The sequence below is a fragment of the Episyrphus balteatus genome, chromosome 3 (genome assembly GCF_945859705.1).
Source record: "Episyrphus balteatus chromosome 3, idEpiBalt1.1, whole genome shotgun sequence".
Classification (NCBI taxonomy): Eukaryota; Metazoa; Arthropoda; class Insecta; order Diptera; family Syrphidae; genus Episyrphus; species Episyrphus balteatus.
Genome location: NC_079136.1, coordinates 55867734 through 55987169, shown reverse-complemented (window position 1 = coordinate 55987169; position 119436 = coordinate 55867734). Strand labels below are relative to the sequence as shown.

Sequence of the window (119436 nt, the reverse complement as noted above, 5' to 3'; positions counted from 1 at the left end):
TTCTTGTAATTTTCATGTATGTTTTACAAAGAGACACAAAAATGTATGCTACCAAAACTAGTTAAATACATTTTGTCATTCCAAAAGTGAGTTTTCACGTTTTTAAATAAATTCTAAACATTTTTTGAAAAAATTAGTTTGGTAGCACAGATTTAAAACTGTTCAAAAAGTTAAGCCCAGAGAAATCTCCGGGCTAAACAACTAAGCCCAAGGGGCTAAGGTGTTGTTGTATTTAACATGTAAATTGCTTAGCCCAGACTGCGTTTTTTTTGTCCAGTTAAGACCGGTTGTAATAAAAAACACACCTAATGTATTAGGTATAGGAACAAGCACTCCATATATTATATCCTCTAAGGATTTACGGTAGGTGGAAACATAACAGGGGTGGGAGACCTTCTCTTTTTTTTACAAAATGGCTGACATGTGAAAGCAATCCTTTAAACTTAACCTATAAAAACTATATCGCCGTCGCCCTATTATTGAAGTGCCGTATACGCCAAATTGCATTTTTTGAACTAGGTATACAGTCTTATGTTTTCGAGGGTGGCATTTAAGTCAAATTTTTCATGCAATTTATGAAAATTTTGAGAATTGTTTTGACGTTTGTCTTAAGTGGTTATGTTTTTTTTTTACGTACGTGTATGAATAAAAGAATCTTCTGATATTCATGGCGTATACGGCAAACTCATTTTAGACAAAAATTTTAATATTCTGAAAACTAAACGAATTTCAGATGTCTAATCATATGTATATAAAAGATAAATTTTAACTATATATTATATCATACCTACTAAAAAATCAGAAAATGCCAGCTGTTAGTTCTTTCGCAAAAATCTTCCGAACATTAAAATGTGATTTACCAAAACTGTAAAAATGGCATATACTATATATACGGCACTGCCGAATCGAAAAAAAATGTAACATATGCAAGCCAAAAGGTCTGTTCGTTGTTTTCCCGCTCCAGGGCACTCTGAGTCATGTCAATCAATTGTCAAAAAAAAAAACAGAGTTTCTCGGGTTTTATTTTACATCGAACACCTCAAAGGTTTATTTTCATCAGCTGCACGGAGAAAAATGAATCTAGTATTTTATACTCCATATGACTAGTAAGGTAATTAAAGTAAAAAGCCCTAGATTTTAAGTAAATTTTACCTTACGTATTGAACATTTTTTGGATCCGTAAAGTAATTTTTGCAAGAAAATTATGGTGAACAAATTAAAGTAGTATATACCTTACGAGTAGCAATATTTTCTTTACGTAGAGTCAAATATACTTTCAACCAAAAAAGTGTATGAATCTTTTCACTTTAAGATTCTAGTAAAACATATTTTACAAATTTAACTATTCTATGAATAAGTCTTACCTTACACTAAGGTAATAATAATACTGAATTCTAGGAATTTTCCCCAATAGAGATCAGTGCCCTTGATACATAGAAAAAACTCTTAAAGCTGTCATTGAAAAGTGCGCCATTTGTTCTCCATCCATTTGTTGGATGATTTTTTTTGTCAAAGCTTTTAGGTGTCGATCGACACTCGAGTGCGGGATAATTACATTAATTCATAAAGAATTCGCAAACAATTGGATCAAATAAAGTCAATTTCATTTTTGTTGATGATATTTGCCAAAATAGAATTGTATGCATTTATCTTACAAAAATTAATTAAAATAAAAAAGGTGATTTTTGTAGTTATTGAAAAACATAACAGGGTCATATGTACTTACTCCTAAATGGCTTTGAGGATTAAGTACGTGTTACCCAGTTATGATTTTCAATAATAACAAACCTTTTTTTATTTTAATTAATTTTTGTAGGATAGATGCATACAATTTTATTTAGAAAAATGTCATCAATAAAAATGAAATTGACTTTATTTGACCCAATCTGTAATTAAATTATATACCTTCCATGGAGAAGTTCAATTTACTTTAAAAATCAATATTTTCAGCCTTATAGTAAGGTAAAATATGTACCTAACTTTCTAGTAATTTCTATTAGAAACTCATACAAAAAAAGGCTTTACTGTAAAGTTAATCATAAGATATAAATTTACTAGAAAAGTAAGGTAAATTTCATTTTATTGGGGAGTCATCCCTATTTAAACTTTACATTAAAGTTAAATGTACCAGAAATAAGGTGGTTCACACCTTATTTTTTCTCCGTGTGATTTCTGTTTTGACATTTTTTTCTTTATTTAGCCCTGATTTTTCAATCGTCAGTTAGACTATCAGAAGAATAAAAACTGCCAAATGTCAATATAAAAAAAACTTTTATTCCTAGAAATAAGCTCTAACTGAGGTTTATCTGACTATTGAAAAATTGGAACTTAGTTTCTTATTTCATGAATTTCGTGAAAATCTCATATTTACAACACAAATTTTGTATCCAAAATTTTGTTTTCTTAAATGACAAGAGCTGATTTGATTTTGATAACTCTAAATTCCACGCTCTGAAAAAATACCCAGAGTTATTCAGGGTGCGTTCAGAGCGAAAATTGAACACAGAGGAAATAACTCTGGTTGAAAAAGGAGCTATAAAAAACACTTGAAAACGAATTCGTGCCCTAGAGCTCACAACGAACAAACCTAAATTGTTATCTCGCATTCAACTTTCATAAAAATGTTAAAGCAACAAAATACTCAATGTTGCCAATTCCGAATATTTTTTCTCCAACCTAGAACGCACACTAACCCAAAAAAATGCACATCTATCTGTCAAAATTCTAAAAACAGCTGTCACACTGCATTTTTCCATATCTTTCCCAACACAAAAGTTTGTACTTTCCCTATAAAATTCTTATGTGCGTAGATAAGGGAAGTTAAACAAAAAATAAATTCACAACAATTGCACTCAAAATATTTATTTAAAAAAATCCCATTATAATATATTTAATAAAAGTTTATTGCAAAAATGGCAACAATGGAACGACCTAAAGTTCAGGTAAATTCATATTTTTTTCCCTATCAAAAGAATCCCCAACCAAAAACATTTGCTTTGTTTTCTTATCTCAAAAAAAAAAAAAAAAAACTAGAAGAAGAAAAAAACTAAAAAACCTACACAAAAAGAAGAAAAATTACTAACAGATTCGGAAGAAGAAGATGGAATCGCTTCCACATCGACGTCAGTAAAAAAAACATTAAACTCAAATGTCCAATCGTTAGATATAGATTTCCCAACAACAAAATGCGATGATATTGTTAGTCATGAATGTTTTGTCTCAACGAACTTTCAACCTTTTGATAAGATATCTTTAGACGATGAAGATTTGTTAAGTGATGATGATGAAAAACCAAAAGAAGAAGAAGAAAGATTTTCCACTCCAACTCTGGAAGAACAAGTTCAAGAAGAACCATCTGAAATAAGTAATCCCATGGATATTCCATGTGCTCCATTATTAGACGAACAAAATGTTCTTCACTCGGGAACACCTCAGCCATGGACACATAATTTTGAGGAGCCAACAGCTCCATCTCTTGGTGAATCCAAAACTGCCACACAATTTGACTTTAAACCTGTTGCCAGTGTCAAATATCCAGATTTGGCGAGTATGACTCGCAACGAGACTCAAACTGAAGTCTTCTATCAAACTTATAAACCCAGTTCGTCTGCATCGGCGATAAGTCGTCTTAAACCCTTTACAACAGAACAATTGCGAGAAATTTATTACTGTCAAGATATCGAAATGGTTAAACAATTTGAATTGGAATTCTTGATGAATTCTTTGCTCGAGAATACTGAAAGTGATCCATTTTATGTTTTACTTTTAAAGTATTTTAATTTGCAAGGGAAACTTGTTATAAATAAGAGTGATTTGGCTGACAAGATGAAACGATTTGACGAAGCTAAGAGTGATGTTTGGACTAAGATTCAGAGAACTGCTAAAGGTAGTGCCATGTGTGGCGATGGTAATGCTGTTTATCATACAAAGACTTATGAGTGAGTTGGTGGAAGTTGATTGATTGTTGAGAATTATAAATTAAGTTAATAATTTGTTTTGCATTTCAGAGTTGTGGTAATAAGTGAGACACAATTGGCATTGGCAGTGGATGCATTAAATCAAATGAATCAACTGTTATGCTATTCGTATACAGTTAATTTGGTTGAAGCTAATTTGACAAAGATTAAAGTAAGTATTAGAACCTTCGTGTTAGGTATATGCTTTTGAACTCAACAGTTTATTTGATAAAAGGAAACTTATTACTTAATTCTCATTTATCCATGGTAGATATAGTTGCAATTCTTCCTTAAATTTTGTTCTTCTGGTTCTTCAAATTCTTCTTTTATCATAAACCTGTTGAATAATTGTATGTCTAATGTTAAGTCATTTTTTTATTCGTGCATTTGCAAATTTGTACATCCATTGATCTAAACAGGAGAGAATATTTTTTCAGATTAAAGTTAGAGTAGTCGATACTTGTCATCTCAAAAAACCTCAGTAGGATTTTTCTTGCGGCTGGAGAATATAAGCAGGTTCGACTTCTAGTCATTTTAACTTTTGATATCAGACATAGTGATTCGAAGATTTAAGTATATTTATGAAAAACTTTGATGCAGGCTCCAGGTCAAAGTTTTTCATATATATACTATTTGAAGAGGTCATTACAAAATTCCTATAATTTAAGTATATTCACATTTTTTAAAAAACCAAACAAAAAAATTTTTGTTAAAATTTGTTTTGTTTTCGATAAAACTTGTTTTGTTGAGTGTTCTTAAATTCATCATCTGACGTGATTTTTCACACAACCACGTATTATCACTTGCGAATCCCTAAAAATAATAATAATAAACGATTCGGCGTTGTAAAAATGATATTAGCACATCTTTTTATATATTTTGTTTGCATTACAATAATATTTCTTATTTCTTATATTTTTTTTTTACAATAGCCGTGTTTTATTGGTAACTCAGTACTTAGCTCAGTAAAATTTTACACGGTAAACAACAACAAATGATTGCTAAGGATAAAAAAAAGTTTTTTATTTGTTGGTTTACAGAGAAAATTTTTTTCTTAACATATACATTTTTTACCCTTCAACAATAAAGGATTATAAAAAATAACTAAAAGTAATCGTTTTTTGTTATTTAGAGCATTAAATGTTTACTCAGTAAAATACTGAGTACCAATAAAACACGGCTAATAATTGATTCACTACAGAAGCAGTTAAATTTTTTCTTTTTTTAAATTTAGAAATTTGATTTTTCGAGGCCAAAATGAATGAATAAAAAATTTTGAACACCTTTGGTATAAAAAAAATCAATGGGAAGGTCTGGTCAACTTTTTGAAAAATATGCGTGTCTAAAAGGAATTTCACAATAGTAATAATAATAATAACCAATATGCTAAAAAGGCGTATTAATTTTACTATATTACACCGGCACAAAAAAAAAGTGTCATCTGGTACATGAACCAGACCTATCTGTATATGTTTTTGGACCCGCTGAATTCGAATTGCAAGTCCGTTTGGCCCTATCACCCTCCAGTTTTGAGTAAAATGCAAAAAACTCCAAAAAAGTCATAAAAATTCAAACAAAATGGAGTTACAGCTCAATATTAGAAGGTGACCGGGCCAAACGGACTTGAAATTCGGATTCAGTGTGCCCAATTTTACTGAAAAGACTGTCTGAAATTTCAATGAAAAAAAGCCTTTGTTGCGAAACGCCTAGTTCTGGGTTCTGCAGTGTGTTTGCATGCCTATTGCTTAATTGATTCACTCCAGTTATAACTGATGATGCCATGTAGCTGCTTTTTTAAAAAAAAAAACTTATTTTCTAAGGCCAAGAGTTGTGGACTGATGCTTTTACAAACAAACCCAAATCCATCCTTTTACTCTGCAACAGTCAAGTGGTCAAACCTTATTTGTCTTCAATATTTAGCTTTTTGCCGTAATCCTCGAACAATCTTAATTGCGCTAGAACTGAACTCAACAAAGTTTATAATATAAGCCAAAGGTACCACGGGGACACCTCAAACTTGCCTTACGAATGCACTTATTGTTATCTTATACCTTTACATCTTTTACACAAAATTCTGGGCGTCAGCTATTAGACGACCTGTTGAAATTGTGGAAAGCAGCATGAAAAGAAATAGGTTGCTACTCTCCGATGTCCACTATTCTGCTCTTGTCAGTGCGACAAAATGCTTACTTCGTAGAACCTATTTGACGAAAGCGAATATCAACGACTATTCCTGTTTTTAATTCGATACATTTGTTAAAAGTTGTTTTATCTCACGGACTTAACTTCTATTTCTACCGTATAAACAAAACAAAAAAGGCTTAATTCACCAATAAAAAAATTAAAAGAAACCGAGATTATAGACAGTTATCGAGATATCGTTGACAAATTTCTTGACCTACTTCAAGTTATACATTATACATACATGTCTCTAGTAATGTTTTGACCAAGTATTTGATAGGAATTGACTCTAGTTGATAAAATAATGTACTTCAAAATCTCCTCCTTTATAACAAATTCCGTTTTGTTTTTGCTTCTTAAATTGCTAGTTTTGTTTTTTTTTTTTTGCTGACATTAACTTAACGCTAATTTAAATTTACAGATTGATAAAATCATAGATGAAATAATGTCCTATCACTCTGTTCGACACATAACAAATGATTCACCAATATCATTGAATAAAAGTTTAAATCCAGAATCCCTACATTGTATTAATCGTCTGCGGCGAGCAATAACAATATTATTTAGTTTCATACGCAAACCAAGTCCTAATTCGGTAAGTAGCTAAATTTTTTAAACATACTTTTGAACATTTTAATAATTTCCAATAATTTTTTCTTTTAGACATTTACAAAAAGCATCAAACAATGGCTCAATAAACTAATCTCATTGCATATTCGAATTGCTACAAGAGAAGATCATTGGTTCCTATTATTTCACGTTTTGCGCTGTCCCAATGGTGTTGGCAATTGGGCCAAATCATTTATACAACTGCCATTAACAGATAGCACAACAAATAACGAGCACATAACTTTATCGAGTGCTGAAATAAATCATTGTATAGCAATTCTTCATATCCTTTTGCTGCCAATTAAGAAGCGTAATGATTTCCTCAAAGCCTTCTCACAGGTAAACTAATTAAGATTTAAGAAATTTCATAAATTCGTTCAAATTTATATTAAGTCCCACAAGGAAATTTCGGATCCTGTTAAAGAGGATATGTGGATATTAATTGAATCAGATGGTGAAGAAGGTACAACATCAAAAGGTGAATGTATTGGATTGAGAGAAAGTGATCTGATTGCTTTGCTTGATCAAATGCCATTCGAAATGTTATTTTGGTAAGTTTTTTTTTGTACGAAAACAATAGAATTTAGATTTTATGTCAATTTTTTCAGTTATGCTCTTAATGTTGAAAAAACTTCAAATAATTACATTCTCGAAGCTGACCTCATTACTGGCAATCAAGTGTTGAAAGTTATTGCTTTCTGTTCGACACTTATAGAAATTTTCGGTGAAGGAATGTTAACATACAATAGAGAACGATATAAGCAACTAGCAAAACGACTAGGTCGAATCATAAGACATATTTTGCAATATGTATCAGATTACCATGAATTGTTTATGTAAGTCGAGTATTTTTTGGTTAAAATTTATTTATTTTTTTATCAACAATTTTGTTTACTTATTTTCAGACGAAACAATTTATCCAAAGATCCATATTTATGTGAAAGAATCAACGTAGAATTAAATTCACTGCTAATTAAAGCTTGCAGTTATATTTATCGAACACGAAACCTGGCTACATGGCAATATTTCTCTTCACTTCCATACAACAGTTTAGATGCTTCGACAGTTTGGCAATTGTTTTTTTATTTAAATGTTGGATTTCCCACACAATTTCCAGCTCCTCATGAAGGTATTTCAATTTAATTAGATTTTTGTCATTCATGGGTTTTAATTGTTGTTTTGTTTTTCTTTTTCTTAAGATTATATCGCTCGATATCATTCTACAGATTTTTGGAATTATTTTAATGGAGCAAATGCTGATTCATCAGCTGAAGATATGTATTATTTGCTGCAGACATTTTTTGAAATGGCAAATGAACGAGATAGAGTGAAGGATTGGCAGCTGATACAGGCTATTTGCTTGCATATATTTGATGTAAGTATATAATAACATATTAAAAGCTTTTGTGGTTTTAAATAGATACTTAAGTTTTGATACCACAAGTCTTTGAATCTTAATTGCAATTAAAGTCTCAGTCGAAGACGTAAGTGGCACACCGCTATATTTCATCATTAGCTAACTTTTAAAATAGTTTAGGCTTGACTTTATTTAAAAGCGACAAAAAAATGCCCTTGGTACCTTTTTAACCTATGGAACATAGATAGAATATATAGAATTGATAATAAAAACATTTGGTCATTTAATTTACTTTCAGATTGGATTCATCAATGAAAAAACTCGTGACATTTGCTACAAAACCTCGCGAGATATGCTTGTAAACCTAACACTCGCGTATAACGATCTAATGTCTAGCTTATTGCTACAATTGAAGATAAGATTTGAAGAAATTGAAAACGCTGCCTATCTCTTTCAATCATTACCACTTGAAAACTGGAAACCAGAAATGGATAGTTTTGAAACTCTTTCCAGTTGGTTGTTGCACTTTGATTACACTACCAAAGAAAATACAATTGCTCGAATTATTGTGAGCCATCTTAATTGGGGTTTCGATTGTGATGGTCGTCTTTATCTGCCCCATAACATTCATGTACGTATGGCATGTCTGGTATCGGAAGCTCTAACAAAACATGCCCCAGAAGTTGTTGGTCAATCTGGAGTCTCTGAAAGTGTTCGACAAGTTTCAAATTTGGAATCGCAATCGACAAAAGAACAATTCACTACATGGTGTTGGAGTATGGTTTCGGTGCTGAGATTACATCTAATGGATCAGAGTGTAGATTCAATAAGGAATACTTTGCAAAATCCCACCGAACCATTAATGTTTATTCCGGATTTGGAAAAGATTGAAGTAATTTATCAAGGGGTCACAGAAAACCGTCCACTTTCGATGTATGTGGCGATACTTGTAAGTCTGTGGGGTCACTCAGTTCCATTGATTTGTCAGAAAGGATTTGAACAGATGAAGCTTCTTATCACGGATTATAGACATGCTACTGTGATTCGATGTATGGAATTGATTACACCTTTATTCATGGAAACCCCTGAAACTCTAGCCAAATGTGAAAGGTATGTAATTTTGAAAAACATCGATGTGAATGAATTTTGCTTTAATTTTTTTTGTATGATTAGTTTTCAGACAATATTAGTTCAATTATTAAATGCAGATAAAACCTACTTGAAAATGGCAAAAGAAATGCTTTTCTCGTCATCAATTGGACCTGTTTTAAAATTATTAGATAATATGATTCAGCATCAAATCATCAGTTATTATAAGTAAGACAACAAAATTGAAATCTTTTTACTTTGAAATTATTTATTTTATTTTTGTATTTCAGTTTTGGACTGACAACTCCATTGATGTTGGTTAATACATGGCTACATGCTTTGACTAATGTTCCAAATTGGCAAAATACAATGGTTTTGTTTTTAATTGATAAAATTCTATGTGTTGCATATCAATTTCCTGATGTATGGATGGCTTCAAAAGAGTATTTTAGAACCTACTATAAGGTAAGATTTATGCTAATTTGAAACAAAGATATTTAAATTCTTGTTCCTTGGAACATATTGCTTTTTGAATTGAAATCCATTTAAGTACGTATGGAACAGAAACAGTCTTAACTGTTGTCGTTCTGCCGATTTTATTTATAAATGAGTAAGCAAAGTTAATAAATTAGTACATCAGGTTTTATACAGTAGAAGCGATCGGGTATTTATATTTATATATTAAAGAGATATGTCATTGTGCCGATGGTTTTTTAAAACTTCATAAAAAGAGTATATTCAACCCCGTGAGGTACCACTGGATATTTGAAATTTAAACTAAGAAGAAGCACATCGAATCCTGGAACTGCGACATCAGAATTTCAGGAAATAAGGACAAAAGATAATATATTGAAAAATAGCCTGATTCATAGAAAAATTATTAACTTTTAATCAATAATCCCATAATTCCTTTTTTGAATACTTGTTTTGAAATCAATGTTACGTTACTTTTTTATAAAGATTTTTATTTATTTTATTGTTTTTAAGAGCCATTTTTTCATTAGTCAGATAAGCCCCAGTTAAGGCTTATTTATACTAATAAAAGTTTTTTTTTATATTGATATTATTATTCTTCTGATCCGATCATCCAAATTCAACAAACTTTATGAGTTTTTTTTTTAATATAATAATTATTTTTATCGTTTCCATATAAGGACTGTGATGAATGGAAAGGTCAAAAAATGTCAACTTTAAAATTGATTTTGGGTGCATCAAATCAATCACGTGTACCAAATCTAATTGCCACAAACTACGGCTGGTTTGCTCTGTTATTACTTGACGTCGAATTTGATTTGCAAGACAGTAAAATTTGGCCTGAATTCTTGAGACAACTTTCTGTTGCTAAAAATGACAACAAAATTAATATCGATAATATTTTAAAGGTAATTAAGATTAATTTTTAAGTCCTAAAACTTAAACTAAAACTTAATTCTCCTTAATTTTCTAGAAAACATCTTCAATTGTAAAATTCTCAACTTTTCCGGCACAAAATCTTGTTATTTACAAGTACGCTAATCTAATATCAACAATTGAATTCAATCATCCAGCATTGCCTTTGCTTGTGCAACAGTTTTTTGTTCTCTTTCTTGCAAGAGTTCCTTTGCATCCAGATGAGGAAAGGTACATTTTATAAATATTATTATTTCTTTTAGTTTTATTATTATTATAACATCTTTTTTATTTAGATTTCAATGTACTTATGGAGTATCCGACAAACTTTATGAATTTAATGTAAGCCTAATGAAGAAAATCAAAGCTAATCTTAAAGCGGCAGAAAATTTCTATACAGAAAAAGTATCCGAAGACCATGATTTAACATACTTCTACACCAACTGTAGCAAGTACGTAGCAAATAATAAGCAAAAATGCAAATCTATTGATTTTTGTATTGATGGTTCTTAAAAGTTTTTTGGTCAATGTAGATGAAAAATCATTTTATTCTTAAACTTTTTGTATATTTTCCATAATGGTGTAAAATTGCCGGATAGAGTCTTTTTCAATATTTGTTTAATGTTTTGCAGAATAATGAAAACCTATTCTCTATGGCTTGAAGAGACAACAATCAATAAAATTTCAAAGGATCAACAAAGTTTCCCTCCGCAATATAATCCTGAAAAACTTCAAGAAATTTTAACTGGTAGCACGGTAAAAATAGTGATCTTATGATTCTCTAAAAATTGTTTTATTAATTTTTGTTTTTAATTATACAGCAACATTGGACTGAATTAGTTTTTCTACCCAAAATAAGAAAAGCCCAAGGAATCCAATCAGAGAAATGGTGTAAAAAGATTCATCGAACTAAATCAACAAAACAATTGCGTAATGCTCTTCAACCCAAACCAAGAACAACGCCGCTTGAAAGAATAAAAACTCATCTCAAATCTTATGACAAACGTTTACCTGGACCTCCATTGGATGCATCGCCAAATATAATTCCATCACAACAACGAATCAATAAAGAAGCTCTTAATCAATTAAGAAGTCATTTAAAATGTCTTGATAGTGCGGCAAAGTATATAAAATATTTTTTTATTTTACCATTCTGGGACTTGAAAATAATGCCTTTTTTTTTAAATTCTTATAGAAAATTCAATCTGGAAACATGTGAATTAAATGTTCTTACTCAACATTTCAAAGAGTTAACAATGAATCAGTATACAAATCTATCAGCCCATGAAACAAGAGACGTTGCATGTTCAACGATACTTAATAAATTTGAATGCAAAAGCCCGGGAAGAGTTAAATTAGAAGTATTTTAAAAAAAGAAGATGGAACTATCAACAAGTTGTAATATTTTTGTTTTAATTTTTTCAGTATCAAATACCAACAAAACAAACTACGGTCGAAAGACAAATCATGTCAAATTCAGACCGATATTCAAAATTGCTTCAAGATGTATTAAATCAAAATGTGGAACAATTGGCTTTATCTATTGATAAAATGGAAACTTTAATCAGGTTAGTGTTCAAAATTGTTTATTTGTAGAAATTTACAAACTTTTATCATCTTTTTAAAAGATTTATGGTTGCCTCGCAAGTTGAATCTGGTTGTGTGCGTCAGTACTCCAAAGATGTAACAACAGTTGGTATACAATTTTTCTATGATGTAGTAAGGGCTATGAATGAAGTGATGATAAAATTCCCGCCTTGTAATGATTTGTGCAATAATTTTCTAACCGAGTTAGGAGTAAGTTTGAAATTTCTTATCTGTATTTATTTTTCGTTAATTCAACTGTTTGTTTTCTATTTAGGTATTTATCCAAGATAACCATGAGAGTGAAGGACTTCGAATTCTAGAATTAGCTCTCAAACGTCCGGATTTATTAAAAATCATATCAAACTTATTTGTACCATATCGAACTGGTCCAAAATATTTCATTCCCATGTACAAGTTTTTAATTGATTCCCATTTGAAACGCTGTGATAAAAAAATACTATTTGTTCTTCTTTCAAAGGTACAAAAATATTGGATTTACTTTGGTTTTTTCATAAAAATATTTCTTTTGTAGTTTGATTTCCCTAGCTGGCTTGAATCATATCATCCAAAATTATCCGACATCAATCAGTTACTCAAATTGGTTCTCTTTGGATTGGAAAGTTGGAATCAATCAGATGCTGAAATTCTTCAAGATCAATTTCGTCGTCATTTATTGTACATTTTCGATCATGAATTCCCTGAGCATTATGGTGAAGTTGTTCAATTGGTATTAGATGGAATCTCTGAACAAAAACTTATGCCAGTTGTTCTATTGGATCTATTGAATTCGTTGCTCAAACAATTTAATTGTGATCAATTAAGTTTGGATAGTTCGGATGAAAAAGTCAAATCTATTTCGGCGGAATTTTCTCGCCGGCAAAATTTATTCAATCTCAAAGGGGTAAGTTGATATACATATTAATTATCTATTTGAAAAAAAGTTAACGATTTTTTTTTGGTATGATCTTTTAAGGCAACAGATACAGTAAAGTTATTTGCAACACATTTCCAAAAAGAAAGACTTCACAATGGTCTTCACGGATTGTATCCCAAACACAAGGAATATTGTAAGCCACTTGCAATGTGGTTCTCTTGTTTCAGTCATGTAGTTGTTAGTACGGCAATTGTTGGATATCCTGGATTGTTAGCTGATCAAAGTGAGTATATTGAGTCGAATATAAACTACGCGTTACGAAGATGCAATTTTTTGAAAAACTTAAAATTGTATAATATTTTCGTTTTAATTATTTTTAAAGAAAATATTTGTATGGTGGTAAATAGTTCATAGAAATTTTAATGCAGGTTGATTAAGCTTCTTGGTCATAATACTGATTCTTCAATGTAATTTAGTGCCAAGCAAAATAAAAGAGTAATACCCAACAGAGGAAGAATTGATTTTGTAGTGTCACAAGTTTCAGTTAAATTGAACATATTCACAGTTCAGGTCCATGAAAGGTACGTCTTTAAGTTACTAGGATCGCCAGGTCGGGAGAACCTGGCGACGTAGGTGCAAGATCCAATGAAACATAAGCTTTAAGTAATTTGTAAGCTAGGTGCTCGAAGTATGACTTCGAGATTATCGTACTTTGGGTGGACAATTGAAAAACACAGCCTGCACAAAACGAACGCTGGCTGATGGGCTTTCTATTGACAGATAATGTCACCATATCAAGCATTCCATTCCAACACAATATATACAAGGGAATTTGGTTATCTTTAACGCTTGCAGCTTTCTTATAAAAGTTCATGTAACTTTCCAAATACTGCATCCGTATAGCAGTACAGATTCAATATTTTAGCGGTACAGTCGCAGCTTGATCTTTAAGCTAAAATAGTTTTCCATCCAAATATTGGGCAACATCCTGTACGCAGCATTTGTGATCCCAATTTGTCTGATAATATCATAGAAACAACACTACCAAGACATTTAAAACTCTACTTTCTCTACCATTTGTTAACAAAAATTTATTTGATGGAATGTCTGGTTTGCGAGGCTGATCAATATTTTTGCTTCTCAAGAATTGATTTTTAGCCCCACGATTTCTGTTTCCCTCTCCACTCTTAATTTGATGGAATCCATGATCCTGTGAGGAAGTAAGGAGTTGTAGGCTTTTTTTTATAATTTTGGATCGCAAAATGTGCAAATCAGTGCAGAAATCAAACGAAGAATTACTCTTGCTAACTGCAGTTCCTTAGAGCTAACAAAGCATATAAACATAATTTTTAAAATTCTCGGATTAGCCGCGTTTTTTAAACAAAGAAAGTACTTTTGTACTCACCCCGAACGTTTCCTATCAAATTTCATTGAGCGTGGTTCCCGGTGACCACGCTCAATGAAATTTGATGCGAAACGTTCGGGGTGAGTACAAAAGTACTTTCTTTGTTTAAAAAACGCGGCTAATCCGAGAATTTAAAAAATTATGTCCGTAAGAAACCGTGAAAGCCTTAAAAGTTATAAAGCATATAAACACCAAAGTGTCTATAAAAACAAAGGAATGAGATATGCAACCCTGTTAAGACTTAGTTAGGCAAATTAGAGAATCGAAATGACATTAGAACAGTTATGAGCACGACACCCAATCAAGAAGAAAGGCCTAGTGACCAACAACTTTCAACCACTCTTGTGTACGTGTATTTAATTTGCAAGAATGGAAGGGACCTACAATTTACCGACGATTCCGAAGCAGAGATTCTTTTTTTCATGCCAATAATACTCATGAAGCCTTTTGTCAATTCCTAGCAAGAGGCAATACCCTAAATATAGTGTTTTTAAGATGCAGAAGGCTGGAATACGAACCCAGACCTCTGACATCATAGTAGGCATTGCACTAACCGTTGCGACTCGGGGTATTACTTAGAAAAGTTGCAAAACACAAATTTCATGACAGCAGCTTTCAAAACAGAAAAAAATAAGATGACTATCGACTTTTTGATATAACTGTTTAAAGCTCGTCTAAAAAAATATAACTTCATAACTTAAACTAAAAAAAAATCATACATTGCCTTCCTTTCAGTAAGCGATTGTATCTTTGCCACGCTCATTGAAATGTACGTACCTTGGCTAATTGCGTATACGGATCAACAAATTCAGCAATCATCTCCCAATTGGATACGACAACTTGTAGCTAATGACAAAGTACTTTACCCTTGGAGTTCAGTGCATGGAGAAACCAGTATAATCATAATTAATTCATTCATCAATTCCATTCTCTTTGTTTTGGAAAGTCTTCCAGGTAAGTAAAATGAATACTTAGGAAAAACAAAATAATTCTATTTTTTAATTTTTTTACTTTTTCAAGTATCCCAATCAATTCTTGGTCACACATTTAGTTTCTATATTCATCATTATGCTGTGGAAAAAATGGAATTACATATTCGAAAGCCCATACACAATGGAATTATCAAATTACCATGGGAATTGTTTAAGCCTCTTCCCAATCATATCAATCTTTTATTTGATAGTTTGAAAGTGGTAAAGTTACTTCTAATAAAAATCGTTTTTGTATTCCTCCTCATTATTAATTTTGAATTTTAAAGTATGCACCCGAGTCACATGCCTTACTTGGTTATATTTTCCTTCGAATCGATTGGAATTCATGGATGAAGGAAATTTTCTCAAACTGGCCACCAGCTGTTCAAACACAAATAGCATCCCGCTTACTAACAATCTTCGTCAAGATTTCATTCGAACCAAATATTCATCTACATACAAGTACGAGTAAGATTTTAGAAGATGCTATTGCTTATCCATGGTTCATGGTTGAATATCAAGAATTGGAGAATCTCTTCAAATGGGTCATAGAGACAGTAGAACCTTCTATTCTTTTGAAGCTTCCATCTGAAAGTAACTACGCAGATAGAGCAGCTTTAGAGTATGTTATTTTTCAATTTAAATCATGAAATTACTTTAATCAAGTTTTTTTCTTTAAGTCTTTTGAGCGTTTCATCAGCAATGATGCCCGAAAGAGCTGCACCCGGTTCAATAACTCATGCTACTGCCAAACGTATTCTTTATGCCAGATCAAATGTAAGATTACTTCGAATGTGCGCTGCTAAATATAATAAACTTATTGCCACAAAAGACGGATTTAAAGCATTCTCAACAGCTTTACAAGAACTTATGGATATTATGGAACGAACTGTTTCGACTGTTTGTACAACGAAAGAAGAACGTGATCAGGAAGCGTTAAATCTTATGATAGAGATTATCGTTTCAATGCAAACACAAAGTCAAGAAACTTCAAAGTATGAACATAATTATTTGCATTTTTGATTTTGATATTTACTTACTTACTTTTTTTTTTAGGTTTTTTATTGACATACTAATTGATTGGCAATCAAAATGTAAACCTGGAAGTGCATTATTGTGTCAGACGTTAAATGCCTTTGGACATTCTAAAGCATTCATTGCTGGCATATATATTTTGTTGGAGGCAACAATTGTTAACTATTTTCGAGTTTCAGGTTAGTATGCATTTTTAATTATTCGAAAATTCGGTTTAGATGTGGTGTGTTGAGGCGATTACCGTTTGAAAATATAACGAGTGTTCCAGCCAAGTTTTTTAAGTTTTCTGCTTTGTTGGAAATAATTTTTGCGTTAAAATATATGTACATCACAATCTTATATCTGAGCTTGACCTTTAGTAAGTTGAAAGTATTGTTAAAATTAGCGGATTTGGGGGAGAACTTAAAAGGTCTTCCTTAGTGACAAATTGTCACATAACACTAATGATAATTTTTTTTAACATCAAATTTCAAAATGTAGTTTTAGGTTTTTTTTTTAAAGTTATAATGTATTTGAATGGTAAGTAGATTGACGGTGCATAAATCGATCCCGAATTTACCTACCATTCAAATACAATTAAACTTTAAAAAACATTCGTAGGCTTAGATTGAAATTCTGTGATGTGTACATAAAACAGGTCAGCTTTTTTTGCATTAGGCGAGACCCAGATAAGTTAAAATCCAGTTTGTTCTGAATTTATATAATTAAGAAATGATGTAGCTTATCAATTTCAACCACAATACGGCCCGTGTGTAAAAACTTATTTTAATTTCGTGTGGTTAAATTTCACGGTTAATAAGCGCATCATTCATACCTACATGTTTTATTCATCGAAGTCTAAACCTCGACAGCAATTACACTTTTGACGAATTTTATGCTCTGTCCGACTCCATCAAAAAGATTGTTTCCCTTAATCCTCACGCTGGAATCGTCATTACGGGCGATTTTATTGTACACAATTCTTCGTGGTTCGCTATTCTGGACAGACAACATTTGAAGGAAGGAACGGTGAGATCTTCGATGAACTTAACCACCCAAAATCAGCCAACTCGAATTTCGGACGTTGTCGGGCTGAAAATACTCAAGGCTTGTTTCTTGTCTCTGACCGAGATAAAAACACTGTTGGTGTGTTATCGCATCTAACCAAGTCAGATGACTGTATCATATCTGCAAATTTCTCATGCCTCAAAAATGCAGTTAAAGAAAAACACCTATGAGAACTGTTTGGTAATAGGAAAAAAGTCAACTGGAGGTTTCTTATAAACGCTATGATTTCTAAATAGTGACTTAGATTCCTGTACAAATATTTAAATCTCTCTGGAATGAGAAATTTGATCTCGAATAGTGTTAAAACATTCAAACTGAAAGAGAATACGTTTTAAAGCCATCCCCACTGAGGGAAATCGTACAATGTTTGAGGCTAGAAAGGCCAACAATGCTTATATGCTTGATACCTAAGAATGCGACAACAAATACTACAATGTCCAACAGGTAGGAAAAAATGTTTGGTCATTTGTAAAAAAAAATTTTAAATTCTAGTTCATCTTCGGTTCCAACGCTTGTTGACTCCTCTGGAGTTGATAACCGACTTTTTTTTTATCAGCTTGAAAAATTTTGTATTTTTTCTTGCTCTAGGGCAAGTATTGGTTTCGTGTAGAAAAAAAATTTGAGATTTTAATCAAAACCAACATTACGATGATGGAGAAGATCAAAAAAGTGGTTTTCGTCATGCCGTCCGTCGGTCCGTGCGTCTGTGCGTCCATCTGTACAGCTAGGGCCTAAACGGATGGATGGATTTGCTTGAAACTTGGTACAGATTATTTTTACGTAATTCCCTAGACCCGTTTTTTTTTTTTTTAATATCTCCTTTCTAACGCATATCTCCCATATTGCAATTTTCTCGAAAACGGCTCTAACGATTTTGATTAAATTTGGTGTACGTAATAGTCTAATTGATTCTAACAAAACTGCGTTTTTAGTTTTTCTCAAAAAATGCGGAGAACAAACATTTTTGAAAAAAAAAAAATTTTAATTTTATTTTTTACTTTGGTTTTTTTTATATTTTTTTTCTCGACACTAAACAAAATCTTAAAATTTTAAAAAATATTTAAGATAAAGATACTTTGAACTACAAGAGCAAGTACGTGCGACCCCAGTAATTGTAATTGTTTCTTCTTGACGCCCGCAAATTTCAGAAATAACTCATCACCTCCTCACATTGCAAAAAGTGACTGCACTCTTCCAAAAAAAAAAAAGAATAGTAAATAAGGGTTTTGGAACAGTCGAAAAAATTCCCAGAATCGAGCTCGATATAAAATTTTTAGGAGGGAAATAATGCATAAGATTATGTTGATGTGAAGGCTTCCTTATTGTATTGCATCGTTCGTTACGTATTGGTGAAGGGTTGTTGAAATTCTGTAACACGTTGTTAATAGTCTCCAAGAGGCACTGTTTATCCCTATTAATATTCTTTAAAACTGCAGAATCCGTTAGAAATTAAAATTTTCAATTTAAATAATCAAAACAATTATGTAAATAAATATCGATTTTACTTTATTTCTATTTTTAAACAGATGACAACAAAGAGAATCACCATCCTTCCTGGATTTCATTATTAAAATCTCTTCAAACTTCCTACGACAAATTGGAAGTTATGCCTTTTCTGCGAGGTCAACACTTTATGTCATTGCATGCCTACATAATCTACAAAATGGAAACGCTTTCTAATGCTGGAGAAAAAATTACCTTCCTACAGGACTTGAGTCAACTCTTGGAGCATGTCAAAACAAAGTATTAACAAAATTTATTATTTAACTATCACATTTTTATTTTATTTTTCCTCAAACAAATAGTGTTTCCACTGAACCTCGAATGGCTATTGTGTGGGGTGCAATTATATCAAGTGGCTGCAAAATCTTATCGGAATCAGAAAATGCAAAGAAGCCACTTTTAATGCTTGCAAGGCATTTTCATGTTCTTTCAACACAAACTGAAGGCTGGGGTGATGGTTTATTGGGTGTGATTGGTTTTAAAAAAGATAGCATAAGCAATCGGCGAAAAGTCCTGACAAGATGTATTTCATGCATTATTTTCTCTCTTTTCCCTGATACAAGGTAAACAGAAATAAATTTATTTACATCCCTTGGACTAACTATTTCTATTAATTTATTTACAGCTCTGACACAACATTACCAAATCAAGAATTCATTCGTTCATTTAACGAAATGAAAATGCTTATTGCTAATAAGAAATTCAACGATGTTAAGATGCTGATTGTCAAGGCTATCGAACTTATTGACGATAACAAATTTACAGAAGTTGAAAATGTGCCTGAACTGATTTACCGAGTAATTCGATTGTTTTATAGTGATACATTTTTAGAAACCGTTCCCGAGGTTTGGAGTTTTGAATTTAAATGGCCTTAAGTTTTTTGTTTGTTTTAATTTTTTTTTTGTTTAGATTTTAATTTTTAATGTGTCTGCTCTAAGTGGTTTATATTTTTAAGTTTCATAAAACTGAATTAGTCATATTGATAGTAACAAAAAAAAAAAAAAGATTTATATTATATTTTTTCCATTACAAAAATAAAATTAAATATATGTATGTTGTCTCTTGTATGAGTGGCTTCTTTATTCTTCATAAAAATTCAACTTAAAAACTTGCGAGCCAAAAATCAGTCGTAAAGAAAAAAAAAAATAAGTAAATCAAAAGTCGACAGTTGCATGTTTCGTTGTTTTGGTTTATTTGTCAGCCAAGTCTTAAGACATGCTTCATTAAATTAGTTTAATATACCTATAATCTAGCTTATGTTTACTTAAAGCCTTTTATTAATTTAATAAAATTGACTCCATGTGTTTATCTTGTCAAACGCAATTTCCAAAATCTGATCCACTTCAATTTGATTGCTTCTTAGAACATCCATAGCAAAAGCCATGCTTTCTGAATTCTGCAAGAAAACACGTATCAAATTAAATCAAAACCTTGAATATTATTAAACTATGAATTTTAAAACAATTTTACTTACTTTTGCCGAATATACCAGTTCCCTAAATTTTACATCTTTAATTTTTTCATAAAGCTCTCCAAACTCAGGATCTGTAGACTTTTTATCTCTAATTAACCTAGCAATTTCATAATCAGGTAATAATTGAGTTATTTCTTGAATAAAACTTAATGATCCTCGAACACTTCCATACTCTTGAGCTGATGATGGTCTTAATCGATTTATAAATCGTCTTATTTTCAATGGAATCACATTTAAATCAATTTCTTTGCCCAAGTATTCGATGATGTTATGGACTTCAGGACTTTTTGAAATTTGTTCTTGCATAAGGATTTCAAAGTCTGACGATCGTAGGTAATTAACGGCTGTTCGAAATCTAGTATCGAATAGAAAATGTCTGCCGAAAAGTATTGCAATTCGATTTTTTGGAACAAGATCAATGAACTCCAGAAGATCAGACTCAATATTAGCTGAATTAAGGTGAGAAGTTACTATCACAAAGAAAATGCAAATTATGAATCGCATTATTAAGCTACTGATTATTATTTAGTTGGTAGGATGACTGGATATAGCAGACTGGTCAAGATTGAGTTGCAAAAAATGCTTTTATAAAAGTCTGACAAAAAATTAGTTAGGTACATTGGTGGTGCTAATGAAAGCGAAAGTGTGAAATGCGAATATGATGGTACTTTTTCGCAGATAAAATTTTGTGTACTTTTTTTTTTGCAAACAAAAATTGAAAGTGAAGAACTACCCAAACTTAAAATTGTGATAAAAACATGGGTAAACACTATACACACAAATAATGTATGTAGGTACCAAGTTATCAATAACTTTTTTTAAAATAATATTTAACCATTTGAATAATTTACTTTCACTTAAGATCTATTTATATAAGTTTACAATTTTATTTGCTTTTAACTATGTTTGTCTTTCCAAAATAAGAAACAAAAGTTTTTTGCTGCATTTTTTCACAAAATCAATGCATTATTTTATTAATAAAGTCCGCATGTGCTTTTAGATTTATGCAGTATAGTTCACGGATACCGGCTTCTGCGTGAATGACATAAGTAGGGACTGAGGTAGGGAGTTTAAAAATACCAAAGAATAAGCAGACGCTCAAGTTCTTCCATATTTTTAAAACCAAACACTAGATTTGCATAACAAAGGCAATAGTTCGTGGTCGCATTGAAGACCTCAAATTGTTAAGCAGTGTTCAAATTTCTACTACAGTAAAACTTAGGCCACCAGAACGGTTTTCATGGAGAACATAATAGCACTGAGAACACAACCTTGTGGGACTCCTGTCTCAGTGAAAGTGACATTTGAGCAAGGTTTTTTTTTTAAGATACTTAGAATTGAAATACTATTATAGTTTTCAACCAATGATATGGGCCGTTGTATTTGAAAGTGGTAGGTATAAGTCCATTTTTTCAAGTTTTGTTTTTACTTCTAATTTTGTTAAAAGTAGAAATCAATTGAAAACAACTTATTTTTTTGAATAATCAAGTTTATTAGAAACTAATTTATCTATATTTAAAGCCGTACGCTCAAACGAAACTTAAGAATTTAAGCTCTACATAAAACTTTATGTGACAGTTTAGGCAGAGGAAAAAGTTGGGAATAAGGGTTAATGCTCTACTTAAATTAAATTGAATAATAACAAAATAAGAAGATGGAAATATTTTGCTAAATTTTTTTTTCTCACTTTTTTTTTCCAAAAGTGGACTTATACCACTCATAACTCTCCCTTTTTAAAAATCGGAAAAATGCAGGATTTTAAGAATAAGTTTGAAACATTTCGTTAGAACATTTTTGTTTAGAATATCAGAAGCGACTTATGAAATTTAGCTGTGCTATTTAAAATGAAAAAAACTCAACTGGAATCCCATCAATTCCAAAGCTTTTATTGTTTTTTTTTTCTGTGAACCAGTTTATTTAAACCAATAGGTGCGTCAAGTTTTCATCGCCAATATTCGGAAGTGCATATTGAATGAGACGTGGTGTTGTTCCTTTTGTTAAAAGTCCAAGAAAATATGAAGCAAATCATTCAATTTCAAATAATAAGACATGGCAGTCGTCGATTTACAATGGCTTACAAATTCTCTACCAGAAGAATTTCGAATTCTTGCAATTAAATAAGTTTTCTGAAATAGTCATTTCACTCTTGGTCTCACAAATGATTTCAAAATTTGTATTACTTAAGATATAAAATTTTTTAAAATCAGTAAGGGAAAGGTGCTAACAATTTTTTTCTTGCCTTGACTCAACCTATACGCTCTAGCTTTTTGGTACGTTCCTCCAGTATATCGTTCATCTCAATGGTTGCCAACCCAAGAACATCGTTTTATAGCTTTGGTGTTCGCAACTCTGGTTTTTCGTAACTTCGGTTTTTCGTAACTTCGGTCTTTCATAACTTCGGTCTTTCATAACTTCGGTCTTTCATAACTTCGGTTCTTCTTAACTTCGGTTTTTCGTAACTTTGACGCGCGTAACTTTGTCGCGCATAACTCTAGTATTCGTAACTTCGTCGGTTTCCCAAAAAAATCAGGTTAAGGGACAGAACTTTTTTAACATACATAATGTATTATATTTATATGTTCTTTCATAAAAAAATATCATGAATTCCCTCTAGTTTTTTGTAGTTTTATATTTTTCCGAAAAATGACAAAAAGTAAACAGTGAGACTTTTTGAAAAAGCAAACAGTGAGACATAGATTTTTAAAAATCAAACAGTGAGACATACATAGATTTTAAAAAAATGTATTATTTTAGCAAAACGGTGTTTAAAAAGTCCCTTACACCCCCAAAATCTGGAGTTAGGGGCAAAAAACGGTTTTTTTGACCTTCATCCATTGAAAAAATTCTAGCTTCGTCAAATGTTTACCCGTTTTTGATTTTATAAGCTGTCAAAGTTCAAAAATTCCATTTTTTTTTTTCATTTTGCCAACTTCGACATCAATTCTTTGCCGCCGGGTACAAAGGGGTTAAGTCACAACATTGCACTTTTCAGGTTTCGATGAAATAAGAATAATCTCTTTTTTTTTCTTTTATTTGGTATCAAAAATATAAATTTAGAACAACTCTTTCCTATAAAAATAAGAGAATCAATGCTCAAAAATTCATCGATTAGCTCAACTTCGCATTTTCTGGCAAACTATCATTTATGACTTAACCCCTTTGTACCCGGCGGCAAAGAATTTAAATTATATGTTTTTAAAACAACATGCTGTTTTAAAAATATAAATATAAATAATAATATTGATTTTCAAATGAAACGAGGTATTTTTAATGAAAATCAGTTCAAAATTGGCTTAGAAAAAACCGAATAAAAATGTTATATTGGCACGTAGTACGATAACTCGGGCGCCAGGATTTGATAACGGTTTTTTGTAGAGGAATTCAATACAATCATTTTTTACTATGGGAGGGGGTCTATCTCCACCCCTTTAGGAGGGAGAGGTAATTTTCTAAAAAAAAAATTATTAAAATAAAAAAAAAAAAATTATTAAAAAACAACGGCAACACTTAGAGTTATAAATGATATCATTTACGAAAAGGCAGAATTGTAAATTTAATTCTTATTTTTAAATCAATATATTTCAACCAATTGTTTTTGAAATAATCGATTTCAAAGGTAAAAATAGACGAACAAAAAAATTAAAAAAAAAAAACTCATTAATTTAAATTTTTGTCCAGACTGTGAATTTTAATAAAAAATTGACTCATGTAGAAAACTGCCTCAATTGATTCCTTATCGAATATGATTCCTTATAACTATATGTTTCTATGCCTTCTAGGTTTTGAGAAAATTGAAAAATAAAAAAAAATAATTTGAAAAAAGAAAAAAATCAGATAAAATTATTTTTCAGTTTCAAAAAATTATAAGTTAACCACGACGGAGTTATTTTTAGAAATCATTTGTGTTCTTTACCGGTGTGGTGTGACATTTTTATCACAATTCTATCCTGTCCACATTAACCAATAAAACATGTAGGATGTATGTACATAGGTAAAAAGATACATATTCGCCGAATACATTTTCACTTTAAAAGTGAAAAATCTATGCCCTAAAGACTATATTTTTATAAGCTTATTTATCCTACGTCTATTCAAATTATTTCCATCAGCATCAATTTCCTTTTTGAAACTATAACTTTGCCATCACCATTTATCAAATTCTGAGAATACCTTTATCATATGATCATATCAACCTCCTCCATGGGAAATGAGGGATATTAATTCGATCCAACAGTGCTTGAATTGATTATACAAATCAAAAACTTTGATGTGTATTTCTGAAAAAAACTATACATACTCTTTAGATACATAGTACGTTGTTTAAATAAATGAGTGAAGTTTAATAATCTGTTTAAAAGTTCCAGAAAATATAACAATTGCATCGTACGTAGATGTTTATATGCTAATTTAAATCCAAAGTCATCAAAAATAGTGTACGAGGATAAGTGATTCTAAGATATTTTAAATACAATTATAAAATACCACGTAATTTTACGCAGGAAAAAACAAATCACAAATAAAAACGAAAAACCATAAATTATGTAGAATTTTTAATAATTTTGAGTTCTTACGTGTTATTTTTTTGTTTGTTATTATTTTATTTGTATATGAAAAGCATCAGATTTATAAGCAGTTTTTTTTTTTTTTTTAACAATAAGCCTTTTTTTAAACATTTTTTTTTGTATGCGCATTTTGAAAAATAATAAAATTCATTTAAACATTGAAAAGAGCTTTGTTTTTTTTCTTTAATTGTATATATATATATATTTTTATATTGGAAGAGGAGAGTGTAAATTATATATAATAAAAAAAATGTTAATAATTTAAAGTAAATAAAAGTCTATAATAAACTAACTACAATTATATAAGTTTAATTGAGTGTCATTTTGTTCGATAGGTGTGTTTTTTGTTTCATATTTTTTTGTTCTTTATTTATTTTTTTTTTATTAAAATTTTATTTAACATGACGACAGAGACGCCCTCGCACCCATTTTAGGGCCTTATCACTGATCGCCTCGTATTTTGGTGTTCCCGGCAAGCTGCTACAGCTACAGGTTTCCATTCTTTGCTGTTGTCAAGACGATGGCTCAGGTCAAAGGTCACCGCTGCTAGCCCATCTAATGTCATCCGCTTCATGGGTCAAATAACGTGGACCAACTTGAGTTTCCAAAATTCGCAAGTCGTGATAAGTTTGCTTGTCCTGAAGCCAATAGTGTTGGAGACTTTTGTCGACGGTGTATCGTTTGCGTTGTTTAACTTGGAGGAGATTGTTGATCAGATCGATTGCTGGAAATAAAATAAAAAAGATATCTTGATTAAGGAGATAAAGAGTTAATCATAAAAGTGTAAATAAAAATTAATTGAAATTTGAATCTTTCAAGATTCAAATGATGATATCATCAAAGAGTTTCGGGCATCTTTTTTTTATGGAAATACTTAGAATACTACTAGAAAGGTAAGGAAAAATAATATTTAAACTCACTCTTCAATAAAACTAGAATAAAAACTTGAATGCAAACTAATCAAACTTGAATACACATTAGGGTGTCCGTTATTTCCCAAAGTGATGTTTTCGGGGGAGACACCCCCTAGATCGAAAGCTTAGGGCCTAAATAAGGGGAATTAAGCAAAAAAAATTTTTCGGAGGTCATTAACCCGTGCCTTTAGGGCCATACTTTCCCCATACAAATTTGTATGGGAAATTTTTAACTCATACATAAAATTTTTTTCTCTCGAGTTAAATCACCGAAAACATCACTTTGGGAAATAACGGACACCCTAATGTGTATTCAAGTTTGATTAGTTTTAAAAATTTTTAAAATAGATGATTTAACTCGAGAGAAAAAAAATTGTATGTATGAGTTAAAAATTTCCCATACAAATTTTTATGGGGAAATTATGACCCTAGAGGCACGGGTTAATGACCTCCAAAAAAATTCCCCTTATTTAGGCCCTAAACTTTCGATCTAGGGAGTGTCTCCCCCGAAAACATCACTTTGGGAAATAACGGACACCCTAATACACATACACCTCCTTATTTAAGGGCCTCTTCACCAGAAATGGTTAAATCAATTTAAAGTTTATTTTTGAAATACTAAGACGAAAAATGTTTCAAACTCTTAATGAATACCAAGATTTTCAAAGCTTTTTTGGTATTTTTTACTGCTATAATTTCTTTATTGAACCTTAAATCTCGTCGAAAATTTGTTCAAGTTTTAAAAACTTACCTTCAGTATTGAGATATGATATTTCTTTTAAATTTGTTTAAATAAGTTGCTTCGTATGAAACTATATCCAATACTCAATACTTTTTTCATTGATACTTTTAAGTGATCTTTATTTTAAGCAAAACATAAGAATAAAAAAAATAAAACAAAAAAAAAAAATAAAGTTCGCTACTCAGCTCTTTTGTTTGAAGTTAGAACAATTTGAAGAAGGCAAATCACAAATCACAGAAATATAGCAAATATTATTAAGTTTTTTTTTTTTTAATAACGCCCAACCCAATAAAAAAGCTTCATTTTTTTGTTCATAAATACTTTTCGTTTTATTTTTTACAGGGTGTTTTAAAAGCCGACTACAATATTTGTGTAATATTGTCAAAAATGTTATACCATTTTGAAATGAAAATTTAATACTCCAACTTCCAAAATTTATTCAAGGTACCATAACAAAAAAATTAAGTTCGCAGAGTGAACAATTTTCGATTTTGTTTTAAATGCATATAACTCAAAAAATACATGTGGAAACGATGTGCTATCCACTTCATCTAAAACCGTTCAAAGGGTCAGTTGTGAATTCGCTAGCATAGAAACAGAGGTAGAGAAAATAAGCTTTTTCTTAGGACTTGATAGATAATTTCGACTTATTTTGACGAAGTTGTTGTCATCTGTCAAGATTTATTTAAGCTTGAAAAGACACGTGAAGATTTTCTACGTTTGATTGCTAAATTGCGCTAACAATAAAAAAAGTGCAAATCCAATCAATAATAGAATGCTCCAATGTGGATATTCAAGACTTTTTAACTTGACATGAAAAAAAATTTCCTAACGTAAAAACCAAAATTTTGTTAGTCTTATCAAATCCTCTTATGAATTTTTCAAGAATAAGGTTAATCGCTCTGAATCGTTCCAAAAATAACTCGATATAAATTTGAACTAGCGAATTCAGTAACTGTGACCAAAAATCAGCGGAAAATAAAATTGTTTTTTTCTAAAAGAGATATGTATGTCAAAAATATGAAAAACCGAAATTTATTAAAAACCAGAGCTATGAATACCACAGCTATATAAATGGCGGCAAAAACGAAGTTATAACTAAATAAGTCAAAGACAAAGTTATAAGTGATCGAAGTATGAGTTTGTTGAAATAAGGAAAAATGAACTAAATACAAAACAAAAACGCGAAACATTAAAATAGCTCATCGACTGAGACGAAAGAACAACAAAATCTAAAAATACATACTATACATATAAGTCAAATAAGGTGAAATAAGGGGTAAATCTCGGAATGAATGCTAATCAAAATTTTTTTTTGCTCAATACCTTCGTTTTGGCATTCTATAACATAACTCAAAAGTCTAGAAAAATCTCATGTCCGCAAGTCACGATTTTCAAGGTCAAAGAGCGAAATGGAGATTTTCAAAATTAGCAAAAATAGATGATGGTATTATATTCACATATGTGTCCCCTAGAATCAAAAACAATCTATTCCACTTTTTCTTTTATTGACTTATTAAAAAAAAAACGTTCCTAAGCACTTTGTCCCGCTTTATTAAAAAAACAACTTCTGAATCGAATTAAACATGTACTTTTGATTTTGACGCGTTCCGAAAATATTTAATAATTAATTTTGGAATAGAGTTGTTTTGAAAGTCATGCATAGGAATAGTTTAGTTTTGAAACTTAACAATAGAATTATTTTGCTTTACATGAGGAATATTGTTGTTTTGATTCTTTTGATTCTCAAATAATGTGGAATACATTCGTTTCGATTCAAATTATAATATTTCTATAAAGTATAACTCTGGAACAAGTTGACTTTGAAAGTGCTCAACCACACTCAAAGAAAGAGGCTGAAAAATTGAGATAAACTGCGTTTCTAACTCATTTTTCACAAAAAGTGGAATAGATTGTTTTTGATTCTAGGGGACACATATGTACATATGATACATGATTTCAAGGTATTTTTTAATGCTGATTCCAAGAAATCTAAAAAATCTAGGACTTGCGGACATGAGATTTTTTTAGATTTTTGACAAAGTTATAAAATATCCAAACAAAGATAGAAACAAAAAAATTAGCCTATTAGCACTAATTCCAAGATTGTACCAGGATATTTTTAGTGCATATCCCAAAATTTCCCCTTTTCTAAAAAAATACCAATTTTTCATAGATATGTATGTTTTTTTCATTGAATTGTTTTGATTCCTTATGATAATGGATATAAAAACCTTCATGCAAAATTTGGTTTCTCTACCATAACTATAAAGGGTTTTTCGGTAGTAAGTTTGCAACTGTTATAATAATATGGGTTGACAGATGAAAAACAGGTATAACTTTTTTCAGAGACGACAGATTGTCTTGATTTTAGATTTTTTGGCATCAGCATTAAAAAATACCTCGAAGTCATGTATCATATGTGTATATAATACCATAGTCTATTTTTGCTAATTTTGAAAATCTCCATTTCGCGCTTTGACCTACAAAACCGCGACTAGCGGACATGAGATCTTTCTAGACTTTTGAGATATGTTATAGAATGCTAAAACGAAGGTATTGAGCAAAAAAAATTTCTATTAGCATTCATTCCGAGGTTAAACCCTTATTTGACTGGGAAAAGGTAAAAACTATGACAGCCGTCTTCCCTATTTACATGTACACCGAAAAAAAAATTTGATAATAACAGCTATCAAATTAACATTTTTCAGTGACAAAAGTCGTCCAACAATTAAAATATCAATTTTGATATTTTATCATATCATTTTGACATTTTTTAATTTCAGGTGGGATAGTGAAAATTTCACTTTGACAATTAAAATATCATTTTGACATTTTTTTAAGTTTAAGTGGATAGTGAAAAATTTCACTTTGACAGTTAAAATATCAATGTTGACTAGATTTTACGTTTTAGTTTATTATAATGAAACCTATTTCTTTCCTTTTCATTTTTATTATTTTTATTATTTTAAGAATTTTCTTTCTTTTTTCAAAACATTACTGAAAGGGAATATTCTTTACAAAATAATGGTGATATTATTTTTTCTATTATAGGTGATATAATTGTTTTGTTATTTTCTCCCAAACTATGTGAAGTAAAATCTTAGTGCCGATCAAATTTTCTCAGTAAATCATACACTTTACTTCGAAAAAACACAAAGCGCCTTTAAATTAGTACACATTAAGAATTTTATATTTAATATTTTTCAATAATTTGGAATGAGAAATTGATATGAAAAAATGATAATAAAATATCAAAACAAATTCCAAAATGTGACATTTAAATATCATCCTGATAATAAAAATGTTGTTTTAACATTTTAAATATCATAAAACACATTTTATAGAGCATTTTTGGCTGATATTTAAAAAAATGTTAATTTGATATTTAAAAAATGTTAAATTGATATTGGTTTTTTTTTCGGTGTAATAACCCTAAAAAATAATTGCCTTATTTGTTCAGAGCTAACTCAAAGAGATATTCTGGAGTTTATTTTATGCTGGGAACCTTGAAGTTATCACAATGAAAGCCTTTACTTGAAATTAGATTTGGACAAACATGTCAAAAAATCTATAGGTAGGTACCTCAAAAGCAAAAGACAATTCTTTATCCTTGAGAGAAAAATCTTTAGTTGCACCTCCTCTTCGTAGGGCCTTTTCAAACTTGAAGTGGGAAAAAGAAAAACCCATTTCATGGACTATGAACTTTAAATTTTGGTGGAACCATAGCTTTGGTTTAGTAGTGGTATACTCACACAAACCCGGAGACATTTACTCGAACCATGCTCGAAAGTCTACGGCTAATATTTGCAACCCACGAATACCATATTTCATAGTATCTATCAGTGGAACAGAATTTACGTCTGTAAATTTTGTAGAAATTCATCCTTTGAGCAATGAAAGGATGGTTAAAAGACACAAAATTACTTGATGCAAAACTTTGCATCTTCGATTAGCTATATTTCTACATTATCAAAACATAAATGTCCTGTTCAACAAGGGGTGAATCACTTGTTAAATATCTCCTTAATAGCACAAACCACATATTTCGATAAACTGCAACAAGATAATTATTTCCTTTAATGCTGGGCAAGACCTGATTTTGTATAATAGGTAATGGAAAACTACTACATCTCTTTCCCACATACTTTGGGCTGCGTTTTGTTTTCTAAGTCTAATTCACATTCAATAGTTTAATGCTCCAGTAATTTCTTATAGCTATTATTATATTTTAATTAAATAAAGATTCTAATTTAATTGAGTAAACATACCATTTGATGAGATTTCCTTCCAAGGATTAGGTGGGTACATGAATGCAGCATTTTGAATTTGGTCATTTATGTCTTCTTCCTCATTAAATGGAAATGTTCCACTCAAACTAACATAAATAATAACACCCACACTCCACATATCCAATGAGCGATTATAACCTTTATTTCGAAGAACTTCAGGAGCTGTTAAATAAAAGATTAAAACTTCTTAAGTTTGTTAAAATCTAATAAAGGTTTATAATTCTTACCCAAATAAGCAGGAGTACCAACAACTGAACGCCTAAATGACTTCTCACCAATAATTCTTGCATAACCGAAATCACAAAGTTTCACTTGTGGAAATTCAGCATCCGATGAGAGCAGGACATTTTCAGGCTTCAAATCGCAATGTACGATATTTTTACTATGCAAATGTTTCAATGCAATGAGAATTTGTGTAATGAGAAATTTCGTAACTCGTTCAGAAAGTCGACCACGTTCACTGGATAGAATCATTTCCAACATGTCACCTTTCAGTTTTTCCATTACAACGAATATCCTTTCGGGAGTTTCAAACATTCTTTCGAGATTCACAACACCACAATGTGATATGTTCTGTTTAAGTAATAAAAAAAAATGGAGGCAATATCTAAGATGGAAGAAATAATTTATATATACCTGGAGAATTGCAACTTCATTTTTAAGTTGAGCTTCTTGTTTGGTGGGAAATCTTAGTTTGTCAATAACTTTGATTGCGACTTCACGTCGTGTTTTCTTGTGAACACCACCATAGACAACACCAAATTGACCGGATCCAAGAACTTCGTCGGGAAATATTTGATACAGTTGGCCCATGTCTTGAACATTTTCCTCGGATTCACAGCATTCTGAAAAATTTTGATTTAGCATTACTATTTTTTCATATTTAAAAGACAATTCATTAATAACAAGGGAATAGAAGCTTTAAATAAATTAGTATCAGTATCAGTATCAGCATCAGTATCAGTATCAGTATCAGTATCAGTATCAGTGTCAGTGTCAGTATCAGTATCAGCATCAGTATCAGTATCAGTATCAGTATCAGTATTAGTATCAGTATCAGTACCAGTATCAGTATCAGTATCAGTATCAGTATCAGTATCAGTATCAGTATCAGCATCAGTATCAGTATCAGTGTCAGTAACAGTATCAGTATCAGTATCAGTATCAGTATCAGTATCAGTATCAGTATCAGTATCAGTATCAGCATCAGTATCAGTATCAGTATCAGTATCAGTATCAGTAACAGTATCAGTATCAGTATCAGTATCAGTATCAGTATCAGTATCAGTATCAGCATCAGTATCAGTATCAGTATCAGTATCAGTAACAGTATCAGTATCAGTATCAGTATCAGTATCAGTATCAGTATCAGTATCAGTATCAATATCAATATCAATATCAATATCAATATCAATATCAATATCAATATCAATATCAATATCAATATCAATATCAATATCAATATCAATGTCAGTATCAGTATCAGTCTAAGTATCAGTAAAAACCTACACTCTTGTTTAATTCTTCTCCATCACGTCATAGTCCTTTTGTATTGTTTATATAAAAAAAAAAACCTTCATGATAAAAATAGATTCTTGTCAAAGTTTAACAGCTCTTCCAGCAAAATAACAAATCCCACTAGCATTCGCTTAAAGTTAAGTCTTAAATATGTTTTTATGAGTGACAATCTTTATAGCACAATAAAAGCCTGACAAGATAATTGCAGTTCGAAAACTTTGCACTTTTATGGCAGGTATGTTTTATGTCCCAGTAGGTACCTACTTGAGATAGGACCTCCACCTCCATACTCTTCCATAAAGTCAATTTGATATGAGCTCGTATAGCTACACAAAATACTCCTCAACGAGCATGTTGTGATGTGAAACGACAGAGTGACTTTAATATAATTTGAACGATGGAGACTGGGGACATTATTATATTTAAGGTTATGTATTTTGTTTTCAGGGACAAACATCTACTTATCTTTGTTTTATATGCATGTTTGAAGAGCATAAGATGACTCAAACTAGATATGGATGCAAAATTAACGTTAAGTCTTCTAAATAAAATAGAAAAGAAAAAGGACACCTTAACATTAGATGATGGCCACATTGAATCCCAACCTTTAAAATAATACGATTTCCGTTTAAAATAATTGGAATCTGTTCATTTTAAGGTGAACTTCATTTCTTTATAAGGTTTAAGGCTGATGGTTAAGCATGAAATTTTTTTATACTAAAATGTATCCACATAAACAAAATGATTTTCCGCTTAAATGAAGTGGAATTCTTTTAAATTTGCGCATTCAAGAAATTAAAAAGATTTTTTCGCTTAATTTAAGACAGAGGTCATCTTGGAAATAAAAAATCATGTAGGAAACCGCTTAATTTAATGTGCAATCCGCTTGTTTTTAGGTGATGATGGTTAAGCATGCCATCTTTTTGTATAAAAATGTATCCACATAAAAAAGACGATTTCCGCTTAAATTAAGTGGATTTCTTTTAAATTTACGCATTCAAGAAATTAAAAGATTTGTCGACTTAATTTAAGACGGAGGTCGTCCGCAGAAATCCGCTTAATTTCAAGTGGAATCCAATTGTTTTTAGAAATCCGCTTAATTTCATGTGGAATCCGGTTTTTTAGGTGATGATGGTTAAGCATGCCATCTTTTTTTATTATTTATTTATTTATTTATTTATTTATTTATTTATCTACGATTATTAATCTACAGATTTGGAGATACTTATAGTACAATATTTATCTTAATATTTATTAATTTAAAGTATTACATTTATGTGTTAAAAAAGTTACCAATAAATTTTTAAAGACATTTCTGTTGAAGCTTATATCTAAGCAATAATATGCTTCATTAAATAAATTTATACAATGACATATCGGTTCACGAAAACCATAATTAGTTCTGTGCGAAACTTCAAATAATAATGGCCTTGATCTTAATACTCTGGATGGAGCATATATATTTATTAGGGCAAGCAAATTTGAAGAATCAACAAAACTACACATAACATCTCTAACAAACATTATGCTGTACATCTCCCTTCGCGATTCAAGAGATTGTATTCCTAACAAAAGACATTTGGACCGATATGAAATATGAATATTAGAGTTAGTATTACCAAAAAATTTTCTTAATGCAAAACGTAAGAAGTTCTTCTGTACCCTTTCAATCTTATTAATATCATTTTGAGTAGTTGGATTCCATACAACGCATGCATATTCCAATGAGGGTCTAACAATACTACAATACAATGATTTTAAAGTATAAGGATCAGTAAACTCAGAGGAATTTCTTTTCAAGAACCCCAACAATGAGTTGGTTTTCGATATTATAGAGTTAATATGTGGTTGGAAAGTGAGTTGTTCATCAAACACAACACCAAGATCTTTAACATCATGAACAATTTTGATTTGAACATTGTTTAGTGAATATGATGGAATAATATGATATAAGCAACGATTGTAGCACATAGAACAGCATTTTTCAACATTGAGTTGTAGATCATTTTGCTTAGACCATATACAAAACGAATTAAGATCATTTTGCAAAAGCAGACGATCACTAACACTTGAAATAACAGCAAAGAATTTAATATCATCTGCAAATATGAGACATTTGCAAAATTTCAAAATATCAGGTACATCATTCACATGCAATAAGAACAAAGGGGGGCCCAAATGACTCCCTTCTGGAACTCCTGAGGTGACATGTATTTCTTTAGAGCGTATGTCATCAACAACGACAAACTGTTTGCGACCATATAAATATGATTTCAACCAACACAGTAGTGCACCACGAATACCATAAGCCTCAAGCTTCTGCAGTAGAATTTTTAAATTTACTCTACTGAACGCTTTTGTGAAGTCGGTGTAAATAACATGAATTTGCTTATGTCGTTCAAGAGCATTAATCGAAAAATTTGTGAACTCAACCAAATTCGAAATAGTCGACCTTCCCTTCCAAAATCCATGCTGAAAATCACTGACATGGCCTTTTATAAGATCAACAAATATAGATTCTTAACAAGACAATCCAACATTTTCGGAATGATGGAGAGTTTTGTTATAGGTCTATAGTTGGATATGTCATCTTTTTTGCCAGATTTAAAAATAGGGGTAATTACAGAGATTTTCTAATCATCAAGAAAAACGCCACTGGATAAAGATTGATTAAACAAATCCGTCAAAGGAGTTGAAAGATTTTCAGCACAGTGTCTCAAAACAATGGGAAAGAAACCTAAAATATCAGGCTTATAATTGGGCTCAAGCTCGCTCAATAATTTAAAAACATCATCAATATTAATTTTAAAATCGTAGCATTCAATAAATGATGAAAGTGATTTCAAGTAATTGTCGTCAACCCCATCCGTGCTTGTGGAATTGTAAATGCTTTGAAAGTACTCGGCAAATAAGTTGGCAATTTCAACTGGTTCAGAAGACGAATTTGTGTTAAAATGCATTGTTGATGGAAACCCTACACTTTTACGCTTTGAATTAATATATTTCCAAAACTGTTTTGGATTCGTTTTCAAATTTGACTCGATTGACTGTACATAGTTGCAATAAAGGAATTTCGATAGGAATACAAATTCTTTCCTCAGACGACAAAAAAATGTATAGTCAACCAGGGAACCTGATTTTTTATACCGTTTATGAGCAAGATTTTTCGCATTTTTAAGCTTCTTAAGTCGATAATTATACCACTTAGGGCTAGAATTTAACTTTTTATGGACCAAAGGCACAAAATTGTTTAAAGTATCGCTCAGAATGTTCCTAAATTTAATAAAGTTAGCAGATAAATTATTGTTCTGGAATTCAGATTTCCAGTTTATATTATTCAAATGAGAATTAATCATGTTCAAGTTATTTGAATTGAATTTACGTTCAAGTGAGTTAGAAGCATTATATAAACTGTAATTTTCATAATTATAATTGGATATATAAAAATTTATAGCAGTATGGTGCTCAGAATTATTTAATAAAGGAATTGTTTGAGAAAGATTTACATTCAAATCATCAGAAATAAATACTAAATCCAATAATCTATTTATAGAGTTGACAATGTTATTAATTTGATTTAGATTCAAAGAAAAAAGGTAATCAATTAACATAACTTCAATATCTGAATTTATGGACAAAGGAACAAGTTTACATTCATCATTTTCAGACCAAATTAAGTTTGGCAAGTTAAAATCACCAATAACACATATATAATAATGATTATATTCAGGCAAGGTGGCAATTCTGTCAATATTATCAAAATGTTTTTTGTAGACAGCTGATGTACTCCCAGGGGGGATATAACTGATGAAAAGGAGAAACTTGATACCAGCAAAAGACACACTGATACACACTTGTTCAATATTAAAATGTATCCCCAGAAAAAAGAGATGATTTTTCTGCTAAAATGAATTGGATTTCTTACAAATTTTCGCATTCAAGAAATTAAAAAGATTTGTCGGCTTAATTTAAGACGGAGGTCCGCTTAATTTAATGTGGAATCCACTTGTTTTGAGGTGGTACCTATATTTTTTCTGTGTAAGATGCAACAAATACAAAATTCTTGGTACTTACGTGTATTTGAAACATGCACCATCGCTTGCTTGAGGGCTGTCTCCCAATTTTTGGCAACATCTGTTCCGATCCCACTATCTACCGGCGGAAGTCGCACCGGCTCATTCTGACACCCGACCAATGGATCTTGTCCAACAAAATAATCCACATTTGCTGTTCGAATCTCGAAACAGTAATTCCGGTCGCTATTGACACTTCGATTACTGTCGATTGAAATAATTTCATTTACAGGAATTTCCTTATGATATTTACTGCCCTGTTCCGATATGAACAGGGTGATTGTTTTCGCTTCCAAACGCCAAAAGTAACGCTTCACGGTTTTGTCCAAATTAGTGAAATGCACTAGCCAGCCTTCTTTGATGGCTTGACCGCCACGTTTCTTGGTATGTTTAACTGATTGCACAATTCGCATCAATGGGATATTGGCACTCGGCGATGACGAGGAGCTGGATTCCGAGTGGGCATCTTTAAGTGCTGGGTCTCTAGGTTCACCACCAACTCCACCCATTCCACTCCCACCACTGCCACCTCCGCCACCTCCTCCTCCACCCGAATCCGATGCTGGTGATCCAACATTATAACCATTTAACTCAGGTGCCTGAGTATTGTTGTTTCGTTGTCGTCTTATATTATAGGAATTCCTACTAAAGTCTGTTGTCGGATTGTCATCAAAATCACTGTCATCGAATTCATCGCGGAAGAACATATCACGTTCCCGGCCAGCGGCTGTCGCATTGTTGCTTTCGTTGAATTCGGCGGGCAAATTGGGTTGAAGGCCTTCGCCCGTGCAGTCTTGTGGCACTTTGTCCATGCATTTTTTATGAGCATTATATTGGCAGTCCTTGCATTGGAGTCCTTGTTTAAATAATCCTCGCAAAAGTTTCTTACAATATTGACACACGGTGGGGATGCCATATGTGTGAACCATAAATGTATGGGGTATGCGAATTTTGTCCTGATATGAATGACCGGTGTAAAAAGTGTTGCCAACTACTGTGGTAGAGCGGCCACCGCTACTGCTATTCGAGGGGGAACGATTGTGGCGTTTGTGTGGGACGTTCTAAAAGAGAAAAAAATTATATTGGTTTTACAGAATGGAAAATAAATGGATATAAAAGCGGTAACACTTGTTAGGAGATGAATCGATATACCTCAAACGAAGCATTAATCATTGCTTTAATTGTATGTGTTTACATATTGTGTATATTAGGCTGGTCCTTAATTTTTTTTTTTTGTTGAATTTCGACTGAATTATCCCCTCAATTAGTTCTATATAATTAAAAAAACTATCCATTAAGATTTCAGGAGTTGCCGTTGATAACGGTTATTGAAAAAAAAAATTTCATTATAAAATAGACCTTTTCAAAAAACTTTTAGGTACCTACTTGAGTTTTTTAATCAAAATCGTAGGAGTCGTTTTTGAGAATATTAAACTTTTCCAAAATTGGTATATAACAGGTACCGTTATTTTTGGTCGAAAATAATTTTTTTTTTTTTTGAAATTTTGCCAAAAAGAGGTTAAGAGCTTACAAGGAACGGAAAAAATCAATTCTTAAAGTGTAAAAAGTAAAAAAAAATGGATAGTAGGAAGAGCCTACAAATTGCGTTTAGTGTTTGATTCTTTAACTATATATTTAATGTTAAAAATTAATAAAACAAACGGAATTTCGGTAGCTTTGGCAAATTGGGGTATTAAATGTTCAAAATTTTGAGGTATACGTATATTTTTTACTGTCACATTTTTCCCCAAAGGAATTGATAAAAAATAAAATGCACTTCTAGATCGCACGTACTTGCTCTTATAGTTAAAAGTAGATAAATGTTAGCTTACCCTTGGAAATTCATCGATTTGTTTAGATATCAGAAAAAAATGAAAAAAAAAAAATGTTCAAAGAAAATATTTTTGAAGTGAAAACTTCTTTAGTATCGTAGTGATTTGAAGCAAGATGAAACGAAAACGCGACACAACTTCAACTTGTTATAACTTTTTTGTTTTAATAGATAGATGAATGAAATTTGTACTGTAGATAGGTTATTAAATAAATTATAATAATTGTATTAATTAATTATTATAATTGTATGTAATAAATTTCAATTAATTTCATATTGAAAATTCGGAGATAACGGTAAAAAGATGTTCTTTTCCAACACGCGTTATATCTTTTGATCTAGTGCACATACAAATTTGATTTAACTTTAATACGCATGCTGATAAGATAACATAATCTTTCATTTGATATATCACACATAACGTTACGTGCTCTACAAGTTACACAATCTTAAATTGAAAAAAAAAAATTAAAAATACCTCAAAACACCTGTGTAGATCTGTTGGCGATGACCAGCTACCAGTGTAGGAAGTACCGTAATCTCAGTCTGGAAATTCGACATGGTTGACTTTAAAAAATTCTAACTTCTCTTGTAGACATCTTTGAAATAAGATTTATACATCATTATACAAGGTGAAACAATAAGCTTTCACGTGGTATAAAATTTTTTATAGGTTGTGAAACAAAAAAATTGATTTAATAGCATGAGAACATAAAAATAAATGTTTTTTTTTGCTTTTTGGATGAAATTTCATCGAGTTTAAAAAATTCTAGCTCTTTTTGTTGATGTCTCATACACCTGATCGATATATATATTTTGAGCTAAGACAATAAGCTTTCAGATGGTGTAAAAATTTGTATAGGTTGTTAGGGAAAAAATGGATTTAATAGTGTGAGAAGATAAAAATACGTGTTTTTTCGTTTTTTTTTATGGAAATTGATCGAGTTCAAAAAATTCTAGCTCTTTTTGTAGATGTCTCATAGACTTGATCGATATATATATTTTGAGCTAAGACAATGAGCTTTCAGATGATATAAAATTTATCTAGGTTGTCATATAAAAAACATGAATTTGAAGGTGATAGAATAAAAATAGGTAGATTTTTTCTATTTTTTTTTTTGCAAGAAAAATGATTTTTTAAGGTTTCACTTCTACCACGTGTGAATTGCACACATGATTTTTTTTTATTTTATTTTGTTAATTTTTTTTGAAAATATTAATACCTGCACAAAATAATTTAGAATTTCTGATTTACAAAATTCTGCTTTTTTCAAGAAAATTTTTTTTTTCAAAATTCTTCATCTTTTCTATTCTGTCTTTCAAAATCCAGCTTTTCAAAATTCTTCCAGCATTTTGTTTTACAAAAAATTCTGCTAATTCTGCTTTTTTTTCATAGCATATGCGTTTGCTATACCAAAATACACCTCATTTATGTTTTTTTAGGTTGGTATTTTTTGCTTGCTGCTTAACCATCACAAATAATTTTCAAACTACTTACAGTAGGTACTGATTTTCTTATAACTCACATCTATACATGTAAACCGTTGAAAAATAATTATAGAAACGATGTTGTGCGATAAAGTATATTCCTTTTCTTATTAAATGTTTTGAATATCAATTTTTATTTGACTAGTTAAATAATTTTCAATCAGTGTTTTTTGAAGACATTTATCTTTAAAAACCTTTTCTCAATATTTTTAAAATTATTGATTTATTAAAAAAAAAAAATATGAATATTACAAAAAATTGACAAATTACTTTAAGTAAGTAATCTCAAATAGGGAGCAAATTTTGCTAGAAGATGATTTAAAAAAATTGTTCCAAAAATTAAAAAAAGAAAATGTTAAAAAGCGCGCGTTTTTAAAACTTTTTCCAAAACCTGTTTTTAATTTCTGGCAGAATTTTGTAAACAGAATTATGAAAAGCAGAATTTTGAAAAACAGAATTTTAAAAAGCAGAATTTTGACCCTAATAAAAACAGAATTTTAAAAAGCAGAATAATTATAAAAAGCAGAATTTTGAAAAGCAGAATTTTGACAAAAGAATTTTGACCCCGGCAGAATTTTGACCCCAACCCATAAAAACTATCTATCTGCAAAGTTTAAATAAAATCGGTCCTTCAACCTTATATACGTAAATAATAAAAATGTCAGTTTTCATACAAAATGGCAACGCCATTTTCCGCTATCCGAATTTTTTTGATAAAAACTAAAAATGCAGTTTTGTTAAAATATCTTAGACCTTAGACCATTACTCACACCAAATTTAATTAAAATCGTTAAAGCCGTTTTCAAGAACAATGCATTAAATCGAAACAATTGTATGGGAGGTACAAGTACTACAAGTTACTGGTGAGATATTAAAAAATAAAAAAAACAATCAACTTTGGAAATTTCAAGAAAGTACGTTTAGCCGTTCATGGGGGTGAAGAAAACTTAGGAAAACTCGCAAATATCTTACCAGACCGAAATTTCAAATGTTCAAAATTGCAAAAAAAAATTATTTCTGCTGTCTTTGGGCTTGTTTCTCATATCTGCAGAATGCCGGTTGTTTGATTTCGGTGGTATTCATAATATAAAAGATGTCCTTTTTAAAGTTATGTTCTTGAAGGCAAGTAAATCATCCCATAGCCATATGAAAGATATGAGTTTTGATTTTTTTTTTTTTTTTTTTTTTTTTTTATAATTAACGCGCACATCAAGGGGTTATGAATACCCTTAAAATGTTATAAAAACACAGTGCGAGCTTTTAGGAAAAGAGGAGAGGATTAAGTAGGAGACACCGATGTACATTGACTTTAAACCTTTGTAGATTGTAATGCGGAGGAAAGACAGAGCCAGGTAAAGCATTCCACATACGAGTTGAACGGCTAAAAAATGAGTCTCTATACTTAACTGTACGGCCGAAGTTGGGTTCCAGGTAGAATTTATGGGCATTCCTAGCAAGCCGGGTATTGCGGTTGAAATTTTTTAGGGGAGGAATGCAACTAACAACTTCACTAGAGCACTGATTATAAAAAAAGCGGTAAAAGAGTGAAAGGCAGGTGACATTACGACGATGTTCAAGAGAATCTATTGATTCAGTAATTGCCCCATCACCAATCAGTTTTAATGCTCTATGCTGTACCCTATCTAGTAGGCGCAAAGATGTTTGGGAAGCACCTGACCAAATGTGTGAATTATATTCTAGTTTAGGACGGACGTAGGCTTTATAAATTGATGCCAAGTCTGAAGGGGTGAAGAATTTCCTGCACCTTTTAAGAAAACCTAAGCATTTAGCACCATTTTTGGCAACTTGAAATATATGGTCGTTCCAGCGTAGGTCATCATTAACACACATACCTAGTACTGACAGCTTTTCGGTTTCATTGATGCAGGTACCACTCATGGATAGTGGCAAAGGCGGTACATTGAATTTCAACGACAAAAGACAGCATTGGGTTTTCGAAGCATTGAATTCTACTCGGTTTTCGTATCCCCATTTTACAATGCTGTCGAGATCAGAATTCAATGAACTAATCATACGCAACCGTTCACGCTCTATATCCGAGGAGCAGGGACGTGAAGTAGGAAATGAATATGAGAAGCTTAGGGTTGAGTCGTCGGCGAAACAATTTACTGGATTAGTAGTTTTTGATAAGAGATCATTTATGAATATAAGAAATAGAGTCGGAGACAAAACGGAACCCTGGGGCACACCAGCATTTATGTAGTGAGTGTCAGATTTATAACCATCCAACACAACTTGTATTGAACGATTAGAAAGAAAGTTACTAATCCAACGGAGAAGGCAATCATCGATACCAAAAGCACGCATTTTTGATATAAGAGCTTGATGCCAAACTCTATCGAATGCCTTGGAAATATCTAGCGCAATAATCTTACTTTCTCCAAAGAAGTGTAAAGATTGGTTCCACTTTTCGGTAAGATATGCCATCAAATCGCCAGTGGATCTTTTGCTGCGAAAGCCGTATTGCCGGTCATTAAGAAGCTTTCGTTCTTCAAGGTATTTCATAAGTTGACGATTAATCAATGTTTCCATGACCTTGGAAAGAATTGAAGTTAGTGCAATTGGACGGTAATTGGATGGGGAGGACGATTCGCCTTTTTTGGGATCAGGTTGGACATAAGCAGTTTTCCAACTGTTCGGAAAAAGTCCAGTTGAATGGGACAGATGGAAAATTTTGCGAAGTGGCTTTGCCAAAGTTGAAGAACACCTCTTCAGAATAATGGCGGGGATACCATCTGGACCAGCGGATTTGTGTATGTTGAGATCTTTTAAGACTCTCGCTACCGAGCGAGTGCGAAAAAATATGTGCTTCATGGTGAAGTTTACACTCTCGAGCTCGGGAGGAGCCAGGTTGCTATTTGGAAGCGTAGAATTCGCAGCAAATTGTGCTGCCAGCAAGTTGGCTTTGTCGAGAGAACTGACAGTTGGAATATCGTTGAAGACAAGCGTTGGGATCGAAGATGTAGTTGAGTTTTTGATGTTTTTGACAAAAGACCAAAAATTTTTGCTACCTTTTGGACATGACATTATTTTTTGTCGAATTTGCCTGTCATGTAAAAACTTAGTCTTCCGAATGTGGGCGTTACAGATATTTCTGGCCTGTTTGAACTTTAATTGTTTTTCTATTGTAGGGTCATTTTTATATTTCCGAAAACATTCTTCTCTCATCCTTATCACCTCTTTACAGCTCGAATCAAACCACGAATTTTCTTTGGGGGTGATACTTTTAATTCTGTGAGGAATATAATTTTTCATGCCGTTAAGAATAACGTTAGATATCATATCAGCTGATGCATCTACGTTACCGTCGAGAAAGCACAATGACCAATTAAAATTTCGAAAGAAATTGTTCAGGCCATCCCAATTGGCTCTCTCATATTGCCAAACAGTTCGCTTAGGGATTTTTACTTTTGTTATAACGGCGGAATACGCAAAATCTACCGATATGACACAATGGTCCGATGAGCCTAGAGGAGAAGATACTTTAACCCTGTATTTATCGGGATGAGAAGAAAGAAACAGATCAAGAGTGTTAGCAGCATGACCAGAAATATCTGGAACCCGAGTCGGCTCGTCAACAAGCTGAGTTAAAAGATTTAACTCAGCGAAGATTTCTACATACCTTCCTTCGGGTGTTGTCTGGCCAGAATGTCGAAGCCAACCCGAATTGTGGATATTGAAATCGCCCGCAATTGCGATCTCAGTGTGAGGGTTTTGGGAAACTATTCTTAGTATGGAGTCTGAAAGTCCATCTAACTCACTGTAGGTTGAATTACAATCTAAATTGGGGCTTCTATATATGAAGCAATAATGGATGGATTGCTTTTGAATAATAAATTTTATCCACATGAAATTAAAGTTCGTATTTGAACAGTGGCCGTATTGCGGTTGGAGTTGATAAGCAACATCTTTCCGAATATATACGGCAAGACCATGGGAGGGGAAGAACAATGGCACTAGGGTGTAATGCGGTAGGTTGAACTCTGTGGGATCAGAATCAGCACTAACCTGCGTTTCACTAAGTGCGAAAGCAGCTGGCCTGAATTTGGCAGTGTGGGCGTATACAGCGAAGAAATTTGCTCTTAGCCCCCGAATGTTGCTAAAGTCAACTCTAAAATTACTCCGCATAACAAAAAACAAAAATCAAAAACAAATAACGAACACAGACTTACTAAGTAGAACCAACAAGTATAGTTCCCAAATTAACAAACCAAATGCAATTTCTACCGGTGATTATGCCCTGGAAGAAATGTGTATCAAGTCTGTTAACGGAAAAAACACTTGCTAATCTACTAATTGCCTAACAAACCCATAGGCTCCACAGCCACATACACTGCATTGACAACAATAAATCAAAACATTGTATGAAGCTGCGGAGACAATGAGAATGGGTTAAGAAAGGAGATGGAAGAAAAAGGCGACCGCTCGTTGTGTTTTATATTGTTGTTGTTGTTATTTTTTTTTTGTATTTATTATTTTGGTGGATTATGGGTGATATTGATTTTGGTGGTAATTTAAAAGAGATCACTGCACTCGCACTCCAATAGCACTTCCATATATACATGTATATACATATATGTATGCACTTTTGTGTTGTTGTTTTATTTGATAGGTATTTGATGCGCGGCGCGTGACTATTTTTGTTAATAATTATTTATTTATTTTATTTTGCTATTTTCTGTTATTGATGATTAATTTAATTAGCGCGAGATTTAATTTTGATAGTTGAGGGCAGGAAAGACATGGGCTTATTTAGTTTATTAAACTATATTTAATTATTTTATTTTTTGGTGGGGGAAAGAAAGTTCACAATTGCGGACACCTTTTACAACGCGTGTGTTGACGTTGGAATGCAGATCGGAATTTGATTGGGGAATATTTTTGTTTATATACTCTAATTTTCAACAAAATAAATTTGTACTCTCCAAAGGTCAATCAAGTGGTTGTAGCGATGAGAATTTTGAGAACTTTCTATGTTTTTAAAGTTTTGTGAGTAGAATTTTAGATCCATAGTAGTTGTTATAATTCCATGTTTTTTTCTTAAAAAAAATTTAAGTTTTCCATATTTTTAGCACTAAGTTCCAAGATTCTGCTATAATCTAAAGTGCTCCTAAATTCTGGTATTTATTCAGTGGAAATACGCTCTACCACTTCCCCTGAATGCTTCATGTTTACCATTACGGGAAGTTCCCCATAATTTTGGTGACCTGTCAGTCAGTCATTTTGGAAACCTTACCTATATCTCAGGAACTGCTCGTCCCAATAAACTGAAATTATTTGATGTGCGTGGTTTTTAACTAGGTATTTCTACTAATAATTTCAGGCATCTTAAATATTAAGGTTATAGGGGGTCGTGACTGACCCAAATTGGTTCTTATTAATGAAAGTGTAGTAGTCCCAAAGTTTTTATAGAACTTGGCTGAGCACTTGAACAACCTTGCCCCTTTATACAGCCGGACCGCCATCAAAACGATCCTTCCAAAATACTCTCAAGACCTATTTTATATTTGTATTGTATTCAAGATACATATTTGCATCTGCTTGCAGAATGTTATTATTAGATTTTCTGATATTTCAAAGCATTTCATGGAAGTTTTTTTTTTTATTTGTCATATCACACTTTATCAACATTTTTCGTCCTGAACCTTTTATTAAGTTGACATTTTACTGTTTTTTTTTTTTTTTTTTCTTTTGTAAAATATAAACCTCCCCCAACGGTAGTCTCACTTCATCTAAAATCATTAATTTCATATTTCAGTCTAAAGGGCGACCTCATTAAGGTTATAGCATCTGACTCTGACCTTGCCATAGCTTTCAACTTCCTGGCAAAGTCCTACAAAAATATAAGCCAAATAAAAGAAAACCTCTAGTTTAAATGATTTCCATGGATGCAGAGAATTTTAATATGAAAGTATTTTTTATCACTCTCGCAGCCAGTGTCCGTTGTCGGAAGTAAAGTCATTTATAGAACAAAATACGAATAATTTTCTGAGAAGACTATACAAATTCAAAGTCATTTATTTTATTTTTTTTTTGTTCGTTGTTGCTGGTCTTAATAAAGGAATATTTCATAAAATAATTCCTTAATGATGAACATTACTCTTGTCTCTGGGATATCCGTTTTGTGTTTTATTTTTGGAAAACACAAAAAAAAAATAAATTAAATAAATAAAACAAGGCAAAATTAATTGCAGAGGAATTTTAAAACAAACGACTAACGTAGAACGAACAGAACAGCAGTATAACCAAGACAACCGAATTTAATTTAATAAAATTATTCAAAACAGGATACCTACCTACTTTTGTACTTGAAATGGGATCTGGTTTAAATTGACTGATAAAATTAAAATAAAATAAAACCATGAATGAAATAAAAACAAACACAAACAATTTTCTTTTGAAAATCAATAAAACATAATATTTTTTTTTATTCCAATGACAAATTTTACAAAAAAATTTAAAAAATTACAAAAATATTAATTTACAAAATCAATTAAATATTAAAACAATATTTTTTCAATTCATAATTTATAACAAAAAAGGAATTAAATAAAAAAAAATAACTTACAATTAAACCAGATCTCATAATATTTTTCAAAATACATAAATGGAATGATTATTTTTTTTTTGATATATAAAATATGTTTACTATGGAAAATGGATTTTATGCTGGAAAAGGATTTTCAAATTTATGCAGAAACACTATGTGATCATTTTTAAGCGTTAATTAAAATTTAATGAGCAGTATAATTTCAAAAAAATACTTTAATAGATTATACAAAATAAAAAAAAAAAATATATATATAATTTTGAAATAAACTTTGAAGTATTTTGTATGAAAACACACAAAAGAGAGATTTATCAGATATTCAATCAAACTAGGCTTTAGTGATTAAATTTAAAAATGTCATAAGCGGTGATTTTGAATGTCATAGAGCAATGTTACTAATTGAGATTAATCATTTCTGATGACCTTGGGGGTTTGAATCAGTGTTCAACTGGCCACTTTCAGTAAAGAAAAAATGATACTATCGTCAAACGCTTTTAAAAGCTGTTGAATTAAGGATTAATGAAACAAAAAAAAAAAAAAAGGAGTCAAATCTAACAAGTGAAGTGTTAAAGTGTTAAATATTTTTATCTGCTCATTTCTTGCCAAACGAGATTTAATCACAGGATCCTAATAGTTAAAAAAATACCCTTTTACCCATAGTAGGATTATGGTCTTTTTATTATTCTTGATGACAATGAAAATGGAAAAGTTTTACCCAATTTTTTTAATTGGGTAAAACATCATGGGAACATGGGAAGTGGGTTTTCTTAAAATATGTATTTGTTGCACTGAAAATAGTACCTACATACATTTAAAGGACTTTTAAGTCACTTGGAGTAAGTAGTCGTAAAAATTTAGTTTTAATTTTGTTAGATTCAGCATCCTCCTACATCTTCTTTTACACGGCGCAGCATTTTATTTGTTAAGATTTTAATTCATGTCTGAAATTAACAGTTTATTGCTCATGTTAATAAAATTAGATAGGTATTGACAGATTCACAAAAAGCAAATAAACAGACAGACGAAAACAAAAAAAAAAAAAAAAAAAACAAGGAAAGAAGTAATTTAAAGTGACAAAATCTTTTTCTGCGTCTAATTTTCGCCAGATATTCTCTATTGATTCCCACTCTTGCCTTATTTCTTATTGCCTATATGTTTCATAAGGAAATCTTATTAAAATCAACGATTAATAAGGCTTTTCTATATGGATTTCTTATCATTTTTATATAGAAAATCTTTTTAAAATTTGGGTGAAAAGTTAAATTTTTATTACAACTTGGCACTAGAACAAAAATCGCAATCAATATTTTTATAGCAGCTGCGACTAATGATTTAAAGTCTTCCGTTCGATAAACGGCCTGGTCGCCCTTTTTTTTCTCTTGTCAAAACCCTACAAGATTTTAAAGTAATAAGGAAAACCTGATTGTTTTAATAAGATTTCCTTCTTGGATGAAAACCATAGAGAAATCTTATTGTTTTTGTTCTATTTGATGTGGACTATTTTTCTCTGTTTGCACTTCAATTTCCAACAAATCCGATTTTGCAAGTAAAGCTTATCAAAGGAGGTTATAACAGGGTACATTTATAAACCTTACGTTTCCGATAACTATTTTAATTATAAAAATTACAGTTAAATTCTTTGAAGTTTAGAAAATACTCGTTACTTAAAAACTCGAAAGTATAAATGATATCTACCATGAAAGCGACAGTTTGTATCTTGAAGTTAAACATTCAAATCGTTTCGGAATGTCAGTAAAAAGAATGTTAATGTTTATGAATGCCGCGTTACATGCACCATTTGAGAATATATTCCATTTTTTTTTCCATTCTAATTTCTTGCAAGTAATTAAAAATCTTTCAAGTACGGGATCGCGGCGACTAGTCTTTAATGGCTAACAGATTTCCAAAACACTGCAGCGACACTGCACTTGTGTATGATTCCTGTAGAATCAGATGGCTGCGTCATGCGTTAAAAAAACGTACATTTGTGTGCACCAATTTTTTGTAATCAAAAGTATCTAACGTTCACCCGCAATACGAGTGGATACCTGCGATATTACAAAAATTGGATTTTTTTAAACACCTCCAACGATTTTGATTCTCTTTAAAAAAAAATATTATTTTATTGAACTTGATATAGAACCTTTTTTTTTAACTTCTTGATTTTTCTTAAAAGACTCAGATTTTTTAAACATTTTTTAACAGAAGCGTTTAAGTAACTATAATATTTCAATTCTATAAAATTTTCAAAAAACTTAGTTTCTGATTTTTACCTACATACAATAAGAAAAATTATTTAAAAAAAAGCGACCCTAATGTTTATTAATTTTTTCCCAAAAATTCCTTATTCATACAAGAAATCAACGTGTATAGGGGAGAGTGGGGCAGTTTTGAACATGGGGCACATTTGAGCACTGCATATAAAATTTTAGTATATCAATCTTTTTTAGAAGTATTTCGATATTTGAACCCGTCAAAACGATATCCATAAATGTCAATGACTTTCCATCGTTATCTCGGCTGACTTTCAGATTTATAGGTGGAAGGTGATTTTTATAGGGGTTTTGCATTATTTCAGTTTTTTTAGTTGTAAGAGTTTAAAAAAAAATTGGTACGTGATTTCAAAACGCAATACAATTTTTGTTAATGGTTAATGAATTTAAAACTAATTGACGGTGAAATTTTGAATGAATATATTAATGTTAAATATTTATTCAACATTTTATGTCGTTGACACAGTTGGGGCAGTTTTGAACAAGTATGGTGGGGCACTTTTGAAAATGTTCAAAACCACCCCGAGCAGTTTGTATCAGACATTTTAAGGATACTTGAATGTGTTTTATTTAATAAATCGTAATGTTCTTATAAAAAAAAAATAATGAAACTAGCATTTGTGGCCAAAATTAAAGAAAAAATGGGAATATGTACAACATAATTGAAGATTTAAAAAAATGCCTGAATTCTTCAAGTTCTGCAAGACTTTTCTCGATGAGAACTTGATTATATACCGCTTAAGCGTTATAGAAATTAAAGTCAAGCTACCTACACCAATTAATGCTCCTGGTACATGAAGAACATCCGCTTTGTTAACATTTAGATTTAATATTTAAATCTAAATGCGATTTATATCGCAAAATAAATCTATTTTACTCTGAGAAGCATAAATGGTATGAATACCATTTTTCTAAGGTATATTTTAAATGAATTTTTCTTGGTTTTTGTTTTTCTTTTGAACTTATAAATGTGATAAGCTGATAACTATACTATACATTTTAATGTTATTTTTTCTGAGTTTTTATTATTTGTTGGTTAATTGGATATGATATAATAATAATTAGTTTGGAGTTTTGGTATGTTCTTATTAAAAAACTAATAAAAAGTTAAGTATTATTTATTCATTACAACAAAACTAATACTGCTGTTCAAAAGTGCCCCTTCCATGTTCAAAACTGCCCCATACATGGGGCACTTTTGAACATAAGAGCCTATATCTTTAAAACATCAAAATTCAATATAAATAACTTGTTTAACTAACCAAATGTTCTTTGAAATCGAAGTTTAATGTTACTGTTCAATGTTAGTAAACTTTACAGATCAAGAAATCGAACATATTTCGTTCAAGCAGCTTCGAAAGCAAAAAGTGTTCAAATGTGCCCCACTCTCCCCTACATTGTTTCGCTCAAAATAATTATTAAAACATTTGAATCGGTGATTGTTAAAACAACATAAGTAACATTTTTATTTTTTTTCAGGAGAGACAAAAAACTGTGTATTTTTGACGACGCGGCCGCATTGACAATTTTAGTTTTAAATTCGGTTAGAGGCTTTGTTGGGAGTTGAAACTAACTAAAAGTTTTTAAAAAATATCTTTATCAAAGAAGATTTAACAAAAAATAAATATTTTTTATATGTTGTTTTAACACCCAACGTTTTTTTGGGAGTCAAAACCACTTAATTACTTGGAAATAATGTTGTTTTGACACTCATTTTACATCCAAAGTATTAGCAAATTTAATGGAAATGAATAAAAGACCATTATAATCCAGCAATTTTATTTATACATACATTAAAAAACAAGAACATTAAGCAACAAGCCGAAAGTGGACGTTCCACGGCCAGCAATGAATTTGTTATTTTTTGACGTAGTTAAGTCTTACTAATATTGTGCAAAAGTTTTATCCTTGTGACGTCGGTACTTCAAAATAGTATAAAATGCATTTTTGCATTTAATACTTTTTATTGATTGTCTCATTGATGTAATTTTAATGTTTATTTGAAGTGAAAAATATGATGGTTTGTAATTTTCCCTGAGTTTAAAGACCTTGATCTTGAATATCAAACCAATAAAACCCTAACTAGAAGATTTTAAGACAAGATTTACGAATTTTTTTTTAGTTTGCATTCTCAATTCTTTTCTGGTATTAATAGCTTGAAAACTCTAGAGCAAAATGTCGAAGTTAATGGCTCAGGGAAATTAATAGAGCATCATATTTTATATTCAAAATAAAAATTAAATTCAATATGTCCTTCACATATTGCAAGATGCATTATCAATACTAATATTGCCATATCTTATATTCTTAATCCAAATGCAGAGAAAAATTCATAGTAAAACTTTTTCCTAATTTCCTAATTTAATTTATTAACAAGAACATTTTGAAAGATGCAATTTCATTAGAATGACCGCGAACAACTGACTGACACTAAATCATCGAAAAACTGAAAGAAACAACAGTTTTCTCAATTCGTTTTTCCAGCGTTGAATGTAAAAAAACAAATTAATATGAAGTACCTAAGGTGTTTTAACACTCAATTTCAAAATTGGCAGAAGAGATATGTTGTTTTAGCACTAAATGCGTATTTTAACCTCGAAATTTTATATGATCCAAATATCAAATCATGTTGGTTTTGCTCTCAACTTATAAGCAATGCAAAACAGTTATAAAAGTGGTTTCAAAAAATTTGTCACTTATGTTGTTTTAACAATCACCGATTCATTTTTTATATTCTTTAACATTTGTTATATAATTTCTTTTTTTTATTAAAACTTTTTTTTCATAAAAATCAACTTTTACCATAAGAGCAAATTCTGGCAACTCAATCGAGCATTTTATTTTTCCAAAAATAAGTTAACCCATTTTGAAGTGTTTCATTCTTGTGATCATTGTAAAACAGAAAAAAAAAAACAAAAATAAAATAAAATGAAATAAAATATAAAATGATAAGAACCCGTAAAAAAAAGATTTTGACAAAGATATCATGTTTTCAAAAATATTTGACAATATTACACAATTTTTCATTATAACTGCAGAAGTCAATAACCCTTAAAAAAATGATTGAATGAAATTATATTTTTAACTCAATCATGTCCCTTTTTTTGAGAGAGTGTCAAATATTTCAATTTAAATTATCCCAAATCTTCAGCAGACCGTATAGTATAAAATAAGATAAGGGCAATCCTCGCTTCAAGCACTTTCTTGAAAATGTGTATCAAAATTAATTTCCTTAACCCAATTTTTTGTTCAAATGGCGTACATATATAAAAAAGAACAGAGATTCGTCGACGGTTTCAAATATCTAAATTTAAATTTAATTTAATCTCAACTAACCCTTTTCGTTGTTTCGGTTTTTTTTTTTTTGTGTTCGTGGAAATAAAATAAAATGAAAATTTCCTTCTGGCATTTTTTTAAAAGAAAAACATTTTCTTGAAGAAGGACAAACACAAGAAGCTGTTCACGTTTTTTTCTTTTTTTTTTTTGAATAAGCAAATTTTTCTTAATGCTTAATGACGGTCCTGAGATAGATTTACTCCTGTTTTTTTTTTTTTTGTTTTGTTGTCGTTCTGTATAAATGAAAACCTAAATCCATTTATATACATAATAATCCATTAATCCATAAGCCTAACTATTCCCACCACCATCATAATCTTAAATTCCAATAAGAGCCTTTCGAGTATTCGAGCACAAAGAAATAAACCGCAAAGGACGGACTAACAGAGAGAGACAGAATACAAACAAATTAAATTTCTATATATCTGAATAGAAAACGTAAATGCAATTAATTCTTAATTATATCGTTCATTAGGTCAGACATCCTCTTTACCAGCGATGTCCCGGAATCATTTTTGCCACCAGCATCTTCAGATATTAACGAATTAGTTGAACCACCCGATGGACTACGTGGTGGTTGTAGAGTTGATGAACGTCTTGATGATGATGTGTCATTGGGGCGGCTACAATTGTTTGGAATTTTAACCACACAACGTTTGTGATAATTTTGACTACATCCTGCAAAGAGAAGAAAAAGATGAAAATTTGAAGATACGAGTAAGGAAAAACCATTTAAAAAACTTCATCACACAACTCACCATCACACTTGAGTCCTTGTCGAACCAAACCAAAAAGCATTTCTCCACAGAAATCACAAAACGTGGGCGCTTTGTATGAGTGAACATTTAGTGAATGTGGCTTCAAGGTTGGTACTTCAGTGCTTGGATATCTCAAAGCTAAAAATGAAAAGAAAATATGAAATTCAATAAAGGCAAGCAAAAATATAAGTCAAAAGGGTGTTAAGGTTAGGTTTAGTAGAATAAAAAGAAAAGAACTTATGACCTATGACAAATTTAGCAGGTTATTCTTTATAAAGGTATGCAATTACAAAAAAAAAAAACGCTCATATTTTAATGAGTTGCATTCGGTTTACTCAAATTATATTATTATTATTTAATCGACCCACAGTGTGTCGAGCCCATACAAAAGTTTATCATAAATACTTGCAGCTAAGTTTTTGGAGTTTTAATATCTTTTTTTGTGTTTTTATGGCAGGAAAAGAAAAAAAAATTACAAATTAACAAATTTAACAACCTATTACTTTTTTTTTTAGTATAATTTACGAAATTAACATTTATTGAAGAAGCCACTTGTGAGCTAAATTAATTTTTTTTTATATATAAACAAAAATATATATTTCGTAAGGTTTTTGGTGTGCTGAATCCGAAGTCAGAAAAATTCTATCATATCACGTTTTAGAAATATTCCCGTTAGAAAATCTTAAATGTCGTTTTTTAACAGTTTTTGAGGTTATGTTCTTGAACGTGGTGATTTATTTTAAATAAATTTGTGACAGTTTCTAAAAGAACTAAATGTTTTCTTTTAAAGCCCGTTTAAATATTTTCAATATCTTTTTTCTACTTTGAGAAATCTTAAGTTGAAGTCAACTTGTTTTGTTTATATTCTCTATACAAAAAAATCGTATGTTTATTTTCGTTTCATAGCAAATCTCGAATAGTTTTTTGTCAATCGCTTTCAAATTTTGAAATAACGTTTTATTTGCATTTTTGTAAATTCTTATATCGGCGAGTTTGGTAAATACGCTATAATACACAGTAGAGCGTGGCCGGGTCAAGTAATTATATTAAAAATTTAGTATGCAGAAAAATATAATTTTTTTCTTGTTGAAAACAATATTTAAAATATTTTTAATTACATAAACAGCTTTTTGTTACTTGTGTATGGCTAAAAATTATTAAAAACATCGATTTTTTCATTTTTGTGATCCCCTTGAAGATGTTTCTCAAAAAATGAATTATTTTGAGTACTTGACTCGTTGCACATAAATGTAAATATCTCTGGTAATCGCAAATAGAAGCAGACCAAACTTTGCCAATATTAAGTATAGGCCTAAGGCAAAATAATATAAAAAAATTATCGATATGATTTTATATGTTTTTTTTAAATTAAGTTTAAAAATTAATTTTTTTTTTTTTGGCCATTTATCAAAGAAATTTTAATAACTCATATATAATTTTATAAATTAAAATTTTTTTTGTTATACGTTTTACAACAACACTCAAATAAACAAAATAACATTAACAAAATTTTTCAAACAATTACCAAACGTGAAATATACACTCTCAAAGATTCCCATAAATTCCTCAAAATATTTTCGATTTCCGAGGTACTCATGTTTCGGAGCTTAATTTGAATACATAACCTGGGTTATTTTCTAAGATAAATATGTTTTCATATGAGTTGACACTTCTTAATTATATTTTAATAGCAAAAATATTAATTTTTAACAAAAAAAAAAAGTGATTAATCATAAGGGAACGACACACTGTGCGACCTCGAGAACGATCTGAAAAGTGTTCAATTATGTAGAACGAGTTTATCTTTTCAGAGAGCACATTAACACAACACAGCCTTGTCGATGCATTTTGTTTTATTATTTATTCGCGGTTTAACATAGAGGGTCACTGTGGTGTATGAGTAATTTTCATTTGTATTGAAAATTGAGGGTTTAATTTTTGTACAGAGAACAATTGACACCCTTTAACCACTTATTGATACGTTTGTGATATCATCAGGGCCGGTTTTAGGGGGGGCGCCGAAGGCTCCCCGAACTTTTACAAAAGTTATATAAATAACGAAGTCTTTCCAATCGATGTTTTATTTATTTTTACTTTCACAAAGGCGCCCCAATTTTTTTATATTTTACTTTTTCAACGGCGGTCGTATTTTTTGTCCTAAACTTTTTGAAGAATGAAGGCGCCCCTAATTTTGGGACAATGGTGTCTAAAATCAAGAACAAGGCGCCCCAATTTCTTTTGGAAGACTAAAGCAATCTTAATATTCCTCCAACCAATTTAATTTTTGCAAAGGCGCCCCTATATATAAATCACTAAATCATAGCTTATAATATGTAGCGGGAGTGTGTTTCTTTATTTTTTCCGGATATGGAAAAGAATAGACCAACCGAGACAAAATAGTTTATGGAGAATATCCAGACTGTAATAATGAATAAAGAAACAGAAGGGAGACGGACAGAATCCCGAAATCCAAAATCCAGAAAGCCCAAAATCCAGGAAACCCTAAATCCCGAAAACCTAAAATCCCGAAAACTCAGAATCCCGAAAACCCAGAATCCCGAAAAACCAAAAACCCGAAAACCCAAAATCCCGAAAATAATACAGAAAAAATAAAAAACTTTTCAAAATTGTGTTTCACTGAAATTTTAACTGAAACATAAAATTAAAACCAATTAAATAACAATTTCAACATACAATTATTACCAGTTAAGTATTAAAATTCATAATTCTTTTAATTTTAGTTCAACGATTTTTCCAACTTAACTCAATCACAAAAAAACACTGCTGAAAGCGCAATAAAAACTTGAAATCATGTAAAAAAGAGATATTAACCGAATCATACACTTATACCTATTGTTTTTTACGTGTTAAAACCTTAATTACACACTAATTGTTTTCGAAACCGAAATTCCGAAAAAATGTTCGGGATTTCGGGATCCCATTCTGGATTTTGGGTTTTGGTTCTGGGTTTTCGGGATTTTAGGTTTTAAAATGATTTTTTTTTGAGGCGCCACTTGCAATCTTGCCCAGGGGCGCCGGTAGTGCTTAAACCGGCACTGGATATCATGATATTGCAAGGAATTCCCTCACTAATTGAACCAGTTGCAGCTTTTAATAAAGAGGTGAAGGTTAAAGAAGTCTGTGTTATTAAAATTAATGTTTCTACTAAGAAGTATTTTTTTCAAGTTTAATTTACGTCTACTGGAAAAAGCAGGACAAGATAGTAGAAGGTGTTGGATTGTTTATTCTTCTTCTTTATCAAAAGAACTTCTGCAGAAGTCGTTTAAGAAAGTCTAGTCTATAAGACAGTTAGGATACCTATTACAGAGCTAATATGCAAACTGCTCAGAGACAACAAATATTTGATCTATCTAGAGCAGATTTTCTAGGTCGTTTGCAATGTTGTTTGTTCTTGATTGGTATACTAATCTAAATTGGTAAAATTGGGATTATTGTTCCATTTGTAGTGAGTTCATCTGCTTCGCAGTATGCCGACACCCAAAAGAGGTGAATGTTAAACAGTTCCGAAGTCTCCATGAAAGATGATCCACAGTAAAAGGCAGCTACGGAGTTTGTGACAGAAGCTAACGATTTGAAGGCGGTTTGGCTATCGAAATATGCGGATTTCCGATATAGATATACCTAATAGCATTGCTATCCGTACCCGCAGTTGGAGTTTACATGCATTACAAAAACAACATGCAGCTGCCGATAGGAATAGAAGCTCAACCAAGCTCCGGATAGAATTTTGACGAAGTGTATAGTTAACTGCTGTATTTGGCTTGAAAATTTTATTACAAGCTTTATTGAGTGTTTCTGCATATTTAATTGGGCAGGATTTGTCCATTGATAAGGGCAGTGTGGAGATCGTTGCCTTTTTTTTCGAGATCGTTTGTATTTGACGAAGGGGCTTAAGTAAGCTTTTCAGAGTTTTGTTATGTGTATTTTTTTTTTTGCCATTTAGTTTTTTGGATATTGCTTTCTGACCAAACAAATGGTTTAAAAGGCTTTTTTTTATAGAAATGTTCCAACTATATGAAATGAAATGAAAAAAAAAATTCTCAAACTACTTATTTGAGAAATAGAAAAACGCGTTTAGCGATCTCTAAAAATTAATTATTAATTAAAAATTAATATATGTATCTATGGCTAAAATGTTTATTAGCATCGTTTTTTACGATTTAAAATTGGAGATTTTTTTTTTGAATCGCTCTAATTAAATTTTATAAACATTTTATATTAAATTACAAAATTAATCACAAAGAAGCTCTTACTAGAAAATGAGAGCATTTAAGTTTGGTTCTTCAATAATTACACCCTCCACGTAAAATTTTAAGTGATCAGTTAGGATCACAATTGGAAAATTATCATTAAATTTCAATCGGTAAAATTAATTAGTCCGTGACAGAATTTTTTTAATTATTTTTTTTTAGATCTATAGAAAAAAATATTACGCATACGCCACAGTGCCCTAACATCGTCTGATTCATAAATGCTCTATATAGACAATACCGATTTAATAGCAAATATAACCATGATGTTTTGAAATAGACTTTTCAATGTTCATAACACACGAAATGTTTACAGTTACACCTAATCTTATAACTTTTCCATATTTGCTACATTTAGGACGTGTGTGAATATTTAGCACAGGAAATAGAAGGTTTTGTGTATTTTTTTAAATAAAAAGTCAAGAACATAACATAAAGAAAATAAGACAATTGTGAATGCAATACAAAATTCTTGCAAATTAATTACACGCACACAAGAATGGTTGTAAGCTTGTATGTCACTAGGCCTTATTCCCTTAAAACGAATAAGGCCTAAATAAACCTAAAGTTTGTGGATGTGCATAAGTCAACTATCCAACAGACACGATTACTCTACATCAAAAGAGTGCAACTTAGAACTGATTTTTCGTTAATTTCAAAGCATCAAACTGGCGCCCAACGTGACAGTTTTCTTTTACTTTAACAGTATTTATATTTACCACTAGTAAATTGTCAATTGAATTTAAGAATTCAATGCCATTGAACCACGTCATCTCGTTTACAAATATGTATTTTACAACAAAATTCTAATGGAACTTGATGACCTTCAAATACTCACAATATTAAAACACCTTTAAATTCAATCGTATTAAAAGTAGTGACGCATGTTTCCACGTCTTCATAAAGACTTCTGAATAAAGGATATTACAAACCACAATCTTCATACAAATACCAACAAAAGTCCTTCAATTTCGATTAAATGTTGTTCCTTAACCACTCATCAATATCAATTTATTAAGCTTAATTACTTACAAACCACCACCACCATCACCATCACTTGAAACACCCTGTCTTAAACCTCAAGTATAGTATGAATGTGAGTATACACGTATATAAATGTGTTGTAGGAGTAGGTACTTACGGCTGGCTGTCAGAACGATTTCCACAAGTGTCTCATCGACAATTTCTGCAGCCGAGTTAACAATGTGCAGGACATTTGGACTGTTGTAATCGTGCCTGAACAGGAGTACACGTTCGGGTAAATATGTCAACCCGTTGCCTGGTACCTGGAAGAAAAAAAAAAAAGAAAAATATATGAACTACGACTTTACGAGCCAGAGAAGAAGTAAGTAGAGTTTGAAATGAAAGGACAATTAATTGAAACAATTTAATTAAAATTTTATCTTGTTACACATGCGACATGTTTTCTTATCGTCATTGTCGCCATCGAAATCGTTGTATACGTTGAGTTTTTGGTTATCGAGGTGAAACCAGGGCAAAGATATAGATTAAATAATTGGTAAAGACATAAGTGAGGCTTGTCTTTTAATTGGTAGCCTCGAGTTCATGTCAACACGATTCTGTGTTTCGCAGAAGGCATAGTTGAGTAAATATTCTGACAGCTGTTTAGCTCAAGGGGAGTAATTATATTTGTCCTTTTTGAAGTGATCCTTCTTATAGTTTTGTGGACATTTAAATGCACCCCAGAAGATAATAATTAAATGAGAGATAAATATGAAAAGCATGAGGATGGAAAACGATGATTAATCTTTTGTCTCATTGTTAATAAGATAGCTGAGAGAGAGTCTATTGTTGACATCATTTTACTTGCGCGAAGTTAATTTTATTTTCAAGAAAATTATTCTGCTCGTGACATGAATAACAAGAAATAAGTTAAACAAGTTATTGTTCTCAGCTTTAAGAGTTTTTTGTTTTGAAATAGTAAATAACTAGAAAAACTATATCTTAATTTAAATAAATATCCAGTATTTCTTAATCGAAAGTTTATTTCGTCGGTTCAAATGAAAAACTCACTAGTTACTATTAAAATCGTATGGACCGACGATTTCTACTAAGACTATAACCGCTTCATAAACCACCCTCACCTATAAATCGCTATAATCAGAAAATTGTAGCCATTTATAAATTTATTGACTTAACTAGCAAGTTGGAACTGACGGACCGCTTTTGATGAATTGAAAGAAGCAGTCATGGGTTTTTAGAAAACAATCTTATATACACTTATCTTACTCCGGAAACACTAAAAACTTTTTTTTTTATTCGACACTTTTATGATTTCGATGACTTAGAGGAGATCATAACTTTCTCAAGCATCTGATGCTTGACACATGGAGAAAAAAGAGCATCTTAAAATAAGATGTTGCCCACTTTAAATCCCAACATATTAAACCAATAGGATTTCCGCTTAAAATAAGTGGAATCCATTTAAATTCTGTTAAATTAAAGGTTAACTTCATTTTATTTTAATGTGAATTTTCGTCAAATAATTTGATTTAAAAATTAGAATCAAGTGTACAATTCAGGCTTTTGAAAAGGGTATCGTTCATAACTGTAAGTGTTGCCGTTGTTTTTTAATAAATATTTTTGTATTTTACCTGATATTTTAGAAAATTGCTCCTCCCATGGTAAAAAATGATTGTATTGAACTCCTCTACAAAATACCGTTATCAATTCTTGTCGCCTAAGTTATTGTACTCTCCCCCAGCTGTCAAATCTCAGTTTCAAAAAATATTATAAGAGTTATGAAGTTAAGGGGGGAAATCTCTCTGGATTTGTTTTTATTTTAAAATTTTTTTTTTGTCTAAAAAATTCATTTATCAACCGAAGAAAATATTTTCAGTGGTTTTAGCCTTTAATGAAGCCTCAAAAGTCAATAGATACTCCCGAATCCCATGCGCTCCGAACCTAACACAGTACAAAAACGTAAACTTTAAACGCATTTTTCTCGAAACGCGTTTTTTTCCGCGCCGTGCAGCGTAACTCAAAAACAAGTGAAGCTATCGGCTTGAAATAAAAAGCAAATTACTCGTTAAATAATTGGCCATTGCATGAACCTAAAAGTTTAATAAAATAATTACAAAAAATATTTTTTTAACAATTTCTTTATAAAAAAACATTGTTTTTTTTCGTTTTTTTGGTCTCTAATTTGTATTTAGATTTGTTTTTACTAAATTTAGGTTCATGCAATGCGTATAAATATATTTTATTGGAAAAAAATTTCTTTTTTGATCATAAATAGTTTTCTGGACCAGGGCAAAAAGCTGTAGAGCCGCCATTTTGTTTTTTTTTTTTACTTCAAAAAAATTGTTTCAATACTTCATAATGTCAATAATATCATATACTTTTCCAAATTTCAACAAATTCTTTCGGTTTTCCAAAAAAAATTATTGAAAAAGCTGTCTTCCAGAGGGATTTCCCCCCTTAAGGTAAACGTAACGTAACGGAATAATTTCTGTGCTGCGAAAGCATCAGTTGATTTAAAAACTGCATTGCACTCCCAAAAAATACTATTTTGTTCTTAAACTATTAATTTTATACATTTGCAAAACTTCCTGTTAAACGAATTGAACACATTTAAAGAATATCATTTAATCAAACCATATAGTATTTTTTTTATGTGAATAGTACCTACACATTTTTAAACTTCATTCCAACAAGAATTGAGGAAGTGGAATAACAACCTCATCTCTCTTCGATAAGATTTTTGTTTAAATCATTAATTTTTAGATTATTTAAAACATCCGAAATACCGTCTTTAACAATTTCCTGCGTAAATAAAAAAGTGAGTTGTTTTGGTATCAATATCAATAAACCGTCAACACGAAATCTTTATAACCAGCCAGTAAGACAAATATATTAATGATGTTAAGCTTGATCCTGCTAGGCAACAGAGACACGTAAAAATGGGCTTCTAGCCAACCTGCTTAATTGTGAGATTAAGACCGCTTTTGATGACTTGAAAGAAGCAGTCATAGGTTTTTTGAAAATAATACTTATCTTACTCCAGAAACACTAAAAACTTTTTTTTTATTCGACACTTTTATGATTTCGATGACTTGGAGGAGATCATAACTTTCATAACATAACATGGAGAAAAAAGAGCATCTTAAAATAAGATGTTGCCCACTTTAAATCCCAACATATTAAACCAATAGGATTTCCGCTTAAAATAAGTGGAATCCATTTAAATTCTGTTAAATTAAAGGTTAACTTCATTTTATTTTAATGTGAATTTTCGTCAAATAATTTGATTTAAAAATTAGAATCAAGTGTACAATTCAGGCTTTTGAAAAAGGTATCGTTCATAACTGTGAGTGTTGCCGTTGTTTTTTAATAAATTTTTTTGTATTTTACCTGATATTTTAGAAAATTGCTCCTCCCATGGTAAAAAATGATTGTATTGACCTCCTCTACAAAATACCGTTATCAATTCTTGTCGCCTAAGTTATCGTACTCTCCCCCAGCTGTTAAATCTCAATTTCAAAAAATATTATAAGAGTTATCAAGTTAAGGGGGGAAATCTCTCTGGATTTTTTTTATTTTTAAATTTTTTTTTGTCTAAAAAATTCATTTATCAACCGAAGAAAATATTTTCAGTGGTTTTAGCCTTTAATGAAGCCTCAAAAGTCAATAGATACTCCCGAATCCCATGCGCTCCGAACCTAACACAGTACAAAAACGTAAACTTTAAACGCATTTTTCTCGAAACGCGTTTTTTTCCGCGCCGTGCATCGTAACTCAAAAACTAGTGAAGCTATCGGCTTGAAATACAAATTACTCGTTAAATAATTGGCCATTGCATGAACCTAAAAGTTTAATAAAATAATTACAAAAAATATTTTTTTAACAATTTCTTTATAAAAAAACATTGTGTTTTTTCGTTTTTTTGGTCTCAAATTTGTATTTAGATTTGTTTTTACTAAATTTAGGTTCATGCAATGCGTATAAATATATTTTATTGGAAAAAAATTTCTTTTTTGATCATAAATAGTTTTCTTCACCAGGGCCATTTTGTTTTTTTTTTTTACTTCAAAAAAATTGTTTCAATACTTCATAATGTCAATAATATCATATACTTTTCCAAATTTCAACAAATTCTTTCGGTTTTCCAAAAAAAATTATTGAAAAAGCTGTCTTCCAGAGGGATTTCCCCCCTTAAGGTAAACGTAACGTAACGGAATAATTTCTGTGCTGCGAAAGTATCAGTTGATTTAAAAACTGCATTGCACTCCCAAAAAATACTATTTTGTTCTTAAACTATTAATTTTATACATTTGCAAAACTTCCTGTTAAACGAATTGAACACATTTAAAGAATATCATTTAATCAAACCATATAGTATTTTTTTTATGTGAATAGTACCTACACATTTTTAAACTTCATCCTAACAAGAATTGAGGAAGTGGAATAACAACCTCATCTCTCTTCGATAAGATTTTTGTTTAAATCATTAATTTTTAGATTATTTAAAACATCCGAAATACCGTCTTTAACAATTTTCTGCGTAAATAAAAAATATACACAAGTGTATGTTGTATCTTCCTTATCTACATATATTCCCTTTTTGTAAAACAAAATATACCTTTTTTAAATTTAATTTATTCATTTATGAAATTTCGCTGTCATGATGGAACTTAAAAGAGCAGCAATGTCCTTTTATTTTTGTTTTTTTTTTATTTTTTTATTATGTACAATATCTTTTCAAAACAACAAGACCATTTTTTGAAGATAAGCCTTGTCAAGGACAATAAATCATATTAAACCTTCGCGATGTTTATTTTATATTTCACCCTTGTGTTCCAGTTTATTAAACGAAATAAAAGAAATCTGGAATGAATTTAATTTAAATATTTAAAATCTGTTGTTCCGGCACAAGAGAAATAATATTTAAATTGTTATTTTACATAATTCTTTACATTTTATTTCTTTAATTTATTTAAAAGATTTGTTTTCAGTAGATAATTTAAAATTTAAAGTTTTTTTTTTTTTTTTAATAGGAGAATATTATTTTTTTATACACAAATTATTAATTTGTTAAAGAGTGATTTTGACGATTGCTCTTTAAATTAAGTTTCATTTTCGTATGTTTCCATACTTGCAGTTTGGCTGCTATTTATTCCGTCAATTTCATTATAATCTTTGAACAACAACAACATCTTGAAGGTGCTACCACCAAGTGTTTATGGCTAGAGTTACAGTACTGTTTCACGGATGCCAATCCGATCATCAGACTCCTCCTTTATTCCATTTGTGTGTGGTGCTTAGTCTAGTAATTTTTCATTAATTTGAAAAACTTTTTCCGTCACCACTTGAGTATTGAACCAAGCTAGTTCACCACATGATTTAGCTTCACCCAATTGTAGGCTTTATAGTTAATCAATCAATCAATCAATCAATTTTTACTAGCTCCTTCAAGTATGATTATTGTTATTCGGCTCTTTCAGGTTTTTCTGAAAGAGCCTCTGAACTTGGTCTAGGTTCAATACTCAAGTGTGACGGAAAAAGTTTTTCAAATTAATGAAAAATTACTAGACTAAGTTAAGCACCACACACAAATGGAATAAAGGAGTCTGAAGATTGCCGTTTAAGTTTTTTGAAAAAAAAAAAAAAAAAAATATTTTTTTAAGGATTTTGGAGACTTTTGAATTTTTCAATGTAAATTTTGTATCTTGAATATCTCCTTAATGTGATGGTGGTCAAACGATTGTAAAAAAAAAATTTCTTTTAAAGATTTTAGATAAAAACTATATTTTGTATATGAAAGTAGCTATAAAAAAAATTGTTTTTTAAATGGCTTATACATAGATCTCTTAATTTGAGCATTTCAACTTCCTTTCATTTTTCTGACTTCATATAAAAAAAACCATCTGCTCATAATTTTTTTTGAAGTGTGAACAAAAGAAATTTTTGGGAAGAGAAATATGGACAAATGGTGGACGATCTAGTTAGACCAGTTTTGCTAAAAAAATGTTGAAGTGGCAGTTCTGAACTTTTTATTTTGATTTAAAAAAACGTCATGCATCACATGAGGTCGCACTTTTAAAATTAAAAACTATTAGATCGTTATTAAGAGTACTTTCTACAGGACTGTTCATTTTTATTTCTGACCTTCTCATAAACGAGTTAAGGGATTTTAACAAAGATTGTATAAAATTTGTATTAGGTATAGCTTCAATATTAAAATTAAGAAAAATTAAAATAAATTAATTTTTTTTTTTTAACGGATGAATGAACTTCATTAAAACTTTGTTTTTATGTGTCAATTAATATTTTCTTTTTAATCTCATACCAATTTTTTTTTTTTTTTTGAAAAAGCTTCTTAATATTAAGGTTATGTAAAAAAAAACTATTTTATACAAAAAATGGCTCAAATGATTTTCCAAAAAAAAAAAAATCTAAAATTTTAAAATCGTTTTTAGGTCAAAACCATTTCAGGAGATGTTTTTGCAACTTCAAACCAAATTTTGTATTTTTTTATGTTTACCTAGTTTTTTTTAAATTTCTTAAAAAAAAAATCTTTGAAGAATTTTTAAAAAGCTTTAATATTCCAAGCTACTTAACATAAGAGCAAATACGTGCGACCCAGTAGTGCATATTATTTATAAAGTATAAATTTATTTACTAATGAAGCCAAAAATGCGTTTGTCCTTTAAAAATGTGACTACTCCTGTATGTCAACAATAAATTTAATATATTATTATGATACTATTTATAAGCTGAAATAATTTTAATTTAATTTTTGTTTATTTCGCTCTTTTAGAAAAATGATATACATAAATAACACCATCGTTGCTAAATTACTCCAACTTCAACTTATTTGAAATTGTAGACTACTCCTGATTTTCTATGCTAATATTTCAAAAGCTTATACAAATTCTTGTCAACATTACATAGTTGTTCAGTACGATTTTTTTATAACAAAAAGAAAATAAATCTAAAAATAGCAGTGCTCGAAAGCTTCAAAATGTTAATTTAATTTTAAAAGATAACCCAGATTAACCGCATATAAAAAATTATATCTTGATTGTTTTTAATGCTATTTTTTTTTTTTTTCAAATCATTACTATAGTTATGTCTCGTTGAAGAAATAAAGAAGACAAACTGTAAGTATATTCATAAAACTAAGAATTATAATATTTTAAGAAGCATCATTCAGAAGTATACTTAAATTTTGAATACATTTTCTTGAGGTAAGCTAATAGGATTACGTATCTCTTTTTTTTTCAAATTCAACAAGTTGTTGGAATGTAATATGTTAAGTTTATAGGATATACCTACCTGGCACAAAAGAATTTATATTTCACTTCCATCGTACGTGACCAAAAAAAAAATAAACTTGAACATCCCTTGACTTGTTAGCATTTAAGTTTATTTTTTGTGTGCTCTTCTATAGCAGTTTTTCAATTTTTTTTCAAAAACATCAACCCTTAAATGAGGAATTTATACTGAAGTTGAAACAGGACGAATTTTTTTTTAGGTTCATAACCTAAGTAACCACACATTATACACTGAAAAAAAAGCTATTCTTTTTTTAGGTACCTTCACGAACGTCAGATATTTATCTTAAATCAAATAAAAATTGTACATTAAGTCAAATTCTTAAAACAGCCAAAGGTCAAAATATTTTGAAAAAATTGCACTATGAATTAGAATACATCAACAATATTTGTATACATAATTTTATAGAACTTGTGTTGTTTTTACACAATAAAGTTTTTTGAGTGTATCGATGAAAGGAAATGTTAAAGAGGTTATTATAAGATAAGAATTATGACATTTATATTTTATTTACTTGCTTTAAGGACTTGAAGTGCTTATATTCAGCATTCAGGACTCTCTGTCATTCAACCTAATGATATACATCTTAAAACATATTTAAGAAAGCATTTTATTCAAATGAACACATTTTATGCCTCCTTTTGTATAGCTTGTTGCTCTTGGTGAAATAAAGATTTGAATGAGATAAAAGCCATATAAAATCATAAATAAATCAAAGTTAAGCCTCAGGAAGTTGGTCATTCTTTGACCCAAAAACAAAAAAAAAACTTAAGAGGTTGAAAATGGGAAAACCACAAAAAAAGCATAAATTTGGTTGCTATTGAACAAAAATAACTTAAAGTAATATTTTAAATTTCAGCATTCTAAAAAATTTTAAAAAATAGCAAAATAAAAACATTCAAAGAAGTGTTTGATGATTTATTCATAATATGATGAAAAGTTCAAGTTTGAGGAGAAAATGCAAGAACTTTTAATAAATACACCGACACAAACTGGTATTGATATTTTTACCGACTCACAGTGTGGCCGATGGTAGGAAAAGTTGGCAAAAATTATTTTTCTTCCTTTCTAAGTTTGTTATGGGTAAAAATACTATATTAAAGCACAAAACTGAGACAACTTTTGTGATTCTATGAAAAATTATCAAAAACGCACATTATAAGGACATAAGTATTTATTACCTTTAACTTTGAAGTTGTTTGAGAAAGAAAATTGTTATTTATTTGTTCAATACTTAGATTTTACTGTTTTTTTTTTTTTTTTAAATAAGATTATTCTTAAAAATAGATTTTAGACCTGACTCAACGGTTTAGTCATAACAAAATCTTCTTAATGAAAAAATACACTGGTCAACAAAATTCAACTTTTTTTGTCCGAAGAACCAAAACATACTTTTCTGAAAGATTTAGGGATGCTGAACTCGAATCCACGAAAGAAATATTCTATTAGCTTCCGTTTTTTGAAATATTACCGTTATAAAATGCAAAAAAACACGTCATTTTGAATGTTTATGTTGATGACGCGGTCATCTTCTTCAGAGAACCGTTTCAAATTTTCCGATCTTTTTTCATGTATGAGATATCTCAAGCTGCGCCTGCGTCTCCACTGTGTAGATCAACACTATTTCCTTAAATTTTTAGCCACAATGCTAACCGTACACACTTTCAGTTTTGGCTAATAGAATAATTCTGACAATGGATACGAGTTCAGAATTTCTAACACCTTCAGAAAAGTAAAATTCTGTTGAACTGTATTGTCAGTACTTCCGGAATCTGAGAAATATATACAAAAAAATCGTTATTTTTAGATAACTTCACATAGTGTTTACTCAAAAAGGGGCAAACATGGGCACCACTTTTTTAATTGACACGAAAGACGGCACTCTCAACAATAAAGGGACACCAAAAACAAAGCGCCACTTCACACCTTTGTGAACTTTTTCTTAACGAGTTTGTATGACGCACACAAAAAACGAATGATTTTAAAGACACCGAATTCGAATAATTTTTTCAAACAAACTAGACATTCATAATTCAAAAGAGAAATGAGAATCTAAAGCTTCCCTTTTGCTTGTAATTCCATATTTATTTCAAATTTTTATCTTTTGATTTAACGAAATAGCACTTAAAACTTGAAACACAGACGGGAGCTAGAAAAAGGTAAATAACGAATAATTTCGTCAATGGCGACATTTTAAAGTGTAGTTACTCACCGCGTTAGACTTAAACCGTGGAATAAAAACCGGTTTTGTGTAGCTTATTAATCCCTTTATTAAAGTAAATTTGTATTTGGCAGTTCGGTACAATTTAAAAATAGCTATTTTTGCCAGCTTTTGATACCATGCATTGGCCACACTGTGCGACTTCCAAAAAGGAGGAGGTATTCAATTCCTGTGTATTTTTTGTTTTATGTTTGTTACCTCATAACTTTTGACTTAGTGAATCAATTTTGATAATTCTTTTTGTATTGGAAAGCTGATGCCTGCAGTGTGGTCATATTTCATTTTCTGGCTATAGAAACTATGAGAAAAACCATAAAATCCCAGTTTCAATCCATGGAGGTTGGTTTTTTTTTGATAAAAATGATTATGAAAATTAAATAGGTATACAAATGAAGGCAAGTAATTCTCAAAACTTTTTTTTAAAGAGAATGCCCAAAACTGGTATTAGTATAAAACCAAATAAACAAAAAAATTGACATATACAAAAAAAAAAAATGGGTGAGGGGGTTGGTGCTAAACACTTCAATCTTATTTGAAAAAATACATACTATAATTTTTTTAAAGCTCTAGGGAATTCCTAATTTCAAAAATTGAGCTGAAAGCATTTATTTTGAAATTATATAAAAATGTGTATATGATATGTTATAACGGAGGTTTAACGTTTAACTACCATCAAAAGAACAAATAAAGTATAATTTTTCTTCTGTTCTTGAACAATGTACCCCCTAAGGTGGATGGTGTTCTGTGAAGTTCAAAAGAAAAAAAAAAGTCTCTAGGGTTCCATGGATCCTGATTTCTATTTTAACATCAAAGTTAAGAAAATAATATCGTTCCGATATATGCCATGATAAAATAGAAATACAAAAAAAAAGAGAGAAGATTCTTGAACATGAACATTTTGATCAATTAAAAATAATAAATTGAGAGCTGCTGATTTTGTCACTTCCGCACTTTTGAAATTTCTTTTTATTTTTTTTTATTTCGGCTTTTAAAATACTTTCTTGTGAAAATCGTATTACATACACACATCACACATAGAAAAAAAAAAATACAAAATTGAATTAAAACATAATTTCCTTTATGGCATTTTAAGCGGAAATAAACAGCCTACCACCACATTCAAGCCGTGAAATTTTAAATTCTTTTGTTTTCTATACTATACGAGCAGGATAGAGGTACTACATCGCACCACAATATACTGTTTGTGGTTAAATAAATTACGATACAGACAATTTGTTCGCAAATTATCCTTGAAATGCTTATCTATGTGGAAGTTTGCAAATATAACCAAAGCAACGTTGAGTTGTAATCACTTTTGAGTAACAAGTAAACTGGGGTGAATTCGGTTACTGCTAAAATGTTTTTGGAATGGTTTTTTATCAAGTGATAAAATACTTATTTAGTTAAGAAGTTTGAGTATACCAAGAAACAAGGAAAGAAGATATAAAATCTTTTATTTTTAGTATAAACCAACCTGTCTTTTTTAAAATAATCTCTTGACAGTTGTGGAAAGACAAGACAAAAAGCTTTGGAACAATGATTAAATTATAAATCAGTAGACTTTCTGAGAAACGTGATAAAATATTCAGTTTGAGACAGAATTTTGAACTTATTGTAGATATAAATTTGGTTGATATACGAGAAGAGCCCACATAGAGGAAACATTTTTTGTTCAATGAAATTTATTTTTTTTTATTTGACTTTTTTGAGAATAACTAAAAATGTAGGTAGTTTGAATATTACTATGTAAAGTTTTATCAAAATCGTTATAGAATCATTTTCGAGAAATTTGCAATAACTTGAAAATTTTGTATGTGTCAAAAATTAACCTTTTTTCCACGTTGATTTTAAAATGTTCATCTTTAAAGCAAAATCATTCCGAATAATAGTTAAATCAATGTGGTTTTCTTTGATTTTATGTTGTTTTATGGTGACTTCCTCAGTGTAAAATCCATCTGTTCCAAATTTGAAAAAAAATCTGTCCATACGTTTAAAATGCAGTATTTACAAATGAATGCACAGGCACATACAAACGCACAGCCCGACGTGGAATGAAATTACCAAAACCAAATTTTCTAATTTCTCCATCATCGTAATGTTGTTTTGGAATAAAACCGCTTGTTTTTTTTTGACACGAAACAATACTTGTAAAATGATAGCTTAATAACTCCTGCAAAATGCACTTCGCTGGATATCCAGGAATTATATGGGCTACTTCAAGCGGCTTGAACGGCCTCCCGTTCTAAGAGTCACTAAAGGACCTGACCCTCCAAGTTGTTTGTTCCTACCCATCAGGAAAACTGCCCCGCCAAGACTGGGAGGATCTTGTTCAGCAACGACAAGCGGATAGATTTACTAGTAACGAAACCTACAAACGAAATAAGGACAATAAATTGCGGCTCTGGACGTGGAATGTTGAATTCCCTAAGTTAATAGACCCCGACTGTCACAAAGCAGATTTAACTGCCATTCCAGAAATTAGATGGGAATGGCCGGGCAAGATAAAATTGACTACCCATGACATCTATAACGACGACTTCTGTGCCAACAACGCTCATTTGTATGCGGATTAAATTTTATTTTGAATGATCTATGTTTTTACTGCGTCAACGAGTGCCTCACCACGATCCACAAAAAGGCTAAATTCACCAAAATAAGCCTAATATGTGTGCCCACGTTTCAAAGAAAGAGAAAGATGATAGCACCAAAGATAGCTTCTACGAGATTTTCGTTACGATAACGGATTCAGGCTTTGATGCGGATTCGACTTTGCTGCCGGGCAAAATGTTGTACGTTTTTGACAAATCTCAATATTCTTGAGGGGATATTAATTTTATATCTCCAAATCCATCAACCGTGAACCGAATTGACCATATTGCGATCGACACTTCACGCTACAATTCCTCCAGTACCAGATGCAGGTATCCAGACCGTTGCCATCGCAAGGAAATAATGTTAGGAAGTTTAACGTCGGACGACGACAATTGCAAGAAATTGCTAGGTTTTTTTCCGTACAACCTCTTAAGAAGTCCTATGCGCCGCTCGTCAGCAGCAAGTATAGAGAACCAGCAGCAATAACTCCACTATAGGCCACCACAAGTAAACCCCTGGTTTGACGATGAATTCCGCAAAATATATGCATCTAAACAGAAAACGAAAAAAAAAAAACGGAAAAAACATAGGCTTCATCTTCATCAATAATCTGACCTTTTGCAGTCATAGAGAAACGCCGAACGCCCATATCGTAAGTTCACTCTGAACTGATCGAAAAGCAAATATCTGCGGTCTTGGTGTGGTGTTTCCTGGAGAAAACAATTTCGACCATCTGTATTATCAATGAAATTAGTTTTAAAAGTTTTATTCGTTTTACCATCAGACTTAAGAAAGTTTACCTCTTCATGACATTTTTAACCAACAATACAGACCATGAAGCATAGTTAATAAAATTCAATCCAATACAATAGAAATATCATAATATTTTCATCACGAACAATAAACAAGAGGGATTGATCAATTACTTCAAGTTAGACGTTGCAAGACTACTGATTCCTCTGTAGATTTGTTTTTTTGAGTTTTTAAGGCCGTGTGTGAATTGCGTTAAATAGTTAACACCGTGTAAAATTTTTGACACTATTGAGGTGAATACAAAGTTTTCAGCTGTTAAAAATTTATTGGGCTCTGGGACCTGGTTAAATTTTTTTGGGACCTGGTTAATGTTTTTTTTTTTATATTAAAAAAGAGTATCATGGCTACGGTGACCATCCGTCCCAGTTTACCCGGGGGACTGTCCCGTATTTCTACAGCTTGTCCCGGGTCTTTATTTAGGAAACCCGGGACGTATGTATAAGTGTCCCGTATTTTGTTATTTGTCCCGTGTATTTTGTATTCAAAATTTTAAATACTTTGTACGGAATACAAGAAAACTGTGGTTGATAATTAAAAGTTTTTCTATTTTTTTTTGAATATAAGCACTAAGCCTAGTACGCTGCTGAAGCAAAACGAAAATTTTTCTAAGTCTCCAAAGTAAAAAAAAAACTCTTGGAGCAAGAAAAATTACCAAGACAGTAAAATGTGAGTGACAAACGATTAAAAGCTCTCCAAATATTTAAGCACGGGTAAGAATTTCGTTGGTTAAGCTGCGTAATGTGCAACGTCGTTTACGATATCGTTGAGTTGGTTTTGTATGAATATTTTCGTTTCGCCTCTAGGCTAGGCTTTATTAGTTTTTATAATTTTTCGCAAATTATTAAGTTCCAGCTTGTGTTTGTCAGCTTGAAAAGCTACACCTGGAAAAGTTTTTTTTTCGAATAATGAGCAACATATATGGAAGAGTAAAGAACCCAGCTACATTTCAAGACTTTTTTAAGCATGTTAAAAGTTAAATTATACAATTTCAAATCATTTAATATAAAATTAAAACGTTAAAAAACAGCTCTTACGATTTTGATTAAAATATATATTTTTTAGAAGTTATTAACAATACCTATTGCTATTATCAAACCGTTTTCTTGATTTCTGATTTTGTAATCAACTTAAATTATATCAAAGAAAATGCTCGGATAAAATAGTTTAAGAAATTTCATATCAAAATAAGGAAAAATTATGAAAACTCATTTTAAAAAAATTTTATTTTTATACGTTTTTTTTTTTTTTTTTTAATCAATATTTTCAAAACGATCCAACGAATTTTTTATCTGTCCCGGGTTTCGCTTTTAGAAATATGGTCACCGTAATCATGGCAGAAAAAAGGCAGACAAAATTTTAAACAATAATCCATACAGCTGAAATTTTTTTTATTAACCTCAATAGTGTCAAAAATTTTACACGGTGTTAACTATTTAACGCAACTCACACACGGCCTAAGTTCGTCCAATTATTTTTTATGTTCGTTCAGAAGAAAACGAAAAATTGAAAATGACGCAGTTTCGTAAGTGTACTACAGGCTTAAAGTGCTAAGGGGCTCTTAAATCATTTGTTAGAATAAGTAATTTTGCACACTTCAGTGAATTTAAAGTCCATAATTCTTTTTGTGTAAATGAGTTAAAGTCCTTTACGAACTTTCAGCATGTGGAGATATGACCCTGCACCTAGATTTCAAACACATATAAACTGTTTCTTTTCACCAATGTGCCCCAGTTTACCCTATAAGCACTCACAGCAGCTATCAAAATAATGAACTGTTTGTATTGCTGTCCGCAGACTGAATAAAATTTTGTGCCATTAAATTACCCATTACCCGATATCATTTTTCCTTTTTGTATACTTACTTAACAAAAATGGAGTATATCTTGTTATCGTTCTTGTGTGTATTAGTGTGTATATGTGGTATAAGCACTCATTTTAAAAGCTCAATTTGCACTTAATTTCTGGTAAAACGGAGGTGAACATAAAACGCCAACACAAAAATCTTTTGCCTGCAGTACAAAATAAAATGCCAAAGATACAGTTTTAAATGTTTTTTTTTGCGTTGCCAAAAGAAAATGAGATGAAGTTTTGATGTGTAATCTTATTCAATATGTGAACCATAATTCCACCCATATCCTCACCATCTTTCATGTCCTCCACACAAGACAGAAGCAATCTAAAGCCAAAAGCCAAGCCCTCCAATTCAATTTCGATATAACGTAAAGCGTTAAGAACAAAAGACGTCAAAAGCTAGTAAATGTTTACATCACACGTTATACTCTACACATTCTTTGGCTTAGGCTTAAGGATAACACCGTTGTATTGTGTGGTGTAGTCCGTATGCAGAGATTGAAATTATTTTTTTTTCGTTTTTTTTTTTTTTTTTTTTTGGGTTTATAATCCTCTGCATTGCCATGAGGAAAATCTGAAAGGCGAAAAACTTAATCGACCTTGACGTGTGCGTCAAAGGAAAAGTGTTTTATATAAATTGTATGTTGGCTATATGTAATTTTGTAATCCTTGGCATTGGTTTAGTATACATCAGGAACACAGAAGGATATAGGATGACAGTAGTAAATGTTATCTTAATACGACGTTGTATGTTAATTATACGGAACTCGTAATCCATGCGGATGTATTAAAGTATCCAAAATTTATGATGCGAGAAAAGAGTAATTAGCTGTCATGTGTGTTGTGTGTTTTTTGGTTAGCAAAAAAAAAAGGATCTCCTCAGAAATTAAATAGAAATAAATTCCATTTTTGATGTTTGAGAAGTAGGTAGGTACCTTTTAAATAATGTAAAAGGAAATCCTTATGTCATGTTAGGGCTTTCAAAAAGGCGTTAAAAAGTAAATTGTGAATTTTATGATTTTTGAGGTTTCTATTTTTTTAATTAATGGAAGGTTGTACTGTTAAGAACATTGTCAGGTGTTGCTATTATTAACGTCTTTGATTTTGGCTTAAAAATGTAAAAAGTTAATGATACGAGAAACATAAAGAAAATAGAGGACGATAGAGGACCGAAAATCATTTTGACGTGATAACGTCTTATAAATCGATGAACCACGGCAGCCATCACAAAAAAGTGACGCCATTTTCTAAGGTTACACTCTCGCACTTTCGCAGTGCGGCAAAAAATTTCAATTCAAAATTAAAAATAAACTATTTGAGATATGTACAAAAATCTTCTATAGCTTACTTGAAAGATAATAAACCTAAAGCTTAATCCAAATGAAGGATTTTTAAAAATTCCGTCATTTAATTGGGTAAAACGGAAAGATGAAATTTGAGCTTAAATCTAAACGCGAAGTTGTAGAAAATTGATTTTTTTGCTATAGATAGATGAGATTAATTTAAGAATAACTGCATTTAATGAAAAATTCTAAAAAAATTTGAAACTAAGCAGGGATCCCAGGTTTTCAAAATAAAAATCCCCTTTTTTTAACACCAAAACGTTTATTTTTCCCCTTTTTCGTAAAAAAATTCCCCTTTTTTCCAGAACAAAATGAAAGTATTTATTTTTTTTAAATTTTTTCATTTAAATCTTTTTTTAAACATATTAATTTTGTATTTAATTTATTCATAAAAATAAAAACTTTATAATGGACATAAGTAAATAAAAAAATTAACAAAAATGGAGCTCAAAATACATATGTATTTAATTTTCAAACTAAAAACAGTCAAAATAATATTTTTAAGTAAATCATATAGTATTTATGCCGATTAAGGTATGCTTTTTTAACAACGATGTCTTAAAAATGTATAAGTGTTTTTTGTTACTTTTATTTTTTTTACTGCCGCGGCTGCTGGCTGAAAATTTCGTTTGATATACCCAAAAAAAGTACAGATTCCCTTAATGAAATATTTTGAGGAGTGAATTAAAAAATGGAAGCACCCTAGTTTTTAGTAGAGCCGTCAAATTAAAAAATCCACTTAGCGTGGAATACGATAGTTTATTTCGAAATTAAATTTTATTTAAATTGATTCCATTGTTCAAAGATTGTGTCTAACGTTTTTGTAAGTTTAAATTTTTCCCCTTTTAGATATTTTTTCCCCTTTTTTATCCCCGTCCCCTATTTTATCCGTCTAAGAAAATCGGCAAAAATGGTGATTTTCCCCTCAACCTGGGAACACTGAACGTGGGAACGGTATAACGTTTTGTTTGAACGTTGTACACGTGTTGGGGCTATGACAAAATGATGATTTTGGGTAAAGGAAATTTTTTTTGACAATTCTAAAGATGCCAGATGAAAGATACGGATTTTTTTCCAACACTCTGCGTTTCGAAATATGAATTTTTGAAAACACCTTGTTTGTTAGGGGTATTTTTGGGTAATTTATGATTTTTAGTTTTTTTTTGGAGCGTTCAAAAAATCTCAAACTTATAGAACATGTAGATTTTGGCCTTATGCATACATGTGCAAATCGTTTAGTGAGTTTTGACTGAATAACGGAAGAAACAAGTTTTAAAAAAACACGTTTTTTGACCGTTGTTAACCGATTTTCATCGTTTTATATTTTTATCTTTTTTTCTTTAATAGATACAGGAATAAAGTATATGGAGTAATGATAGACCATAATTACGACTATATGTGTGCGAAGTTTCAATCATTTTCGTAAACACAATTTTGAGATTAAGGTAAAACAAAATTTTAGAATTCAACAGGTTATAACTTTTGGCCAAGAGCTGATAGAAATTTTATTACTGATACAATTACCTTTCATTTGGTATATCACACATAACGGTAGACTACAAGCTACACAATGTTAAATCAAGAAACTTGCGAAAAACCTCAAAACACCAGTGGAGAACAGCCACCAGTGCGGGAAGAACCGTAATCTCAGTCTGGAAATTCGACATGGTTGACTTTAAAAATTCTAACTTCTCTTGTAGGCATCTTTGAAATGAGATTGATACGTCATATGAAAGGTGAAATAATAAGCTTTCACATGGTATATATTTTGTATAGGTTGTCAAACAAAAAAATTGATTCCATAGGCTGAGAACATAAAAATAAATGTTTTTTTTTGCTTTTTATAATGAAATTTTATCGAGTTCAAAAAATTCTAGATCTTTTTGTAGATGTCTCATAGACCTGATCGATATAGGTATATATTTTGAGCTAAGACAATAAGTTTCAGATGGTATAAAATTTTTAATAGGTTCTTAGGGAAAAAAATGGAATTAATGAAGTGAGAAGATAAAAATTCATGTTTTCTTTGCTTTTTTTGATGAAAATGATTGTATTCAATAAATTATTGTTATACTTTTTGATTATTGTATAAATTTAAAAGTGGTTTTATTCTTAAGAAGAAATACTTGGCTTTTAAAATGCATAATTTTTTTGTAAGCTTTTAAAAGAAAAAAAAATTAATATAATGAGAAAATAAAAAAGGTATTTTTTTTTAGCTTTTTCTTGTAAATTATGATTGTTTGAAAAAAGTAAACGCTTCAATTGACTCATTTTAAACAAAAGCACACAACCTATTTTCTGACGACGTTATCACGTAAAATCATCGTCCGTAAACCGGCTTTACAGATAACATTTTTTTTTTTTTTTTTCCTTGCGATAAAGGTAGGTACTATAGAGCAAGTTTAGGATTCATTAAAAAAAAAATAACTCGAGATAAAAATCAGACATGACATAACGATGATAAAGAATACGAAAAAATTGGGTCCTGAAGGTCTATCTGTCTGTCTGTAACTACATATCTTCATGTGCTGGAGCAATTTTCTTGAAAAACAAGAGATTTGTAAGATTCCCTAGAGATGAAATTAAAATTTTATTTTTAGGATCAAAATTAACGGTACGACCGAAATCGAAAAGTTTATTTTTCTCAAAAACCACTCTTACGATTTTTATTAATAAGTAAATACATGTACGATGGCATATAAGTATAAGGTCCTACTTTTGATATAGGAAAATATCTTTTCGACCGTTATTAACGGTACCTACTTTAGATAGAACTGTTTTCTTGAATTCTGACTTTCTCGTAAAGCATTTTCAACGAAAGTTTTAAAAATAAAGAACAAAATTCAAAAAGTCATTTTTGGATTTAAAAAAATATGTACCTATGAATTTTTTTTTTTGGAAAAATAATGATGTTTTTCAGAATTGATCAATGAATTAATTAAGTAAAAAAATGTCTTCCGGCAAGTAGGTATGCCGTAAATTTTTTTTTGATTTTTGAAAGTTTTTTTTATATAAGGTTCCTCGACAAAAGAAAAAATTTAGAAAACTTAAGATTTGTAGTCACTGCACATAAAAGACCGTCACACGGTGACTTACAAAATATGGCTGCGATTTTTTTTTATTTTTCTGATAACAATCACCACCTACCCTATCTACCCTTTTCGTTTCGACGTTGTCTTTTGGGACATCCTGTATACAAAAAAAAAAATTCAAACAAATTTTCAAAAAAAAAAATCCAAAAACGTTTTGTTATACCTAGTGGAGTAACTACACAGAGAAAAATATGACCCGCTAAAAACTAACAGGTTGCCATATTGTTTTACCGTCCATACATTTCATAAGGAAATCTTATTAAAATCAACGATTAATAAGGTTTTTTTAAGGAGATTTCCTATTATTTTTATAGAGAAAATCTTATTAAAATTTGACTGAAAAGTTGATTTATTTTGCAACTTAGCACACGAACAAAAATCGCGATCAATATTTTCATGGCAGGTTGGTTCAGGTGGTAAGGTGGGCGACTAATGATTTGAAGTCCCCAGTTCGATTCCCCGGCCTGGTCATCTTTTTTTTTTTTTCGTTTCAAAACCCTACAAGTGCAGATTTTAAAACAATAAGGAAAACCCGATTGTTTTAATAAGGATTCCTTCTTGGATGAAAACCATAGAGAAATCTTATTGTTTTTGTTCTATTTTATGTGGTCTATTTTTCTCTGTGTAAAGCTCAAAAATTGGCAATATTAGGGAACCCGACCGAACAGCTTAGATTTTGATGATCTTTTTTTTCAAACGTCGGTAATTAAAAATACTTTAAAGTCTATACATTAAAAATTGCCGATGTTGCCGTTTTGATTTTTAAAATTTAATTGAAGATTTTTGTGAACAAAAACAAATTTTTTTCAAAAATTTTTCTTAAATTTCATAAATTAATTGATGCCAAAAGATTGTCTAGGAAATTCGAGGAAAAAAAAAAATATATGGGAGTGAGGGACAATCTACCATAATTCAAGCGATAGATGCAATTTTCTTATTAATTGACTTCAAACACAAAAAAAATATTTGAACACAACGGCAACACCTACAATATTCAAATACACATTTTTTAAAAGCTAAAAGCTTAGTCATCTATGTAAAATTAAAATTAAGTTAATTGAATGTACGGCTTTTGAAAGAATGGTAATTGAACTCAGATTTTTGAAAAAAAAAATTATTGAAAAAATTTTAACATGTCGTTTTTTAAACTTGGTCGTAATATAAAATGCATTTATTTTAAAATTTTTTTGGCCGCATTTATTATGATTTCAAATTATAAAAGGAAATGTCAATATGTATTACGGTTTATGAAAAAAATTAAAAAGTATTTCATTTTCGAAGAACTTTTTTTAATAAAAGTTTTGAAAAAAAATGTATAACTTTTTTTTTTTTTAAGTTCAACATCTAAACATAAAATTATTTTTTATTCATTTAATAACCCTAACTGTTGAAAGTTAAAAAGCAAAAATTTAAAGTTCCTATTTACCACAGTCTTTGAGAAAATTAATTAATTCAATGCAAACATTCAGTTTTAATAAAAAAAAAACCATTGAAATTGAAGTAATTTTTCATTTTTTTTTTCAAAAGTGTGATATATTTTACCTTTTTTGCTTCGAAATTCAACTGATAATATTCAACCTACAATATTTTAAAATATTGTAGGTGTTGCCGTTGTTTTCAAAATATTTTTTTTGTGTTTGAGGTCAGAATGTTAGAAAATTGCATTTATCGCTTAAACGATGGAAGATTGTCCCTTACTGCCTTTTATATATTTTCCTTAAATTACCTAGAGAATCTTTTGCTATCATTTGTTTTATGAAATTTAAGCAAAAAAAAATGGTTTTGTTAAAAAAAAATTAATTTTAATTTTAAAAAACAATACGGCAACACCGGCAATTTTTAATCTATAGACTTTAAAGTATTTTTAATTACCTACGTGTGAAAAAAAAAATCGTCAAAATTAGAGCTGTTCGGCCGGGTTACCTAATAATTTGCTTTAGTTACTCTACTTACCTATACATATAAGAAATAAAAATGGAAAATTCTTTTGGAGTTTAAAACCATTTAAAAAGGTGTTTTCCTAATTTTAAAATCAACTTTAAATACTCTTTTTTTACATTTCTTATAAAATTAATGATAAAATTAAGTTAAAATTTAAATTTTTAATTTTATAAAGATTATAAAAAGCTTTATCATTCTAAGCAATTTTAACTAAGCAAGTACGTGATTTTTTAAGCTTTTACATTATAGATCTAATCAAACTGAAATTGAAAATGCGATGCGATTTTGTATAGATCAAAATAACTTTGTACTCATTTGTAAGGAGCTGACCATTTATGTATCGTTCTCCCCCTTTTTAACACTCACTTTTGATATGATTTCGATATTTATTCATCGAAGAAGAAAAGTGTGCAGCCAGCGTTCCATGTTTTACACCTGAATCCTTAAAGTGAGTAGGTACGGAAATAGGTAAAAAGTCAAAAAAGTTTTGAGAAGTCAGTTTTTGCATTTGTAGAAATTGCTAACCCTTAAAAAGGTTAGCATTTTTAAAGTGGCAATACTAGTTTTTATTTTCAGTATCAGCTTATTTTTCACCTGATATCAATTTTAACCTCCAAAATAACTGATCCGCCCTGATGTTTAACATAAATACGTGCTAACTACTTACCTAACATTCTAATTACTCTCAATATCATCACTTTATGTAATTGTTCGATTTAAGCTGTCCTTTATACTGATGATTACGATGTGGACATGAGTACAAATTCTCACGTAATAATCGCAGTTATCGAGGACAAAAGGAATGTCCTTTAATAACGTTATGTCGAACTCTAATGCGCTATTATAATCCCATTATAGATGGTCGAAAGAATTTATTGTATTTGATGATGGTAATATGGTTGTTGTCTACACTTTGAATGTTAATAATCTTCATCAATATGTTCAGTTGACACTAGAATAATATCATAATGCAATTCTGTTTAATTTAATTAATAAGATTTTTATGTATTTCATTTGAATAATTTTTAAGCTAAATCAGAATGTTTCAGTTTCCAGAAGAACAAATTGTTCCAGAAGTAAAAATTATGTAAATATTGTCTCCTTCGAAACAAAAAATCATTTTTCTCTCCCAAATTTCTCTAGAATTTTGTCTGTCAATTTCCTACTCAATTTGCCGTATGTTGAAATATTTCGGTTAAAACCTCACCCACCTGGAAAAATATTTTCTTTTCTATTTATTAAAAAAAAAAAAAAAAACAAACAGACAATTCCATGACCACTACCAAATGTTTTTCTTAAAATTCGATTTATGTTTTTAAAATGAAGATAAAATGTCCTTCTTTGTCTTGCCTCAAAATCACAAAAAAAAAATCTAATACCTTATCTCTATTAAATCTAATTTGTTCGTAGGCCTGAAATAAATGACTGAATGATGACAATGCCTGTGGTGAAACAATTTCCGCTGAAAATTTCGGCAAATAAAAGTTTATTCTTTCATATTTGTCTTTGTTGACAGGGACAACAAAGAAGGACTTATATAATTCGATGGATAGGTAGGTAGGCGAAGGATAAATGGACACAGTTGTGTTGGTGTAGGTGATTGTATTAATAAAAAAAAAAACAGCCGAATTAAATTTCATTTATTTGCTTACCATAATTTTGTTTATTTCTTTCTTTTTTTTTTTTGGTTTTGTTGGTTTGAGGGGAGGTTTAAAAAAATGTTGACAATTGTATGATGAAGTCTAAAGTTTTATTGTTCTTCAGTGGATTTGAAAGAAAATTCAATTAAATTTGCATAATAAGTTAAATGAGGTAGAAAAACAATGGAAATGGGTGAATTTTTATTATCAATGGAGTATATGATGGAAATGAATATTATTTTTCCTCATTGAACAAACATGATTTGGAATTAAATTACAAATATATCACAGGCTGAAGCTTTGACACACACATTTTGTGTTTACTTAATAGTATTTATTATTATCTTCAAAAAATGTCATGATACTGTAGGTACAATGGAAAATAACGACGGATTCATGTACATGTATTGAATAAAAAGTTATTCGATCTACTTTGTCGTTGTGGTATGACTAAAAAAAATTATGTTTTTTTTTTGTCGTTTTCGATTTGCAGTTCGGAAGCGTCCGGATTCCTTCAGAAGTCTTCTGAAAGTGTTTTATTCGCACAAATATGACAAGCAGAACGCTTCTCAGAAGAAAAATTCTTTTCTTGATTTCAAAACAGAATTCACTCAATATCACTAATATTTTAATAATTAAACGTAAAACCAAATTTCCTAGTCGAAAAGCAAAATATTTTTATTTGATTTTTCAATAATACAGATATAAAATTTCAGAATTGAATGGAAGCGATTCAAAGTGTTTTATTGGATTTCAGAATGAGTGAATCCTTGAGTGAAACCAATCGAAAACGACATTTGTGTCTCATAATTCTTTTGGTGAACTCTCATGACTCAAGTAGATAGCCTATAGAAAAATAGACAGCGAACATAGGGTCAATCTTAAAAATTTCGATATTATTGGAAAACAAACTTACATCAAACCAAAATCACTGCCAAATCATACCGGTTTGACTTTCTTTTCTGAAATCAGGAAAGCTGTAATCATGAAAGTAAGTAAGTAAGTATGAAGGAATTGTTATGGGCACAGTGAGAAAACACTTTATTACTTTTGACTTTAAAAATTCCTTCCTGTATCTCTTTGGATATAGCCTCACAAATTGTCTCTTACGAACATTTCAAAGTATGTATAAGCATATATTGCCGGCGATTTTTTTGAGTTTGCAGTTTTTATATTAACATAATGCGGCAATTAATTGGCCAAAAAAAAATTTAAAATTGACCAAGGATTTAAGAAATACAGGGTGTGTCATGCTAACTTTATATGGAATAGGGTTAACAAAAAATAGATTTTATTTTTTTTTTTTTTTTGAGAAAACCAAAAGAGATATATTATTTTCGATTTCACGGCATAATTACGGCAGTTAAACTTTAAATAATTAGCGAAAAAAAAATTGAAATTGATCAAAAATTAAAAGTTGTCATGCTAACTTTATATAAAGTTAGCATGACAAACTTGGTTTACCGATTCTGACCAAACTAAGCGCGCGGAAATTTTTTTGACTTCACGGCATAAACACGGGAATTATGCGGCAATTACTGAGCCAAAAAAAAATTAACTTTTCAAAAGTTGTCATGCTAAGTTTATACGGGTATTTTTTTCACTCATGTGCGAGGCTTGGCTTAGCACAATTATGTAGCTAATTATGAAGATAGAAAATTTTTAGTTTTAAATTAAATGTGTTTTTTATTTCTTCCTTATTTTTCAATTTTGCAAAACAAACAAAAAACATTTCAAGAAGCTTCAACTTTTTCAATACGAGCCATCGGATAAAAGTAATTACGACTTTAATATAGTCGTAAATAACAACCGATTTTCAATTATTACAATTATTTTAAACTTGGATGCGGTTAGATACTTTAGCCTTTAATAAAATGCATCACAGTTCTTCCAATGCAGTATTGCTTTGCATATCGGTTTTAAGTCGTATTTGAGATTTGACGGAAATTTAATGCTAAAATAGCTGTTCGCAGTATACCCTTCTTGAACGTGTTGTTAACGGTGTTGAATTATACTTTCATCACAGTACACATAAAAAGGTAATATCTTCCAAACTGACGTTGGTCGCCAAACTGTCAAATTGTTTCTTCATTGATCCAGCCGCTCTTGAATTATAAATGGTGTAATTTACATGACTTTATTTAATATCTCAAGACTTAAACCACAGCATTATTATATTCCATTTAAAGGCACATTAAACAGTAAAAGCAATAAATACAGACACCAAATCTTGTGGAAAAAACCCCACAGCAAAAAAATACTAATAAAGGAAGGATGTTGCTCCTCCTTCATCACTTAAACAAAATACAAACTTTTTAAAAGAAAAACACAAAGTATAAAAGACTTGTTTATGCGCTAAATAACGAAGAAGCTATCACATTTAAATAATTTCTGCCAAGGTGTCTTTTAACAACAAAAAATCCCTGAATTTGATTTGCATTTTTTATTTTTTTGTCTGCCTGTCCCTTATTGTAAAACAATATCCCACTTAATCCAGCGTCCTTATTTTTGACAAAGTTCTTTCTGTGTTAAAATATTTCTTTGATTTTACTTTCAAGACTTTAAAGCAATTTAAATGCAATTTTTTCCCTTTTTGAGTAAAAGTTTTTAATGGAAATTGGAGTTTTACTCAACATGACTGCGAATTTGTCAAAAAGTACCTAATGAAAAAGAAAACTTTCTCGAGACGCATGCTTGATTTTTTGGCAAGACAAAGTCAAAAAGTCAAAAAAAAAACTTTGGTTACTTTGTAGAGTTCAAAAATTAATTGTAAACTTCAAACTCACTCATTCCATAATACACAGAAGCTTAAAGTTATTTCTCTGGAAATCTTTAAAGTAGGTAGAATTTTATAGAATTTTGAACCAAAGTGGGTCAAGGATTCATACATAGATCTAATAGGAAAACTCTCTATATGATGAATACGTTTTCAAATATGACAAAATATAATTGGATATAACTTGACTTTTCCATTTGTGGTTCCATCAATCATAATATACTCGTAATGCCATAGTGATGTCTGATTTGTTATTTGTTTAATGATAATTTAATAGTTTCCGTTTTTCAAATCCTGACTTAATCCTAAATGCATAATAGCTGTTTTTTTTTGCTTCCTGGTTTGGCATAATTCACTCAGATTTGCAATTTATCAACCGAAGAGTGAGAAAAATCATTTTCAATTTAAGGAACGAGAGGAAAAAAAAATATCGACAATGACATATCATTATTCTTTATTTTTTTTTTTTTGTGTCTGGTATAACCAAAAGTGAATATTTTACCTTTTCTTCTTCCAATTTGACATTAATGGCGCGTGATAAGTCAGTTTCTTTCGTTTCATATTTTTTGTTTGAATTTTGGTTTGAAGCCTTGAGATGAGAGAAAGCTTTGAATGTGAATAGAAAAAGTATGCAAGCGAAAAAAAGGACGTTAAGTGGAAGAAGAATTTTTTTTTCGGTACTACAGGTAATGGTTTTTTGTTAATGGAAAAGATAAATGGATTTCTTTTGTATTCCTGGAGAGAAAAAAAAATGGTCCTATGAATATATAAAATGGCCAAATGTAAGCAAAAAATATTAAAATGAATCCATTTTAATTTGGATGATACATTATTTTTAGCACATCAGTAGATATCTTAAAGTACATATATACAAAATAGATTCTTTGAAAAGGATTTTATTCAATGAATTTTGGACAGCTTTTCTTTCATCTAATGACTTGACATGAAAAGAATATTATGGATATTTTAATTTACAAACTTCATTTAAATCCTTTAATTTTTTATTAAAGGTGTGTTTTTTTGTTTATCTATATAGATTTTGTGCAAAAAACGACATCGAGATTTTTGAATTCGAAACAATTTAAAAAAATTTTTTGAATCCAACATGGATGCCATGGCCATATGAAAATTTTTGTTTGCATCCAACATGGATGTAATGGCCTTCCCACTTCGGAGTTAAAATAAAAAAAAAAACAAAAGCAACATTTTTGACAGACAGCTGTCAAAGTATATGTACAGTGGTGCCAAATGTTTGCATGGATTTCAAAAATCCCGATGTCGTTTTTTTGCACAAAATCTATATAGGTAGATAAACAAAAAAACACACCTTAAGAACATTTTCTAAAAAAAATTTTGTTTTAAATCAATTTTTTGAAAAGTAATTTTGATATTTCTATTCCTTTTTACTTTTTAATGACATAGTAATTTTATTTTAGAAATGTATGTAATATTTTGTTTAAAAGAGCTCCAATAATTTTTCAAACATTTTTTTCCAAAAATTCTTTGAAATACAAAAAATTTTAATACTTACTCTTACTCGGTTTTGAGACAAAATTATTTCAAAAAGATATTTTTCCAACAACTTTAAAAACAGCTATTTAAATTTTTTTTTTAATTTTTTTTTAATGAAAAATCAATTTACATATATTTCAATTTTTTTTCACGACCACTAAGAAAAATGAAAGGTATAGGCCTAAAAACTGGTACGAAGGAAAGGCAGAAGAAGAAGCCATTTTTTGGAAATTAAGTTTTTTAGGTGTCTGTAGAATAGAGTGTAGGTTACAATTTTTTTTTTTTTTTTTTAATAATTTTTGAAAATGTTTATGCAGGGTGTTCCAAAAGTAATGCTGAACTATGAAAGACTTGTTCCAATTAATTAAAATTAAATATGTAATAAAAAATTAAAATTTATTTATTAAGAAAAACATTTCTTATTTTTTAGATAATTTTGCTATACAAATTACAGTTTTAAGTTTTAATAAAATTTAATTTTTACAAGGTGCTAACCTTGTAAAAATTTGGTTTTTGACTATGGTTTATTTTTTTTAACTTATTCTGATACTGCAGTGTTCAAAATTAAAGATGAACTAAAAATGAAAAATATTAGGGGTATTCACGTAAACGAGGAAAACCCGTAGAAACCGTAGAATTTTCTATCGATAGAAATGAACTGTCAAAATTTGTATTGGAAAAATATTCCGCAAATCATAGAATTTTATCTCACAAATTTGAAGCAGAAAGCGTAGAAAAAAATCTGATAAACTTTGGGTGTGTTCAGTCACCTATCGGATAGGCTATCTGGGATCCCCGTATCTGGAATATCTTTTTGAACGCGATTTATGTCTTATTATTCAGATAACCACAAATAAAATATGTTAATATTGAAAAGAAAATACTATTTTATTTGAGCAAATTACATTTTTTTTTATTGTTGCATAGTATTTGCAAAATTAGCTTGACTTCATTTTTTTAAATTAAACAAACTTTATAAGTTCAATTTGACGTTTAGCAAACAGCTATTAGTTTCCCTTGTTTACGCAATTATTTTCTGCTGGGGTGTTTATTTAAACCTTTTGCGGAATTTTCTATTTTTCTGCAAAGTAGAAAATTATCTCGTTACGTGAATATGAATACCCTTATTACAATTTGAATTCAACAAAACAAGTTTCTACAGACCAAAACAGAAACAAAAACCGTGAAGATTTAGGATGAACTAGTTACTAAATTCTGAGATCCTTACGATGGTCTTTCGGGAGCGGGTCAAAATGTTGACTCCAAAGTTCTGGTTTTTTTCAACGAAAATTCTGTTTTTCAAAATTCAGCTTTTTTTCTATTCTGTCTTTCAAAATTCTGCCATCTTAAATTTAAACAAAAAATTCTGATAATTATGGTTTTTGTTATAGCATATGCGCGTAGTAAACAAAAGTACACTTCATTAATGTAATTTAACTTTAGAACTTAATAGTTTGTTGTTAATGTCTAAATTTTTGTATGCATAGACTGACTTTCTTGTATAGTTGAAATTAAATTAGAAACGATGTTGTGCCGAACAAAATTATTCTGTTCTTCTTCAATTTTTTTCAGTTTTCATTTTAATATGGTAAACTAATGAATTCTGAATTATTTTTCCAAAATATTTATCATTAAAAATCTCTTTTTAATATTTTTTTATTTATTGTTTTATCAAACAAAAACTTTATATTAAAAATATTGACAAAGTTGGAAGTAACCAAATAAGCAGACATTTTTGCGAGAAGATGATATTACAAAATTACCTATGCAAAAAATTAAAAAAAGGTTTAGAAAATGTTGAGAAAAATGTGCTTTTACCGAGTTACTTGATGAGCCTGCATAACTTAAATTTGTTTTTAATTGTAAAATAATTCCATCTTCTTTTTTGGGTAAAAGAAATTTCCTGCTTCGAATATCTAAAGTGTCCTTTTTTAGTAATTAAATAATAGGTAGTCCTGTGAGTGTATGTGTATACATAGGTAAAGATAGGCTCTTTTAGTTTTACATATTTTAAAGGGATTTTTGTCGAGTATTTTCTAGTCTTTGGAAAAATAAAATGAAATATTGTTCCTGGATGTATCGTGGTCTAAATGACTGCTTGTGGCAGGGACTTAAAAAAATATAAAAGGCACATAATAAGCTTTTCTTATTGCGATACATCTCCGTTTATTATATTTTAATTTAAATTGTTGCTTACACAAGCAATCACTAATTAGAAATTTCATTTTGCCAAACCAATTAAAATCTAAGCCTCAAGGTGCCTTTTATAATGATCAAAATTTACTTCAAAATATTATTCTTATGATTAATCGACTTAAGTACCTACCTAATTTCACTTTCCCATTTATTAGTTTTAATGGAATTTCTTCTTGGTATTTTCACAAAATACTAATTTCTTATTTGCTCCTTAATTGAGTCTGGCATCCAGAACTTATTTTTAATTTAAATTATCTTTTGAAAAAGCCTGCGGAACCACTGACTGAGTTAAACAAAAACAAAACAATCCAATTTAATTACTTGTTTAATTAAACACAAAATTGGATAAATACACATTTTATACAAACACCGCACACCGCAGCTAACACCGTGCTTTACCGCGTTGAGCCGCGGGGCTTCCATTGATCTATCACTATGAGGACTAATCAACACAACACCACACCGCTACCACATCACCCGCCTTAAATAAGCTTAATGTGACTACGAAAATGTGTTTTTTTATTTTTTTAATGATTTTGTGTATATTCTGCTGGCGGTGACAAAATAAGGATTTCGATCTCCGGAAACTTATTATAAAAGATTTTTTTTAAATCGATTTGTGTTTCATAGATACAATGAAGTAGATATACAAAGAATCACAATCAGCAACAAAAATCCTATTAAAATTTGAAAATGAGCCTTAAATGAGACTAACAATCTGTTTTGTGTGTGCAATGAATAGGACGGTTTATTGAGATGGGATTGACAAAGGATGAGATAATATTGTTCCATTGTCATAAGTTAAAAGATAACAGCTGGGTTTTTGCTACCCTAACACTTTGCCCTTTCAAACATATTTAAATTGAGCTGTGAACAGCTTCAATCCTTTGTAGTTAAATCGCTTTAATGTCATATATCCAATCACCCACTCAAACTTGATAGTCTTTCGATTTTTCAACGAATCAGAGGGTCGCTAAGTCAATAAATAAATTATATGAAATTCTACAAGTTAAGGGGTTTGAAATCCTTTGAAATTATTTGACTTTCTTGTTCTTTCAGAACGACAGCTGAAGAAAAGATGATGTGAAAAGGATATATAGAAGATCTGATCGATAAAAGTGGCATCGTATTTTTTTAGGTACTCAGTACCTACCTAATGATTATCCTCCTAAAAGAAAGAAGAGATGATTTTTTTTTATTGAATAAAGAAGAATAATTGTTTTAATTCTTTTGAAGTCTCTAATATTCAAACTTGTTATATTTTATATTTATTTAAAACTTATATTATTTATTAATTGATTTATGAGATTTTGAAATTATTTTTGACTTGATATAATAAACAATGTGTTTCAAAGTCTGGTGGTGAAAACCATAAGTTCCTGATGATCGATAAAATAGAAAAAATCAAGTTTCATTCAAAAAAGAATTAATAAACTCTTAAGCTTGTCTCTGAACTATTTTGCCTGATTTTTTTTTATCAAAGAAAATTGTTACCTGTTTTGTAAGTGTTTTTTTTTTTACTTTGACGTCATTTTTTCCAGAATTTTTTTTTTATATAACGCTTGTAGTTTGGTAAAAATAAAGCTATTTAAATAAAACAAAAACCAAAAAACCTAAAAACTGTTATAACACCAGAATGAAGCGAAACGAGAAAATTACCTAACAAGTTTGTCGACTTTAATTATCTCACGAACCCATGGTTTTTGTCTGTGGCAGTGACTGGTGGTTATATTACATAAATTTATTGTTCTTTAAATTGTAGGTACTTTCTCTGAGACATTAAAATAATGACACATTAAAAAAATTGTAAATATAAGCGAGATATCGTAAATTCTTTATTTTTAAATAAAACACTGCAACACTGGAAACTGAGACCAATGGCTGAAACAACACAAGGCATTAACACCACACCAGAGTTGTAAAAATATGAATTGAAAAACAACGCATTTGAAATTAAAAGAAAAATATATTTTGCAACTAAAATATATTTGCATTAAAAAATTTTTTATTACAAAAAAAAAAAAAATTGCATTACAAAAAAAAATGTTATTGCAACTGAAGATAATTTGCATTGAAAATAAAATTTTTTAATGCAAATAAAAATATTTTCCATTAAAAAAAAAATTTATTGCATATAAAAAATTTTCTGCATTGAAAAAAAATTTATGTGTATTAAATATTTTTGTTTTAGTATTTGTGGAATTTCTTACAATTTTGACAATTTGACATCAGCTTAAACATTGGACGTAATGTTTGGTCAATTAGTCAAAAGTAAAAGAAATTCGACGAATAATACAAAAATAACACGGTGTAACACTCAAAATATACGCGGGCGGAGACCTATCAGGTTTTGTAGAGCTAGTCGCACTGAATACGAAACGGTATTTGAAAATCTCCTAACACCCCCAAAATCTGGAGTTACGGGCAAAAAACGGTTTTTTGGACCTTCACCCATTGAAAAAATTCTAGCTTCGACAATTTTTTACCCATTTTCGATTTTTTTACAGTTTCTGATAGAAGATAAATATACCTTTTTAACAATGTATAAAACATGTAACTCGGTTAAACCACTTAGAATTTATAAGATGTCAAAGTTCAAAAATTAAATTTTTTTTGTCATTTGCCCAACTTCGGCATCAATTTAAAGTATATGTTTTCAAAACAACATGCTATTTAAAAAATATATTCTTAAACAATATCTATTTCCCAATTGATCGAGGTGTTTTTTATGAAAATCACTTCAAAATTGGCTTAGAAAAAAAAAATTTTCGATTTCAACCCAGATACAGAAATTCGAACTTTTAGGTATAGAACAAAAATGTTGTTTCGGCACGTAGTAGGATAAGTTGGGCGCCAGGATTTGATAAAGGGTTTTTGTGGAGGAGCTCAATACAAACATTTTTTTTCTTTGGGAGGGTGGTCTATCTCCCCCCGTTTCGGTGGGAGGGGCATTTTTCTAAAAAAAATTATCAAAATAAAAAAAAATTATTAAAAAACAACGGCAACACTTACAGTAATAAATGATACCATTTCCAAAAGGCAAAATTGTGCATTTGATTCTTATTTTTAAATCAATATTATATTACCAATAGTTTTTGAAATAATCGATTTCAAAGTTAAAAATAGGGGAAAAAATTTTTTTTAAAACTCATTTTATACTATTTTTGTCCAGACTGTGAATTTTAGTAAATAAATTACTTAGACAGAAAACAGCCTCAATTAATTCCTTATCGAACAATGAAAACTGTATGTTTCTATGTCTTCTAGTTTTTGAGAAAATTGAAAAATAAAAACAAATAAAAACAAAAAATATTTTGAAAAAAGAAAAATCTGATAAAATAATTTTTCAATTTTCCCAAAAACTAGAAGACATAGAAACATACAGTTTTCATTGTTCGATAAGGAATTAATTGAGGCTGTTTTCTGTCTAAGTAATTTATTTACTAAAATTCACAGTCTGGACAAAAATAGTATAAAATGAGTTTTAAAAAAAATTTTTTCCCCTATTTTTAACTTTGAAATCGATTATTTCAAAAACTATTGGTAATATAATATTGATTTAAAAATAAGAATCAAATGCACAATTTTGCCTTTTGGAAATGGTATCATTTATTACTGTAAGTGTTGCCGTTGTTTTTTAATAATTTTTTTTTATTTTGATAATTTTTTTTAGAAAAATGCCCCTCCCACCGAAACGGGGGGAGATAGACCACCCTCCCAAAGAAAAAAAATGTTTGTATTGAGCTCCTCCACAAAAACCCTTTATCAAATCCTGGCGCCCAACTTATCCTACTACGTGCCGAAACAACATTTTTGTTCTATACCTAAAAGTTCGAATTTCTGTATCTGGGTTGAAATCGAAAATTTTTTTTTTCTAAGCCAATTTTGAAGTGATTTTCATAAAAAACACCTCGATCAATTGGGAAATAGATATTGTTTAAGAATATATTTTTTAAATAGCATGTTGTTTTGAAAACATATACTTTAAATTGATGCCGAAGTTGGGCAAATGACAAAAAAAATTTAATTTTTGAACTTTGACATCTTATAAATTCTAAGTGGTTTAACCGAGTTACATGTTTTATACATTGTTAAAAAGGTATATTTATCTTCTATCAGAAACTGTAAAAAAATCGAAAATGGGTAAAAAATTGTCGAAGCTAGAATTTTTTCAATGGGTGAAGGTCCAAAAAACCGTTTTTTGCCCGTAACTCCAGATTTTGGGGGTGTTAGGGGATTTTCAAATACCGTTTCGTATTCAGTGCGACTAGCTCTACAAAACCTGATAGGTCTCCGCCCGCGTATATTTTAAAACCTCATTTTTGTAACACCGTGTAATTAATGCAAAATGCAAACTTAAAAAATGAATTGAATAAATATTTTTTTAAAGCAATTTTTTTTGATGGAAAACAAATGCATTAAAAATAAAATGCACGACTGGGTCGCACGAACTTGCTCTTAGAGTTAAAGTTGCTTAAATTTTTAAGACTTTTTATATAGAAATTTGAAAAAAAAAAATAAAATTCGTTTATAAAAAAAAATTAAATAAAATCTGAAATTAAATTGCCCTCCAAAACAAGTATGCAGTTTTGATTTTTATGTTAACATGCATTTTTAGAAAAAAAATTTTCAAAATCGTTAGAGTAGTTTTTTTTTAAACTAATTTTTTATAAATAATTTTTTGGAAAAAAAGTTTTAAAATAAAATTGGTATGCCATTTTGTAGAAATCACTAATCAACATCTAAAAACTAAATTTCAAAAAAATTAATTGTCCCGTTTTCCAAAATTTGATTTTTCAAAAAAAAATTTTCAAAATTTTTTTAAAAATTCAAAAATAATTTTTTTGGTTTGTATTTAAATTATATAAATGCTTCTTCACAAAAAGTTTCGTTGAAATCGAACAAGCACTTTCGAAGATAATCGGATTTGAAAAAAACGGTTCTATGGCAGGTACCGTTAATAATGGTTTTCAAAAAAAATTTTTTCATTGAAAGATAGACCTTAGCTTAAAACTAACACTTGAATTTTTTAAACAAAATCGTTGAAGCCGTTTTTGAGATATTTCAATTTTACTAAAATCGTTATATGACAAGTACCGTTATTTTTGGTCCAAAAAAATTATTTCCAAAAACCCCTCTGGAGAGTCGCCAAATAACGCTACATACCAAGTTTGACATTAATCGGTCCATCCGTTTAGGCTGTAGCTCCTTGTACAGACAGACAGACAGACAGACTGACAGACAGACAGACAGACAGACAGACAGACAGACGGACTTCCGGGACCCACTTTTTTGGCATTGTCTACCATCGTAATGTCATGGAAAAATGTTATCTCAACTTTTTTTTCTGTACGAATGCATAACTTGATATATAGTACCTATATCGCAAGTAAAAATTATTTTTTACAACCCTGGTCCAAATATATTTCTGCAAACCAACTTCCTTCCTTTATTTCATCATCACGGGATGCAATAAAAAACCACGAACTGAAATCTTAGAAATTTTTTGAAAATTGCAAATAACAGAAAAAATTATTATCATAACTTTTAACTTTGCAATTTACTGCATCTCAAAGTTTAAAGCACACAAAACAATATTGGCGTATCATCCTCTCAAGAATTAAGTTTTATATGATTGTGATTTCATTTTTCAGTAGTTCCATGTCCACAAAAATTAAATTCTTAGTAAAATAAATTTAAGAAGAATGAAATGTTTTGGTGTTCTTCAAAAAATCAAGCTTAAAATTTATTTTTATACAAATACCTACTTTTCAAAAGTTAAAAAAGTAAATACCCAGAAAAAAAAACAAGTGTTCAAATTATTAAAAATTTGTGTTGGCCATAAAGTTTTTGTTTTGTTATTTTTTTAGAAAACTTTTTTTTTTTTTAAATCTTAAACTTTACTGAAAATTCCAATTGACTAAAAAAGGTCAAAAATTAATAAATTTTATTCAAATTTATTTGAAGTGTTAAAGAAATTTTGTACCTTGAATCTTGACAGATTTGGGATGAAACTTTTCAAAAGAAACTTTTTCCAATCTGATTTAAAAGGTGCAGTGAAGAAAAAGAATTTAAAGTTCTATTTATATTTAGGATGGAAAAATCTAAACAAAAGAAAAATATTATTATTTTTGTTTGTTGAAGAATTTCTCTCGTATTGTTAGCATATTTCTTAGACTTTTTTTTTAATTTCAAGGTCATTTTTAAAAAATTTCTATTTTAGTAACCGACTTATTTTCACCATTTTACTATCAACACAAAATCTCTGCTTATTGAAAAACAAATTAAATACGATTTATTCATCCCACACGTCCACAAGTAGTTTGCACTTTACAAAGCGTGCAAACAAAAATGCAGTCAACAAATTTATATGTCAACTTGTTCACTTTTTCAAAGTAGATTGCGACAAGGTACTTTCAAAGTTAACCTTTTGCCAACATTCGGTTTTAAGCTTGTTGACTCAACACAATAGCCTCTGCATTATTATGGTAAGCTTTTGAATGAAAAACGTTCGTTCAGGAAGTCAGTTTGTAAAAAACAGAAAAGAAAACAAAAAGAACAAAAAAAAAAAAAAAATACCATTTTGTTCACTTTAATTCCTGTCACATACGATTTAGTCTTTATAAATGCTTGCTTGGCTTTTCACAAAAACCTTCAGCACCTTTTTTCCTCTTCCATCTTTCCTGTTGCAAAAAGGAAATTGTTTCTCTCTCTCTCTCTTATTCTATCTACATATCTCCATCAACCTTTTGAGACTCTTTTGGTTTTCCTATATTATCCCAGAAACTTGTCCTTACCCCCGAAGGATTGGTTGGGGTATCCCATAACCCCAAACTATGTAGATATCCCCAAGCCACACCATAAAAATGGATTTTCTTTTGTTGAATTGGGAGGAAATGTGTTCCAGTCCAAGGTCGACTTCAATGGTTGTCCTCGTCCTTGTCACACACAAACAAACAAACAAACAAACAAACAAAAACTACAAAAAAAAAAAGGAAAAACAACAAAAATATTTTGAGCTCTTATTTCCTCCTCGTGATAGTGTATAGTGTTTTCATTTCAGCTGAAAACGAAGGTAGATATGGAGGTTTACCTATAGATAGACTTTATTCCATTTTCCATTCTATAGCGAAGAAGTATATAATTGGTGTCCCGCAAAAACACATTTCCATTGATTAATGAACGAGTATTTCTATGCCTTGATGTGTTGTGTTGTATTTGTGTGGATGGACGACGACGGAGAGTTCCTTTTGGATTCTGTTTTCGATTTGAATAAATAAAATTTATTTATAGGCCAAATGTGTCCTTGTTGTTGAAATGACATTGCTGTCTGTTTGACATTGTTTTTTTTTTCTCAGGATTTTTTTTTTTTTTGTATTCTTTTATGTGAAATAATGTTTCTTTCATCGATTTAACATAAAAAAAAGAAAAAAATGAAGAAGAAAAAAAATTATGTTGTTTTTCGTCTTCTTTTTGTTTTATTTATTATTTTTTCTTGTATATGTTTCTATCATCATCATACACAGCAGCGCAAAAACAAGATTGCGCTATAATAATTCAACCCTAAGGATTAAGGGATATGTTGTATAAGGTTTTATATCCATGGCTCATGTGATCAACTCAAATAGCCATTATGATTGGAATGTTTTTGAGGGAATAGGGGATAACTGGGTGAGTAAAATGTAATCTGTAGCTATAAGATTTTAATGAGAATTTCAGACTCAGGGTTATTATGTTGAGTGGCATAGTTTGTTCCTAAAGAAGACAGTAATTGTGTGTATTTAAATGAACTGATTAAGATAATACACCTTGATTGATTTAGGTGATCACAGTATAAAGTCTTGGTAAGAACTCTTTGAAAGGATTGGTTTGTATTAGAATTTTTTTTATTTTAAAAGCTTTCAAAAAAAAAATATAGGTACAATTAAAAAGCCAAATATTTCTTCTAAATAATAAAACCATTTTTAAATTTTTACAATGCGCAAAAATTATTAAAATAATTTATTATTATTATTATTATCCATCTCCCAAAAATTCATTTTTACCTATAATACATTTTATACCACCTGAAAGCTTATTGCTTCAGCTCAAACTTCATTTTAAGATATCTCGTGCAATAACAAAGATATCGGAAAGATTTAAAAAGTTGAAAGTAGGAAAATAGTTCTTATAGAAACCGTTACTAAATATCTTCTAACAATTTTCCTTATATTAAAGAATAAGGTCCGAAGTAGTCAAAAAAAAAAGGTTTTTTTGCATTTTCTAACGGTAATATTTCAAAAACGGGAGCTGATCAATTTTTTCTGACTTCGGATTCTAGTTCAGCACACTGAAAACCTTCAGAAAAGTATATTTTTGTTTCGGCAACAGAACCCTTGTTAATCAGTGTTATCATTATATCATTATATATTATTTATATCATGTAAAAGCTTATAATTTTACCTTTCATATGACGTTTCAATCTTATTTCTGCGATGCCTAGAAAAAAAGTTAGAACTTTTTAAAGCCAACCATGTCGAAATTCAAAACTGAGATTACGGTACAGATCTCCACAGGTGTTTTGAGGTATTTCACAAGTTTTTTAATTTAACATTGTGTAGCTTGAAGTGAATGTGTGATATACCAAATGAAAGGGATGCTTAATAAAGTTAAATCAAATTTGTATATGCTTTAGATTAGATCAAAAGATAGAACCTGTTGAATAATAAAACTTTATTTTACCGTTATCTCAAAATTGTGACTACAAAATTGATTGAAATTGAAATTGAAATTTTGAAATTTTGCACAGATATAGTCCTGTCTATTATCTATCTACAATATAAATTTCATTTATTTATCTGCTGAAAAAAAAAGATAAAAATAAAAAACGGTTAAAAAAGGTCAAAAAACTTGGGACAAAAAAATGTTTGTTTTTCCCGTTATTCGGTCAAAAACTATTTTGAAATACCAATTTTTTGCACATGTATGTGCACGTGCACAGTCATAGACTACATGTTCTATAAGTTTTGAATGCTGCAAAAAATTTAAAAAAATAAAAACTCACCCAAAAAATACCTACCCCAAAATAAGTACCTAGGTGTTTTTCAAAAATTCATATTTCGAAACGCAGAGACTTAAAAAAAATCCGTATCAGAAAATAGTCAATTTTTTGAAATTTTGTTTTACCCCTATTTACCCTATTAAAAGATAGAATTTTTTTAAATCCTTCAAATGTATTTAATTTTAGGTTATTATCTTTCAAATAAGCTATAGAAGATTTTTGTATCTCTAATAGTTTATGTTTAATTGAAATTTTAACCGCACTGCGGAAGTGCGAGAGTGGAAAGTTAGAAAATGGCGTCACTTTTTTGTTTTGGCTGCCATGGTTCATCGATTTATAAGACGTTATCACGTCAAAAAAACGAAAAAGCTGGTGCTAAATTCGACGTAATAGAAAATAAATTTCTTAAGAATGTGAAGTCATAGAATTTTTCAGGCTTTGAACTCAATTTTATCATATATAAATTTCTATTACAATTTACAAAAGTATAATTTTTTGTTCAAATAAAAATTAAATATTCATTTTTGTTGAACACTGTAATTTTTTATTATTTCAACTATTATTTCATGCTTGACTTAAAAAATACATAGTTGGCATCAGGGTTGTAAAAAATCATTTTTAATGCATTTGTTTTCCATTACAAATAAAAAAATATTTATTTCATACAAAAAATTTTATTAAAAAATATTTTTTTTGCAACTGAAAAATATTTGCTTTAAAAAAAATATTCGTTTGAAATAAAAATATTTTGTATTTAAAAATAATTTTTTTGCAAATACAAAATTTTCTGCATTAAACAAAAAAAAAAAAAAATGAAAAGTCAAAATGTGTGCATTATAATTATTTTTACTTGCGATATATGTAGGTGTAGGTACTATATATCAAGCTATGCATTCGTACAAAAAAAAGTTGAGATAAAATTTGTCCATGACATTACCATGGTAGAGAATGCCAAAAAAGTGGGTCCCGGAAGTCCGTCTGTCTGTCTGTCTGTATAAGGAGCTACAGCCTAAACGGATGTACCGATTAATGTCAAACTTGGTATGTAGCGTTATTTGGCGACTCTCCAGAGGGGTTTTTGGAATTAATTTTTTTGGACCAAAAATAACGGTACTTGTCATATACCGATTTTAGTAAAATTCTCTCAAAAAACGACTCCAACGATTTTGTTTAAAAAAATCAAATGATAGTTTTAAGCTAAGGTCTATCTTCGAATGAAATTTTTTTTTTGGAAAATCATTATTAACGGTACCTGCCATAGAACCGTTTCTTTCAAATCTGATTATCTCCGAAATTGCTTATTCGATTTCAACGAAACTTTTTGTGCGGAAGCATTTATACAATTTAAATATACCTAAACCAAAAAAACAAATTACCAAAAAAATAATTTTTGGATTTAAAAAAAAAATTGTGAACATTTTTTTTTGAAAAATCAAATTTTCGAAAGCGGGACATTGAATTTCTTTGAAATTTTGTTTGTAGATGTTGAATAGTAATTTCTACAAAGTGGCATACCCATTTTGTTTTAAAACATTTTTTCCAAAAAAATTATTTATAAAAAATTAGTTTTTTTTTAAAACGGCTCTAACGATTTTGAAATTTTTTTTTTCTAAAAATGCATCTTAACATATCAATCAAAACTGCATACTTGTTTTGGAGGGCAATTTGATTTCAGATTTTATTTTATTTTTTTAAAAAACGAATTTTATTTATTTTTTCCAAATTTCTACATAAAAAGTCTTAAAAATTTAAGCAACTTTAACTATAAGAGCAAGTTCTTGCGACCCAGTCGTGCATTTTATTTTTTAATTCGTCGATTTTCTAACAATTTTGATTAATGAGATATGTAGCTTGTAGCGTATGTATGGTCAAATAGCCAACATTTTAAGAAATTCGACGAGTATAAAAAAAAATATTTAATGCCCACATTTTGCATTAAACATTTTTTTAATGCAGAAAATTTTAAAATTTTAGTAATTTTTTTATTTCATGCAAAATATTTGAACTCTCTGTAAAAATCTAACTTTTAATGCAAATATTTTTCAGTTGCAAAAAAACTTATTTTTTTAATGCAATTTTTTTTAAGTTGCAAAAAATATTTTTTTTTTTGTCCAATTTGACGCTACAAAGTATGAAAGGCACAAATGTGGAAACTCTCCAGTGGAGAGTTCTTGTTCTAAAAACTTGTTTCACGGCTCCGCTTAATTGCCCTATGATGATATGACTTGATCTTTTTTTTTTTTTGGTGCGTTAGAACATTTAATTAATTTCCGCTTTATTTTATTTTCATGGACGATTTATTATAACAAGAATAAAAATGTTTGATGTTAAAAACGAATCCCTTTGGAGACTAATTTAAATTAGCCTTTATAATAATAAGCAAAAACCTTGTTCATTCCAAGTGAAGTTTTGTCAATGCATTTAATGACTCATTTTTCTTTTCACTCCATTCTCCCCTATAAAAATTTTTCTCTACATTTTTTTGTGTTCTATTTTTGTCAAATTGATTTGATGCTGGATATAATCCCTCCCTCCTTTAGATAGATATTAAGTGTTGAGGTCCAGATAAAGGATAATATATCTTTTTGTCTAAATAAGCTATAAAATTTCAACAAGGCGACACGACCGACGCGCGACATATTAAGTGAAACAACATAAAACATGATGACATAAAATGTGAAATAGGTACTTTACGATTAAATGGATGTTTTTTTTTTCTTGACCTTTCTATGTCATTCTGTTTTTTTTTGCTGATAATTCTGAGAAAAAAAGACTTCAGCTTGTTATTGCGAAAGAAAGTTTTGTTATTTATTGTTCAATTACAAGAAAAACCCTTGAAGGTTTTTTTTTTTTTGTCAATTGTCATTTAATTTTTAAATCCAATCAAGTCTTTAATAGCCCCAGAAGGTTATTATCTCAATCAGTTTGATAACACGTATTGTATTGGATTTTTATAGAAAAATAATTCTTAAGCTGAAAAGTATCAAAGTATACAAATTTCCATTTTTACTGCTAAAGACTGGAACATAGGCACCATAAATGTTCCATAAAAAGTAAGACTTATCGAAATGTGCAGTACAACAACTACCTACATTGAGGACATTCTCTTAGATTAACTCTGTTTTATCCTGTGAAAGCTGATAGCACAAACACTTGAGGCATCATCATGGGAAAATATCAAAGCGCCTTTTAGTCTGAAAACATTCTAAATTGATTGGATTTTTAACCAAAAGCAAGGCAGTGGAAAATTATCTGAAATTGTATATCCTATTAAATTGAAGCCTGCAGCAAAACCATTGTTTTAAATTCTATCTTTCGAAAATCCCCAAATTTAAAATAAATTGAGAATATTTTTAAACATGAAGCTTGACCATTTTAATACATATCAAAAGTGACCAACATGTATAGAAAAACATAACGCATATTTTAAAGAAAAACTCTCAGGATCAAACTGTTATCAAAGTAACTTAATTTTTATATTTTTCAACTTAAGGAAAGTCTCATTTCCCAAGTTTCAAAAGAAATTCTTTGAAATAACATCACGTACACAGAATTTTTTCCCACAGCCACAGGGGACACATTGGTGTAAAGGAGCAAAAGTGTTAGATTGCTAATCATGTATTCTATGAATAACCACATTCCACATGTCACTTTTTATTCCTTTTTCTGATATATCTTTGATCCTTATGACATGAGTGCCACTCTGCTGACTGACAAGGGATATAATTTGAATGGAAACACTTTTCCTCTATACAAACAACTTTTAACTTTTGTAATAATTTTTTTCTAAGGCCGACGTTATACTTTCGTAAAAATAGAACTTTAGTTCAGTGGTAGAGGGAGTGGATAAAAGTTGATTTAAGCCGATTTGAATATTATAAAATATTTTTTTTTAATCATATTGAAAACTGTGAAAAAGTTTTTGTTACATCAAAATTAAGAGTAAGAACTTACAACCAATCAATGAACAAATATTATTCGGTGATGTCACGTAGTTCTTTAAGTTTCTCACAGATAATTTAATGGGAATTGAATATGAAAAAATGTGATAATGTGAACAAGAAAGTTTAGATAAAGAAAGTTACACCAAATTAGGTAAATTATATGGTTTTTCATTATAATGAAAAATTAGAAATGAATTAAGGTTTGTTGGTTTTTGTCGTTTTGATTACTATTTACGATTACGATTACCTAATCTCTATACAAAATGTCCACTTAAATCTGGTAGTTGTAACTTCAGGCAGATTTGCTTATGGTTATGGCCCAACAAATATCCTTAGTTTCCAAATTCGAGTGTTTGGCAAAAAAATGAAAAAAACTATACCTAGAAATGTCGAAAAATTACCAAATTTGCTGTCTGTGGTATTTGCTATTAAAATTCAGGAATTATGTTACTTTTGAGATAAGAAACAAGAATCTAAAGTGTCTATAAAAATTTCATTTTTAAAAAGGTGTTTTTTTGAGTGAAAACAAAAATGATGGATCACCCTAATGAAATTTGGCGAAAACGTTTAATTTCGGATAGAAAGCAATAATAAAGAGTTTATATAAAAAAAAAATTAGGTGAAAGGGTGTTTTTTTCGAAGAGACAGTAAAATCTGTAATTGATCCCAAAAAGCAAATGCACACTTTTTCAAATATTCCCATATTTTCTCTACACCTAAAAAAAAAACACCCTTGCAAATGAAAAAAAAAATTATAGATTTCTTTTATTCGTAATCCCCATGGGAAAGAGAACATATTTATTGAATTTCGTGAGGGTACCTTTAATACCATTGATTTTATTGGACTTATCGCGGATTTTCCCTATTTTCAAAAAAAAAAAACACCCTTTAACCTAAAATATTTCTATAGACTTTTTGTGTTCTTGGTTTTTGTTATAAATGAAACATTTTTAGCAATTTTCATTGGTGTAACAATTTTTTCCCAGTTTTTGTGGTACTAATTCCGAATTTCATCATTTCTTGAAAAAAAAAACACCCTTTCACTCAAGATAATTTTGTACTTTTTATAGATTCTTAATTCTTATACCAACCAAAAGTTTTTCACCTAATTTTAAAAATTAATAAAATTCAAGTTAGCTGTTATGATACCTTTCTCACACACAACTTAACCTATCAAAAAAACACCCTTTCACCAAAAATAATTTTAAGAACTTTATGAATCCTTTGTCCCTGCTTTATCTAAAACCTTCATCCCGAATATCATCAGTATAGCATGTTTTTCACATGGGTTTTGGTTATATTTTACCTGTTGAAGTCAAAAAACAAGCACCCTTGTTTTTAATCGTCAATAACTTTTCTTAGAGCAATCATATTGACTTTATTTTTATGTCATTAGATTCAGCATCAAAAAATACCTTGTAAACATGTGTCATATGATGATATTCGACTAATAATTTTTTTCAGTAGGTATATATTTGACCTTCACCCCCTCCCTCTTGTCCGCGAAAAAACACCCTTCCACCCAACATTTTTGTATAGACTTTTTTTGTCCTTGGTTCTTATCCAAAAAGCAAACTTTTTGCCAAGTTTCATGCGTGTAACAATTTTTTTTTTTAATGCCTATTTTACCTGTACTATTATGTTCATCTGTGAAATAAAAGCTTCTAAACTACTTAACGAAAGTTGAAAAATGATATATCGTTGAAAGGATCTTGCTTGTCCGCTTGTTAATGGCTGGTATATATGTTGCAGACTGCAACTTGCAGGAAATTATGGCGCCCCCTGGAGGCAAAATATGCGCAAGATACTTGATACCTCATGACAATTTTTCTTTTAATTATTGATTTTTAAAGTTATTTCAAAAATTGCCAAGTAAACAATCAAAATTTTATTGATACGAATTTGAACCCAAACTTTAGAACTTGGTACACTTTTACATCTCAGTACTTTTTGTGCCAGCATAATTTCAACATAGGAGAACTTGGCTCTTTTTTTAACAGTATGTTTTTGTTGTGATTTCACTACTTTTTGCAAGGTATGGCTGTAGAATTGAAAATCTCTATATTTGATGAAAATTCAGCGAAAATGGGCGGTTGCCACGCCCCCTGGCTGAAATTCTCAAATTTTAAATTTTTTCCTTTGTATAAACTATCATCTCTACCAAATTTCAAGATTCTACGATAATCAGAAGTGCTCTATAATATTTGATGAAAATTCAGCGGAAATGGGCGGATGCCACGCCCCCTGAATTGAAAATCTCAAATTTTCAATTTTTTCCTTTGTATACACCACAAGTCCTATCACCGTGTAAAATTTCAAGTTTCTACGATATCGGGAAGTTCTCCATAATTTTGATGATCTGTCAGTGAGTCAGTGAATCAGTGAGTCAGTTACGCTTTTTGCTATTTTTTGAAGCCCTATATCTCAGAAACTACTCATCGTAGGAGGCTGAAATTTTGTGAGGTGTTTAGTTTTGACCAGCTCAACAGATGTAGCGAGTTTGAAATTTCTAGCATCTTTGGTGTGGAAGTTGTTTCCTGTAAATAAGGGTGCAGTGCCAAAGTTGCTAGAGAACTTGGCTGGGCACTACCGTGCCCCTTGATTATGTATATCTATACCTATCCAATCAAAATTGTACAAGATTAAATAACACCCATTTTCGCTTTACTCATTTAGTTCTGAACAATGAGAAAAATGTTAATCTCTTGTTTGTATTTCCATAATTCCATATAGTTCCTCGCAATTGTTGCCAACCCAAAAATCACATGTCATAGCTTAACATAACTTTAGAATTCGTAACTCTAGTTTTTCGTAACTTCGGTTTCGCGTAACTTTGACGCTCGTAGCTCTGTCGCCCGTAACTATGGTATTGATTGTCTGATTGTCCTTTACTTTGGCTGTTCAAAATTGTAGCTGAAAGCTGACTTACAACCACGTGTTGAAAAATTAATTAAAATTCCATTTTTTTCAATATAACTTGACTCACTTCAACTAATATTCATAATTCTGATGTGAAAAAGGTCAAACCCAAAAATCAATTCATGCCAGCAAACTGATAAGGTAAAAACTTTTTAATAACAAAGTTCTATAACTTATAAGTCCAACAAAATTATTATTCCGCCTTTCATTATTATTTCAAGAAAATCAAAATTCACATAAATTAAGGCTAATGGCTCTCAATTATTAACATTAACCTTCTTCTTAGCCAAAAAACACTTTCAACAAAACTTAAGACACACAAAAGCGAGAATCAAATATTAAAAAAAAAAAAAAAAACAAAAGCAATACCCTTCTCAACCTGATTTAAGGATCAAACTTTGAAATCTCAATTTCAAAACTTTCTGGCGAAAATGATTTCAAAACTCACGACAAACAAGAAGTTACACAAGAGACCTCTTTATCCGTAGAAACAACAAAAAACAAAACTTGTTTATCGATTGTTTCCAAATCCCTTTACTCCTTACCCATGAGTTACGAACTTTTACTTTTTGCTTCCAAAATAACCCTATAATCTAAAAATAGAACACGAAAAAAATAATATAAAATGACGAAAACAATTTTGTTTCATTATGTCATCGTCATCATCATTGTGAAGAAAATACAGCTGGAAAAAATTGACTCAAAGTGTATATAGCTTAGGCCACTTACCTTGGAATTGATAAATTCACATGCCATGTCCTTGAGCGATTTCAAAGTTAATGATGTCGATGGAACGGATATCCCGTCACGTATATTTCCAAATTGAAAAAGGAACGTTACTTCCGGCCCTTCCATTATGACGGGCACCGTATTGAATCGATTCGCCAGCGCAACAGATTTTCGTCCTTAACCGGATATTGTTTATTATAAAAATGCAAGCAACGAAAACTGAGGAGGAAATCGATTCGATTTGGGTTGAAAATTTCTCCGTTGTTGTATGAGTATGCGGTATTTTTTTTTTTTATTAAATATTTTTGCTTTCACTATAAAAAGTGGGATACTTTTCAATTTGGATTAATTTAATGTTTTTCACTTAGAGCGAATTATCAGTAGGAATCTGGAAAGAGAGACAAAATGAGTTTAATAAGATTATGGATAAGTGTATAACCAGAATGAGAGTAATGAATATATTGATAAAGTGAATTTCCTGTTAATGGGTTGTGATAATTTGCTAAGTTGTAAAAGTTGTTAGAAACGGATATGAACAAAACTTTAATAAGATTACTCGATTTCCTTTTAATGCATTTAAGGAAATCATATTATTAGGCGACACTTTTCTTCTTCAATCGAACACTCAGTTCCGTAAGCAATAATTCTCAAGAGCTTGGTGTGAAAATAAATTTTGCCGACATGACCAAATTATTGTGATCAAATTATTGTTAATATATTCCACTACACTAAGTATTCCCAATTTATTAAAAAGGAAAAATTGGTTAAATTCCAAATACAATTGAATGCATACATTTTTACTCAATAGTTTAATTTTTACTCATTTTAATCAAAAATGTTCAAGTACAGACTTATTCACAATAAAACTTTCTAAACAAATGATCTACAAACGAATTCCGTGACCAAATTGAATTCAATTTTATATTCGGTCAAAGTCCGCGTTTGTCTCGCAAGGTGAGGGCAAAATGAAATTTTTTCAAATATTTGACGAACTTTTGATTTGTTTGTTTTATTTACAAGAATGAATTATAGCAATTTTAATTATCTATAAAATGAGCACTTAATTGTTTTGTAACCATGATTTTTAGTAGAGTAAAAAGCAAATTATTAGGGAACCCGGCCGAACAGCTCTGATTTTGACGATTTTTTTTTGGTAACTAAAAATACTTTAAAGTCTATAGATTAAAAATTGCCGATGTTGCCGTATTGTTTTTTAAAATTAAAATTAATTTTTTTTTTAACAAAACCATTTTTTTGTTTGCTTAAATTTCACTAAACAACTGAAAGCAAGGTAATTTAAGGAAAAAAAATATAAGGAAGTAAGGGACAATCTTCCACCGTTCAAGCGATAAATGCAATTTTCTCACATTCTGACTTCAAACACAAAAAAAATATTTTGAAAACAACGGCAACACCTACAATATTTTAAAATACATTTTTAAAAGGCCAGAAGCCCATTCTTATCTCTAAAATTTAAATCCACTAAATTTAATTAAGAGTTTTTGAAAAAATGGTCCTCAAACTCAGAATTAAAAAAAAAAATGTTATTAAAAAAAATTTAAAATGACTTTTTTCCAAACTTTTTCTAATAAAATATGAATTTATTTAAAAAAAAAAATTTGGACATAAATATTATCAGTTGAATTCCGAAGCAGAAAAGGTAATATATATCACACTTTTGAAAAAAAAAGAAAAAATTAAAAATTACTTCAATTTCAATGGATTTTTTGATAAAAACTGAATTTTTGCATTGAAATAATTAATTTTCTCAAAGACTTTGGTGAATAAGAATTTTAAATTTTTTGCTATTTAGCTTTCAACAGTAAGGGTTATTAAATAAATAAAAATAATTTTATATTTAGATGTTAAACTTAAAAAAAAAAAAAAATAAGTTAAATTTTTTTTTAAAAAAAGTTCTTCGAAAATGAAGTACTTTTTAATTTTTTTTCATGAACCGTAATACATATTGACATTTCCTTTTATAATTTCAAATAATAATAAATGCGGCCAAAAAAATTTGAAAATAAATGCATTTTATATTAAGAAAAAGTTTTAAAAACGACATGTTAAAATTTTTTCAATAATTTTTTTTTTTTTTTCAAAAATCTGAGTTCAGTTACCATTCTTTCAAAAGCCCTTACTTCAATTAACTTTATTTTAATTTTACAAATATGACTAAGCTTCTAGCTCTTTAAAAATGTATATTTAAATATTGTAGGTGTTGCCGTTGTGTTCAAATATTTTTTTTTGTGTTTGAAGTCAATTAATAAGAAAATTGCATCTATCGCTTGAAGGATGGAAGATTGTCCCTCACTCCCGTATATTTTTTTTTCCTTGAATTTTCTAGACAATCTTTTGGCATCAATTAATTTATGAAATTTTCCCAAAAATCTTCAATTAAATTAAAAAAATCAAAACCGCAACACCGGCAATTTTAAATCTATACACTTTAAAGTATTTTTAATTACCGACGTTTGAAAAAAAAAAAAAAATCATCAAAATCTAAGCTGGGTTCCCCAATATTGCCAATTTTTGAGCTTTAGTTACTCCACTATTTATTAAATGTACATTACAAAAAAATCCAATTAAATTTAAAAATTCAAAAACATATTTTAAATGGGTTTGATTTTCAAACCTAGCTCGCATTTTAATTTATTGTTTGCCAAAGAATGTTCATTTTTTTATTTAAATCGTTCCAAACATTTTTCTTTTTTTTTTAAATAAAAATGTTTAAATATTAAAAAAAAAAAAAAAAAAAAAATGGAATGTTACTTCATTATTTGAAACAAGAACAAGTTTTCAAAAAAATTCATCGACTCTTTTTACAAATGTATTCGATTTTTCTCAAGAAAAATGTATATGAAATTTAAATTTTTTTTATTGTTTAAGTCCATTTTTTTAAAGCCTACAGTAAAAAAATTTATTTTAAACATAAAAGTCACCTAATTTGTTAAAGAACGTATATGAAATAGGTACCTACTTAAAAACAAAAATCAAAAAAAAAAAATATTTAAGTAAAAACATTTTAATTAAAATGTACAATGAACAAGTGAAGTCGGCAATTTCTATCCATTTTGAAGAACGTGATAAAAAAAATTTCAGAGAGTTTAATTAAACTTTTTGACCAATGTTAAAAATGTGTTAGCTAAACTCTTTCATAATACAGGTAATGGTAGAAACTTCTTCTTATTGTTAAAAATGTCCTAAAACCATATTTTGCAAAGAAAATAATATAACTAGTTCCAGTTTCCTTTTTAGTTGTTAAAGGAGATTTGTGCCCAAAAAAAAAGGGTAATTAATCGGTGTCGTTTTAGTTTTAAAGTGAAAATAACAACTCGAATTGAGTGCATTATAAATCAAAAATATACATAAATAATAACTTATTACAGTAACTAGCTATTGGTCCATTTGTCTCTTAGCCAGATTTGAGAGTTTATCAAAAAAATTAATATATCATTTCAAACCACACATCTTGCCCAACAGTAATCGTCATAGTAAAACTTCACCACACGACCACCTTCATATTTGCTTTCAACATTCAAACGGTATAATTTGTTATTTTGTATAAATTTGTGTTCATATAAATCGATCATAACAAGAGATCACTATGACACAAGAAACCCCAAAGCAATCTTCAAACACGTTACTCATAATCATAATAACGAATAAAAAAAAAAAACTAATTTTACAACACGTCGAACAACTTTTAAAACAGATATAGCTAAAGGCTATACAAAATTAATGAAGATGAACAAGCGCCAGTAGTAGTATAATAGCCCAATTATATATAAACTTTCCAATATTTTGTAAATAAAAATTAAAATTTATTTCAAAGAAAGAAAGAAAAACTTAAATTTATTTTTTTTAAACTTTAATTTAATTATAAGGATCATCCTGAAGTATTTCTGAATATTGAATCAATCTCCTGTTGCGAGGTCTAACCAACGCTGGCACTGGCCCAGCAGCACCAACAGCCGTTCCAACATTTCCCCTTCCACGACTCTCAATATGAACTAAATACGTCTCATGAGGTCCTATTTGGGGTGGACTATTTTGATTTCGATTCGATTGTTGTTGTGAAAGAACTCCCTGAGCTCGATTTAAATCCGATTGCAAAGCAATTGACTTACAATCACCATTTGGACCACAAGTTGTGATCATTCGAGTCAAAGGTCCACCATTGGCCAAATCGACTAATTCTGGCTTAAATTGACCAACAATTGGTTCTGGACCACATCCTTGTTCGATGCCATTGCCTTGATTTCCATCTAAAGTTTCGAACTGAAGTCGCATCAAATTCTCAGCTGATTGTTGGTTGAATTGTTGTCCTGATGGTGAATAGTTGATATTATGTAACTGCGGTGCATTGGGCAACTGGAAGTTGGAAGCTGGTTGGTTGAATCCTTGTTGTAGGGCAAAGTTGTCAGAATTCTGTGCAAATGGTAAGCTGAGGGCACCATTTTCAATATTTTGTTGTAGTTGTTGATGTTGTTGGTGTGGAGGTGGCCTTAAGTCCTGAGCTAACTGTTGAGGTACTGAGTTCGATTCGTGTGGTCCTAAATTAGCTCCATTAGGATTGTTATAAACATATCCATTTGCTGTACGTTGTGATAACACAATTTGACAACAAATTGCCAAGACACAAACCTGTAACGAACAGTCTTAGCTTATTTATGTAATTTCACATTTTCAAGGCATCTTACCACAAAAATAAGAATTTTCTCCATTTCGAGTGGAGACTTTTTAGTCAAATAGATAGAAACAATAGTTTCTTAAACGAAGTCTAAACTACGACTGAAGTCTATTGATGCCACGAAGCTTTTTGAGTCTGAGATTTGCAGATGATCTCGCATAATAGAGTAGAGAGCCCTCATCATTAAGATGTGCAAGAAACTTGTTTTTGATAGAGAAAGCATATTTTGAAAAGAAAAAAAAAAAAAAACGGTGAATGGGTTCAATCTTCATTATCATCAAATAAAATTTTGTATGCTTGTTTATTTGTATTCACAAAGATAAATTATAATTGATTGCTTCTTTTTATTTCTTTTGTTTTAATCTCGATTGTAGCTAAAACACAGGGTGTTCTTCAAAAAGGTGGATAACTTTATTCAATGCGTCACAAATAATTTGTTAAAGTTGGTCAAGACTTGTAGTCTAAGAGCCAGCGACCTAAAGTTTGCAGGTAATTGCTTAGTATTCACCCCTATGAAATATGTTTAAGGACATCCCCAGGCATGTTACTGCAAAAAAAAAAGTCTCGTGAGACGTGGCAAAAACGGTCTGCCAAGCACTTGAATGTGAAAAAAATTTTAAATTAAGAACTCGACCTTAAATCAAAAAAAAAATATTTAAAGAGAACGGCAACACTTACAAAACTAAACGATACCTTTTTTTAAAGGTAAAAAGTTATACTACTTTTTGGTTTTTATATAAATGTTTTTTGATGAATATTTTTTGAAACAAAAAATTTCAAACACAAAATTTTGAAAAAAAATTCAAAAAAAGTTCAAACAGTTTTTTTTTTTCATAAAATTTACCAAATCAAGTATTATTTTTTTTTTGTTTTAATTTCTCTTATATATTTTGAGTCAAACACCGAAAACTAAAAGTCAAAATCTCTTTTACTTTTCGAGAAAACTGAAAATTACCAAACCTTCTATTTTTTCACCAACGCCAAAATTACGGCTATTAATTATGTCTTTCAGAAAGGAAGTAAGATGTTCACGGGTTTTATTGCAGGAATCGTTCAATGGGTTATAAAAAAGATAAAACCGCGGAGTGCTATTAAATGAGAGGGTGGGAACTGGAGATAGGGGTGCAAAAGCCCCCTTTTTGGTTTTTTCAATATATCTCGTAAACAAAGCATACATTTTGAGATATTGTTCTTAATAAGTTTTGTAGAGAATAAAATTTCCTATAATAATAATGTTTTTTAAAAATTTATAAAAAAAATTTTCTTAACAAAACAGTCAAAACAAACAAAAAAAAAATCAAACAAAATCAATTTTTTTAGTTTTTTTACTTTTTTGGTTGTGTCTCTTATTTGGGCTGAGATAGACATTAACATTGCTCTAATAAAACATAGAAGATTAAATTTTCTTTGAAATGCTGGTCTCATCAAATTTTTTCATTAAAAATTAACCAAAATATGGCCATTTGAACCTATCTTTTTTTCGCAGATTCAATTTTTCTCAAGTAAAAAAGAAAAATTTGAGGGGAAAGTACTATAACTTAGCAACCAAGAATTGATAGCGGTTTTTTGTAGAAGGGTTAAATACAATCATTTTTTACTATGGGAGGGGGTGTCTATCTTCCCCCGTTTAGGCGGAAGGGGTTATTAAAAAAAAGAAAAATACTTAAAATCAAAAAAATTTAATAAAAAACAACGGTAACACTTACAGTTATGAACGATACTTTTTTCGAAAGCTAAAATTATACACTAAAATTAAATTTTTAAGTTAAGTTATTTAAACCGACTATTTCGAAATAAACGATTTCAAAGTCAAAATTTTAGAAAAAAAAGTTTAAAAAACACGTTGATTACTATTTTAAGAATGACTTTGGATTTCAATACGAAGTTTATCCATAAAGTAAACAGCCTCAATTGATTTCTTATCAAAAACTGAAAATCATTATGTTCCTATGCCTTCTTGTTTTCCTTAAAAAATTAAAAAATGCAAAAACTACTTTCTTTACCAGGCTCATTCATTTATTTTGAAAACAATTGATTTAAATAACTTAACTTAAAAATTTAAATTTAGTGTATAATTTTAGCTTTCGAAAAAAGTATCGTTCATAACTGTAAGTGTTACCGTTGTTTTTTATTAAATTTTTTTGATTTTAAGTATTTTTCTTTTTTTTAATAACCCCTTCCGCCTAAACGGGGGAAGATAGACACCCCCTCCCATAGTAAAAAATGATTGTATTTAACCCTTCTACAAAAAACCGCTATCAATTCTTGGTTGCTAAGTTATAGTACTTTCCCCTCAAATTTTTCTTTTTTACTTGAGAAAAACTGAATCTGCGAAAAAAAGATAGGTTCAAATGGCCATATTTTGGTTAATTTTTAATGAAAAAATTTGATGAGACCAGCATTTCAAAGAAAATTTAATCTTCTATGTTTTATTAGAGCAATGTTAATGTCTATCTCAGCCCAAATAAGAGACACAACCAAAAAAGTAAAAAAACTAAAAAAATTGATTTTGTTTGATTTTTTTTTTGTTTGTTTTGACTGTTTTGTTAAGAAAATTTTTTTTATAAATTTTTAAAAAACATTATTATTATAGGAAATTTTATTCTCTACAAAACTTATTAAGAACAATATCTCAAAATTATGCTTTGTTTACGAGATATATTGAAAAAACCAAAATGGGGGCTTTTGCACTCCTATCTCCAGTTCCCACCCTTTCATTTAATAGCACTCCGCGGTTTTATCTTTTTTATAACCCATTGAACGATTCCTGCAATAAAACCCGTGAACATCTTACTTCCTTTCTGAAAGACATAATTAATAGCCGTAATTTTGGCGTTGGTGAAAAAATAGAAGGTTTGGTAATTTTCAGTTTTCTCGAAAAGTAAAAGAGATTTTGACTTTTAGTTTTCGGTGTTTGACTCAAAATATATAAGAGAAATTAAAACAAAAAAAAAAATAATACTTGATTTGGTAAATTTTATGAAAAAAAAAAACTGTTTGAACTTTTTTTGAATTTTTTTTCAAAATTTTGTGTTTGAAATTTTTTGTTTCAAAAAATATTCATCAAAAAACATTTATATAAAAACCAAAAAGTAGTATAACTTTTTACCTTTAAAAAAAGGTATCGTTTAGTTTTGTAAGTGTTGCCGTTCTCTTTAAATATTTTTTTTTTGATTTAAGGTCGAGTTCTTAATTTAAAATTTTTTTCACATTCAAGTGCTTGGCAGACCGTTTTTGCCACGTCTCACGAGACTTTTTTTTTTGCAGTAACATGCCTGGGGATGTCCTTAAACATATTTCATAGGGGTGAATACTAAGCAATTACCTTCAAACTTTAGGTCGCTGGCTCTCGGTCTATTGCATCTCAGATGGTTTACTGGCATAAACTTAGCAAGCCTCGTTTACATATTCCACTGAATTTAAAAGCTTAGCTTAGGTTAGGTTAGGTTAGGTTAGGTTAGGTTAGGTTAGGTTAGGTTAGGTTAGGTTAGGTTAGGTTAGGTTAGGTTAGGTTAGGTTAGGTTAGGTTAGGTTAGGTTAGGTTAGGTTAGGTTAGGTTAGGTTAGGTTAGGTTAGGTTAGGTTAGGTTAGGTTAGGTTAGGTTAGGTTAGGTTAGGTTAGGTTAGGTTAGGTTAGGTTAGGTTAGGTTAGGTTAGGTTAGGTTAGGTTAGGTTAGGTTAGGTTAGGTTAGGTTAGGTTAGGTTAGGTTAGGTTAGGTTAGGTTAGGTTAGGTTAGGTTAGGTTAGGTTAGGTTAGGTTAGGTTAGGTTAGGTTAGGTTAGGTTAGGTTAGGTTAGGTTAGGTTAGGTTAGGTTAGGTTAGGTTAGGTTAGGTTAGGTTAGGTTAGGTTAGGTTAGGTTAGGTTAGGTTAGGTTAGGTTAGGTTAGGTTAGGTTAGGTTAGGTTAGGTTAGGTTAGGTTAGGTTAGGTTAGGTTAGGTTAGGTTAGGTTAGGTTAGGTTAGGTTAGGTTAGGTTAGGTTAGGTTAGGTTAGGTTAGGTTAGGTTAGGTTAGGTTAGGTTAGGTTAGGTTAGGTTAGGTTAGGTTAGGTTAGGTTAGGTTAGGTTAGGTTAGGTTAGGTTAGGTTAGGTTAGGTTAGGTTAGGTTAGGTTAGGTTAGGTTAGGTTAGGTTAGGTTAGGTTAGGTTAGGTTAGGTTAGGTTAGGTTAGGTTAGGTTAGGTTAGGTTAGGTTAGGTTAGGTTAGGTTAGGTTAGGTTAGGTTAGGTTAGGTTAGGTTAGGTTAGGTTAGGTTAGGTTAGGTTAGGTTAGGTTAGGTTAGGTTAGGTTAGGTTAGGTTAGGTTAGGTTAGGTTAGGTTAGGTTAGGTTAGGTTAGGTTAGGTTAGGTTAGGTTAGGTTAGGTTAGGTTAGGTTAGGTTAGGTTAGGTTAGGTTAGGTTAGGTTAGGTTAGGTTAGGTTAGGTTAGGTTAGGTTAGGTTAGGTTAGGTTAGGTTAGGTTAGGTTAGGTTAGGTTAGGTTAGGTTAGGTTAGGTTAGGTTAGGTTAGGTTAGGTTAGGTTAGGTTAGGTTAGGTTAGGTTAGGTTAGGTTAGGTTAGGTTAGGTTAGGTTAGGTTAGGTTAGGTTAGGTTAGGTTAGGTTAGGTTAGGTTAGGTTAGGTTAGGTTAGGTTAGGTTAGGTTAGGTTAGGTTAGGTTAGGTTAGGTTAGGTTAGAGCATCAATGTCACAAATAAGTACATGCATGATGCATCATTTCAGCTTTTCAGACTAGATTGGTAAAGTGTATTTCATTTTTGAGAATTGAATTTCATTCTTAGATAATCGTCCCACAAATTTATTTTTTAACCATATAGTTGTGATGTACATTTGGCAGGTCCAAGCAACTACAACTGAATCCTTGTTTTCAGTTAAAAGATTTCATCTCATTATTAAAAACAAAATAAATGTTATAAAAGTCCTCTTTGGAAAATACTTAATCATCAACAAATTACAAAATTAGACCAACTTTTTGTGGGTAAAAGTTTTACCTCTCTTTCTACTTTATGTTTCTTCTTTTTTTAATACTTCCACAATCAACAAAGACATTGGGAAAGTAAGTTTTCGCTTAAGAGGAAATTACAATTCCAGGTCACAAAATGTTTTAAAATTACGAACAAAAAAAAAAAAGTTTTACCCAATTCCATCAGACATGAATAAACTGAAACAAAAAAGTTTATTTGAGTTCTTGCTTTTTTTTTGTATTTTAATAAGATCAAAGGCTTTTGTTAAGTTGTATACTTGTCAAAACTTTTCAAAATGTCGTTTAGCAATTTTAGATTTTGTAATTCTTGTGCTTTTTGCATTGTACTCTAAAAAGTTTTTAAATTCTATAAATTTTAGAAACGCATTACTGCTAAACATCAAATCATTTCAATTAAGAAAGTTCAAATAGAACTTTTCCAGAAAAAAGAAAACTTTGATAACTGAAAAATATTTCTTTATCGATATACAGATGGAGTAAGTTGGAAGTTCTTGGTCTTATAGTTATGCCGTTTAATTAAAATTTCATACAAATAGTTAATTTTATAGTTTCCTTTTCTGAAAGTAAAATAATTTTGAGATTTCAAATTAAAAAAAAAAACCACTGGAAAATGATTCAACTTTGTTGAACTATTTTTGTTCCTTTAAAAATGGTATCATTATTTTTATGGCTTATTTATTTTTCTTAATTTTTTTATTCAATAACAAGTCTTTATTTGCTTAATCTTTCTTTGAAAGTGTATGATTTATATTACAAAAAATAAAAGAATCAACTTTCATCTTCTGAGACTTTTTGAATTTGTTTTCCAAACAAAAGTAATTTGAAAGAAAATACAGCAATTTGTCATAATATAAGCCGCTTTCAAAAGCTAAAAGAAGAAATAAGTTTGTTTTACTTTTTTTATTTCAATTACTTTTTTATTACCCATAAACTCCTTTGGATACTTTTTTGTTTTGAAAAGTGATTTGTTTTAAGATTTCAATGAAAAGCAAATGGTCAAAAATTCATTTTTAATTGACCTTAAGAAAGATGCTAATTAGACTTTTTATATACTTTTACAATATTATTTATTTTTTACATTTTACTTTTAATTTTACAATTAGCGATTTTTAGTTTATTTTATTTATTTTTATTTTTTTTTTTACTTATGATAATTATATGTAATATATTTCAGGTTATGTATGTTATGTAAGGAAATACAATTTTGAATTAGCAAATAAACATGACATTACGATGATAGAGAAAGCGTAATCCGTCTGTTTGATTATTAAATATTGTGCTTGCTTTATAGGGCAAGTATTCGAGGTTGTCATGCCGTCGTCCGTCGTCGATCTGTGCTTTCCTGTGTTTATTTGTACATCGAGCTAGGGCTTAAACGCAAGTCCCGTTTTTGTTTTAATATCTCTTTTTTAACTCGTAAAACGTTTTCGAAACTGCAATGGTTCAAAAAAACCGAAAACAGTAGATTTTGAAGGTCCATATTTTATCTAATTTTAAGTTTTTTTCTAGACCATTATGTTTACGTTTTTTTTATATCTTAATAACTTATCCATAGATTTTGAAGAAAAGTGTCTTGTTATCTTTACCAGAGAGTGTACTAAACATAAAAAATTTAAAAAAATGAGGATTCGAAAGATTTTGATTTGTTCTTTTTAGTATGAAATTTTTTTTATAACAAAATTTCTTTAAATGATACAATGTACTTAAACATCTGGAGTTATCCAAAAAAGTTGTTCTAGTATATTTTGCTTATTTATTCAGCTTTCAGGAGCCGGTTGTTCTGTTCATATTGATCGTTTATTACTCAAGATATAGCCCGAATACTAAGTATGCTGGGAAAAATAACGACAAAAAACTATCTCGAAAACCTATCCATAAACATTTTTTAGATTCACTTTTCGAGTTTTCTGGGCTTAAATCTATAGGAAAACTATAACGGCACTTGGTGTCCAAAAAATTTTTATTTTTTGTAAACTAGTGAATTATTTTTGATATAAATACTTTGAACTACAAGAGGAAGTACATACGTGTGAATCAGTCGTGCATTTTATTTGATTTTACTTCCTTCATTGGTTATTAATTCGCCAATCGCTGTTATTCAACAACTAAAAATTTAGAATAAGTTTATTCAGAAAAATATAGTATATTCAAAATAATATAATAAGTTGAATTTTTACAAAAGCGATTAGCTTTGAAAAGCGGTTTTAAATTTTTCACATTAAAGCTTTTGACTTTTTAAAGTTCATGTTTTATTAAAAACTAATTTTATAAAGTTAATGGATATTTTATAAGCCTTAAAATCGCGGCATATCTTTTTGCAAAAAAATTCATCCTTAAGAGATAAAATAAAAATAACTGATTTTTGACAGTTTGTTTTTTTTTTGGCGATGATGTTGCGTTTGAAAGTCAAGAATGTTCATTTGGACATACCTAGCTTTAAATAACTTTGCCAAAAATCTGATAGCACCATTTTTATTTTCAATATAAAAAAAAACCCAACTTGGCAACCTTAAAAATGTAATTCAGTTTTATTAATATATGTATTTTTGGCTCTTCTGCGAAGAATTAAATTAAACTGTAGATGCATTTCAAGGATATTTCTTTCATTTGCGTATGTTACGTGGGCTATATGAAAAAGAACCTAGATCCTAGTCTCTAATGAATTGGATATTCTTTACCAAGGACAAAAATAGCAGAAAACCAAATAGGTTGCGCATTTTAACAATGAAAATGTAATTTAAAACCTTCTATATTCAAGTTGAAAGCATATAATAGTAACCTCAAATGGTTTTAATGTAAAAAAGCGGTATAAAAAAAAAAAAAAAAAAATGGCCATCGTGAAAATATTATACAGAAAAAAACAACACACATTTTCAACTTTCATATGCATTTCATTTATAAATTGAATCCAATATTAAAATGAATTTTTCGTTTTTATTATTTTCCTCTTGGCCAAGAGATGAAAATTCAAGAGACAACATTTTTTTGGTGAAATAAATGTTTTGATTTAAAACCGACCAAAATTGGAAATCTGATTTGGAGAGCTCTTATGGTTGTGACATTTGAAAATGTGTGGTAAAAAAATCAAGCCTGAAGCTTTTTGAAACATTTAATTTTGTCTTTTTTTTTTTTTTTGATAAATTTCTGAATGGTTGTACCTACCAGGACATTGTTTCAATCAGGTAATGTCAACAAGAGAATTTATGAATGTTCAATTTTGTTTGGCCTAGAGGAAATACTGCGTTTTTAATATGTGGTACACCTGAGGCATTAAAATTACAAAATTGAATCTTTTTTAACTTGATTTGAATATCATAAAACCCTTTAAGTCTTTTGAAAAAAAAATTCCATGTTAAATGCCTTCATTCTGAAAAAGTGTTTTCAAATAATTTCAGGACATTCCCTCTAAAGGCTAGAAAACTTCATACCAATTAGACAATAAATAAAAATGTAACTCTGTTAAATGGTTTTTTCTGAGGACAAAACAGTCAATAAGATATTGTAACACTTTCAACAATTCATTGTTACTGACGTTAGTTTGCCTCCAGTGATGTTATGTTATCACTTTTGTTATACCACAGACACAAATATGTGAAAGACATTCCCCAGCAGCGGAAGAAAAAATTCCTTCACTTTGTCAATTTTTCTACGAGTATATTGCTCGTTTAATTTTCTTCTTCAAGACTTTATTAGTTTTTGAAATATTGACTTCGTTCTAGTCGAACAGACTCAAGACAACAAAAAACCAAACCATTTTCTTCTTGCAAATAGAATCCCTTCGGAGAGATAGACAATATATTTAACAGGAAGTTTCTTTTCATCCGGCATTGGAGAAAGGACGATAGAAAAATTTCTATTATCATAGCAAATAACCTTTGGTTGGTTTCCTTGATTACATTTCGCTGTTCTTACGGAACGTCCGCCCCCCGCCACCAATGCAACCATACCATTTGGATAAGTTCAAATTATTTTTATTTTTTTTTTTTTTTTTATTTTTTTGCTTCTCACGCTTTACAGTTTCTTTTCTTTTTGCGGTTTTCATTTATTTTATTTTTTTTTACTATCATCTCAACATCTGAGTTATAAATTTCCTGTTGAAGATACTTTTCAGAGCTATACCGTTGCGCGTCGGTGTCGTTGGTCGCTTCCACACAACTACTCTCTCTGTCTGTAACCCAAATGAGATTGTATCCTTTAGAAACGGATATAATTTAGTTTCTAGTCTCTTCTTTCTGATATTATTGCTGACTAATTTTAGCGGAAGTTGGAAAAAAAAAGAACTAGAAAATAAATGAGCTATTTTAAAAGCTATAACCGGATGTCTATGTAGGTGGTCCAAAGAGAGTCTAAAGGACTTTGTCAATTTAATGGTAAATTGGCTTCGGTTTTTTTTTTTTGGGCACTGTTAAAATGAAGAACATTTAACAAAAGAAATTTAATTTTTGGTATTTCTTAGGAGTATAAGACTGCGGAGATTGGATTAAGAAAACAAATTAAAATAAATTCTAGAATATTTTTAAGTTCTAGAAATATTGTTAAATGAGTTAAATAAGGAACTTAGAAATGCTGCGGTCATCTTTTCGCTAATAAAATTTTGATGTGTTTTAAATCTGATAGATAGCATTTATGGAGACCCTGCGCAGAGGTTTTTGCAATAAATTTTTGTTTTTGTTTAAAAAAAATTTTTCTTTCATAAAAAAAATTTTGGTGAAAGGGTGTTTTTTTTCGAAGAGACAGTAAAATCTGTAATTGGTCCCAAAAAGCCAATGATTCGCGTAAAACGTGTAAGAAATTATTTATAAATGTTTAATTTGTCATCAAAACTATAAATAAAATGAATCATTGGCTTTTTGGGGCCAATTACAGATTTTACTGTCTCTTCGAAAAAAAAAACACCCTTTCACCAAAATTTTTTTTATGAAAACTCTTTATTCTTGCTTTCTATCCCAAAATCAATGTTTTTACCAAATTTCATTAGGGTGACCCATCATTTTTGTTTTCACTCAAAAAACACCCTGGCAACCATGATATTTTGATAGAAACTTTAGATTCTTGTTTCTTATCTTAAAAGTAACATAATTGCTAAATTTCAATAGGGTACCACCAATATTAATCTAGTATTACACACTTTTTCAAATATACCCATATTTTCTTTACTTCTAAAAAAAAACAACCTTTCACATAAAAAAAATGTATAGACTTACTTTATTCGTGATTTCCATTAGAAAGAGAACATATTTAATGAATTTAGTAAGGGTACCATTTATACCATAGATTTTATCGGATTTATCGCGGATTTTTCCCTATTTCCCAAAAAAGCACCATTTAACCTAAAATATTTGTATAGACTTTTTTTGTTCTTGGTTTCTGTTATAAATGAAACATTTTTACCAAATTTTATTGGTGTAACAATTTTTTCCTAGTTTTTGTGGTATAATTTCCGAATTTCATCATTTCTTAAAAAAAACACCCTTTCACTCAAGATAATTTTTTACACTTTTTAGATTCTTAATTCTTATACCAACCAAAACATTTACACCAAGTTTTAAAAATTAATAAAATTTAAGTCAGCTGTTATGATAACTTCCTCACACACAACTTATCCTTTTTTCTTATCAAAAAAACACCCTTTCACCAAAAATAATTTTTAAGAACTTTATGAATCCTTTGTCCCTGTCTAAAACCTTCATCCCGAATTTTATTAGTGTAGCGTGTTTTTCACATGGGTTTCGGTTATATTTTACTTGTTGAAGTCAA

At 29.9% G+C, this 119436-nt stretch overlaps 5 protein-coding genes across 8 annotated transcripts; 1 reads left to right on the top strand and 4 right to left on the bottom strand.

The window, feature by feature from the left end:
* The first annotated feature begins 2737 nt into the window (after positions 1–2737).
* Positions 2738–20070, top strand: LOC129913857 (ectopic P granules protein 5 homolog). 3 transcript variants are annotated; one of them, XM_055992785.1, is made up of 31 exons: positions 2738–2942; positions 3037–3938; positions 4008–4128; positions 6559–6732; positions 6801–7085; positions 7140–7297; positions 7355–7582; positions 7652–7875; positions 7946–8121; positions 8402–9213; positions 9277–9420; positions 9483–9657; positions 10347–10574; positions 10640–10812; positions 10878–11033; positions 11214–11337; positions 11403–11704; positions 11777–11942; positions 12007–12149; positions 12210–12378; positions 12443–12646; positions 12701–13069; positions 13142–13325; positions 15183–15401; positions 15468–15640; positions 15706–16040; positions 16099–16413; positions 16475–16632; positions 19027–19243; positions 19306–19566; positions 19629–20070. In XM_055992785.1, exons 1-31 carry the CDS (start codon positions 2913–2915, stop codon positions 19876–19878), a joined length of 7575 nt encoding a protein of 2524 aa, XP_055848760.1. In that variant the 5' UTR covers positions 2738–2912; the 3' UTR covers positions 19879–20070. The 3 variants fall into 3 exon arrangements, with proteins under 3 accessions (XP_055848760.1, XP_055848761.1, XP_055848759.1); XM_055992786.1 differs by having other exon boundaries at positions 3034–3938; positions 7149–7297; XM_055992784.1 differs by having other exon boundaries at positions 3034–3938.
* Positions 20071–20285: 215 nt separating this feature from the next.
* Positions 20286–20981, bottom strand: LOC129915025 (uncharacterized). Its single transcript, XM_055994479.1, has 2 exons — positions 20478–20981; positions 20286–20399 (listed from the first exon to the last, which is right to left on the bottom strand). Exons 1-2 carry the CDS (start codon positions 20979–20981, stop codon positions 20286–20288), a joined length of 618 nt encoding a protein of 205 aa, XP_055850454.1.
* Positions 20982–25237: 4256 nt separating this feature from the next.
* On the bottom strand, positions 25238–104314 carry LOC129916963 (serine/threonine-protein kinase D1). 2 transcript variants are annotated; one of them, XM_055997232.1, is made up of 9 exons: positions 104014–104314; positions 58248–58392; positions 52836–52973; positions 52571–52755; positions 36580–37639; positions 31624–31832; positions 31215–31560; positions 30967–31149; positions 25238–25763 (listed from the first exon to the last, which is right to left on the bottom strand). In XM_055997232.1, exons 1-9 carry the CDS (start codon positions 104137–104139, stop codon positions 25570–25572), a joined length of 2586 nt encoding a protein of 861 aa, XP_055853207.1. In that variant the 5' UTR covers positions 104140–104314; the 3' UTR covers positions 25238–25569. The 2 variants fall into 2 exon arrangements, with proteins under 2 accessions (XP_055853207.1, XP_055853208.1); XM_055997233.1 differs by lacking the exons at positions 25238–25763; positions 30967–31149; positions 31215–31560; positions 31624–31832; positions 36580–37639 and having other exon boundaries at positions 51656–52755.
* LOC129913178 (uncharacterized) lies at positions 35139–36442 on the bottom strand. Its single transcript, XM_055991728.1, has 3 exons — positions 36431–36442; positions 36115–36326; positions 35139–36048 (listed from the first exon to the last, which is right to left on the bottom strand). The coding sequence occupies exons 1-3, from the start codon at positions 36440–36442 to the stop codon at positions 35139–35141; spliced, it is 1134 nt and encodes a 377-aa protein (XP_055847703.1).
* Positions 104315–107889: 3575 nt separating the features above from the next.
* Positions 107890–108839, bottom strand: LOC129915024 (uncharacterized). Its single transcript, XM_055994478.1, has 2 exons — positions 108717–108839; positions 107890–108660 (listed from the first exon to the last, which is right to left on the bottom strand). The coding sequence occupies exons 1-2, from the start codon at positions 108738–108740 to the stop codon at positions 107890–107892; spliced, it is 795 nt and encodes a 264-aa protein (XP_055850453.1). The 5' UTR covers positions 108741–108839.
* Between the last annotated feature and the right edge of the window lie 10597 nt (positions 108840–119436).

Excerpts from the sequence above, each read along its gene's own strand:
- LOC129915024 (XM_055994478.1), bottom strand. The coding sequence starts at position 108,740 with ATGGAGAAAATTCTTATTTTTGTG. Across the intron at positions 108,661-108,716 it reads AGAAAATTCTTATTTTTGTG|GTTTGTGTCTTGGCAATTTG; the intron begins GTAAGATGCCTT and ends TGTTCGTTACAG.
- LOC129916963 (XM_055997232.1), bottom strand. The coding sequence starts at position 104,139 with ATGGAAGGGCCGGAAGTAACGTTCCTTTTTCAATTTGGAAATATACGT. Across the intron at positions 58,393-104,013 it reads GTGAATTTATCAATTCCAAG|GTACCAGGCAACGGGTTGAC; the intron begins GTAAGTGGCCTA and ends TTTTTCTTCCAG. Across the intron at positions 37,640-52,570 it reads ATGATTCCGGGACATCGCTG|AACGTCCCACACAAACGCCA; the intron begins GTAAAGAGGATG and ends TTTCTCTTTTAG.
- LOC129915025 (XM_055994479.1), bottom strand. The coding sequence starts at position 20,981 with ATGCGATTCATAATTTGCATTTTCTTTGTGATAGTAACTTCTCACCTT. Across the intron at positions 20,400-20,477 it reads AACTGGTATATTCGGCAAAA|AATTCAGAAAGCATGGCTTT; the intron begins GTAAGTAAAATT and ends GTTTTCTTGCAG.
- LOC129913178 (XM_055991728.1), bottom strand. Across the intron at positions 36,049-36,114 it reads AATTCAGATATTGAAGTTAT|ATTATTGGATTTAGTATTTA; the intron begins GTTAATTGATTA and ends CTCTATAAATAG.
- LOC129913857 (XM_055992784.1), top strand. The coding sequence starts at position 2,913 with ATGGCAACAATGGAACGACCTAAAGTTCAG. Across the intron at positions 15,402-15,467 it reads TGTTTTGGAAAGTCTTCCAG|TATCCCAATCAATTCTTGGT; the intron begins GTAAGTAAAATG and ends TACTTTTTCAAG. Across the intron at positions 16,414-16,474 it reads CAAAGTCAAGAAACTTCAAA|GTTTTTTATTGACATACTAA; the intron begins GTATGAACATAA and ends TTTTTTTTTTAG.